At 39.7% G+C, this 144,179-nt stretch overlaps 1 protein-coding gene and 1 long non-coding RNA gene across 2 annotated transcripts; one reads left to right on the forward strand and one right to left on the reverse strand.

The window, feature by feature from the left end:
• Positions 1-4,405: 4,405 nt before the first annotated feature.
• Positions 4,406-33,831, reverse strand: LOC309629799. The gene is made up of 3 exons (XR_014245221.1): positions 33,789-33,831; positions 23,608-25,626; positions 4,406-23,556 (listed from the first exon to the last, which is right to left on the reverse strand). It is a non-coding gene; the product is annotated as an uncharacterized lncRNA (long non-coding RNA).
• A 41-nt stretch (positions 33,832-33,872) lies between these two features.
• Positions 33,873-99,539, forward strand: NCEH1 (neutral cholesterol ester hydrolase 1). Its single transcript, XM_082394156.1, has 5 exons — positions 33,873-34,191; positions 78,179-78,407; positions 80,349-80,418; positions 93,635-93,806; positions 95,739-99,539. The coding sequence occupies exons 1-5, from the start codon at positions 34,042-34,044 to the stop codon at positions 96,354-96,356; spliced, it is 1,239 nt and encodes a 412-aa protein (XP_082250282.1). The 5' UTR covers positions 33,873-34,041; the 3' UTR covers positions 96,357-99,539.
• Positions 99,540-144,179: the final 44,640 nt, after the last annotated feature.

Below are 144,179 nucleotides of genomic sequence, written 5' to 3' on the forward strand. Positions count from 1 at the left end.
AGGGGACAAAACTGTTTACAGTACAGGATAAATAGATAGATAAATCAAAATGAGAAGTTCCTTGAAAGAATAAACCATTTAAAAAATTCTTACGTGTCGTTCACAACTCCTAAGATGCTGAATGAACAGTTTTCAACAAAAAATACTAAAGGAATTGAACTAAAGTACTTAGTATATTAAAGTGCGTGACATATTTTCATCAAACAATACGATAATTTCTGAGGTGGGGAAATGAAATGTGGAAGATAGAACTACTGAGATTCTTCCTTTGGAGGATCAACTTCTCCACCTCCATCTCTGAATTGAGTGACACGCTGGACCATCTTTCCTGACTCTCATCTTAACATTTGTTCCTCTTCCAATTTATTCCCTCCTCTTTATTTATAGTTCCTTTCTTTCCTTACGCCCTCCCCTTTCCATCTCCATCTTCGTTTTCCATATGTACTCCTTCAGGACAGCAGAGAATGGGGAGTTAGGAAAGTTAGTTTGGGGTTATGGAATATCTTTCTCCACCCTATACCCACCCGCATTCACAAGTATGCACACTGCCCATGCCATCACTCTTCAAATCAGAATGAAGAAGATTTCTCACACTTTTGTAGTTTGTTCTAATCTGCTAATAAGAATTAGTATATCTGAAAAGACTATTAAATTTTTGCAATAAATGGGCAATATTTGTTGTGGTGGATTTTGTTTTTATTACCTAAAGTTGTGATGAAATAGAATTTCTAGGTTTTACTTTTTATTTTTTAAAGGAACATTTCTTTCTCTTTTTTTAAATAAATTTATTTACTTATTTTTGTCTTCGTTGGGTCTTCATTGCTGCACACAGGTTTTCTCTGGTTGCGGCGAGTGAGGGCTACTTTTCTTTGCGGTGCATGGGCTTCTCATTGTGGTGGCTTCTCTTGTTGCAGAGCACAGGCTCTACGTGTGCGGGCTTCAGTAATTGTGGCACATGGGCTCAGTAGTTGTGGCTCGCGGGCTCTAGAGCAGAGGCTCAGTAGTTGTGGTGCACAGGCTTAGTTGCTTCGTGGCATGTGGGACCTTCCTGGACCAGGGCTTGAACCCATGTCCCCTGCATTGGCAGGTGGATTCTTAACCACTGCACCACCAGGGAGGGAAGCCCTAGGTTTTATTTTTAAGTATGAAATGTTATCGACCAATAATACCATCTACTTTATAGTAAATTTAACTATTTCATCATAGAATTAAATGTTTTACTGTAACTAAATATTAACATTGTAATGGCACATAGAACTCATGTAATTGTTTTTCTCCTCTGTCACCATCCTTACCACCTCAAAGCATTTGTGAAATACATAGCTATATATAAAGCCACACTAGGTTCAGTTACAAAGATTCAGTCCCTCTAAGAATTTATCACTTAAGATTTTTGTTTCAAAATCTTTAATGAGTAGCCATGGAATTCTGTACTTTCTTGGAATTATTAACATTTTCCAATTAAAATGTTGTATTTCCAAGTTGGTTATAATATAGCATCTTCCAACTTGTCATCTCTGCCTGTGAAACAAGCTTTAGAAATTATAATCACTGTGGGCCAGAAGAAGCTGTTTTACATACCTCAACAGTCAGTAATTAGCATATGAATCATTGCTTTATTTATATGAATCATTAGGCTGTAAATCACTTGACATAGATTTGCAATACTGTACAAATTTACCACTTAAAGTTTCACTTGGACAAATAGAATTACCATTCCTTGATGGAGCAAGAGGTTTCCAAATATGGTGAGGCCATTTTTCAAATTATGTAATTTGATTAGCAAAATTTTAGATGTGGAAAAAAAAATCTCAGTTCACTAGTCTCATTCTTTATTTTACAAATGAATTTTACTGAGGCCCGCAACATAGAGCTTATATTCCTTTACCAAGGTCAGGTAACTGGTTAATGGAAAAACCAAGATCAAAAATTTTATTTCTATTAATATATTTTGTCTTTATTAAATTAAAGATACTAATATTTATATTTTACATTAAACTTATAAAAGTACCAATATCTTCATTCATACTGCTTATATATTTTACTTTTGAGGACATTAAGATGCTTTCAGGGACTTCCCTGGCAGTCCAACGCAGGGGGCGTGGGTTCCATCCCTGGTTGGGGAACTAAGATCCCACATGCCACCCGGCATGGCCAAAACTAAAAAAAATTTTAAATTAAAAAAAAAAAGATGTGGGCTTCCCTGGTGGCGCAGTGGTTGAGAGTCTGCCTGCCAATGCAGGGGACACGGGTTCGAGCCCTGGTCTGGGAAGATCCCACATGCCGCGGAGTGACTAGGCCTGTGAGCCACAGTTACTGAGCCTGCGCGTCTGGAGCCTGTGCTCCGCAACAAGAGAGGCCGCGATAGTGAGAGGCCCGCGCACCGCGATGAAGAGTGGCCCCTGCCTGCCACAACTAGAGAAAGCCCTCGCACAGAAACAAAGACCCAACACAGCCATAAATAAATTAATTAATTAAAAAAAAAATCTAAAAAAAAAAAAGATGCTTTCAGTCCCATAAGAGCCTTGTTGGTCTTGTTCACCAATGTATCTATCTCCAGCACCTAACAACAGTTCCTGGCATATAAGATGTTCTCAAAAGTTGTTGCATGAATAACATTGTAATTGATCTTCAGAATCCATATTGCCTTCTTCTAATTAATTCTCAAGTTTGCATTTAGAGTGACATTATGCAAATCCAAACTCATCATATCACTACCTCCTTAAAACCCTTCAATCCTACTAGGCCTCCATGGCCTGACCTCTACTCATTTCCAGCTTCATCTTACACCATGTTCACTTTCTCTCTCTTGAGTTCTATACCTGGCCTTCCTTCTCAAGGATTTTTGCATCTGCTCTTCTCTCTACTAATTCCTTTGATCCCCATTCTTTTAACCTAAGAGACAACTTCTAATCCTTTTAGCATTTGCTCACTTACTACTCCTCAGAAGATCTTTGCTAACTACCCATAACATCAGAATCCCCATTATACAGCCCCCAGCACCATGAGTATCTCTTTTGTGGTACTTATCAAAGATGTGATTATTGGATTAATGTCTCTCTCCTCCACTATCTAAGCTACTTGAAAGGGAAAATGTCTTTTTGTTTACCATTTTGTCCACAGTGAAGGCACTCAATGAAATATTTGTTGAAATAACAAGTAAATGAATTAATGATTAAATGAACTTATTTTTATTATAATATCAGTGATGTCCTTTCTAAAGTTATTTTAAAAGTTTTCTTTTTTTTTTTTCTGATTTTTTTTTGGCTGTTCCGTGCAGCTTGTGGAATCTCAGCTCCCCAACCAGGGATTGAATCAGGGCCACAGCAGTGAAAGTCCAGAGTCCTAACCACTAGGCCACCAGGGAACTCCCCTAAAAAAGGTTTCTATTATTTTTACTTTTATCTAACCCGTTATTTATGACAATTTTTCAGGAAAAATTAAGTGGCATATTTCCAAAATTAATAAATTTACAAAAGGATAAAATAATTTACATCTTTTATTGACAATTGAGTAAATTACCCAAGAATTGAATGCTTCTTATACCATGCCTATTCCAGCTATGAGTGGAAGAGAGTTAATGCTAAACTGATTGGATAAAACTTGCCAGTGTTTATGAACATAGGCAATTATCCATATCAAAAATTCAGTTTTCCTACAACCTACACTTTCATACATTATACACTGATACTTATAAATTGCCTCTTCCACACTGTCAACTGACTTGTAAACATCAATGTTATCCCAAAGTGATTTTGTCTTCAGTTTAGTTTTGACAGTAACACCGTCTTTGTAGAGTAGTACTGATATTTACTATGACAACAATTTGAATACTTGGATTGTACTTAGCAATATTTTGTTGCTGCTATTCAAATGAATGGAAAAATGGAATTGCTAATGCAATTGAAATAAAAATGGAACCCAGGTCCTCAAAAAATGGTGGATATTTGACCTCAGTTGGCATGAGGATTTAGCATAAGCAGATTAACTGTGGGTTTAATAATGAAGGAAAAATTACATGTAAATAGAAATGCAGGGGCTTCCCTGGTGGCGCAGTGGTTGAGAATCTGCCTGCCAGTGCAGGGGACACGGGTTCGAGCCCTGGTCTGGGAGGATGCCACATGCCGCGGAGCAACTAGGCCCGTGAGCCACAATTACTGAGCCTGCGCGTCTGGAGTCTGTGCTCCGCAACAAGAGAGGCCGTGATAATGAGAGGTCTGTGCACCGCGATGAAGAGTGGCCCCCACTTGCCGCAACTAGAGAAAGCCCTCACACAGAAACGAAGATACAACACAGCCATAAATAAATAAATAAATAAACCCAAAAGTTAAAAAAAAAAAAAAATCAAACAAACAAACTTGGTTTAACATTTAAAAAAAAAGAAAAAAGAAAAAAAAAAAAAAAGAAATGCATTGGGGAAGGTATTTTAAAGGTGAGATATACTGTTTTAAGTGATATTCAAGTGTATAATGCAACTATATATAAATCCTATGCCTAGAAAAAAATTAACATTAATGAAATACACAAAATGTTCTTAGTGTCTCTATCTTGACCATTGCATTTGCATTATTTCCCCTTCTCCTTTCCTTTTTTTTTGGGTACTTTTCAAATTTTCTATCATGAGCATTTTAGTGGACAGTTGTTGCTTTCCTGGCTGTTGAACATTTAACCATTCCTTCCTAATAATAGTCTGATTTCCCTTTTGAGAAATCACTCATTGAATATGGTTTTAGTGCAAGGTAATGTTCATCTGTTACCATAGATCTGAGTGGAGCCACATCCTCTTCCCATGCTTAGAGCTCAGTCATCATCTGCTCTTTCAAAGGATTTTGAACTTTTAGCATGTGCTAAAGATATGGGAAGGGTTAAGGATCATATATTGATACATTCTAATAGCATCAACAGTGTGCAGACCAGCTTCTTTGAGTCCAGTAATCTTTGATGGTATTTCCACTGCCTACACCTCTGGAGCTCTCTAGCTCCTCCCAATTCCCAAGGCTGACCCTCATACTGATTCTGTGAATTTGCAGGATAAATTAAATCCTTTTTTCCTTCAAGATAGTTAGAACTGGTTTCTATTGCTTGTGACCAAGAATGTCCAGACGCGTTGCTTTTACAAATCCAAATCTTGTTGTTTCTACCTTCAAAATATGTCCATAATTAAACTAGTTCTTATCCCTCCATTACCCTTTTCTACACTACCATTATCTCTTACCTGAATTATTGCAATAGCCTCCTAACTCATGCCCCCAATTTTACCCATAAATCTTCACCATCTATCCTCAAAGAAGCAACTGGAATATTCCTGTTAAAATATAAGTCAGATCATGTCACTCTGCTCAAAACCTTTATTGGCTTCCAATTTCTTTCATACCAAAGCCAAAGTTCCCACAGTAGTCTTCATGGCCCTACATAATCCTCATTGACATCCTCACCCTCTCCCTTTCACACCTTTACTTACCTCTAGCCACACTGGCTTCTTTGCTGCTCCTCAAAGACATGAGGCACACTCCTAACTCAGGCTGATTTCTCTGCTTTTATGTTCTTCCTTCATATGTGCCTGACTTACCCCTCTTCTCCTTCAATTCTTGCTCACATTCACCTTATCAGCTAGGTGGCTACCCCTCCAAAAATTGCAGCTCCTCCTCAAGCTCTCCTGGTCCCCTTTGTCTTACCCTTTTAATTTCATAGCCATTATCAACTACAAGTATGTATTTATTTGTTATGTTATTATTTATTGTCTGTCTCTCCATACTAGAATGTGAGCTCCATGAAGGCGGCAGGGGGGTTTTATCTGTTTGTTCCCTAGTATATTTCCAGTGACTAAGTCAGTACCTGCCACATGATAGGTACTCAGAAATTTTTTGAAAAAAAGAATAAATGAAAGAAGAAAGGAAGGAATAAAAATAAGGAAGAAAGGAAATAAATATTTCTAAATATTACTTACATAATATAATGAAAATTTAGTTAATAGTTTAGCCACTGTTTTCAAGGTTTTTGAATATTTCTTCATGAAATGTCACAGTGAACTCCAATACATAAAACAGATAAATGCCAAGCTGAATTGACATAGAAGAAGAGAGGTCATGATTTATCTTCATAGAGACTGCAGGAATTTTAATTCTTCTACAACATAGAATTTGAAAACCACTGACTACTGACAGAATTTGGAAATGATTGACCATGGTATCTGAAGGGCCAAACCCTTTATTTACAAAACAAGAAGATGAGATTTACTCCTAATAGATATTCACACCCATCCATGAAGTTATCTAGCAAAAAAGAAAAAAAAAATTCTTTTTGAATCTGAATCTAGTTAATCTCTAGATCTGATTTTTAGGAAATACAGAGAACAGAGAAACGTGATAAATTATAGCACAGGGATACAATCAGTAAGATCTAGCCTTGTAGAAACTCTACAAGAAACCCTGATTTCTTCAACAAATAATTGAAAGGGGAAAATGAGTAGTAAAGGGATAATCAATAAATGAGACTTAAAAGACATAAAACCAAATACAACATGTAGATTTTATTTGGATCATGATTCGAACTTTTTTAAAAATTATGACAGCAGGATTTCTGCTTCTCCTATAGCTGAGTAAACTGCTGAACAACCAACTCTTTCACAAATAACTATAGATATAGGGGAAAAGTACAAAAAACAATTACCCAAAGGATTTGAACAGTGAACAAAAGCAGGTAGACTCTGCAGAGGAGTAAAAACTTGGACTGACATGGGGTGTTTAAAAATGTTATAACTTTTAGAATAAGAAAACTCTGCAGTTATTGTTATGCAGAGGCCAAAACTAAAAATCAGTCTTTCTGTCCTAAGGAGCAGAGGACAGAGTTTGGGGCAACCACAGCTGCTGGAAAGTAAGGGGGTACAGAGGGTCCTCTAGAGAGCCTAAGAGAAGCATGCTAAATTCTGCATATAAAATGAAACCATCTCTAGCTGAATCCTTAACCATGCAAATACAAGGAGGACTGCAAGTAATCCTGTCAAGGAAAAAAGAACAGAACTGAGATTTGAGCTGCTGCTCAAAAGACAGAGTTTTCAGTTTGAGTTCAAACAAGTAATTGCCTGACAATACAAAAATATCAGCATGTTTTTGAAGAATAAAACAGAATTCAGAATCTCCAAGATATAACCATCACAGCTATGTTCTGTGCCATATCAAAAAAAAAAAAGGCATGACACATTCTAAGAAAAATAAACCAATAGAGGCTAATTCTGAGGTAGCCCAGATTTGAAGATTAGGATACAAGGACTTTAAAGCAGTTATTATAACTATGCTGAATGAGATAAAGGAAAGTATTCTTGTAATTAGTGAAAACACAGAAAACTCTCAGCAGAGAAATAGTATTAAAAAGAATCAAATGGAGCACAAAAAGCAAGAATCATAATATAAATTAAGAAAAATTTTATAAATTATATTTCATAAAATTAAAAACTTCTACCCTCCAAAAGTCACTGTTAAGAAATGTCAACAGTTAAGAAAGTGAAAAGATAAGCCACAGACTGGAAAAAAATTACTTTCAAAATACCTATATGACTGAAGATTCATATTCAGAATATTTAAAGAACTCTCATGACTTAATAAAACAAGCAACCCACTTTTTTAAAATGGGCAAAGAAAGATTTAACAGATACCCCACCAAAGAAGAGACACTAATGGCAAATATGCACATTATAAGATGCTCAGCATCACTATTCATCAGGGAAATACAGGTTAAAACCACATTCAGGTACTACTACACATCTATTAGAGTGGTTAGAATTTAAAATAAAAATGGTCAGTACCAAGTTCTAGTGAGGATGTGGAGCAACATGACCTCTCATACATTGCTGGTTCTTACAAAGTTAAACATAATTGCCAAAAGACCCAATAATCCCATTCCTATGTATGAGAATCATGGAGGAAATTTTATTCATAATTGCTAAAAACTGGAAAGAACCCAACTGTATATCATTAGTGAATGCATAAACAAGTACATCCGAAACATGGGAAACTACTCAGCAGTTTACATGCAACAAAATGGATGACTCTCATAAGCATCATGTTAAGTGAAAGAAAACAGAAACAAAATACATGTTGTATGATTCCATTGATGTGGCATTCTGAAATAGACAATGGTAAAGGGACAAAAAACAGATCATGGTTGACGGAGGCTAAAGGGTAGGAGTGGAGGCTTACTGCAAAATGGCACAAGAGAACTTTGGGGGATGATGGAAGTATGCATGTCTTGATTGTGGTAGTGGTTACACAAATGTATATCTCTGCCAAAAGTCATGAATTTACTGTATTGAATAATGTCTTAATAAGCATAACTTTAAAAAAAAAGAACAAAATGGGAATTCTAGGATGGAAAATAAAATAGCTAAAACAAAAAATTAACTGGATGGGCTTAATAGTAGATTATGAGCCTGGCACACTGCCTACTGTGCTAAGGAGGCAGATGGATGGACCTAATAGAAGAATGAAGAGTCAGTCAGCTGGAACATAGACCAATAAAAATTACCCAATCATAAGGACAGAGAGAAAATTTTTGGATAAAAAATGAGAGCTTTAGGAACCTGTGGGAAAACATCACATATAATTGGAATCCCAGGAGGAGAGAGAGAAAGAGGAAAAAATCATTTTAAGAAATAATGGCCAAAATTTTCTCAAATATGGGAAAAGACATAGCATTTGCCAGAAGAAAAAGTTTCTATTTTCAGAAGCTCAGAAACCCAAATTAGGATAAATACAAAGAATGTCTCTCATATCATAGTCAAATTGCTGAAATCCAAAGATAAAGGCAAAATCTTAAAAGTGGCCATGGGGGAAAAAAAAAAGACACATTGCAAATAGGAGAACAACAATTTGCAAATATACTAACTTCTCATTAGAAACTACGGAGACCAGGAGACAGTGGTACAACATCAAACAAATACTGAAAGAAAAAACTATTAACCCCAAATTCTATATCTAGTGAAAATATCCTTCCAGAATGAAGGCAAAATAAAGACATTTTCAAATAAAAGAAAACTAAGAATTAACTGCTAGAACACTAGTATTACAAGAAATGCTAAAGAAAGTTTTTCAGGCTGATGTGAGATGATTCCAGCTAGAAACTTTAATACTCATGAAGAAATGAAGAACTTTAAGAAATGGTAAACAACTGAGTAAATGTGAAAGATTATTTTTCTATTGATTTCTTTAAAACACATGTAACTGCTTAAAACAAAAATTATAGGCTTTTTTATGGGGTTTATAATGTAAGTAGATGTAATACATATGACAACTACTGCATAAAGAAAGGCAGGAGCTCTAAACGAACCTACATGGTTGCAGAGTTTGCACATGTTGTCTTAATCTGTTTAGGCTGCTTTAACAAAAACAACATAGACTGGTTGGTTTATAAACAGCAGTAATTTATTTATTTTTCTTTTTCTTTTCTTTTTATTTATTTATTTATTTATTTATTTATTTATTTATTTATTTATTTATTTTTTGACTGTGTTGGGTCTTCATTGCTGCATGCGGGCTTTCTCTAGTTGTGGCGAGAGGGGGCTACTCTTCATTGCAGTGCGCGGGCTTCTCATTGCGTTGGCTTCTCTTGTTGCGGAGCATGGACTCTAGGTGTGCGGGCTTCAGTAGTTGCAGCACGTGGGCTCAGTAGTTGTGGCTTGCAGGCTCTAGAGCACAGGCTAGAGCTAGCGCAGGCTAGCTAGCGCAGGTGCAGTAGTTGTGCCGCACAGGCTTAGTTGCTCCGTGGCATGTGGGATCTTCCTGGACCAGGGCTCGAACCTGTGTCCCCTGCATTGGCAGGTGGATTCTTAATCACTGCACCACCAGGGAGGCCCCAAAAGCAGTAATTTCTTGCTCACAGTTCTATAGGCTGAAAGTCCAAAATCAGGGTAACAGGTGGTAAGGTTCTGGTGAAGACCCTCTTCCAGGTTGCAGACTTCTGACTTCTCACTGTGTCCTCACATGGTGGAAGGGGTGAGGGATCTCTGTGCAGTCTCTTTTAAAACAACAGTAATCCCATTCATGAGGGCTTCAGCCTCATGACATAAGCATCTCCTAGAGGCCCCACATCCTAATATTATCACATTGGGCATTGAGATTTCACCATATGAATTTTGGGGGAATGCAAATATTGAGACCACAGCACATGTTATATGAGGTAGAATATGAAAAGTTGACTGTATACTGTAATCCCTAGAGAAAACACTAAATTAATAATTCAAAGAGGCATAAATAAAAATGCAAAGAGGCAGAGAAAAAAATTAAGTAAAATTCTAAAAACATTTAAATAAACCAGAAGAAGGCAGAAAAAGGGAAAGGAGAGAATAAAAAACTGAGAATCCAAAAAACAAATAATAAATGATAGATCTAAATCCAGAAGGTTTAAACAGACACTTCACAAAAGAATACAAACTAATGGTAATGACCAAGAAGCACATAAAAAGGTGCTCAATGTCATTAGTCATCAGAGATAAGCAAATTAACAGCAAAATGAGATAACACTATACACTCATTAGAATATAAAAAGACTGATAATACCAAATGTTGGTGAGGATGTGAGAAAATCAGAACCTTCATTGTTGGTCGATGTAAAAAGCTACAACCTCTTTGAAAAAATATCTGAACCATTTCCTGTAAAATAAGTATGCACCTACCCTGTGACATTAATGCTTACTCAAGAAAAATCAGTACATCTGACCACAAAAAGACTTGTATAAGAACTTTCATAGCAGCTTTATTCATAATACCCCAAAACTGGAAACAGCTCAGATATCTATCAGAGACTTTATAAACAAACTGTGGTATATTCACACAAGGGAATATTATTCAGCTGGAAAAAAAGGAATGAATCACTGATTTCCACAACAATGTGGATGACTGACTCTCAAAAACATTATGCTGAGTGGAAAAAAAGCCTCACACAAAAGAGTAAGGCTATTTATATAAGGTTCAAGAACAGTAAAATCTAATCTATTATGGAAAATAATCAGAACAGTGGTTGTCTCTTAGGTAATGGAGATAGGGAGTAAATGGGGAGGGGCATGATGGCAATGGCAATATTCTGTATCTTGACAGCAGTTTGAGTTACAGATATATGCATTTGTCAAAACTCAGTATATACTTAAGATTTGTGCATTTTATTGTTTGGAAATTTTATGACAAAAGAAAAAGTAAACAAATATTTTACTCTAGTTAATGACATGCGTATTGAAGTAAATATTTAAGGGAAATTGTACTGATATCTGTAATTTACTTTGAAATGTGTAAAAAAAAATAGATGAACTAATGGATACACAGAGGGATAGATATATGATAAAACCAGAAATAGAAAAACATTAATGGTATCATCTAGGTGGTCTGAAAATAGGTGCTCACTGTAAAATTATTTCAACTTTGCTGTATGAAAATTTCACAATAAAATGTTGGGGGAAAGATTCAGTAAAAATTTATTTAAAATAAGAGGATATCAAAGAAATGTGAATGCAGACTGGATATTTGATGATATTAAGGAATTATGTATTTTGTGTGTGTGTGATAATGGTATTGTGGTTATAGTCTTTAAAGATATCTTATCTTTTAGAGATGCATTACAAAAAAAAAAAAATCACATTTTTGAGACCCTTGCAAGTTTTTCTTTGTTTGTTCCCCAAATTTATACTTTTTTATTCATGTAAATTGACCTTATGGGCTTCCCAGTTCTCTGTTTTCCTATGATTGTGATATATTGACCCTGAATATGATACCTTTACTAAATTCTGGAGCAGAAATAGAACAAAAGAGTGACTGTTAGCAGGATTCACAACTTATGGGATATGAGTTCAAAGGCACTGGGACTCGAGAAGTTTTAAACCCACGATGACTGAGCTACTAAAATTCTAGCAAGCGTTAGGGATCAAGTAGTATGTAAGATGCTATAGACCAGAGCCACACACAGGAAAAGAAATCCCATACTTTGGACAACAAAGGTGAATCAGAGGAAACCTAAAATTCAGGCAATTGTGTGATTCCAGAAGTTCTTAACCTTTGCCCTATAGCAAATAAGCTAATGGGTACCCCATGAAGTGGTCTATGAGTTTTTGTGCGAATTGTATAAAATGATGTTAGTGCTTAGAATAATGATACATAGAGAACACTCAATCAGTGCTAGATATTATTATTATTATGTATTTGACAAATATTTTTTAGGTACTTATTGTACATCAGGCACTGTGCTAGGCACTGGGGATAAAATTATGAAACAAATTGGTGCAGCCTTTGCCACCATAGAACTCAGAGTTTAGTGAGCTCTATCTAGACAATCCCCACTCCATCATAGTGCTTTCCTTTTTTTACAACTGGAGTTCACAAGGCCATATAGCATGCTAACCATTCATAACAGGTAATTTTACGTTAATATGTATAAAATAGAATAATGTTTCCCTAATGCCTACTAACATGAAAGTTGTGATGCTTGATAGAGTCGCAGATGTGAAAAAAAAAAACAAACTAATGCTTTATGTCTCATTATTTTTACCTTCTCTTTCACACACAGTTGAACTTATAGAGGCTATTAAAATATTAGGCTATTTTCTCCTTCATTAAGCATAATTTCCTTTAATTTTTTATTAACATTTTGCATGCTTCTCTTTTTGAAGATTAAATGGAGCTATTATGTATAGTATCATAGAGTTGTTTATCAATATTTTCAAATTATGTTTCATATTCCTAATTAAAATCCTTTCTTTGTTTTCTTTTTTGCATGAATATGACTGACCAAGGAATTGGTATATATTAAATCACTGCTCTTGAGAACACCAATGTGAAATTAAAAGCCAATATCTTATCAGATAGTAGATACCTTTAGACAGCACTTCTATGTTGATTTTTTTTTAATTGTAAACATGGATTACTTATATAATTTAAAACTTGGGAAAACAAAGCAGTCCTATTTATGCCATTTTCCTTATCAAACCTTTGACTTCCTGTTACCAGTAGCATATGTCCAAGCACTTTCCCATGAACATCCAAGGCCTTTTACCAACTCTCCCCCAAGCAGAAAGTACAAATATGTTTCCATGCTTTGAAAATAAGGAACATAAGTTAAAAGACCCATTTCCTAGAAACTCTTGGAATACTTTAAGGTAGAAACCACAATTCATATATTTATCTGAAGTTTTAATAATATCTAATTAGGTATTAAATCATCTACCCATAAACTTTACAAGTATAGTGTAAATCTCAAAACAAAACAAAGCTTGAGTTTCTAGTCTATTCATCTATTGCATTATCTTGTTAAAATTGTAATGAATATATTTAGTATCTTACTATCTTAGGTTCCTAAAGAAAAACCAAGTATGTGTTTGATTATCACAAGATTATCATAGGGAAAAGAATTTTTAGTAAAACAGACTTTGTACTGTCTTAAGCAAGGTCTGGCTTGATTTCTTGAGCGTACTTTAGAATTCCTCAAGACAGAAAAAAGTTTTATTATTGTGGCACAATTACTTTTCTTGAACCAGGAGAAGGGGGTTTAAGCGTAGGCTTTGTTTCCTAGGCCATAGAAATGAAGGACTGTGTTCTAGTTCACCATCTTTGGCTTATACCACATTACTGGGCTTTACCTCCACCTGCTTCACTTGGTGGTCCTTTTTTATATCTCCTCTCAAATGTGGACACATTCTGCCAGGAACCAGGGATCCCACAGTGGTCTCCCTTTTCTATGGGTCCTAAATAGCTCAGGCTGAGTCAGAGTACACTGGGCTGCACTATATTTGTAAAGGATATGAATCTGCTCCACAATCCTGGATCCAAAAAAACATCATTTTCTTTATTGTTCTAAATTCGATATGCATGCCTAAGCTTTCTACTCAACAGGATTGGTGGGATATTTAATCCATCTTGTTTAGCTGATTGTACAGGAGAATGCATATAAGGCAGATGGGCTGCACCCCTCTCTAGTATCATAAACAATCTGGGTCATCGTATACAATCCAGAAAATTTGGGGGAAAGGATTCTGGTCTTCAGTCCATTTTGATCACCGCTGAGATGTTAATTATTGAATCCTGCATAAATTATTTACAGGCAGCCACCTCTACTCTTGTCATACCATGCTTGAAGAAGAGTACCATCTGTTCCCCAAATGATGACACTTCGCTTCAGTCCCCAGGCATCCCCAAGCTGCCCCTACTCAGCAGCTGCCCCGTTTCTTACTTTTCCTGGGGAGCCGCGTGGGAGTGGGTCTGAGATCTTTATCACTCTCAGGACTGCCTCCACCATGTTTCAGGAAAAATGCCCCAAAAGTCAGACCAGAATCCATCTTCACCTCAGGGAACTGGTCTCTATCTTCTCCCTCTCCTCTTTCCAATCTTCTGAAACCCAAAATGGCCTTCTTCCTTGAGGGCAATGGTGGGAGTGCAGATGGGATCTTCAATGTTATGGAGCTTTTCATGGAAAGGAACGCTCACTTCTATATGTACTTTGTTTAATGCTAACTTACTGCACTAACTAAACATGAGTTATTATGAGATACTAAATCAAAACAAATTTAAACATTGATTATTTAATGTAACAGTGTATAATAGAATTTCATATTTATTAATTAAAAATCATATCTGATATATCAGGTCTTCTTAAATAATATATACACATTTATCAAACTAAAAAACACAGATTATATTGATTAAAAAACTTATTACTACTTTTATACTTCAAGCAATTAAAAAGTATTAATACTATGGATTTAAATTTGTTTTTCATTATTTCTATACTATTCTCATTATTATTTCTCATTACCCTTAGTGGTTGCCTTCCTAGGGTTACAGAAATATTAATTACCTGGAGGGGTATAGTGCCAAATTAAAAAGGAGAAAACATCAATGCAGGGTAGCCAAGGTTGCAGTTTCTGGATTGTCAGTATGCTGGGTCTGGCTGTATCTTTCAAATCTCAGCTGCTGATCTCCAGGCTGTACTTACTTTTCATAATTATTTTTGTAGCAAAGACTCTAATGTGAAATTTATGATAAGGTATTTTGGGCAAAGCAGAGCCAGATTCAATAAGAACAGCAGGGGATAAACCATGGAATATTAAAGCTAGAGAACACCTTAAAGTCAGTCTCTGCTCATTTCATTTTTCAAATGAGGAAAAAGAAAAAGAAAAGATGCTGGTGGTAAGGAGACAATTAAGATGGCCTTTTTTTTTCCTCCCAGAAAATTGTTTATGTGATACTCTTCTTTTTTTTTAAATACATTTATTTATTTATTTATTTGTTTATTTTTGGCTGCATTGGGTCTTCGTTGCTGCGCGTTGGGTCTTCATTGCTGCACGCAGGCTTTCTCTAGCTGCGGTGAGCAGGGGCTACTCTTCGTTGCAGTGTAGGGCTTTCTCATCGCAGTGGCTTCTCTTGTCGCGGAGCATGGGCTCTAGGGTGCGGGCTTCAGTAGTTGTGGCATGCGAGCTCAGTAGTTGTGGCACACGGGCTCAGTTGCTCCACGGCATGTGGGATCTTCCCAGACCATGGCGCAAACCCGTGTCCCCTGCATTGGCAGGAGGATTCCTAAGCACTGCGCCATCAGGGAAGTCCAAGATGACCTTTTTAATAGCCCAGGAATTGTGATTCTATGGTCTTGAACAAGGGTGGCAGCAGTAAAAAAGAAGGCAGATGTCAGAGGCAGGGTAAACAAAACTGAAGACTTGCTGCTAAGTTGAAATGCAAGTTTCTGTAATTGGTAACATGCTATGGGGAGTTGGTTTTATAACAAAAGTGTAGTTTATTTACAGCAGAGCTTGCCTTGTTTCTCAAAGCAGTAAAATTAGTAGAGCCAGCCAGTGAATGGAGTGATTGCCATTGAACAGTGTTATATCCCCAAAAGGATTGATTATCAAATTGGTTTTTCTTCATACTATGCAGTAATTTTAGGTGTTCTAAAACAATGTTACCTAAAGTATGATCTGTAGATCAGAACCAGTCTATAAACATTTATCAATTCACAGTGAGATAAATACAGAAATTGTGAGTAAGCATTTAGAAACTTTAATACCAATTTAACATTGCTGTGACATTCAACTGCATGATCAGAGTAACTTAACAAAATATTGGTCTGAAAGGATTGGAAAAATCCCTGGTCCTTCACAGACAGTTTGAGAAACTCTGTTTTCAAAGACAAGGGAAGACTGGTGGCGCAGTGGTTAAGAATCCGCCTGCCAATGCAGGGGACACGGGTTCGATCCCTGGTCCGGGAAGATTCCACATGCCACAGAGCAACTAAGCCCGTGCACCACAACTACTGAGCCTGAACTCTGGAGCCCGTGAGCCACAACTACTGAGCCTGCGTGCCACAACTACTGAAGCCTGCATGCCTAGAGCCCATGCTCCGCGACAAGAGAAGCCACCGCAATGAGAAGCCCACGCACCTGAACAATGAGTAGCCCCTGCTCGCTGCAACTAGAGAAAGCCCACACGCAGCAACGAAGACCCAGTGCAGCCAAAAATAAATAAATAAATAATAATAATTTTTTTAAAAGACAAGGGAAGATATTCACAATATATGAAATTATAAAAGCAGTTGATAAAAACTTAATATTGTATGAAACTATTTTTATAAATATATACATTTATCTATAGTAAAAAGATAAAAGTAGAAATATATTAGCCAAAAAAGAGATTAAATAAAATAATATATATAAAATACTTAGAACACTGCCTGGTACAGAGAAAGAAATACTCCATAGGTGTTCCTGATGATGATGATGACGATGCTGGGACCGCTCTGCAGTTGCCAGTCCTATTCTGGCTGTTCTATAACCATCAAGGATTTTAATTCTATTCCATAGCTGCTGCTACTGCCACCACTGTGCTTGCTGGTCCCTCACTGTTGGTACAGACCCCACCCCAGGGTCTCTGCCTTATCACTGTGCCATTCCAAACACACATTCATCATTAATCATGGATTGTTCCCTCGGCAGCCAAGTCTCATGGCTCTTTCTCTTTCTGAGTCAGTTTCAACAGGAGTTAACAGGATGTTAAGCCTACCAAGAAACGTAACAATACCTTAGGCTGCTTAAAAATCAAAATGCATAGAGTAGCTTGTGAAAGTCAGCTTACATCTTCCTTGCTGTTCTTATCTAGATTTACAAAAGAATACATTTATTTAGAGGGGTATAGCTGAAAGAAACACAAGAGATCACCTAATGAAGGTTAAAGAGTAAAGCTTTGGTAACAATGTGTCAAAGTCCATAGTCCAGCTCTGCCGTTGCCTAACTGTGTGACTTTGGGCAAGTTACTTAACCTCGAATAGCTCCTCTCTTAGCCTGAGATAGTAATATTACTTATCACTCCTTCAGCAGTGACTAGCAAAGTATGTGCTCAATAAATAATAGCTGTTGTTATTAACACAACCCTACCATTTACAGAGGAGGAAACTAGGTCAAAGAGGCCCAAGATCACATGATTGGTGCATTATTGAACTAGGACTAGATGCCAATGCTCTTTCTCATACCCCTCGCTGCCTTTCACAACTCTGTTCTGAAATTCTATAAATCCTCAGAGATGCCTCAGCATTGTGTTTATTTGTGTCTTGGAAAACATGGGCAAAAATATAGATATCAGGTTCAGCATATGTTTTTATTTTGTGCACTCATTAATTCTGGAGATGCAGTGGTATAGACCTATAGATGGATGTATACGGAGGAGGAGAGGAGGAGAAGGAACAAATGCAACTAAGTTGTAATTTCTCTGTATCCTACGGATGTGCCACCACTGGCTAGCCTCTACCTTCAGGAATTCTCATATATTAATGAGCTGGGTTTATAAAATATTAAAAATCATCATAATTGTGAATTTATTCTGTAAACGATTGTATCTGGGCTTTCTGTTATAAACAACAGAACCGACTCAGTCTAGCTAGTTTTAACAGAAAAGGACCAATCATTCTCAGAGGCTAAAGCTTCTTGGAGCAGTACCCAAAGCCATGAGACTGTCCACTGTGCCTTTGGGAACAATGAGGACAGACAGTACCACCCACCTTCACCTCTGACACCGCTGAGAGCTCTGTGCCTCTCGGCCAGACTCTTCATGATGCTCTTTTGAGTCAAAGGCATTCCATGAGTGCTGCTAATGGCAGAACCTAGGGCACATACTGGGTGTCTGAGATGTGAAAGAGACTGGAGAGGTGACATTTACAGCTTCTAGCTTGCAGACCTGGGATTTACAATGTGGGAAATTACCAACATTTAGAGTGTTCAAAAGATTCTGAGAGGCCACAGATTTACAAAATGCCCACTATGATCCTCATGCAAGTTTTCTCTGGAATAATGTCCCATTCACATGCCCCCAAATATATTTACTATAAGATGTATGAAGTCAGATGATTCACCTTTTAACATGGAATAAAATGAATATTTCTGAGGAGTTAAATAGTTAAAATTTTTTCTTTTTGTTCTTTCCCTCCAACACTCCCTCTTTATCCCCTACTTTCCTTCCTATTCTCCCTCCTTTTTCTCTTGTCTTTTTTCTGTATCTGTGATTTCTCTAAATAATTATCAATAACCTGTATAAGTGACAATTGTCATTAAATTTTAAGAAAATATTGAGTGAATTTACCAAGTTTTTTCATACTGTTAATGTTTTAAGTATTCAGATCTACATTTCACTAAGATCTCTCTCCTGAGATCCACACCTATACATTGAACTGCCTCCCAGAATCTCCCTTTGGAAGTCTCACAATTACTCAATCTTCAGTAAGCCCCAAACTAAACTCAATATTATCTTACACAGATCTTCTTCTGCTGTATTTTCTAAGTGAATGGTGCCACCTACCCAATTGTCCATGACTTTAGAAACTTTGGAATCATCTTCCACTCCTCCCTTTTTCCAAGCTGTAATAGCCCAGCAATCCTGTGTACTATGCCCCTCTAAAATCCATCCAGTTATTTCCACCCCTTCTGCTGCTATCTTATTCAGGGTCTCAGCTCTTTTCACACAGACCTTGGAAGTGATGCTTCCAGGCTAACATCCTGACTTTCATCTTGCCCTACCCACTACAGCAAGCATATGTTATCAGAATTATCTTTTTAAAAATGTTGATCTGATTATGTTATTTACCTTCCATTAGACTATCTCAAACAACTTCCTTAGCCTTCAGGTCAGTATAAAGCTTAAGCTACACCTTGACAATCAAAGTCCTTCATGATGTATTTACTGTCCCCTTCTCTTGCCAAGGGGTAGGGCTTGCCCTGAGTTGTATATTGGAGTCCAAGGGTCCAACTGGGGCAGGGCACTCTACCTATCTAAGGATGGCATATATGCACACTTTGGGTCAAGGATAGTTTTGCAGCATTCCAGGGTACCTTCCTCAAGTTTTTGAAGGGTTGCATTTAGCAAGTGAGCGATATGTATTTGTTTAGTATCTGAGACCATACAAGATTGAACATTTGTACTTATGAGATTAAGCTTAATCAGCAGGGATTTTGGTTAGTCTTAAGAGAGATAAGTGTTTTCCTGTTAGTTTGATTAATCCTGAAAGCAAGTTGTCAAATCTCTAGAAGTGTTCAAAAACATAATCTTATTTTGAGTAACTACACATTAATCTAATACCAGGAGACATGCAGTTGTAGGAAAGAATTTTTTTTAAAACAAAACATTGTATTAACAAAGATTTAGTATACACAAAAATATTATATCTTATCACAAGAAACCATGGTCCACTCAACATACTAAGGGGATAAGACACAAGCTTAAAGTTTTATGGGGAACCTCATCCCCCCTGTCCTGCTGGAGTAGCTCTGTATTCATCCACTTGACCTCATTTGGAAATAATTCAAGGTTCATCTTTTAGGTTGTTTGTTGGTGTGAGTTCAGGGCCAAATGGCCCTCTGCAACAACCCCTCCCTCCAGTTTCTGGTTATGACTTTTATTTTAAAAGAATACTCTTTGTTCAAATAATCAGTACAAATTAACAATGCTAAAATAAATAGCTACACAGTTTCAGGCAATGCTTTCCAGAAGAGTCTCTAAATGTTCACTGATTCATCAAGGGTAGGTTCCCACATCCTCTTTTGAGGGGCTTTAACTTGCTGCAGAAGACCTTGGCAAAGTGATATGTGATGGTTCCCTGCTCTGCCCCTGAGTGTTGGGCTGCGAAAAAGGGCCAGGATCAGGCAAGAGAAACACGGATTTTAGAGCTGAGCCCCAGCAGAAACTTATTTAGAGTTTGTGTCAGTACTCAATATGGGTGTCTACAGGGCATTCACTGTTCCCTAGGGAAGGGTTATATCACCTCAGCACTGAGACATGAATGGGGTTTCAGTCAGGCCAGTGGTCACTGTCACAAAACAGCTTTGCCCACTGTGCCAATCATACTGTCATTCTTGTTGACCTAAAACAAATAGACTGCCAGTTATTTCTCCAGCAGAAAAGAAGTGAGTTTATTCAGGATCAGCAGAGAATTGCAGTTTGGGTTCTACAACCATGATGAGCCATGGGCAAGTCCTTGCATGGCAAGGGAAGGAGAACTCTTTTACAAAGGGGTAAAGAAAGTTGGGAGGGCTATAGTAAACAAAGAGTCCATGGCTTTTCATTGGTTGAGTCCTTGCCCGGAAACCAGTCTTTCTTCTTCCTCTTGGGCTCTGCTATCATTCAGGGTGTGAGAGCTCCCCCTTCTGGGTTCCCAACTCAATTTTTTTGAGGTTTCTGTTCATTAATTTTTTAGTTGTAATAATTGTTATCATTGGATCAATACCTTCTAATGTATATCACTCTTTACAATTTACAGCATACTTTCACTTGCATACTCTCAGATTGTTCTCCCAACCATCCTATGATGTGGGCATTATTATACTCCATGTGTCAAATGAGGGGACTGAGGTTTAGAGAGATTATCTCACAGCTAAGTCATTGGCATAGCTGGGATTTGAATTGAGAGTCCACGTTCTTCTTTTTTTTTTTTTTTTGGCTGTGTCACGCAGCTTGTGGGATCTTAGTCCCCTGACCAGGGATTGAACCCACGCCTTCGGCAGTGAAAGCGGGGAGTCCTAACCACGTGCGAGAGTCCATGTTCTTAACTGCTCCACTGCAACCATCTCAGCCAGAGCCTCTCCATCCCCAAAGCTGGTGCCAACCAGACTCTATTTGTTGAAATAGTCTGCTTTAGTGACTCAGCAGTCAGTGCAGTGGAGTGAAACAAGCATGGCTGTGCAGTCAGACCCAGGTTCAAATCCCAGCCATCTATCTGAGTAGCCTTGGGCAAATGACCATGTCATTCTCAGCCCCAGCTTCCCATTGCAAAATGAGGCTATTGAAAGTATGCCTCAGGGAATTGTCATGGGTGATGGATGAGGGTGGGCAGGGCAGGAAGGGCAGAATTTGCTATTTCTTTTACCTTTATTGTACCTGTGGCTATGTTGTATGTTGAATGTCACAGATATGATCTGGTCCCTAACTTCAAAGAGGGGAGGGCCATATGTAAAGTGGGAAATGATTCAGAGAATTCAGAATAGGAATTAATTCTGCCAAGGGAGGCTTCGGCCAGAAGAGAGTATGCAAATAAGGCTTTGAGAGAGATGAGGCCATGGGCTGGGTACACTCACATCTGCACAGGATATGTGGTTGACAAGGAATCTCATACCTGTTATCCAGTTGATCTCCACAGTAATGCTGGGCTGAGAAGGGTCTTTAGCAGATTACACCTTTGCAACTGGGGAAACTGAAGCAGACTATATTCAGTCAAGGTCACAAGTCAGCAGGGAGCTTCCTGCCTGTCTTCTGACTCTAGACCAGTGCCCAATGCCTCTGTTCCTCTCATAATAAAGTGACCCCAGGGTACCCGACTATCCCTGAACAGCTTGACATAGCTTGTGTGCCTTTCTCTGGTCTCTGGCTGAAGAGACCTGGGTCATTCACATCTCCCTGGATTCCCACAGGGGACAGGCCCCACTTACTTCGGAAGGGGAAGGTGCCCAATTTGTGCAGATTCTCCTTCAGTTTCCCGTAGTCCGCCTCTGCAGTGTCAGTGGAAGGGGTGGTCATGGAAGTAGATGCTTGTGATGCCCACCTTCCTCCCCTCCCTGAGGCCCAGCCGCCCAGGTTCCTAGACAAGTTCAGGGGCCCAGCATCTCTGCAGGAAGGAGAGGCCCATTTGGTCTCTGCCCCAAGGGAGGCTGAGTTTGGGTTCCTTCCTACCCCTATTAATGATAAATGTGTCTAATTAAAAATTTGCTACCCCCTGACTTGTCAGCCCTGGGGCAGGCCTAGGCTGGGTGGACTTAGAACGTCCACATGGACTTAGAAAGAGTGGAAAGGATAACGTTTTAAAACAACAAAAGTAAAAGAGTTAGCATAAAAGATAATTTTTAAAAACTAGGGAGATGCAGTTATTAAGTAGATGATCAAAGAATTTATAAAATTAATGAGACCTTCATTTAATAGAAATAGACCATTATATACAATAAAAAACTCATTATATATATGTTTTTCAGACTAGCCTGAGAAGTAAGTTTCTTCTTACTTCCTTACTAGGACTAGAAAGAACACAATTTCCTTTGTTGGATGCTGAGATCTCTACCACTGATTATAGAATTGATCTTGTAATTCAATTCGTTAAAGCTCTATTTATAAAGTAATTAGTAATGAGTTAGTTAGTCATAAGTATTGCAAAAGCTGAATGATTCATTTTACCTAAGGAAAGGAAAAATAACTTTAGGCCAGTGAGTCTAGAAGAGCTTACTTATGCTCCATGTTTTTTCCCAATGATAAGAGTTTCTTGCCAAATATACATTTCTGTGGATTATGATCACCTATTGAACTAATACTGTATTTTAATGATTCCTTATTTTTTCCCACATAAGTTACTTTTTTGTGTGATAGTTTTTGTATTTTTCTTATAAAAGTACATTTTTAGAGCCTTAAAGTGCCTTTTGGAATATGATTAGCCTGTATTTGCATTCTCATATGACTGGTAGCTCTTGGAGCTAGAAGAAATCTTCAAGATACTAGGTCCAAATTATTATTTTACAGATGAAGAAACTAAGAGTCAAGAATGATGAGTAATTTTCCCTAGGTCATATAGATAGCCCGTGATAGAACCAAGTCAATAACTCCCAGCCAGCTTTCTTTCTATTAGGATAGGCTGTTTGAGGTAAATAAATTATAAAGGATTGTTTTATAAATAGAATTTTAAAATTGGATAAACAGATGTAAATAATGTAACTTTCAATGAAAGTCCAGGTTTATCTGGTATAAGATGGTTCCAGTACCAATTTTCTTTGGCATCTTTGTGACTTTTTGTTTCTAAGTTATTTTAAAAACATTATAATGAATGAAGAAAATTGAAAATTTCAAAGTAATAAAAAGAAAATAAAATTATTCAAAGTTCTATTATACAAACACAAATGCATTTGAGGTTTGGGTGTATTTCCCTCCATTTATTGTATTTGTATTGTTTTAAACATAATTGTTACCATAATATATATTCATTCACTTATAACTAAGCAGTTGTTTGTGGTGGTGGTATCCTGTTTTTTAAATTATTTTAAGGAGAAGGTGTTCTATTTACATTTAGATATTTATTTTACTGTGTAGAAGAAACTTATATGTATTTACTTTAAAATAAATATTTTTCTACAAGAAACCATTTACATAGTTTCCAAGGTGTTTTCAAAAAAAATGTAGATAACTAATCTTTACTAAAGAATGTTTTCTAAAGATTCATAGCATCATTTATAAAAGGAAACAGGATACTGTCTATTTACCTACGTTTCCCAACATCTGTATGATGTATTCTAACTTTATAATTTTTTGGAGGAAAAGCAGGACCCTGGAAATTATTTTACATTCCTTGACTCTTGGAAGGTTAAACATTTTCCTATGTGTCTCTTTACTACCTGTGTTTTCTGCTACATGAATATAAACATTGTTAAAATGTACTTATTTTTATCAATGGAGTTTTATATTGATAAAAATTTTAAAATAACAGAAATTTTAAATGTTTAAACAAATGTATCAAAAGTCTACCATATTTTTTACTATGTGTAGCAAATTATCATACCTGAGTTACAAACTCGAGGGAAAAAAAATCCTAAAACAGAGTTGACATGATACAATGCTGCAATAGTTGAATCACTTTTCAGGAGTCTTGAAATTACAACTTGCTGAATTAATTGTAAAACTCCCCCTTTAATGACACACATGCACAAGCAAAAAATAAAATCCTGCACATTTTAACAATTTTTTCCCTTACCTTTTAATTATTGGTTTCAAGAGTTTGTTTATTTGTTTGTTTGTTTGTTTGTAAGGGTGGGGGCACTGATATTAGTATGATGGTGGCATAGATATCCCTCATTTCTGTCTTCCCTCCCACCCCAGCAACAAAAAAGTCAGCATCCATCCACGGACAGAAGTGCCTTTGAGGGGGCTGTGGGTCCCCGCATCATATGTCAAGGGACCCAGGAGGAGTCTTGCCAACCTCTGTGTCAGGTAATAGGCAGACAAACCTTGACTCCAACTGTGGACCTTGCAGTGACCCATAAACCATTTCCAGCTTTTCTCAGTCAAGATCTGGGAGTCCCTAGAGAACACTGACTTGGACAATCACTCACAAACCAAAGAGCCTTTGTGGAAGTCCATGTTTGCAGAGAAGTTCCCACACTCCATTGGAGAAAAAAAAAATTTGAGACACATTGAACTGAGCATTTAGTAAAGACTAGAGGAAATGAGAAGACAGCAACACAAAAATTCCAAGGAACATGAAAAATCAAGGACACATGATACCACCAAAAAAATCACAATAATCTTCTGGTAACTGAACAGAAAGACATGGAGATCTCTGACTTACTGGACAAAGAATGCAAAATAACTATTTTAAGGAAACTCAGTGAGCTACAAGAAAACACAGAAAGACAATTCAGCAAAATCAGGAAAACAATACATGAACAAAATGAATTTAACAAAAAGATAGAAATCATCAGAAAGAACCAAACAAATTCTGGAGCTGAAGAATACAATGAATGAAATTAAACATGCAATAGAGAACATAAGATCAGACTTGATCAAACAGAAGAAAGAATCAGTGACATTGAAGACAGGAACTTTGAAATTTTCCAGTCAGAAAAGAACAGAGAAAAAAGAATGGAAAAGAGGAAAGAAAGCCTATGTGAGTTATGAGATACCATCAAAAGGATCAGTTTGTGATCATTGCTGTTACAGAAGGAGAAGAGAGGGAGAAGGGGGTAGAAAACTTAATTAGAGAAATAATGCTGAGAAGTTCTCAAATTTGGGGAGAGATTTGGATATCCAAGTTCATGAAGCTCATAGGTGACTAAACAAAATCAAAGAAACTCTTCCAAGACACATTAGAATAAAAGTGTCAAAAATCAAAGACAAAGAAAATCTTAAAAGCAGAGAGGAAAAAGGGAAACCCTCAAAAAGCTATTAGTAGACTTTTCAGCAGGAATCTTACCAGCCAGAAGAGAGTAAAATGATATATTAAAAGTGCAGAAAGAAAACTGCCAACCAAGAGTACTTTACCTGGCAAAGCTGTCCTTCAGAAATGGAGAGATGAATATTTTCCTAGACAAACAAAAGCTGAGGGAATTCATCACTACTAGACCTTCCTTACAAGAAATGCTGAAAGGAGGTCTTCATGCTGAAATGAAAGGATGATAATTAGTAACATGAAAACATATAAAGATATACAACATACTGCTAAAGGTAAGTATGTAGTCAAATTCAGAAAACTCTAATACTGTAATATGGTGGAGTGTTAAACACTTAACTCTAGTATAGAGGTTAAAAGAGAAGAGTATTAAAAATAACTATAGCTACAATAATTTGTTAATAAGTACACAATATTAAAAAAAGGTAAATTGTAACAGCAAAAACATAAAAGGGGAGGAGTAAAGGGTAGAGTTTTTGTATGCAATCAAAGTTAAGTTGTTACCTGCATAAAATAGACTGTTATGTTTATATTTTATGTAAGCCTCATGGTAACCATGCAGCAAAAACCTAAAGTGGATTCACAAAAGATAAGGAGAAGAGAATAAAAGCATACCAATACAGAAAATCATTAATTCACAAAGGAAGGCAGCAAGAGCGGAAGAAAGGAACAAGGCAATTGCAAAACATCCAGGAAACAATTGATAAGATGGCATATGTAAGTTCTTACCTATTAATGATCTCTTTTTCACAGTCAGCCTGTCAGATCTAAATATTAGACTTTACCAGCTATAACATTTATTGAACTTCAACTATGTGCCTAGAACTGAGAAGAGACCTGGATATAGGGCTTAGAGCAGGCACCGGAGTAGGTAATAACTTTAATTTTGCATTCAAATTTTTAAAAAGAATAACTTTCTGGGAATATGCTACAGAACTAACAAAAGTAAATGCCCAATAGATCTAACCAATCGTTTATTTTTCCAAGATGAGTATTTAAAAACCATGAGGCAGTAGAGAAACCTAACTGTGTACATAGCTCACTCGATTTACTTTTAACATATCTAGTTGCTAAAATTAAAATGTCATCTTGACTACTTTGCCAGTAGACATTTTTAATAGCTAATTATTACAAAGCATATTTTTATCAATATAAATCATTTATTCCTGAGAAGTATACACTGATTATGCTATCATTGATTTACATAAATGCAATTAAATCACTGAAATGAATTATGATTGTAAATCACTAACTTAGGTCCCACCAGTAGTTCAGTTAAAAACAGACTTGTTTATATGATTCATAAAATCAACAGAAGTTGCTCCTTGAAAGTGTCATGCTCTTGCACCCAAACCTTTGATTACACGATATGCTTGCATATGCCTTTCTGCCCTTGTCTGTGTACTTCTACTCAGATATTCTTTCTACACCTCTCCTATAGCACTTAGCAAGTTTTCTTCTGTTTATTTTCCTGTTTATTTATTTTCTTTCCTACTAGACTGAGAATTCCTTCCCTGCAGGGATATTGTCCCATTCCCAAGAATGAAACAGTGTTCAATACTTAGTAGGTCATCGGTAAATGTCTACAGATTTTGTAAATAAATGACATCTATGTCCAAAGATAATAAGGGAATTGTAACATATTGTGATATTATATACGTTTAAATATTATCAATTCCTTTCTACATAGTTTCATGCATAGACCATGAAAAGATATCTGGTTCTTGAATGCACACATAAAATGGAAGGAGCTACTTTATATCAAGAACTATGAAATCATGAGAAGGGTTTAAAGGAATATAAGCCTTAAATGTGTTACCCACAGTTGTTTGCATCAATCTGAAAATCTGAAAAAAAAATGGAAAATGGAGAAAAGATACTTAACCAGAACCCTACTAAAAGGCTAGCTTTTAAGCAGGCAAATATTCAATAATCTTTCCGAAACAAGATTCTGAAATAAGAAAATCATGTTAGTATTTCAGAAATATTGAAAATTACTTTAAAACAGGTTTCTTCAGGATACAAATATCCAATAACATAACTTTCTGTCTAACTCATCCCCTTTACCCAGAGGTAGGTCATTTAAGTTGGCTTTGTGAGAAAGGTAAGAGTCTTAACTGCTAACTGATCAGGTAGCAGTTACAGAAGGTGCTTCTACGACAAGCTTCAAGGTCCAAATGTATTACATGCTTAACATTGTAAGATATTGTCACTCCGAGGAAGTGACATTTAAACAGATACCTAAATAATAAGAATGGGCCAACTAGGATGAAAAGTAGAGGGCAGAGAGTGCCAGGTAGAGGAAATGGCACAGAATGACACAAATAAAGACCCAGAGGCAGAAGAGCCTTCGTAGAACTGACTTACTGAAAAGAAGCCAGTGTGGCTGCAGCATAGAGGACAGGTGAGGAGGGTACTAGGTGAGCTACAGAGTAGGCAGAAGCGGACCAGCCAAGGTTGGTAGGCTTGGGAAGAACTTTGGAATTTATTTGAAGATTATATTCAAATTCACAGGTGATTGACTGGAGCCCTGATTTCCAACTCACCACTTTCCATCAGACACACCCCAGGACCAACAACCATGCCCAGTCATCTACCTGGGTCACACCTTTTCCGGTGGATAGATCCACCAAGGACACCTTAATAACAATCAGTTCCTTGGAGAGCACAGAAGTTTTTAGAAAATGGAATGTGCCTGACTTTAAACGAGAAATACCTTTGGTCAAAGATCCCAACTTGTATCTTATTGCTGAGTACCTTTCTCCTTTGGCAGTACCTGAGCTAATGCTGACCAGATGCTGGTTTTAAAAAATGGTCTCACATGTTTTCTACTGACCTTATTTACCTTCTGATTTGTAAATTTCGATCTTATTTTAGAAGATGTGTGTGTGTGTGTGTGTATGTGCATGTGAACGCGCATGCACGGTGTAGATTCTTTGAGCAGTGCCACGGCCATGTTTCTGCAAACAGCCATCACCACTGGCCATGATCCTCCCCACATATACTCTTCTTCTATCAGCCTGAAATCTGAACAAGACAGTTTTGAGTTAGAAAGCAAAGGAAGTATTACTTCCAAGAGGCCGTCAGTCAATCATAAGGGAAGTTCCTATACATCCCCTACCCTCACCCCACCCCTATTCCCATCAGTCTGAATTAGTTATTAGATTAGGTGTCAGTCCAAAGACAAAAGACTGAGCTTCAGAAGATGAGCAAGGGGAACATCACCTGTATAGGAACTGCCCAAACTGTCTCAGGAGGCCTGGGAACCACGCGCACAGCCACTGTAGGGGAAGGGGCAGGATGCCCAGCTAATGTGCTTCCATTACTCATGTGACTCGGGTACTGTACTGGATTGAATAGTGCCACACACCCTTCCCGAATTCTCTTCCTTCCCAGTACCTCAGCATATGACCTCATTTAGAAATAAGGTTGTTGCAGATGTAATTAGTTAAGATGAGGTCACACTGAGATAGAAAGGACCCTTAATCCAATATGACCGATGTCCTTATAAGAAGATGAGACACAAAGACCTGTACACAGGGGGACAGTCATGTGAAGACAAGAGGCAGAGATTGGATGCATCTACAATCCAAGGAACGCTGAGGATTGCCAGCAACCACAGAAGGTAGCATGAGCGAGGCAAGGAAGTATTGTCTCCTAGAGCCTTCAGAGAGAGCATGGATGGCAGACACCTTGATTTTAGACTTCTAGACTCCATAACTGTGTGACTATAACTTTCTGTTGTTTTAAGCCACTCAGTTTGTGCTACTTTATTACAACAGCAATAGGAAGCTAACACATTACTGAGGGCAAGATCCAGGAAACTGGGAGATTGGACGTCGCTGTGGTCGCTGAGTTGTGTGTTTATGATGGGAAGAGGAGGCAATATGATGCTCCTGATCAAGGAGCGTCATGGCTGTTTTTGTGAAGTTGCCATAGGCTGGTCCATGCTGGATTCTTGTGTGTGTGTGAAGTCATAGATCTTTGGATGATACCGTAATAGGATGGTTGCAAGAAAAAAGAAAAACTTCCTTTTGTTCTTTGAACACAAGCCGAGGTTTTCTGTCTTAAGTGAGTATAATGTCACAATTGGCAAGATCAAGGATGAGCTTCAAACCATAATCAGTAGAGGGATTATGAAAATTAGGCACATACATTATAAATACAGTAATTCACAAACTAATTTTCTTCAACATACCATGTAGTAGCTTTGACCTTAATCAAAGGTCACAGCACTGAACTCATCATCTTACCCTCAAACCTGCTTTGCATTCAGTATTTCTTATGTCAGTTGATGACATTACTGAAACCAGAAACTTTGAAGTCATTATTGACTCCATCCTCTCTCTCCCCTTTCAAGAATCCAGTTAGGAAACTCCATAAATTTAACTTCTGAATGATTTTCTCTCACTTTCACTATCCATCGTTACTCAGTTGTCTAGATCAGACAGTCCCCTTTCTGACCACTTCTTCTTGGCCTCTGTTGTCAACTTGTCCTCTTCCTTCTCCTAATCAGTAAATGCCAAGGCCCTCAGGCCTGGCTTTCTTCCTCGCACTTCCCAAGCTCTTAGCTTCTCTCTCTTCCACTGTCAGGGCTTCAGTTATAGGATGAAGACTCCCACACTTACATCTCTAGCTTGGACCTCTCCCATGAGCTCCTGACTTGTATGTCTAGGAGTCTACTCAATATCTCTTCTTGGATGTTCCATAGAAACCTTAAACCCAAATACTCCCCAGTGAATTTGTCATTTTCCCTCAAATCTTTTACTCTTCCACCATTCTTTATCCAGTTGCTTCAACAAGAAATCTGGGAAATCACCTTTTCCCTCCCTCTCCAAGTCCTTTTGATTCTACCTCTTAGATCTCTTCGGACTCTTCAACCCCATTACCAACACTTCATACAAGTCTGAACTACAATAGCATCCTCTTTCTCGGACACCTTGGAAGTGACACACTGCCAGCAGCTTCCCCTGCTCTCCTCCAGGCCGCATACCCTCTCCATTGTCACTAGATCTAACGTAAATCATCCAGTGCCTCCCCACTGCCTAGGGGATAATGTTCAGACTCCTTGGCACAACCCACCAGGCCCTGCATCGCATGACCTCTGCCTAACTCTTCAGGTTAATCTCTCCACCTTCCTGCATTTGATGCCCGAGAAGTACCTGAACTGCTTGCAGCTCATACCACATTTCAGGACTTTTGTGTGTGCTCTCCTCTCTGCTTGGGATGATCTTACCTAATATCCACCTGCACACTCCTGTCCAACCTGCCCAATCTGCTCCGTCATCACCTTTCTTGTAGGTCTTCTTACTCCTCACTCTTCTAGAACAGATCTACTCATGATTTCCTCCTCTCTATAGCTCTGGAATTTGTATATTTCAAATAATAAAAAGTTTATCTGACTTTCTCTCTGACTAGAGTGGACATTGTTTTGTGGGAAAGGGACCATTTTTATCATGACAGCACCTACCACAGTGCTTTGTAGACAGCAGGACTCAGTAAGTGTTTGCTGAACTAAAGTTCTGCTTGTCCTTAGATGAAGAAGCCCACTTCACATGGCGTAGTATATGGCATTTTGGGTAAATTATTTCAAGTAATAAAAGTAAAAATTCTGTTAAGCAATGATATTACTATGTCATATAATTAGGAGATCTTAATAAAAACTAATTTAAGATATTCTATATAAATAGAAACGTCAATTGCCTAAACATCAAATCACACATTATTTCCTTAGAAGCAGAGCATTTTATTGACTCTTCTCCTTTTATCACCCTTCACAATCTGTGAGTATGTCCTGTCTCCCCTTTCTCTAAAATGTATTCTAAATCTGCCCCTTCTCTCTGTCCCACCGTTAACACTGCCCCTCCAGGCCACCATCATCTCTGATCTGGATGACTGAAAAAGCCTCCTGTTCTCTACACTGCAGCTGGAGTGCTTCTTTTCAAATACAGATCAAATTCTCTTGCTCCTCTGCTGCAAAGTCTTCAATGGCTTCCCATGCCACCTCCTTATCATGACCCACACAGTCCTAGACGATCCACCCTTTTGCATCCGTGCTACCTCTCTGACTGTGCCTGCTCTACCGCCCCTTGCACATGACCCCTACCTCTCCAGCACTCTCTCTGTTCCCTGACCTGGTAACACCTCAGGGCCTCTACACTTGTTCCCCACCCTCTAGATTCCTGCATGGCTGTCTCCTTAGTCATTCATCTGTCAGCTCAAATGGCATCTCCTTAAAGAAGTCCCCTTCATCACCCAGTTTAAAGCAGCAACCAGCCACAAGGTATCACACTACCCTGTTCTATTTTCTTCCCAGTCCTAACCACTTGGCAGCAGGGTTGAGCAGTAAAGCACATGAGCACAAGGGCCAGACTCCATGGGCTCAAATCCCAGCTATACTTCCCACTACCTAGGTGACTTGGGGCAAGCACTTCATCTTTCAGTGCCTCTGTTTTCAGAATAAGAAGAGCACATACTTCATAGGAATTGTTGTGAAGACTAAATGAGTTAATACATTCAAAGTGTTAACCACAGAACCTGGCTTGTGGTTAGCGTTCCATGCCTGTTAATTGTTATCATTTATCTATTGTTTGGCTCTCCTTTCTCTACTTTCCTTACTCTCACCCCACAACTATCATCACTACCAAGCACGCAAAATCAAAAAGAGCAGAGACCTTACTGCCTTGCCCCCACTCCTTTATTTCCTAGTGTGGACCAGGTATATTTGTGGAATGAATGAAGTATTAGAAACAAGTGATGAAGGTGTTTAAATTTATCTCAGATTGGTTTCATTTTATAAAGACTCTCAGATCTACAGAAGAAGCACTGAGAATCATAGTGGTTTCTTTGTTTTTTCTTGGTTTCTATTTCTTAGTGCACTGCTGAAGGGAAGCCTCACAGCATTGAGAGGCAGGAGAAATGAATATTGGTTCTATCACTTACAAACTAGAAGACTATGAACAAGCTGCTCTGGGCCTCAAATGACTCATCTATAAACCAAGCTTGTAACTACTGGCTGAAGATGGAAGGATGGGTCAGGTGTGGGGTTGTTGTTGTTTGTTTGTTTTGTCATCAGCTCTAAGATCTATGATTTTATGAATATAATCAAAATCCAGGAAGAAAATATTAAAGTCTACAAGGTAAAACTTTGAATTATTTTACAGATTACCTGAAAGAAAATTATGTGAATCAATCCAGTTGTCAATTTGGTTGGTAGCTCTGGGATTGTTTGTAATCACCCGTAGAGATTAGCTTTTAACTTTATGCACATACATTCACTCACAAACTTATATATCTCTTTCTGTTTAGACTTATATGCTTAACTAGTAACTACAAAGAAAGATAAAATGATGATCTCAAACTTGAATGCTTGAAACATCATTGAAGTTTACCCTTCATATAAATGTCTTATTCCAAACTTTGAATAGGAAGACAACTTTTCCCAAGAATATCATTTTCAGTCCCAAATTTATGATTATTTCATTACTTTGGATTAGGTTAAATTTAAATTACTATACTAAGTTGCAAAAGTATATGTACCAGGTGTTTTAAGGCCTCGATCAATAAGTTTGGAGTTATTCTCTAACCACCTCCTTAAAACAGTTCTTCCAGTTTTTTCCTTCTGGATCTCTGGTTGTAATTCTGCTGGTGAAGTCCCCCCCCCCCCTTTATCTCTCTCATTCTATATCCCCTCCCCTCCCCTCATCTTTAATAGGAAATATGGATTCAAATGCTTTTTCTGTTACCACTGACCCACTTGAAAGAATTTTTTTCACGTGGTGTTTCCCTATTTATTTATATTAGTATAGACTCCTAGATATTTATTTTATTCAATGGTTTGTAATCCATTATTATTTATTTTGATGCTAAAATTATCCCAGCTTTAGCCATGAGGAGACCCTTCAAGCTGCCACCTGTGTCCTTTTGACCAGTTCCCATCATTTTTTAGCACTTCTATCTTACAGAACAACAGGTTCATCCTGTACTTTACCTGTCCCAGCCCTATAATCAGGCTTTTCTCCACGGTGCCATGGCAAAGAGTCATGGTTCCTTTTATTGGAGAATGAGATCTGGAAACCAAGATTTGGGTGCTAGATGTACTACTGGCTTAGCATTGCTTGAGCTATAAGAATTTGTTACCTTCTCTCACCACATAACAGCTAGAATTTACATTCCATTGCAAATCTGGCTGAAGACAGTGGATTTTTATCATTATCATTTTATTATCTTTCTCACATAGGACTCCATTTTGAGTCAGACTGGCCCACGTGCTTTGGACAGACAGAAACTCATCACACCGAAACTATTCCGGGCATGTTTCCGTTTGGGAACCTTCAGGAGGGAGCCCTTGGTCACAAGGGTGCAATACACACCTGTGTCCTCCGGAGTCCGCTGTTCTGCGCCCAGCACAGCCCCAGAGCTTTCTCAAACCTGGAGTGTCTGCAACACTTTGCAAGGACACAGTGGAGGGGGCACGTCAGCGCTCCGACTTCCTCCCGACGCCGCCTCTGATTGGCTCCTGGACATGTAAGAAACCGGTGAATGAGCGGCTGGCCCTTGCAGAAACTTGCCTGAGGTCTTTGGTGGCATTGCCCTTTCCTCCTCGTCAACCCGGCAGGCCAGCCGATGCGGGGGAGGATGAGGTCGTCGTGTGTCCTGCTTACCGCCCTGGTGGCGCTGGCCGCCTATTACATCTACATCCCCCTGCCAAGCTCCGTGTCCGACCCCTGGAAGCTGATGCTGCTGGACGCCACTTTCCGGAGCGCACAGCAAGTGGTGAGACGTAGCCCAGCGCTGATTCTCTCTCCCTTCTCTTAAGCAATGTTTAAAGGGGGAAACAGAATTTCCGGACCTTGTCCCACGAGAATACAAATTCTTCTAACGCAGTGAGGCGATCGCTTTTTAAGGTGGTTCAGGCTGACATTTTCAGGGTGTCGCATTCGCCTCCTTGCTAGCAGCGGGTTAGGTCTATGTGCGTCTCGTAGTCTGTGTTGGTAATGGAGAAGGTGAAGTTCTTGAATAGAATTTGACGATTGTTTAATCCTTCTTCTTTCCTAAATGCCCCCCTCTTTCTTGGTTTGCAGCGCCAGAAACGGATCTTCCAGCCTTTTATAAACCACCCCTCCTCCATTTTTGTTCTCCTATAGAGGGCGGCAGAGAGTGAGTTAAATGTTTTAGGAAGGCTCTGGGGAAAACGGGTTCTGGTTCCTGGGAGTGCAGCCACCTTAAAAGCAGACTCGGGCGCGGGTGACCTCCCAATGTCCCCGACAGTGGAGCCCCCCATTCCCGGGGGCAGCAGGCTGGGCTCCTCCAAGTACTTGGGGAACAGCACAGATCTCGCATTTCATGCGTGGCACTCATCACCTCAGCCTAAGAAAAGCGGCCAGGAGACCTGGCTGGCTGGAGAGGCAGTGGCAGCCGGTGTTTGCATGATGCATTTCTTTCCTGCCTGCCCTGCAGAATTTAGTTTGTCTTTAACTGTCGAGGAGATAACCTTTGCCTGAGCCAGGATACCCTGGCTTACCCGGGCAGGGTGACGGTTCTCTCTACTGTGTCATGGGTGTGTATTTCTTTAACCCCGTAGACAGGAAAATGTAACTTTCTGGTTTATTCTATGTAAGAGGCATTATTTTTAGTGCCAGACAATCTAAAATCTAAACTACAATCTGTAGTCAAGGCTGAGCCCTATGACTGAACATTATTTCTAAGCATCCTGCTCTATCTAAACTCCTAACCCTCCTCCAAAACCGAGTCTCCTCCCTTCCCCCAACCTTGGGCTTTAATCTCGGGTTATTTTGGTAAACTCCTTTCAAGAATGACAACTAGAGAGAAAAAAAAAAAAAAACACGTGATTTTCCTAGAGGGTCGATGTTCCTTTTCCCTGTCCGTACTAATTGTGTGTAGGATTACATAGTCTCTGAAGCTTTGTCCTATCAAAAAGTCCCTTAACTAGGGTATTGTAGCACATTCCTAGGACTTTGCTTTTCTCGAATCCAGCATCGTTCTCCACCCCTAAGTCCCCTATTGTCTCTTAGGTAGGGCCCATTGAGGCTATAGAGCCTCTTCCTGACCTCTTGCTTACTACAGTGTTGACGTGGTGAAAGAATTACCATCTCCTTCTCTAGCATTGGCTCCAAGAAAGGCAATTTTCGTACAGGAAGCCCTACAATCACTCTCTTCCTCCAGAAATTATGTAGCTGGGGAGTAAAACCCTTTAAAGATTCTAGGGTACAATGGTATTTACCTGGGTGGCTTAAATGGCCCTCTACAATAAAAAGAATAATGACTAATAATAATAAGAAGAAAAACAGAAAAAAAAAAAAAAGAGTCAAACTACTATGTTGGCCACAGAAATTATTCTTCCTTTTCTGGTCACCAAGGAAATCTTCCCTATCATAAGTGATTTGGGAAAAGCCAGGTTTGGAAAAAAGCTTTTCTTCCCCATCGAAGCAGCCAACCCATTAAGGCCTTTGGATCTTACAGTCCTCTGCAGGGTATGCTCTCAGCTGGTGTTTGGGAATGATAATGTTTGTAATGCCGGGTCACAGAGATAGATAAGGTAACAGAGTGTCCTTACTTGACACTGTGGCCGGAGGTGGGTTAGCACAGAAGTGGCTCTCATCACTTGTCTTCTGAATTGTAAAATATCAGAAAGATCATTCAGACCACAAGGAAGCATATTCTACCCAGGAAAGCAATTTACCATTGTCACTTCAAATTGTCCTGGGGAAAAGGAAAAACATGGTTTGACACTTGGTAGTAAATAGAATATGACTGTTAAAGTTAAGAGTCATGCTTCCCTGAATCCCACCTCAGCCAGGCCACTTGCTGGCTCTGAGGCCAGCCCATTTACTAACCTTCTCTGATCCTCAGCTTTCCTTGTAAAATAGGGCTAATAGCTACTTTGTAAGAGTGCTATAATGTATTTAAGCGGCTAGAACTGGTTGTAGTTATTCTTCTAACAGTTGTCCCAAAGGGCCACTATGGCTTGTGGGGAAAATCTGTGGTACTGCCCAACTTTGTTGAAACAATAAAGCAAATGCAAACTGGAAGTAGTTTACCTCCTGGAATGAAACCTGGAATGCTGTCACTAAATTGCATGGCATAACATTTGTTACCCAAATCATTTTCGTTTGAGTTGATTAGCTTAACTACAAAGGCTATCAATACTTCAAAGATAAGGCTTGGCCTACTTCCTAACACAGCAGGCACCTGCCTAGCATCAAGAAATGTGACTGCTCAGGACTTCCCTGGTGGTCCAGTGGTTAAGACTCTGCCCTTCCACTGCAGGGGGTGCGGGTTCGGTCCCTGGTCTGGGAACTAAGATGCCGCAGGGCCAAGAAAGTGAATGCTACTCTTATCCTGTTGTCATTGGCAAATGATTCACCCCTAGCTGCCCCTTCTAATCTCCTTTATCTTCTGCAGATGAGTCAGATTATTGAGATTATGTTCCTTGTATTTTCTTCCTTGGCATCCTCCAGTATTACGTAAGAAGAAACTACTTAGGATCTTTCTTAAGTCATCTCAAACACAGATGCTACATTAGAGTCACCTAGGGAGGCTTCAGAAATCCTAAAGCCCAAGTCACACAATAAACCAAATTTATTCAGAATCTTTGGGAGATGAGTCCCAGGCAGCAGTATTTTTAACAGTTCCCAAGGTGATTTCAATGTGCAGCAAAATTGAGAACCACTGCCCTGTAAGTTAAATAAAATGCACTGCTGATGTAGATAATATATTTTTGTTAAACTGCTCGAGTTATATTTCACACATGTGGCTGGAAATGAGCCCCTTAACATTAGCATGGATTCGTTTATCAGATTTGTTGGTTGATACTTTGGCTCTAAGAGTCTAAGGGGATAAAATACTAGCTAGGCAACTTTCAGTGTTATAGCAAAGCCATTGTAAGACTTGAGCAGTGGAAAACACAAAAATAGATCTGGGAAGGACAGTGGAGAGAGGTTTAGATGAAGATTGGGCAGCAGGAGACTAGAAGAACAAAAGGAGGGAGTTTGGGGGAGGTTCTGAAGACATTTCAAAATGCTGTGCAAGCAAAGATTTTTTAAAAATGGTAATCCCAGTACAGGTAGAGATATTGAGAAGTATACACTGCTGGAGAAAATGTAAATTTTAACAACTTTTTTGACGGCAGTTTGGCAATATCCATCAGAAGCTGTAGAAGCATTTATTCTTTGACCCAGAAATCCCTCTGGATGCATATATTTTAAGTAATTATACATATAGTCAAAGCTGTAGCTATAAAGATAGAAATATTTCACAGGTACAGAAATCTTTTTAAACTAGTCCAAAAGCACTGCCATTTATGAGAAATATGAGGGAACATTCAGCAACCTTTCTCTTCTTTTTTTTGCAGTTATTTAAAAGAATTTAAGAACAATAAGAGATTAAGTAAATATGGTAAACCCATATTTTGGAAACTATGCAGTAAAAAAATTTAAGTTGTAAAAATAAAGTTTAATGGTCTACAAATGATTTGTACTGTGTGTTAAGTGGGAAAATGCTACAAAACAACATATATGCTGTTATCCCATTTAAAATATCTATTTATCAAAACATAGTTTTATATATCTATATATAGATGTATAGAAAGAGCTAAAGGATATAATTTAAAATATAGTGGTTTTTTTCTGGGCCATAAGATTATATCTTCAGTTTTCCTATCTGTATAGTCTAGTTTTTCTACAATGAACATGGAATAAGAAATTAAAAACTTTTTTGTAGTAGGTTTTCTACTTCTAAAGCAGAATTGATGTGCAATGCATATCAATGTGATTAATATTTTAGTAATTGTTCTATGAAGAAAATAGATTTCTTTCTTTCTTTTTTTTTTTTTTGGCTGTGCTGAATGGCTTGTGGGATCTTAGTTCCCTGACCAGGAACTGAACTCCGGCCAAGGCAGTGAAAGTGCCGAGTCCTAACCACTGGACTGCCAGGGAATTCCCAAAAATATTGGGGAAAAGTTCCTTCAGTTTTTAAGTAAAAATAAAAGACACGTTTTTCATTTTCACCAAAAACTTTATTGAACAATGTATTCACTGTTTTGTTCCACTACCTTCTGTCATTTTTCAGGCAACTTCATAATTCCATCTTCCCAAAACTTTTAATCTTTTTTGAGCAAAGAACTGTTCTAGGTGCCTTTTACAGTCTTCCAGGGAATTTTCCATTAAGAGAATTTTGGGGCTTCCCTGGTGGGGCAGTGGTTAAGAATCCGCCTGCCAATGCAGGGGACACGGGTTCGAGCCCTGGTCCGGGAAGATCCCACATGCTGCAGAGCAACTTAGCCCGTGAGCCACAGCTACTGAGCCTGCGTGCCACGACTACTGAAGCCCGAGCACCTAGAGCCCGTGCTCCGCAACAAGAGAAGCCACCGCAATGAGAAGCCCACACACCACAACGAAGAATAGCCCCTGCTCGCTGCAACTAGAGAAAGCCTGCACGCAGCAACGAAGACCCAATGCAGCCAAAAATAAATAAATAAAAAATAAATTTATAAAAAAAAAGAATTTTGTAAAGACCAAAATAAACGGAAATCTGAAGGTACAATGTCTGGTGAATATGGGGGATGAATCCGAACTTCCCAGCCAAGCTGTAACAGTTTTTGCCTGGTCATCAAAGAAACATACAGTCTTGCTTTATCCTGATGGAAGATTATGTGTTTTCTGTTGACTAATTCTGGACGCTTTTCGTCCAGTGCTGCTTTCAGTTGGTCTAATTGGGAGCAGTACTTGTTGGAATTAATTGTTTGGTTTTCTGGAAGGAGCTCATAATAGAGGACTCCCTTCCAATCCCACCATATACACAACAACACCTTCTTTGGATGAAGACCAGCCTTTGGTGTGGTTGGTGGTGGTTCATTTCGCTTGTCCCACGATCTCTTCCATCCCACATTATTGTACAGTATTCACTTTTCATCTCCCGTCACAATTTGTTTTAAAAATGGAACGTTTTCGTTAGGTTTAAGTAGATAATTGCATGCGGAAATATGGTCAAGAAGGTTCTTTTTCACTTAACTTATGTGGAACCCAAACATCAAAGCAATTAACAAAACCAAGCTGGTGCAAATGATTTTCAGTGCTTGATTTGGATATTTTGAGTATGTCGGCTGTCTCCCATGTGGTATAACATTGATTGTTTTCAATTAATGTCTTGACTTGATTGTTATCAACTTCAACTGGTCTACCTGACCGTGGAGCATCATCCAGTGAGAAATCTCCACCATGAAACTTTGAAAACCACTTTTGACGTGTTTGATCAGTCACAGCACTTTCTCCATACGCTGCACAAATCTTTTTTTATGTTTCAGTTGCATATTTACCTTTCTTGAAATAATAAAGCATAATATGCTGAAAGTGTTCCTTTTCTTCTTCCATCTTCAATATTAAAATGAAAATTCACCAATTTTGATAAGTTTTTAAAAAATGCACGCTGATATGACAGCTGTCACAATACAATCTAACAAAATTGTTTCGAGTGAAGTTAAAGACAACTTAGCACTACTAGAGCCATCTTATGGAAAAACCGAACGAAAGAACCTTCTGGCCAACCCTATATATACATTTCTTTTAAAAACACATCCTGGATCCTTTGACAGCTATGACGATAGCAGGCTTCACGCTCAGTCACTTAGATGTAACACAGATTGAAAGCTTACTGTTTGAGTCTGACCTACAACAAATTGCAGCCTAGTATGATGAGAAGCCATGTTAATATACAGCTATTAAAAAGGCAAGGGACTTCCCTGGTAGTCCAGTGGTTAAGAGCCCACCTTCCAATGCAGGGGACTCGGGTTCGATCCCCGGTTGGGGATCTAAGACCCCACATGCTGCGGGGCAACTAAGCTCATGTGCTGCAACTACTGAGCCCACCCCTTAACTAGAGAGCCTGTGTGCCACAAACTACAGAGCCCATGCGCTCTGGAGCCCTTGCACCACAACTAGAGAGAAGTCCACGTGCTGCAACGAAAGATCCTGCATGTTGCAATGAAGATCCCATGTACCACAACTAAGACTGAACACAACCAAAAATAAATAAATAAATAAAATAAAATGTGAAAAAAAAAGGCAAGAGCTGACAAGTTTTTCAGAAGCTCATAGGAGGGAGTGGTTATGTACAGTTCAGAGGGGTGATAAAGATGGTGACTAAAGGTAATAATGGTATCTCAAAAGAATTCAGAGCCAGAGTGTGGCTTGTCTTACCTCGATTATTTCCTAGCTGTCTAGTTCTTACCCTACGTATCTTTTTGATGACATAATATAAAAGAGAAATTATTGAACCTGGTATTTCTGCTGACTTTATTTCTTATAAATGGCAGTGCTTTTGGACTAGTTGAGCAAGGTTTTTCATCCCGTAAAATATCTCCAAACTTGTTGAAATCTAATGTGACCTCACCTGAATTCTCTGTGCATGTGCCTTTGGACTGTGTGGGTATGGTTTAAATGACAGCTCAGCTGGATGCCATGCAGAATTCCAACTTGGTAACCTTTTTTATAACCATTCATGAGCTGGAATGTTTACTACTGCCTCGTAAATTTAACTTTAAAACATTAGTAAATAATAACTTTTGCCTACTGCCTTCTATATTTGCCTTGATACATATTTCTTCATGTAAATTAGAGATTTCACTAAGCACAATTTTTAGCTTATTTAATGGGATTTTCTTTAAACACCTGGCAGCAGAATGGCTTTAAGAATAGCTTAAGGGCACAGTATTTAATCAGCATTAGTTCTGACAAGTGCTCAATATGAGTTGGTCTCGGTAGACAGTACCTGCCGGTGAATCCAATCAAATATCAAGGTCAGATTGAATCAGCTACAAGTGTGTAAGACAATACCTAATTTATAATTTTCCTTTTTATTTTTCCCAGAACTCTACGAATATGGCCCTGAGCACAGAAATGCCATTATTATTACTTTATTTTAATGGGACATCCTATTTCTAACATGTGGCTTGAGCTTGATATGAAAACATTTCTGTGAGGTGTGAAAGTGTACTAATTGTTCTTAAACATTCTATTAATGCACAATTACTTCTTTTAAATTAGTGAGCATATTTTTACTTTTACTGCCAAGTGAAACTATATGGGAACTATCGCTTATTTTCTTCTTCATTTATATTTATAAAGAATTAAGACATATAATTAAATTTCCAAGTGGCAAACCTAGCTATATCCCCTACCTAATCTGTCTTATTATGAAATTTTAACTATCTTTCAGTGTTTCCAAAATGAAATTAAAATCCTACTTTAATATCCTATCCTTAACAAAATTAAAATTCAGAAGTCATCGTTAATTCAATGAATATTAACTGAACCCTAATGCTAGGAGTTGGTGAAACAGAATAAAACACACACCTAATCTGGAGAAGTTTACAGTCCAGTGAAGGGAGATAAACCTACTGACAGTTACAGATTGTGCACTTGACTGATAGAGGAAGAGTTATGATGGAGGCATTTGTGGGTTGCTATAGGAGCCTTAAAAAGGACATCTAATGTTGACCTGGGCATTAGGAACAGATGTCTCCCTTTCACATTGATATCTACTGTGAATTCTCAAGGTTGAGCATTTATGGTAAAAATAACATCTATTAAGGATATAACTCAGCATTTACTCTGTGCCAGATACTGTGCTATGTGCTTTACATGCAATTCATTTAATCCATGCTATAATTCTATGAGATGGACGTTCTTATTTTCCTTATCATACAAGGGAGGAAACTGAACTGTGAAGAAAAGTAACTTGCTCATGATAACAAAGCTTATAAGAGGTGGAGTCACAATACAACTCGAGCCTGCCTTACTGTGAGTTCAAGAGTTCAACCATTGTGCTAGGTTGACTTTCCGTAAGAGCTAGCTGAGTGGAAGAGGTGGGGAAGAGAAGAGGGAGAGAAAGGAGGGTGAAAAGGGCATTCCAGCCAAAGGGATTGTTCCAATGGGAGAGGATGGTACAAGCTAAGTCTCTAAAAGTGGTTCAGAGTGGCTGGAGCATAAAACTCAGAAGTCAGAGAGATGAGGTAGGACGGAAGCACAGGCCAGGTAATGAAGGGCTCTGTGGGCCAAGAAAGGAGCCACTGAAAAAGATTTTTAGTAGGGAAATCACATGCTCAGATCTGTGTTTGAGAACAGTCTTTCTCAGTGGCAGTATAGGGACTAGAGTTTAAGAAACCAAATGAGGGCAAAAGACCACTTGGAAGCAATTATCCAGGTAAGAGGGGAGGGCATGAACTAATAAAATGGGACTGGTTTGGAGTGAGGCTGACCAGAGTTGCTGATGGAGGGGGTGTGGGAGGTTAATATGGAGTGAAGGAGAGAAAGGAGTCAAAGATGACTCTTGGGACAGACTCTGGAGTAACTGGGTGAATGGTGATGATGACCCTGATTAGGAAAAGGAGCGTAGCTGAGGGTGAAGGTAATAGAGTTTGGCACCTTGCTTTGAAGTGTCCGTGGAACTGGTTTAAGGATTGGTGGTCATAAATAGTTTGCATATACAAGACCAGAGCTTGGGAGTGAGAGAGAGAGAGACAGCTGGGCTCGAGACATGGATTTGGCAGAGGTCAGTGAAGGGGTGGTGGTGGGAGTGGTGGGAATGAATGTGTGTGGGGGGAGAGGAGGATTGTTGATCCTACCAAGGAAACCCCAGAGGCTCACCAGTAAGAGGAGGAGGAAGCTAACCCTCGTAGAAATGAGACCCTAAAGAACATAATTTTTTGTTATACCGTATATGTATATAGCACTCCAGGTTTTACAAAGGGTTTCACTTACAGCATCTCATTTTATTTTTACAATAAATAACTGGCTGGCATTAGTTACTTCCATTTGTCAAGTGAGGAAACAGGTTCAGAAAGGGTCGATGATATCCCCAAGGTCACATGATTAGTTATAATGGCAAAACAGAACTAGAATAAAAATTCCTAGTCTCTTAACTTCATGTTCTCACTGCTGGGCCAGGGTGACCTGAAAACAAAGTCCTCCATGATGGATTTGCCCGTTTTTGTCCCTGGTGCTTGTTCTCTGACAGGCCCCTCATAGCTGTGGCCATGCACGTGGGAATGCTCATGATAACTTTATCACAACTACACTGTACCTTGACTTTTTTTTGAGCTCCTACCATTAAATTAATCTACACTGGTGTTTCCCAATCTTTTTTCATGTCAGAGACTTGATGACTTTTGTATGCCAGGAAAAAGTGGAGGAAATACCAGGGGAATCTGTAAGGGCTTGAATGACAGAATTCACAAGATTCAGAAAGAAAATTATACAAATGGTTCTCAAAGAGAATGCCAACTCTGATAAATTTTGAATAGTTATAAAAAATGGTTTTAAGTTTTTACCTCTGTAAAACACCTAACCATCAATATCTTATAGCCCATCTGTAACCCATTAGCAGCCTACCAGTTGGGAAGCTCTCTTCCTTACAGTTTGTAACTATTTAAATACACGTTTATTATTACTGCTATTAAACACAAAGATACGGTCCCCGAGTTACATATACCTAGGTAGCCACATAATTTATTGTCCAAACCATGACATTTTTGAGAGTGATAGGGGCTGCTGTTAGTAATCATGCCAGGACAACCGTTTTAAACCAGAACTATTCCCAGACAAATCTGTACATATGCTCAGCCTGCATTTTTGTGACTTGCATTGGTCAGCATAATCAACGCAAAGTTATGGAGTGATTCCTGTGCTCCCTGTTCTGCCCAGATTTGACTGTTAACCCTCCAGGGAACCAGCTTCCATCCATCACCTCCAGGCGGAATCCCTGTTCCCTAGGATAGTGGCCAAATAAAAGTACTAAGTTCCTTAGCTGGCACTTAGGGTCTGCTCCAACCTGGTACCACGCTGCTGAATCTAGCCTCACAGTGTTCCCATGATAATCCTGACAGTTGTCCTCCTGTTGTCACCTCTGCCTCACATGCCCTCCCACCTTCTTACTTTAGCCAACATCCCACATGTCTTTCAACACCTACTCAAAAATCATTTCTTTTGGAAACTTCCTCTTTTTCCCCAGTCAATCCTAATTTCTCTCTCCGTTACACTCTGCTAGCATTTTGTTTTTCTTTTATGGCCCTCGTATGTTTCTTTCCTAATGTTGATATTTCTTTACGTACAAGCTCCCCACCAAATCATAAGCTTTCTCACCTATCATAGACAATTTTTCTCTTACTATTTTAGGGCTTTTGTTTTTTGGGTTTTTGAGAGGGGAGGCTTGAAGATCATTCATGATAGAGGAAATAGGAATTCATAGTTCTGCTTTCTTTCAAGCCTCTGTGTTACTCCATTTGCCCCAAAGGGCAGACCTGGTGCTTTCTTGTGCTTCTGACTCTGAATTTATCCCCAAATGGCTTTTTGTTGTCCTTTGCAACTTTTTTTTTTTTTTTTGCAAGCCTTGCTGTTTTCTGGGTTTCTAACTTCCTCATAATATTTTTGTAGATTTGTGGTTGTTTTTGAATTTGTAATGAATCATGTGTTTCTAGCTAAACATTAGTTATAATTACAGGCCATCTCCTTAAAAGATCACTAGCAAATTCTCACATTCATTTGGTATCATTCTACTTTTCTCTTTTCCTCCACAATGGATAATTGATGAATGCCCCCTGAGAAATTAATTTGACCGACACTCTTCTGCGCTTCCTGTCCCATAATATTTACTCTGCCCTAGGACACAAATTACCTTTTCCTTGACCATTCTAAAGTCTACTTTTCTAAAATGCAAGATGTTTATTTCACTATTCCTACTTTATGCCATTTCATGGCATAGTTCTTCCCTGTTAGAAGCAAGTCCAGAGCAGCAGTAATCCCTGCTTCCTTGACTTTCTTAGCAAGACAAATCAATTTTGCTTTTAAAAGATGATCTGCTTTTAATAGAATAAGTTTACTGGCAGATATCTGCATAATAATGGATCCATTTATTGAATAATAAACACAGCCACCTTGTGAAATGGCAGTTAATGTCCTCACTTAACGAGAAGGGAAACAGAAGCTCAGCAAGGTTGGGTAACTTGTTCACAAACACATGACTGCCTGGGAGGCTGGCTGTGAACCAGGTCTGCTGGACTCCGCAGCCCTTTCAACTGTATTCCACAGCTTCCTGTTATGATTGTTCAGTCTGCCTTCCTCTCCTTGTCACTTGCCCACTCCATTCTAAAATCTTTTGTGTAATCCACATTGAACAAGCATCACGAAGGCAAGGAGTGTGTTATGTACTACTTACACATTTTAGTCCTGGAGGGTTTTAGTATATGTTACACATTGAAAAGTGTTCCATGATTAAATAAGACTAGGAAATGCTGAGTTAAAGAAATCAGGATTTCTTTTTTAACTGTGAAACATTTCAGAATTCCTACCATACTAACATGTATTTTGAATTTTAAAGAGAGAATATTTAGTGAGTCCCATATTTAATTGACTATAGATCCTTATTTGAACCTCATGATACTGATGGTGTATTTGCTAAATTTGGGGGTCCATTTTCATGGTGTTTAAGAGCATGGATTTTGGGGTTAAGAAGACCTGTGCTTAAATCCAGGCTTGAGCTATACTAGCTGTGTGACCTTGAAGAGTATATTTAACCTATGTGTTTCCTGATCTAGTAAGTGGTCATGATACTTAGCCCGTAAAGTTATGGTGAAGATTGCATGTGATAATGTGTACAGAGCTTTATCATTTGTCATCATCATCACACAGTAGTTAATACGTAAAACACTTGGAACGGTTCCTGTCACATGAGAAATATATTTGGTCCAAGTCTGATTTTTGGCAGTTGTCTACAGTATACTCCAATAGTAATATGCAGTTTTTTTATTTTTAATTTTCACCATTATTCTTGTCAATCTGCTACTGCTCTCAGGTTTGTGGATGTCTATACAGCTGTAGATCTTTTTCACCTGGACTGCTGTTGGCTACGGCTACTGGGCTTAAATCATGACTTTAGCACTTACTAGTCGTGAGACTAATTGGGCAAGTTACTTAAACTCTTTAAGCTTTAGTTTCCTTATCTATAAAAGTGGGATAATGACAGTGCCCCCTCAAGGCTTGTTATATGGATTAAATGTGATTGTGTATATAAAATTCTTAGCACAGTGACTGGTATACAGCAAGAACTAAAAACCTCTTCGTGCAGTTAAAATTTTGGAGTCCATGGGCTTAGTTTGCTGATGTTCTAACTGGATATACGAGTCATCGTCATCATAGCTAACTCATACAGTCTAACCATTTCACATATATATTAATTCAATCTTTATAACAGTCCTGTGAGGTAAGTACTATTATTCCTATATTAGAAATGAAGAAACTGAGGCAGAGAGGGGTTAAGTAGCTTGCCCGGATCATACTCCCGGAGCCAGAACGCTAATTCAAGCAGTCTGGCTTTGAAGTTAGTGCTCTAAAAGCTGAAGAAATTGAATGTCTTTTAGACTGTCATTGTCTTATGTCAAAGATCTTCATCAGACTCTGCCAAGGTATCAATTCATTTTAGAATAATATGTGTCACCTGAAAAGAGTTCTTTAGACTTTAGGTACCTAAGGTACAGTTGGTGACATGACATTTTGTTATATAAATTAAAGTGCTTTACTTGAATTCTGCCCTGATGGTGAGCCATATGCCACAATGTGAAGGTAGTAAAGAAGCACTTTACTTAAGGGTTGATACTTTCCTAAACAAAGGGCTCTGGATTTGCTCAAATGATTGCCATCTGTTGGGCCCAGAGATCTGGCCTATAACCTTGGAAAATATGACATTGACCTCTAAGGATACTAAAGGCAGGTGTCTTCAGCTGACCACCATAATAGAAGAAATTCACCATGGCCTCTATCACCTGTTTAATTGAGCAATCATTAAGTGCTGGGCCCTGCGGTTATAGCAATTCACAAAACAAATAGCACTTGGCCTTCCTGGAGCTACAACACTGAGCCAAAAATATGTGGCAAATAATTATAGAAAGGAAAATCCAGGAAATATGGAGAAATTTGTTGGCAGGTCACTGGTAACTGAAATCCCCTAAAGACATGAAAGTCCCCTAAGGAAACAGTGTTGAATAAGAGAATAGTTTTAGAGTTGAGGAGAAGAGGCGGAGCCAGCAGAGGAGATAGAGCAATCAGAGAACAAAGGAAAACTGGGGAAACAAGAGTGTCAAAGAAACCAAAAACCACCGAAGAGCTCCACTAGGAGTGGGTGGTCATCTGTGTCGAATTCTCCTGAGAAATGAGGAATCTGAGGATGGAATCAAGCCCATCAGCTCTGCATCCTGGTGGACCTCTCAGTGGATCAGCCACAAAATGTGCTTCCAGGCAACAGTGGCTTTTACATTTCGCTGTCTCAACCTGTATCCTCTTCATTGGAATGATTTCAAGGATTTCTGCCAAAACTAATGTTTGACTTTGGCAGTGTTGTTATTGAGCTATCACTTATGACAGGAGATAGCCAGAATATCCTTTATAACTTGCGATTAAAAAACCTGAGATGGAAGTTACTGATGGATATTACTGAGGTACTAAATAGGTTTATCTATAAATATATATGATAATTATAAATATATAACTACTTAGTACATTAAAGAAGTAAATATATATTTAAAAATAAAAATAAAAAACAAGGGGAAAGAAAAAGTCAAGAAACACCCCTTCCCCAAATAACTATGTCTAAATTTGTGTTGGTTGGTTCATCTATGTGGAAACATATTTTAAAATCTAGACTCTTACAGGTTAAGTAGCTTATCCTGTCTGCTTCCCAATGAGGTTCACATCAGATAAATATTAAACTTGCTCCCTTGCAGGTTGATGCCTATTAATCCTATAGTTAGCAGTGTACCATTTAAATGCATGTGCTATACTTTTGTCAAGGATAGTGGGCCAGTATTTTACGGGACACACAGTGTGCCAGATTCAGGGCTTACTGGCCCCCTACTGACCAAAACCAAAAACTTCTCAGTCTTATTCCCTCACATAGCTAATCCAAATGGCACCATCCTGCAACTTAAATGATGTATCTTGGATGAAAAGAAGAACATTGTTATTGGTTATGTCTACAGAAGGAACCTGTTTGGAAGTGATTTTCAGTTACTCTAAAAACAGTAACATGATTTCCTGACTCCATAAAAGCATATTTTGGGGCAAATCATAGAATTTAAACTGCTTAAAAAGTTGGACTTTCATTTAGGTGTTGTCAGTGGTTAAATGTCTTCTGCCATTATCTCCCCCACCCTCCTTTTTTGTTTTTGTTTTTGTTTTGTTTCATTTCCATTTTCAGATTTCAGAGAGTGGCAAGCAACCATGGGTAGCATTTTTTAAGTTCTATACACCTGTGATCCTTAAAGTTGCTGCACTACAGATTGGTTCCTGTGGTTTTTAGTGCATGTGGGAGAGCCAGGTTTCCTTAGGGTCTTTTTGTAACTATTGAAATTATGCTTAATGTATAGTGTTATGCTGTTTCACCTCTTTCTCTTTCTGTTCATGGAGGAAAATGGTGCATTGTTCATTCTCTAAAGTGCCGATATACTTCCAGCAATTTATTGAAAGGTGTCAGACACTGCAGAGACATTGAGGTGCTCACATTTTAGTTTGGAAAAGGCAAGGAGACACTTCCAACAAAACCTACTAAGTGCTGTGGTTCGTGGTACGTAGTGGGTGCTGTGGGAACCCAGCAGAAGAAGCTTCTGTGTGTCTGGGGAACTCAGGCAGAGGATCCCAGAGGAAGTACTGGCTCAGCTGAGTCTGGAAGGATGAGAAGAAACACATCACACAGGTGTAGAAGGAAGGGCATTGCAGGAAGAGAAGAACAGCAGGTGCATATCCCTGAGGTGGGACAGCATGACACATACAGGGAGTTATTTCTATTGCATTTCTGAAAGGTATAAAATGTTTGAAGGAGATCTTTGTATAACTGGGCCATGGGTGGAACTAGTCTCATCTTGTGTTGTTAAGATACATTTCACAGTTTTAATTATGGTAACTTTAAGTAAGCTAATATGATTATGAAAGCACACAACCAATATATGATTCTTCAAGAATAAGTACTACTTGGTGAAATAAGCTTTAATCTACTTATTAAAAATATTCTCTGTTATAAACCAGTAGAATAGCATTAAATTCTGGTGCCCAAATACATTAAAAAATTTATTTATTTATTTATTTATTTTTGGCTGTGTTGGGTTTTCGTTGCTGTGCACAAGCTTTCTTTAGTTGCAGCGAGCGGGGGCTACTCTTCGTTGTGGTGCGAGGGCTCCTCATTGTCGTGGCTTCTCTTATTGCAGAGCAAGGACTCTAGGCGCGCAGGCTTCAGTAGTTGTGGCACGTGGGCTCAGTAGTTGTGGCTTGCGGGCTCTAGAGCTCAGGCTCAGTAGTTGTGGCGCACGGGCTTAGTTGCTCTGTGGCATGTGGGATCTTCCCAGGCCAGGGCTCAAACCCGTGTCCCTTGCATTGGCAGGCAGATTCTTAACCACTGCGCCACCAGGGAAGCCTGCAAATACATAATTTGATTGAAAATAAATTATCTTTCTACTGTTGTTTGGTTTTAGTAACTTTTTGTCTTAGACTGACTTAATGAAATTGTTTTTCTTGTTGTGTTCCTACTGTGCTGCTTCAGAAAGTCTTTCTTTGTTTAAAGTTTGAAACAGACACTGCAGTTGTTGGCAGCTATGGTGCCTTAATTGAGACAAAAACTTCTTGCATGGTCATCAAAGGAGTTAGGTGTCTGGTTAGAGACCTCTTGTTTTAACCACCCAGTCTAGTTTCTTTCTCACCCCTATTTTCCTCTCTCACTCTACCCTGACTTTTCCCTCCATGGAACATACCGCTATTGGTGATTGTTTCTTTCATTCCTCCTAACTAATTTGTCTCTCTAAGTAATCCTGTCTCCCCTGCTAGGTTGGAAGCTCTGTGAGGGGAAGGAGCAGGTCTGTGGGCTTCCCTGCTGTGTACCCAGCTCCTAAAAGTACCTGGCAGAAAGTAAACGCTCCCATAATTGCTGAGTGACTCAATGATGAGTGATTCAAAAATCCCTGGACAGCTTCCACAATAAAGAGGGTTGGTGATAACAACCGGCCAGGAAGTTTTCCCTGTACATCCTACTTCTCAAATAAGGCATCATCATCAGTAGGACCAAAGAGCAAAATGTGTTTGCTTTTACCCTGGATTCCTGTTTCCTTTCCTTGAAGAGCCCAAGTAGGAAATGATAAGGGGTAAGCTGCCTGCTTTTTCAGAAAGCAGGAACTTGGAAGCAACAGTGAAAGAAAGCATAGTCAGCAATATAAGCCATTCATTCAGCAATTATACTGAGCACTAATTATGTACCAGGCAGTGTGATAGACCAAGGAGAACAAAGGTGAAGGAGATAGCTCTAGAAAATTCATAATGACAATACAGCAAGTATCAAAAATAGAAACTTGAACCAAGTCCTAGAGAGCACTGAGGCAGGAGCAACCGTCTGAGGAGTGAGTTGGATAGCGTGTCACAGAGGAGGGTGCATTTGAGATGGACACTGAAGGAGGAACTGGAATTTGGTCAAGCCGGAGAAATTCCATTAGCAAATGGAGCCCTGCAGTTCAGCCTTCTGTTATCTTTGAGGAAAGTAAATACTTCATGGGCAAGACAGACAAGGTTTATAGGCAAAGGTGTGTACAGGGAAGTAGTGTGTGGGAATATGAGTAGGTATAGGGTGTGTTTGAGCAGTAGGTGGATGTCAGAGAGTGGAGAGTGTTCTTTTATTTATTTATTTATTTATTTTTGGCTGTGTTGGGTCTTCGTTTCTGTGCGAGGGTTTTCTCTAGTTGTGGCAAGCGGGGGGCCACTCTTCATCGCGGTGCGCGGGCCTCTCACTATCGCGGCCTCTCTTGTTGCGGAGCACAGGCTCCAGACGCGCAGGCTCAGTAGTTGTGGCTCACGGGCCCAGTTGCTCCGCAGCATGTGGGATCCTCCCAGACCAGGGCTCAAACCCGCGTCCCCTGCATTGGCAGGCAGATTCTCAACCACTGCGCCACCAGGGAAGCCCAAGAGTGTTCTTTAAGTTCTATAATCTCTGGCTATCACAGCCACTTAAAAATTTTTTCCCGTAGAAGCATATTTCCTTTAGTAAATTAGAAGACTGGATTATTTTATATACTATAACAGGTACATAATTATGCTATAGAAAATTTAGAAAATAGAAAAATTCACCTACTCTAACTGTAACACAGCCACCATTTGCTTTTTGTTATATTTCCTTTCAGTCTCTCTTTTTGTGTATATGTTGTCTTTTGTTAGATGCTGTCATATTATACAACTTTATGCACAACTTAATTTACTTGTCATTATACCAGAAGGATATACCACGTTATTACTGCATAGCATTCCTTTCTCTTTGTAATGGACGTATCAAAGAGCAGGTGCCATTTTTAACATAACTATTTCCCTATGACCAGAAACTTAGACTGTTTAGTTTCTTGCTATTATAAGTAATGTTACAGTGAACATATTTGTGTCTATAATCTTTTTTGCTTTTAGGATTTTTCCTCAGGAGATTCCTCCAAATTAGAACTACTAGATCGAAGAGTATAAATATTTTTGCAGATCCTCCTTCTTATTTCCAAGTTATTTTCCTGTTTATATGATTAATAACAATGTGAGAAAATGCCAGTCGTGCTATATTCTTTCCAGCGTGAACTGTTGTAATTGATTTTTTAAAAAACTTGTTAATTTAATAGCTTGCATGGATACGTTGTTTAATTGTAATTTCTTTGAAAACAGTTGACATTAGAATTTTTGTTCATTCCTTCAGTGACTATTTATTGCATATGTATTTTGTATCAGCTCTACTCTGGGGAAAAAGTGGTAAACAAGTGTAATTCCTGCTGTCACACTATATATTCTCACATTTAAAGAAACTTTCATTTAAAAAAAAATACTTGAGAGGTAAAGTATTTTTTAAAAACTCATACAGCTGGTAAGCTACTAAGAAGGAATTTTAACCGAGTCTCTTATTTCAATCCCTTGGTCTTTCCAATCTGCTACGCTACCCTTCAAAGGGAAATACAGTGACTTGTTAGTAGAGTGCCTGTTCCTCCAGGTATCTTCCTCTAAACGTTAATCTAATGATGATGCCATCGCTAATACTCAGAACTTGTCTAAAATATATATTTTTTTAAATTTTATTTATTTATTTTTGGCTGCGTTGGGTCTTTGTTGCTGCGTGCGGGCTTTCTCTAGTTGCAGCGAGTGGGGGCTACTCTTCGTTGCAGTGCAGGGGCTTCTCATTGCGGTGGCTTCTCTTGTGGAGCACAGGCTCTAGGCGCGCGGGCTCTAGAGTGCAGGCTCAGTAGTTGTGGCACACGGGCTTAGTTGCTCTGCGACACGTGGGATCTTCCCGGACCAGGGCTCGAACCCGTGTCCCCTGCATTGGCAGGCGGATTCTCAACCACTGCGCCACCAGGGAAGCCCTAAAATATTTTTAAAGAAATTTCATTCCAAGCCAGTTCATGTGGTGCATGTCAACGTCATTCTCATTACTTTATAGTCTCATCTTGTTTATGAACGAAATGTGATCCTCAGCTTGATCACACATCTTGTTATCTAGAGGAACTTTGGCTTTTCCAGAAATCAAATCCAACTTCAGGGAAAGAGGATTTGTCCCCATTAAGGGTATACAGAGGAGTGAACCAAGGTCTCTGAAAGCAGTTCTAAAAAAATACTTTAGTCAGTATTCTTAGTCAGTTGGATCACACATGTGAACTCCCTACTTCTTTGCAAGGGTTAACATTTACATGCTATGGAAGCTGCTTTGGTTTTCGGTTTGTGTGAGGACTGTCAGCTTCCACTCCTGCTGGAGTTATAGGGCCCTGCATGTCCAGAGCACCTGTGGGTTATCACCAAGTGTTTAACACGTCTGTCAACTTCAAGGAAAAGGGCCAGTGACCCTTAGTACAGTACTGAACACCTATCATTGTAACACCCAGTTTTAAATAGCCCACTTCCTGGCATCCTTGGGGTGGAGGGGAGAAGAAGGAGGTAGCATTTAGGCAGCTTGGACCTCCTTTCATACTCATATCATATGTCATATCGTATTATAGTCTCTTTAACATATTTTCCTTTTATCTTCTTACTCTAACCCAGCTAATTGTCTCAGAAAAATTAGTCTTTACCCCCCCATTTCTTTTGTGATCTCTCAAGAATGACCATAATTACCTCTAACAAGACTATAGTCAAATCAAGGAAAAGGAAATCTGTGTGGTTTTAAGGGAAAATAATTTTTTTTTATTAAAGTATAGTTGATTTACAACACTGTATTAGTTTCAGGTATACAGCAAAGTGATTCAGTTATATATCTACTATATATATTTTTCAGATTATTTTCCATTATAAGTTATTATAAGAAATTGAATATAGTTCCTTGTGTTATATAGTAAATCCTTGTTGCTTATCTATTTTACATATAGTAGTTTGTATCTGTTAATCCCATATTCCTATTTTATCCTTCCCCCCCGCCCTTTCCCCTTTGGTAACCATAAGTTTGTTTGCTATGTCTGTGAGTCTGTTTCCGTTTTGTATATACCTTCATTTGTGTTATTTTTTAGATTCCATATATAAGTGATATCATATATTTATCTGACTTACTTCACTTAGTATGATAATCTCTGCATCCCTCCATGCTGCTGCAAATGGCAATATTTCATTCTTTTTTATGGCTGAGTAATATTCCATTGTACGTATGTATTACATCTCCTTAAACCAATCATCTGTTGATGGGCACTTGGGTTGTCTCCATGTCTTGGCTATTGTAAGCAGTGCTGCTGTGAACATTGGGGTGCATGTATCTTTTTTTTTTTTTTTTTTAAATAATTAATTAATTAATTTATGGCTGTGTTGGGTCTTCGCCTCCGCGCGCGGGCCCCCTCCAACTGCAGCAAGTGGGGGCCACTCTTCATCGCGGTGCGCGGGCCTCTCACTATCGCGGCCTCCCTTGTTGAGGAGCACAGGCTCCAGACGCGCAGGCTCAGCAATTGTGGCTCATGGGCCTAGTTGCTCCGTGGCATGTGGGATCCTCCCAGACCAGGGCTCGAACCCGTGTCCTCCGCATTAGCAGGCAGATTCCCAACCACTGCGCCACCAGGGAAGCCCAACATGTATCTTTTTGAATTAGAGTTTTTGTCTTTTCTGGATATATGCCCAGTAGTGGAATTAGTGGGATCTCAATTCCCTGGCCCAGGGATTGAACCTGGGCCACGGTAGTGAAAGCCCAGAATCCTAACTGCTAGGCCACTAGGGAACTCCCTATTTTTAGTTTTTTAAGGAACCTCCATACTGTTCTCCATAGTGGCTGCACCAATTTACATTCCCACCAACAGTGTAAGAGGATTCCCTTTTCTCCACACCCTCTCCAGCATTTATTATTTGTAGACATTTTGGTCATATCCATTCTGACTTGTGTGAGGTGATACCTCATTGTGGTTTTGATTTACATTTCTCGAATAATTAACGACGTTGAGCATCTTTTCACATGCCTGTTGGCAATCTGTATGTCTTCTCTGGAGAAATGTCTATTCAGGTCTTCTGCCCATTTTTTGATTGGGTTGTTTGTTTTTTTGATATTGAGTTGTATGAGTGCTTTGTATATTTTAGATATTAACCCCTTGTTGGTTGCATCATTTGCAAATAATTTCTCCCATTCTGTAGGTTGTCTTTTTGTTTTGTTGATGGTTTCCTCTGTTGTGCAAAAGCATGTAAGTTTGATTAGGTCCCATTTGTTTCTTGTTTGCTTTTATTTCTTTTTCCTTGGGAGACTCCTCTAAGAAAATATTGCTATGATTTATATCTGAGAATATTTTGTCTGTGTTCTCTTCTAGGAGTTTTATGGTGTCATGCCTTATATTCTTGCCTTCTTTGTCATAGATTAACTGACTGTAGGTGTGTGGGTTTATTTCTGGACTCTCTATTCTGTTCCATTGATCTATATGTCTGTTTTTGTGCCAATACCATGCTGTTTTGATTACTGTAGCTTTGTAATATTGTCTGAAGTCTGGGAGGGTTGTGCCTCGAGCTTCATTCTTTTTCCTCAGGATTGCTTTGGCAATTCTGGGTCTTTTGTGGCTCCATATAAATTTTAGGATTATTTGTTCTAGTTCTGTGAAAAATGTCATGGGTATTTTGATAAGGATCACATTTAATCTGTAGGTTGCTTTGGATAGTATGGACATTTTAACAACTTTAATTCTTCCAACATAAGAGCATGAAATACCTTTAAGGGAAAATAATTTTTAAAAAGAAACAAGTGCATCAACCTGTGCAGTCCTTGGGAGGACCCATAACTCCCATTCAGAGTCTCTGTAATCCCCATTGCCATCACCTTCTAATTAAACTGCTTCTATGCATCACTGTAATTTAAAATGTAAAATGAAAACAAGAAAAGCCAAATATTTCTAATTTTATGCCTTAGTTGTGTTATTATTGTCCAGGTTTGGGGATAGAACATTGTCAATTACACACATTGTCTGTCTAAAAAAGTGATCTGACTTTCTCAAACAGCAAGCGTGAGAGATACAGATTGACATGCAGATATTATTTTTGGTCCACACTGCTTATTAAACATTTAAAAATTCATTGCCAACATCTAAAATTCAAAATATCTCACACAGTAATCTGGACTTCCTATTTTTTGAAAAATCAGATCATCTGACAGCACTGGGCCAGACTTTCCACATCACACAATCACCTGGGGAGCCCCACAGCTTCTTCCTTACTCAGGGCATTGTTTTTCCAGTTTACCGCAAGCCTCCCCACTCCCTGATGTTTACACCTGTTTTACTCATTTGCATGAGCTGCCCTGGCCCCTGAAGACATGAGTTTATGACCTATGTTCTACAGTTAACACTCATTTAATGTTTCATGTAATTAACAAGTATGTTTCATTTTGCACAAGTGTTCCAAAAGGTTCCTATGCTTAAATGATTCAGAATCTATTTGGGGAAACAAGACATAATTGCATAGCCAATAAAGTCATAACAGGAGCATAAACCTAGAGATGTCAGGACTCAGTAAATACATGGGTAGTTTTCAAATGGGCAGTGGAGTTAACAAGGGCTGTAAGCTCCAAGATTGACTGGAATGACCTTGGGAGGGTTAAGATCAAAGCTGTTCCTTAAAGAGTGGGTCAGAATAGCATTGCAGGGAGGCTAGGGGAAGGCGGGGGGGGGGGGGGAAGAAAAGAATAAAATATGTACAAAAGCAAGTTGGTAAGAATGAGCATTTGGGGGAACTGTAAGTAGGCCTGTGAGTTTAGTTGGATAAAGGAGCTGTTTAGCAGAGTATGGGCTGCCCCTCATCAGTGAATACTATCTGACATCCATCCTTTAATTCTTCCCATCATTGTCTATTCACTTTACAGTTGTTCTGGAAATGCCCACACCAAAGGTAGCAAGCAATTTGTGCAAACACTTGGCCCACCACTCTTTATGCAAAGCATGTTATCCACTCTCTTAAAACTCCTTCTTTGTGTTATTGCTTCTTAGCTCTCCCTCCCTCAAGAAAATATGGAGAGGAGACCTTGATTCCTGGCCTAGTAAGGTCTCTAGAATCAACTAGGAAAACTTGGAGAAAATGAAAAGAAAGCACAGAGAGGAAGGAAGGGCAGTTTGACATGCACCAGCAAATTTTTGGAGAGGCCCACGTTCACCTAACTCTTTTACCTAGAGACTAAGGCCCCCATCTGGAGAGTCTTACCCTCAAATTGCCTCCATGACATTTTGCTCGGGACTTGTTCCTCTAATTCCCTAGAAACCCCTGAGAAAGATCCTTAGGATGGCTTTGCGTGCCTGTGTCCCAGTGTTTAGTGTTGCACAGAAGTTGTATAACTGAGGAAACCCAGCACAGTCCTATGTTGAATGGATGTAGGATCAAACTGAAATAATATGATCAAGCATCCACCCTTCTCATCTGCCCCCACAGGCATACACTACATGAACATTTGTAGTCCATCCCGGGACAAAGGGTTGGATCTTGAGTGTGCTGAAGACCAGAAAGAATTGGATCCAGCAGAGGGGAAATAATACTTAAAGAGTAGGCCCTGGCCTGAGACTCAGAGCTGGATTGGAGCCCTGGCTCTGGCCCCAAAATAGAGTAGGACCCTGGTCAGTCATTCAAATGCGGATTCAGTTTTGATTGTAAAACAAGGGGGGGTGGACTAGGCAAGGCCTTCCCCAATGAGTTTTTTGTTTTTTGTTTTTGTTTGTTTGTTTGTTTTTATTTTTGGCTGTGTTGGGTCTTCGTTTCTGTGCGAGGGCTTTCTCTAGTTGTGGCAAGCGGGGGCCACTCTTCGTTGCGGTGCGTGGGCCTCTCATTATCGCGGTCTCTCTTGTTGTGGAGCACAGGCTCCAGACGCGCAGGCTCAGTAGTTGTGGCTCACGGGCCCAGCTGCTCCGCGGCATGTGGGATCTTCCCAGACCAGGGCTCGAACCCGTGTCCCCTGCATTGGCAGGCAGATTCTCAACCAACTGCGCCACCAGGGAAGCCCCCACAATCAGTTTTAAGGGAATTTAATAGGTGGAAAAGATGAATGACTCAGCAGAGTTAAATAAATTTCTCGTTTTCTATTGGGACTTGTCAGTGTCTTTAAAAACTTGATGTGCGGGCTTCCCTCGTGGCGCAGTGGTTGAGAATCTGCCTGCTAATGCAGGGCACACAGGTTCGAGCTCTGGTCTGGGAAGATCCCACATGCCACGGAGCGGCTGGGCCCGTGAGCCACAATTGTTGAGCCTGCGCGTCTGGAGCCTGTGCTCCGCAACAAGAGAGGCCGCGATAGTGAGAGGCCCGCGCACCGCGATGAAGAGAGGCCCCCGCTTGCCGCAACTAGAGAAAGCCCTCGCACAGAAACGAAGACCCAACACAGCCATAAATAAATAAATAAAATTAAAAAAAAACAAACGAAAAAACCTGATGTGCACTGTGAATCTCTGAGAAAAGAATTGATATGCAGCATATCCTAAGCTTAGTTGATCACAGGATCACAGAACCCTTCACTCTTTGTCCTCTGTGTGAAATCATCACCTCAAAACTGCTGCTCCATAGAACTCAGTTTGGGAAAACGTGCTCTGTAGTTTTCCTTTCAGATCTCACATGCTAATATTCTAAGTATGTAAAGAGGCAACAAAAGCCTAGAAAGCCAGAGGTATCAAAGAGAGCTCAAGAATCATGTCTTTGGACAGTTCTGTAAAGATTGCAGATGGTGAGGATTTAGGAGGATGCTGTTGAAACAGGGATGCTCTAGCTGTAGTTCTGGGAGGTGGATGGAATGGTAAAGTGGGAGGGTGGAATTAAAACAACGAAAATAAGCGTAGAATTAAGCAATTTTGCTATGAAGGGGAAGCAAAAAAAAAAGGTTAGGGTCTCAGAAACTTTGAGGTAAATTGACACTTTTTTCCGTAGGGATGTAGTGAAAGAACCTGGGACTAGGGCTCTGTTGACCTGAGTTGTGGTCCAAACACGTCAGTAACTGGATGATTTGGAACTTGTCACCCCACCTCTCTGTGCATCAGTTTCCTCAGTTTTCAAAGAAGACAGTCTATATGCATAGGCCCTTAAGATTTTAAAATTATATGACTTTATTGGCATCTAGTTTAAGTTAGTAAGGATTGAGCCCTTCAGAAAGGGATTTGGCGAGAAAGATGTATGAGTAAATGAGAGCAGAGACCTAGATTAGAGAGAATTAGGTCAACAAAGGCCCTTTACAAGTTCCACAGGGATGGATCTTTAATGGGACTCTGTGAAACAGTGTGTTCCAAGTGCTGGCACTTCTCTGCAGCATTGCACATAGACTAGATGGTATCTGTTCAGCTGGCTTTTTAATGTTAATGTGGTTTAATTTCCCAGCTAAACCCACCAGACATTTGAACTAGATGAGTTGTCATTAACTCTGCTGAAGAATTGATTTACTTGATTAACTTTCACCCTGATTTATTGAGTTGGCCAGAAAGTTCGTTTGGGGTTTTCCGTAAGTTACAGAAAAACCCGAACGAAATTTTTGGCCAACCCAATATGTTTTTTCTGTTAGTAGAGTTTCCGGATAATGACAGTTTAGTGAGCCATTGCCAATTTTCATTGTTTGCAGTCTTGTGACATTTTCTACATTTGATTTTCTTGGGTATTTGCTAAGGTAAAATTAGTTTTAGTAATTTCATAATTATGAGCCATGATAATGCGTGTCTTGGTAAATAGTTTAGATATATGAGAAGTACCAGTGTATTTCTTTTTCAAGCATTAAACACATACTTCTAAGTGTGGTTATGGACACCCATTTGTTCCACAAGTGTTTGCTGTACATGTACTGAATGCCACGCGATGTACTAGAGATGAAGCAGTGCACAAATGCATTGTTATTATCCTTACAACCTGTGTTGATAGGTATCTAGCTTCAAAGAACTGTTGCCTATGCAAACATTCACTCCCTAATTCATTTTTATTTAATGATTCTTTTCATTTTGTGTTATAAAAGAATGATAAAGTGGCAACTTTCAGCGAAGCATTGACGGAAAGAAAATATGCTTAGTCACCTTATTTATCCAATATTCAGTAAGACAGGAAGAACATGTTTGACAATACTAGGTTTTATTAATACCACAGTGGTAAATAACCTTATGTTTATGTTTTTTTAAAATAAATTTCTGAGTCACTCACAATTCAAAACCCACAAAGAAGCTGAGTCTTTAAGTTAAATGCACTCTTCCTGAAAATTCTTAGCTGCTGTGTCTGTCCTTGAACAGTAACATTTTATTATCTACCATTCAGTATCTACACAGCAAAATAATGAAGGCACAGCTACTGCAAGCAAACTTAAATCTTTTCTGCTTCTGAGCTGGGGGCGTGGGCACACACTTGGATTGGTGGTTTTCCTGGACTCGTTAACAATAATGTCCTGATCTCCATCCAACACAACCTTCTTCGAATCCATCACTCTCTTCTGAAGTGTAAAGCTGATGATCTCTGGGTTACAAAAGACAACATTTTTCTTGGGTTCTGCTTTTTCCGCAGTAGGAAATTTCAGGGCTGAAGGCGTTGAAGAATTAAGCATCAAAAACATGTTCAGTTTTGTCTTGGTGTTCCATGTGTAGCATGCTGTTATGATGAATGGGTTTCAAAATGAAAATCTTTACCTTGTACCTACTTGACAACCTTTATAAGCCTCAATTTCCAATCCTCCCAGAAAAGCTCACGAAAAGGTCATCTCAAGGGTAAATCTTCTCCCACACCTTTGGATATATTTATTGTGTTCAAACGAAAGTCAAATTTAAAACTAAGGGGCTGGCCAGGATCTGACTGCTTCCATTTCATATATTTTAAGAATGTCAGACCGGGTTCACATTGTATTTTAATGATAAACCTGGGCGTTTCTTAAGTTCACCAATATTTTAAAATGCTTTAGTATTGTTTTTTTTTTTTCCTTAGTTTTCTTTCTCCTCTTCAAGCTCTGCCCTTTCTTATTTCTCTGGGTCATCAGACACTTCAGAGTGGGGATCCTGACCATTAAATACACCTTGTTATCATCTTCTTCCTCTTCCTCCTCCCACCTCTTCGTCCCTTAGCCCTCAGCCTCTAAGGGTTCATCCCTGTCCCTCCATTTCGCCTGTGGGCTCGTGGATCTTGGCAAACGAGACCTTAGAGATGTCATTGTACTTGTTTCCCAGGGACTGAAATTCCTTCAAATATGGCTTCTATCTGATCTTGTCGCTTCTGCAGCTTTTTGAGGGCAAGGACTGGGCTTTTCACAGAGCGCGTCAAGCTCTCACGGAAGCCATTTTTAGGCCTGGTACATTCTCCTCCGGGGCCTGGGGCTCCTCTTCCAGGTGACCAGTGCACCCTGAGTCCCCACTGTGCTCCGGCTGTTGTGCCACCGCCTCTTCCACCGTCTGGCTCGGCTCCGGGGGTCCCTTGTTCCCTGAATCTGGGGTGTTAGAGAAGTGGCAAAGGGGAGGGGTGGCATTTGTGAGGGCCCAGCTGCAGGGAGAGAAACTGGGCCGCACCTGGGAGGGGCTGGAGGAGGTGGGAGAGGGCAGGCCTGTGGCCGGAGCTCCTGCACAAAAGGAGGCTGGGGAGTAGAAGCCTCCCCTGTCCGGCAGCTTTGAGGCACATCTAACTCCCCCTCTGTATCCATTCATCTCTGCATACCAGCTGCTTGGATATGCAGATTTCTTCAAATGGGTTCCTACTCTGAAAGAGTGGATGGGAGAGCAGGACACAAACCAAACCTCACACTGAGAAAGGAGAGGTGCAGAAATGGAGATACGTTCAAGCCACATCTTGACACACAGAGTGTGACACACAGAACACAAAGAGATCAGTTCTGTGCCGAGGAGGGTACAGTCGGGGGGGCCTTTACAGAGGAGGTGTCTTGAAGGATAAGAAGGAGTTCAGAGAAGGGATCATTCAAGCCTGAGGGAAGCCAGTGTGGTCATTCAGACGTTCCACTGTGGCTTGTCATTGCAAGCCCCACCCTTAGCAGCATTGTCGCAGGACTTTGACCCATTGCTGTTGCAAAGAAAATCAGTCACAACAAAAACTGCCTAATGAGAGACTGTTTCACGCTTTGAAGAGAATAGGCCAGTGTTTCTCAACTCTAATGTGCAAAAGAACCACCTGGAGAGATTCCTGGGTCCCACTCCCAGAGATTCTAATTCAGTAGGCAGAGGCACAAGAATTTGTACTCAGATGCTGCCAGTCTGGGGAACACCCTTTGAATAATCTTGGACTGGACAACTTGCCTGATTGTGTAATGGTGATAATAGAAATAAGAGACAAAAGAACTAGTTCTCAATGACCTTCTCTTAAAAACAGGTGAATTTTTAAACCGAATAACTTGCTAACCTATTGTTTTGCCAAACTCCTTTAGTGTCTTCATTTGGGATTTATATCTTTTAGTGGAACCAGACTTTTGCTTCCCTAGGTTTTGTCCCTGGGATTGAAAGGGAGGGGGGCGTGGAGAGGAAGAATAGATGTTCTTAAAAAGTATCATGAAGAGAGATGATTCAAAGTCATATCATAGATATGGACCATTTTCCTTATGATGGGATGTCTAACCTATAAGTTCACCTTAGGACAGCAATACAGTCAGTCCTCGGTTTCCACCGTTCCTCACCTGGATGGATATTCTATGCTTCAAGCCCTGGATGTAGAGAGCCTACTGCATTACGCCACTTTATATAAGGGGCTTGAGCGTCCACGGATTTTTGTATATGCTGGGGGTGGTGGTGCTGTAATCAATCCCGCACTGGTACCAAGGGACCACTGTATAGTTATCTCATCTGTTATACAGATATTTTGACTTAGACTTAATATGTTGTACATTAAACATATTAGATTGTTGTGGATCATGATTAAACGTTTGTGAGGAGTAAATTGTTTCAATTTCCTGAATCTGTTAAATCGAGAAGGCTCTCCTGGGGTAAAAGTAAAACCTCCATCATTGGGGACTCCAGATTCTATCACAACAGCCCTGCCTTTTGCTTTCCTTCTTGAGCCTGGTGGTGCAGCCTGTTTCCTAATGCCTCAGGCCAAGGAGTGACTGAGCTGTATTAACTTGACACTGCTGGCTGTAGAAATTCTAATTGCTGTAAACACTGGCTTTTGCACTGATGCCAATTTTCTTAGGCACTGTTTACATAGGCAAACTGGTCCTGCTACCCAGCCCAGCAGATCTCCCGGCAAAGAGAGTATGTAGCCGGTAGGGTAGAGTTTGGGATACATTTCATGACCTTCTTCCCCTCTCTACCCTGATTTTACACTTTTTACTCCTAAGTGTTCAAAACCTGTGTGATGGGAGAAACTCAGCTTTAAACAGTGGTTTGGTTGTTGATTTTCTTCTGAGCTCTGAGTAATAACATTCAGAGTGATGGAGCAGTCAGTTGGGCTTTTGGGTACCCATACTCACTTTGTAACTTGGAGCTTTACGATCCTGGGCAAGGCATTTAACTTCTCTAAGCCTCAAATGAGCAAAAAATGAGTGTAATACCTGCTCTTCCTATTTCACAGGTCCTTGTGAAATTCAAACCAGTGAAAGCTCAAATGGTCATAAACTGTAAAGCACTGTACAAAAGAGTAATTATTATAAATATTGTAATTTATTATGTATTTTATATAGTATGTATTAATTTATTATAATCACATTCTGAATGTGCCAAAGGGGTCTTAATTTATTATAATTATCATCTGAATGTGTCTCTTCAGACATGAGTAGGTATCTATAAAAATCACTTGCCTTTTATCTTTTGGGTTTATATACCATTTAATAAACAATTTTTCAAAGAGACAGCTAATTTGCTGCTTTCTCCACTTTACATAGAGCAAGATTAACTCAACTCCTGGAGTATCCTGTGTAACACACTTGTGAAGTCAGGCAGAGGGCATGAGTGGGCAAGCTCTGAACTGCCATATAGCAGAAGGGAGTTTAGGAGGTTTTGTTTAGAAGTTTAATTCTTTTGTGCTGTGCTGATTCAGCTGCTGTTTGGAACACTCAGATGAAGACAAATGCTGCTTGTCCCGGCAGTGGAGGCTTTTTGCAGCTTGAGTAGCCTCATAAAGGACATTTGTTTATGACCGTGTACATGGGACACTGGAAAAAAATTTGATCTCCAAGCCTCAGACCTTGCCCCAAGGAGCTCACAATCTAGTTATTGCTGTTGTAGGTAACAGAGATGTGAGTACAAAAGAACTCTAATTTTTTAAATCAGCTCTCATGTGCGTGTGTATGGAAGGTAAAGGGGAGTAAGATAGGAACAGGACTGAGAAAGGTATTAGCAGAGAAGGCTTGGGAGAGAAATGTGCTGGTGAGGAAGAGCTGGAGGACAGGGGCAGAGGGGAGTGCCTTCTCATCCCAGAGCGGTCAAGGCTAACCTGCTGATCCTGGGAGAGTCATGTATCCATTCTGGGCCTCAGTTTCCCTTTGTGTAATATGGGAGACTAAAGGATCGTTCCAGATGTGAAAATCTTCCAGTTTTCTGAAGTAGGTTTGAGAATCAATTGACTAATGAATGGCTATAGAGGATGATGGCTGAAGGTTCTGGAGCCAGAGGGGGTTCAAATCCAGCCCACCACTTTATGCCTATGTGACGTTGGGTGATTCACTGGAATCAGAAACAGAAACTGTTGTCTGTGTGATAGTAAAAAAAATAAACAAAAAAGTTTAGGGACTGGAAAGAGACAAGCCTCTCCTTTTTGTGTTCCCCCAGGTCGAATTGCAGTGAGAGAAGAAACTGAAGGCTTTAGGGTGAAGGGGTTAGGGTGTCAGATCCCTTTGAGAGCTCTTGCCTTTCTCTCTTCTAGATTACCTTATTAGTGAGTGGTGGTGAGGTTCTCCTCAGGTTTGCTTTGTAACTTATAATAAAATCTTCCATAGAGGACTAAACAAGTATGCAATTGTAGTACAGCAATCTCATCAGAGAACCCTACTGTTACATAGTCATATTTGTGCTTCACAGGTTGGCTTCATAATTCCCTCCAGTGCTTTGCTCTATGGAGAGAGTGCCCTGCACAGAACTCTTTCGGTCCCTGACTGTTCTCAGAGTGCGGGCCAAAAGGTTTACTTTATCAAAATAATGCCGACTAAAGGAAATAAGGGAGAAAGGACAACTATAGGAAGGGTCCTTAACTGGATGGGGATCTACCAAAGGCCTGAGCAGGAATCCTGCCAATTCTGGGCCTCTGGAGAGAGGGGACAATGATTGATAACGTGGATTTACTCCTCACGTGCACTCTTTTTTACTCCTTTATCTGGGAAACTTGGGCCCAGACAACTGGGGAAGCTTGCCCAGGTCACGTAGCTAATAAATGATGGAGCCAGGACTTGGCCTTGGGTTCTGTCCAAATTCTGTGCTCTTGTCTCTCTATCTTATTTTGTTAAGCCTTTCTGCCCTTGCTCAAAGAATCTCAAGGCAGGATCATGAAAAGTGATTCTTCACAACCTTTTTCTTCTGAGGAAGCCTTGAAGATGGGGTTTACGTCACTTAAAAGGCTCTGTGGGGCTTCCCTGGTGGCGCAGTGGTTGGGAGTCTGCCTGCCGGTGCGGGGGACACGGGTTCGAGCCATGGTCTGGGAGGATCCCACACGCCGCGGAGCAACTAGGCCCGTGAGCCACAACTACTGAGCCTGCATGTCTGGAGCCTGTGCTCCACAAAAAGAGAGGCCGCGATAGTGAGAGGCCCGCGCACCGTGATGAGAAGTGGCCCCCACTTGCCGCAACTAGAGAAAGCCCTCGCACAGAAACAAAGACCCAACACAGCCAAAAATAAATAAATAAATAATTAATTAATTAAATTTATTAAAAAAAAAAAAAAAAAGGCTCTGCTACCCAGAAGTCCTTACATAGCTCTCAGTTTAGGAACATGGCAGCTGATGATTCAGCCTGGCTCCAAGCTACTGTGAGATTTACTTTGTGAGTTACCAGAGCTGAGCTAAGGTGGCGAGACTTCATTATAGGACAGACTGAAGTGCTATGAAGCCCTGACATAAGCAAATGAAAAGAGGTAACATTATGAGAACTTACGTACTAAGTTCTATGCCAGGTATCCTTTACAAATCACTATAAAATATAGGTATTATGATCACCCCAATTTTACAGGTGAAGAAACTGAGGCATAGAGAAGTTTGTGACTTGCCCAGAACTACCCAACTAGCAAGTATCAGAGCCAGGATTGAACCTTGGCTGACTGCCTTTATCATCCACACCCTAAAATGCTGTGCTCTGGATGAGTTGGGGATGGGGAAGGGTGAAGTAGAGGCAGTGGAGTGCTCTCTGGGGGTGCGGCGTGGGGAAACGCTGATTTGGAGCTATTGCTGATTTCCATGATATAAATACCCACCCCACCCCCATGGTCACTTTCAAGCTACTGACCTGATGTCAACTGACTTGTACATTTAACAAGTTGGTTTTCGTGACATGGCAAGAGCCGGCTTCAGCACAGAACTGAAGGGTATTGCCAAAGAGAATAGCAGGTACTGAAAAAAATTGAGTTATGCAAGTTATGCCTGGGTACGTTTGACTCTAGAGGACTAGAAAGTACAAGGGGTGGGGTAGTGAGAAATGGAGCTGGAATGTAGAGAGGGACCAGACTGGAATGTCAAGTTCAGATTTTGTTTTTTCTGTAGGAAACGGGAAGTCAGTGGAAGTTTTTAAGCAGCCAGGTATTGTGGTCAGTCTTTCAGGATAAGAACCCTGACAGCAGTGTGGAGCAGGTTATAGAGAAAGGAAGTGCTCTCTAGAATTCAAGTTAGTAGGCAAATGATGAGCATCTAATCAAGGCAGCTATGGGAGTCGGGCTAGAGTCTTGGGGTAGAGCTAGATTCAGAAAATGTTGGCAGGTAGAGTTGACATGAATTGATGACTGATTAGATATCCTGTGAGAAAAGGAAGGAGCTGAAGAAAATATTAAGATTTCTAGCTTGGAAGCTAGATTTATGGTCAGTTCATTCATTGAGAATTTAATGGAGTGAGTTGCTGAGTCAGGAGTGGAGAAGCAAGTGTAGCACATGTTCATTTTGAAGAGCATATAGGCTATAATCCTGGAGATGGTTGGAAAAGTGAACCCAAAGCTTAAGAAAGACAGATCATGGATGGGAGATGTGGAAGTCACCAGCATATGGATAGAGATTGTAGCCATTTAATTTATTAGGCTGCTAGTAAGCACTTCCTATTTGCCAGGCATTATGGCATGGTGGCACATTGGTCTGCTCAGGGAAAGCAGGAATTATGTAGCTGAATAAAATAAAAAATGGAACCTTGGGGAAAACCATCATTTACAGGGCGAAGGGACAGGAAAGGAAGAAACAATCAATTAAAAACCCAAAAGAAAAAAAGGAGGAATTAATTATTAGCATGCCAAGAGACTAGAGAAGTTCAGGAGGAAGAGAGCTTCAAGAAAGAGCAAGTTATTAAATGCTCACCGAATAGGTCATTGGTGATGGCAGTGGGGTCATGGTGTCATTGGTGAACCTAATAAGTCCAGTTTCATCAGAGATATGGGGCTGAAAGCCAGATTGTAATGGGTTGCCTTCAAAGAGGGTAGTCTTTGAAAAGTCACTGTCTTCTCTAGGGTACAGGTAGAACTGACCCAACAGAAATCAAGTTCTATTTAGAGGCAGATCTTCTCTGCTTTCCTCCCTGCTTCCTATATACTCCTCTCTTACAGCTTCCCCCAAGTCTAACCCTTCCTTATGTTTTCTATATCCTAGCTCCCCTTCATCCTCCAGGATCTTAATTCACACATCATTTCTTTTCTCCTCTGTAACCTTTGTTTCTCCTTGTTCACAGGCTCTTTCCCTAGAAGTGTGCTTAAGTGTCTCTCATCTTGGGAAAAAAAAAAAAAAGGTTTTTCTTTACTGTTTCCCTCAGGCTGTTGTCCTATTGCCTTCTTTATCTCTACAGTGAAAGTACTGTCTACAGTCACCGTATCTATTTCTTCACCCCTATGTACTTTGCAACCCATTCCAATCTGGCTTCCAGGCCCACATCTCTGACTAAACTGTACTTGCTGGGTTCACCAAGATCCCATGACCCCATTGCCAACACCATTGACCTACTTTTCCTCTCTGCTGGCATTTTTTTTTTTTAATAAATTTATTTATTTATTTATTTAGGCTGCATTGGGTCTTCGTTGCTGCGCACAGGGGCTACTCTTTGTTTTGGTGCATGGGCTTCTCATTGCGGTGGCTTCTGTTGTTACAGAGCACGGCCTCTAGGCGCACAGGCTTCAGTAGTTGCAGCACACAGACTCAGTAGTTGCGGCCAGCAGGCTCTAGAGCGCAGGCTCAGTAGTTGTGGCGCACGGGCTTAGTTGCTCCACGGCATGTGGGATCTTCCTGGACCAGGGCTCGAACCCGTGTCCCCTGCATTGGCAGGTGGATTCTTAACCACTGTGCCCCCAGGGAAGTCCCTCTGCTGACATTTAACAGCTTGCTCTTGAAACTCTCTGCCCTGCTGAACTTCTCCAATCTTTTATTTTTCTTGCCATGATAATAATTACTTCCTCTTCTTTTGGGGGTGGAGGAGGGATCTTTTAATGATCGATTCTTCTCTCCTGCCTGCTATCCCTCTAAAGGATGGTGTTCCCTAAGGTTTCATTTTTATTTTATTCAACTTTATGATTCCTCCTTTCCCTGAGCAAATTGACTTTCCCTCTTTGGTGCAATTTACCATGTAGCCTAAAGCCTGCCAGCAGAGCCCCATCCTTTCGTCAGAGTTGAGTTAGATTAGAGATCCAACCCCCAGCAAATAAAGGGATGTTTTTATCCTTGTAATCTGGGTGGGACTAGGAAAGAGGACTTCGATGCCTTCTTATCCTTACTGGAGGAGGGTGATGCTGAACACTTGCAAAGCAAAGTACGATTGACGGGCAGGAGACTGAAGTGTGGCCCACATGCCCCACAACCAGAGACATCTGTGTGCCTTTCCCCACCGTCCTCTCCTTCACCAGCCTACTGATCACTCATTAAAGTCATTTCAATCAGCTGCTACTATCTCCAGGCAACCAGACGAGGCCGACTCCGTCTCTTCTCTCCTAAGCTGGTTATACTGATACATACTTTTGTACTTTAAGGTACATATCTCTACTTTTTAAGTTTCTACATCATATCATAATCATCCATTATGTCTAGGATGTTCCCACGTTTATATGTTCCTCAAAAATAGGCCATTGTGCTTTGTTCATCCTTGTACCCCCAATGCGTAGAACAGTCAGGACCAAATAGGTACTTAAATGTTGGTCGAATGAATTTGTTGATTTACATAGTGATTCTCAACTTTGCTATGTATGCAAGGAATTCCTCTAGGAATTCACCTAGAGAGCTGAAAACAATACCTATGCCTTAGGTCACATTCCCAGAGATCATTGTTTAATAAGTGTGGAATGGGACTCAGGCATTGGTAATTTTTAAAAGTTTCCAGGTGATTCTAATATGCTTCCAGCTTTGAGAACCACTGGCTTAAAGGAATAAAATAAGATACACCAATGCCTGCTATGTGCTAGGTGTTTTAATTACATTCTCACAATAACCAAATGAAAGGGGATGAGATTTGATTTTGTTAACACACGGGAAAAACCTGAGGCTCAGAATGACATAATAACTTTGCATAACCCACAAAGTTGGTAAGAGGCAGGGCTAGGACCTGATTCTGTTACTTTGCATTACCTTTCCAGCTTCCTAGCAGCTTCCCTCCAGTGGTGAGGAATCCATTCAATCTCTTATCCATTCTCTCAGAGGTGGAGCGCTGGCCAGCTGGCTGAATTGTGTAACATTAGAAGAAATGTGTGATTAGCTCTATTCGACCTCCAAAAGTGAGGTTGGATTGGAATCAGCCCATGTAAGAACTTGTCTGTGTCACAACTTCATGTCTTTCACATTTGTAGGACAGTTATGCCTTTTTTTCTTTTTTCCCTGGGCTGGGCACTCAATCTTGCCTCTGGGTCTCTTTCTCTGAAGGATGGCCATTCCAGTAGCTTCTTAGTCAACCCTTTACACACCCCCTCTTACCCCTTCCATCTCTGAAATGAGCCTATAAATCTAATTTTTCTTTCCAGGTCACTTGCAATTTCTTTAAGGTTCTGATGCTACCAGTGTTTCTCCGTCTACAAGTTCTATATGATATATATTTATTACAAAGAGAACTAAAAAAATCACTTAGAGTTTTTGGGGAACTTTATGATATCTCAAATTCATTAGAAGATATGCTGGGATCTTACAAGTTAACCATAAATTACAAGTTAACATAAAAGTTACTGATGGCCAAAAGCAAGTCAAGTTGTTCTAAACATTTAATTTGTAAATTTTAATAAATTAGGCAAACATTCTCTAAATACTCTAGTTAGTCTTAATTAACAGTAAGTTAGACCTAAATATTGTCAAGTTTGTAATTAACAGTAAGTTAGACCTAAATATTGTCCAGTTTGTTCTGTGGGATAAAAACTAAGTAACACTTTCACAATATTAATTATGAGTTGGTAATCATCATAACAGTTACATAGTGTTTGCTATGTGGCAGGCACTGTTCTAAGTGCTTTCTACATGTTAACTCATTTAATCTTCAGAAAAACTCTGTGAGTTAGGTACTATTATTCCCATTTTATTTTTATTTTTTATTCCCATTTTATAGATGAGGAAATTAAGGCATAGGAACATTAACTAAGACAAACCACCAGTACGTAGTAGAAATAAGATTCAAACCTAGGCAGTCAAGCTTCCTAGTGTTTGCTCCTAACCAGTTTTCTAGATTTGCCTAACACAAAGCTTGGAAATTAGACCAGTTTTGCACATGAGTGAGGAAGACTGATATGGTGCTGTAATTCCTGAGTATCATTTAGCCTGGACTGACACTTTTACCACTTGGCTTGAGCAACCATGAACACGGGAATTCTCTGCAGGCTGGAATGGGAGGCATGAGAAGATCTTGACAAAGCCAAAAGGTTGGTACAGCCATTAAATCTTTAAGGGAGCAGTACTTGGAATGCAGAGCTAGCAATGACGAGGCTGTTGAAATAATTGGATTATGCCTCCACAGTGTGCCTAAAACTTCTCCTGGCTAGTAGTGATGACTTCCTAATTATGTTAATGGCCATTTTTTTAGTCCTTAGCTCCCTCAAATTGCCAAATTATCAGTCTTTTAAAAAAATTCTTCCAAATTTGACTTTTACTTTCTGATTCACTCTCAGTTTTCCTCTTGCCACTCTTTGGATTTCTCCCTCTAGATTCTTCTTTTCAACCTGTCAAAGAATGTTTTCCTCCCTGGTCTATTTCTTTGTCACTGTGTTCTGTCTCTTCACTAAATTTCCTGAGTCTTACTACTGTCTGAGTTGTTAACAGTTACCTCTGAGCTCTTCCTCCAGGCCTGACCTCCTTGAATCTCTGACCCTGCATTTGCTATCTGTCTTTTGGACCTATCTACCTAGATGTTCCATTGGCTTTAAATGGAATAATTTTAAAATGGAACTTTTCTTAACTTTCGCTGACTGTTCTGCCTGTGTTCTCTGTTTCTCATACTCCAAGTGAGGACCCTCCAGGATCTTTCAATCCTTTCTCTGTGTCCTACCAGTCTGCCTACCTGATCCCATATACTACTCTGTGAGCGGTTACCAAGGCCTATCAACTCTGTCTCAGTGAACTCTCTTGAATATATTCCCTCCTCTATATTCTCCTGGGGCAGACCTTCATTTCTCTCCTGTGGACAATTGCCAAACTATGATAGCTGTTGCCCTCTAGTCTCTTCTCCCACCAATCTACTGAGTACACCTCAGCTGCATAATTTTTCCCAAAGTATAGTCTCATTAAAGAGTGTCCACTCTATAGCACAGAGAATTCTGCTCAGTATTCTGTAACAACCTAATTGAGAAAAGAATTTGAAAAAGAATAAATACATTTATATGTATAACTGAATCACTTCATTGTACATCTGAAACTAACACAACATTGTTAATCAACTATACTCCAATATAAAATAAAAAGTTAAAAAGAATGTCCAAAATCTTTGTTGTTTAACCATTAACAACTAAGAGCATTTCATCTGCCACCACCTTTCCAGCTGCACCTGCAGTAAGACTGGATCGTCCTCTACATCAGAAGTTGCAGCTTGTGGCCCTTAGTCCAGATTTGGCCTGCAGGCAAGTTTTGTTTGGTCTGCAACTTAAAAAAAAATTAATCTGAATCAATGCTTTAAAACCAGAGGATTTCCCTTAAAAGTTAAAGTCTTAGAGAAAGTTCAGAGAACTGTGAAAACTTAAGGACAGATGGAAATTTGCAGGAGTCAGTCAAGATTTAAATTCTTAGCTACGTAAGTTCTCAGTCCATCTTTCACCCATCTTTGTATCCTTGTAACATGTAGCAGAATCTTTACATACAGTAGGTGCCTAATTAACACTTGTTGAATTATAGTTACTTGACTTTTGATAGTTTCTTGGCGCAAACATTGAGGTTGTTTGTAGAACAAAAGTGCTGCATTAGTGAATCACAGGTGATCTGTACCATGGTCTTAAGTGAAACTCATATCATTTGTGCACCAATAGAAAAAAAAATCTGCATTTTAAAGTATACTCAAACTTTACAATGTTTAAAAAAATGTGACCATAAATTTTCATACATGTAAGTGTTCTACGAAATTGTTTTCCTGTAATAGGCAGGAAGAGAGCAGAATCTGGAGGGGAGAATTTAAAAGCTGCTTGACAGAATGAAATGGCCATCACTAGAAAAGTTGGGGAACAACTGGCATGGAATGCAAAACTTTGAATGTGAGAAATGAAGCAGGTAGTGAGTTATAATAGATGCTCTAACTATTTAATGTGGTTGGTTCATGTTGAAATTTGACCACATGCTAAGTTATTGATGTGTGTAATATCAGTGTACTATGGCTTTCCCCCACCTCTCCCTCCCACGTTGACATGAACATACAGATGAACTTTTTAGAAATAACTATTTGACATCTTTTTCACCTGTAGTAATTTCAGAACTTGGTGATCATTGGGGTCCTAATAACAAATGTACACAATGGGAGAAAATGATAGTCTTAGCTTCCCTGGAAACATCGAGCTATCTGTCCCTGGGCTCACATTTCTTCATGCAGTGATCTTCCGGATCAGAGGCGTGACAGTAACGATAACCAACTCATAGAAGGCTTGGTATGTGCCAGGCACTGTTGTAGGGGTTTTTACTTTTTTAAGCTTCACAACAGTATTTTGAACCAGTTAGTATGTCATTTCTGTTTTATAGGTGAGAAATTGAGGCACAGAGAGGGTGAGGAACGTGCCCAAGACCCCATTGCTGGAAAGCGGGGGAGATGGGCTTTTAACCAGGTATTCAGTCTGCAGTCTGTGCTGCTGACTTTGGCTCCCTACCTGCCTCCTAGACTGAGCCTTTTATTGCCAGCTCCCCCTGCCTACACTTGCCTTACTTAGCTTTTCTTCCCATAGGCATTTGAATTATAACACTTGCCCGACACTTTGGCATCTTGGTTTCCTATCCTTTTCCTTGCTACTCGCACTTCGTCTTCTATTAAGGCACAATTCAGAATAGATGCCTTATCGGATTTCATCCCAGAACGAACAGACATAAGTAATTCCTTCCTTCTCTGGGCTTGTGCAACCCTTTATCTAGATTCCTCTTACTAAGCTTGTATTGCTTAACTAACATCAGCTATTCATTTACAAGTCTTGGCTCTCCTCTGTTTCCCTGAGCTCCAGAATATGGTCTTTTTCTCCCCCTTAAGTTTCCCTGCCCGTTGAATAGATTTTCTAATTTGTATGGTGAATGAATTAGCAGAGAACAACCCCATTCATAAACTAACAACAAACATATTTTAATAAGCAGGGTATAGATTCTGCTTGGCCACCTTTGATTTTTGCTTGTCCTCTGACCTTTGGTCATCAGACCTGGGTAGGGAGCCAGTGGCCATCTATTTTGCTGTATCTGGTTCTACTGAGGTGTAATAGAGTACCCTTCATCCCTTCCACCTCCTCAGGCAGAATTCCCTTCTAGAGCCTGAAATGGTTATGGGGCAAGTTTTAAGACCTCTAGTACTGCCCTGGAGTAATTCAACTAGCCAAGACTGGGTCAATTCACAACCTGTGAAATTCTTAACACTTGGCTTGCTTCTTTGTGCTACTGGAGTTTTCCAGCTACTTCTAAATAGGTTTCAGGAAACTTTGTTAACTAGAGAATGTTTCTTGGGTGGATCTGTATCTCATTTCACAAACTCAAGGATGCAAGAAATATAACTTGATCTATATTTTGAGCCTTCATTCTTTAGGTAGAACTTAATTCCAATGAATTTAGGTATTCCCCCATCACTATTTTCTTTTAGGTTTTGAAGTGTCTCATGCGATGTTGAGGCATAGTGCATGGGGGGAGCCATCTGGGTACTCTTCCTTAGCCCACATTCATGTTCCACCTGGTCCATGGTGTTTGGTTCCTACAGGTTGCCCTGGGATATCCTTTGTTCTTATTTATAAGAGCCCCTCAGGTCCATTAGTGCTCTCTTCTATTCCTGTTAGACTCTTGAGAACATGTAGTGGGCCACGGATAATGGAGAAGTTGTCTCAGACCCATCTGCAAGACACTTATGCAGCCTTCCTATTTTTATACCTTTTTGGACACATGGAGTCATTCTGCTGCTCCTGCACAAGCTGGAGCCTGAGGGGCTCTCTGAGGCCATTTGAGGCACCACCTTCCTAAACATACCTTGCGGTCACTCTTCCCTAGAGTCTTGCCTTTTTCCACGGTTCTGTCTGGGCATGGGGCACATGTCTGTTGCTCTCAGATTCCATAGACATATCTGAGGGTTGCTGTGTCCCAAGGTTCTTTTTTCATTGGATCTCAGATATCAATCTGTTCATTCCTCATTTCATCTCTAATAATTTCTCCTCCCCTCTTCCACCACCTAGCTCGGAGAATCACTTTCTATTCTAGGAGACTTCTTACTCATCATGTAATCTCCTATATCAATGTCTTTTTTAATTCTCCAAAGGATATAGGCTTTTGAAAATCAAAAGCAGGAAGACATTTCTGTTTCTTTGCTATTTGTTCTCATATCCCTTCCCTGAAGTAACAACTACATAAAGGCTTGGCTACTGATTTTACTTGCTGGACAGTAGGGATGGGAGGGGAGTAGTGAGAGGAGCTAAGGGAAACAGATATTAGGGAAAAAAGTTAGATACCATTCACAGTTTTATCATGCCACATGACAGCACATACACATATGAATTTCATCCTATCCTGGATAGGACTCAGAGCAGCTTCCTGGGCCCACACTGTTCTCAACCAGCATCTCTAGGGTAATTCTGTATGTCCTGCAGCCCTCTCATAGTTCCAGGAATCCAGCTTCTATACTGGTTACTTAGTCTCTAAACTTCTCTTCTCTCTTCTTCACAAGGAGGAAAATAACAGAATTGTAGCCAGAATTCAACAACCTCTCCTCATATTGTAGGCACTCAGGCAGTGATAACTATTGTTATTAATAATAGTAATGATAAATTGGTTAATGACAGATTACTGCTTGATTCTCTTCATTTTCAAATTTTGAAACAAAGTCAATATTGTCTGTAGGATAATGATTTTTCATTCTCTAATTTATCAATACAATTCCAAACATTAGCACAATTTTATTTTAACACCTTTCTGGATTCTTCTTTTCCCACCCATCCAGCCTTTCTTACACCCATCTGCTTATCTTCTCCTTCATAAACAAACTATCCCTTCTCCAATGAGCACTTCTGCTCCCACACCACCCTGTCAATGTAGTGAACAATGCAGATAGTTGTTCAGAAATTCTATTAATGCAAGTGCTCATAAGCTAATACAGCAGAGGTGCTTCTGGAAAGGTATGGGCAGATTGAGGCAAGTCTGCATGCACTCAGAGCATGCAGTACACATAAAGGAAACCAGGGGTGGATTCTATGAAAATGAATACTCTTCTCTAATCTGCCTTGTAAAGACGACTCACTTGTTTTACAGCTTTCCTTTAGTTGAAGAAACTCATGTGATTTGTCTTAAATATTCAATGAAGTCTTCATTTAACAAAAAATATAGTTCAGGGCTTCCCTGGTGGCGCAGTGGTTGAGAGTCTGCCTGCCGATGCAGGGGACACGGGTTCGAGCCCTGGTCTGGGAGGGTCCCACATGCCGCGGAGCAACTGGGCCCGTGAGCCACAACTGCTGAGCCTGTGCGTCTGGAGCCTGCGCGTCTGGAGCCTGTGCTCCGCAACAAGAGAGGCCGCGATAATGAGAGGCCCGCGCACCGCGATGAAGAGTGGCCCCCGCTTGCCGCAACTGGAGAAAACCCTCGCACAGAAACGAAGATCCAACACAGCCAAAAATAAATAAATAAATTAATTAATTTTTAAAAAATTAAATATATATATATATATATATATAGTTCAGAAAGTAACAGAGCCAAGCCTGCCATTTCTTTGTTCATAGTTTATTATTTGATGCCTATCAAGCTACTTGGCCTGTGAGAAATGGAATGGATCTTGCGTGTTCTCTGTTAATTGACAAGGGTTTATTGTGTGAACTCTAGAAATCTTAGTGAATACATTCTCAGCCATGCCCTGGCAGATCTCCATATTCCCCAAGTTAGACTGACGTGTTACCACGAAACTTAAGTGATGATTGCTTTTTCCCAATTTGCCAAAGACCTTAAACCCTTAAACTTGTGGTTAGATCCCTCTGTATGTGTGTGCACGCACACACTCACATTTGTTTGTTTCGTATCGAGAACGCTAACAGTTGTTTTAACTTTTTCAATAAATTGGTCAATTGTACGTATAGAAATCGAATTATTTTCTTAATATTCATTTGCTTTCCTGTTGCTTATATTTCCAGCAAATGAATATTAATAGAATTACTGGAAAAGCTGTTCATGGTCAGATAAATTGCCTCTTGTTCTTGTTTTTCATGAACACTCGCTAATGGTTTTATAATGCAGTCTTTCCAACTCTTTTCACAGCACGGCGTATGTATACAATTTTATATAGGACACCGGGGTAAACAGCTCAGGAACTTGGCTGCCCAGGGGCTGAGGGGATCAGTGTCACAGCACATCTGTATCCTCTTCAAGGCATACCAGTGTGCCCCATGTACATGCTGGGAAGCTGTATTATGGTGTATTGCAGACTACATACAGTTCTCATTTCTAGTAGTAACACTGTTTTCTTGATCTTATGAAGGCATTAAATATTTCACTAATCATCAGTGTTCTGTTTCATATTCTACAGAAGGGCACTGTTACTCTACAGCTGCTCCCCTTCAAGGTTTGAGATCCACTAGGCGATAACAGTATCTGAGTTCACGCACCTGTGCTGGGAAGGTTTCTAATCACTCTGTGACACTCCTGGGCCTCTCTACCTTAACTAGTCACTGGCTTCCAGATGGCTTCTAATTCTCTGACTTTGAAACATGGCCAGTAGGTCTCGCAGGGAGGTCAGTTTTATAAGTGTACTCAATAGGAAGAGCTTGTATAAGAAGTAGAAAGAGGGAATACACTCCACAGGGTCTTTGCTGGGTGGATGGCCTGGGTCTCCTCTCCAACCAGATAACTTCCTGTGAACACTTAATGCAGCGCTCAATGCCCTCAGGGCTCAAAAAGGAAGGGACAACAGGCTGCATGTTCTTTGTACATTTCTGCAAAGCTCCTGGTTGTGTCTGAGCTGGTCTGCTTCTAAATGCCAGGGCTGCAGTTGACTCTGCTCCTTCCCTCTCACACACTCATTCCTTTCTCTTACTCTCAAAACAACCAGACACACTTAAATATATAAGCTTAAAAACACTTTAAAAATACTTATAGTAAATGTAAAACTCTCCTCTCTTCTATTTGTATTCAAATAAAGTATTCTTCCTCCGTTCCTAGTATGTTATTGGAACTGTGATGTGCTGATTTAGGGTGGGCAGGGGTCGGGGGAAGGGACTGAATCCTGGAATTCACAGTTCCTAGGTTTGAGTCGCAGAACTGCCATTTATCCAGCGAAATGGGCAAGTTCAGCTAATTTCTAAACCTTCTTGATAAAATGAGACTGATGACACATTTCCCTCTCAGAGACTATCTGAAGATCAAAGGAGATTTACTCTGATATTTTCAGATGAAAATACTCTCGAAGCTCTGAAAACGAAAGGTAAATATGATTTGTTATTGTACTAAAAGTAGCCAGTGAGTCCTCAAGGGCAGCGACAATTGCTTGTAAGAATTCGAACACTGAAGGGTTGGTGAGTGTGGCTCAGGTGATAACTCAGCTGACACACACTCTCCCTCATTCCCCCCTCATCCTGCAGAGCAACCTGATACACTACTTGGGCCTCAGCCATCATCTGCTCGCGCTGAACTTCATCATCATTTCTTTTGGCAAGAAAAGCGCGTGGTCATCTGCTCAGGTGAAAGTAACTGACACTGACTTTGACGGTGTGGAAGTCAGAGTGTTTGAAGGCTCTGCAAAGCCAGAAGAACCGCTGAAACGCAGCGTTGTTTACATTCACGGAGGAGGCTGGGCCTTGGCAAGTGCAAGTATGTCCTGGTCATGTTCAGGTTGTTTGGGGTTGTAGCTGGCCCACAGAGATGTGTGATTGAATTGACTTTCTTACTGGGTAAGAAGGGGGCCACTGGACTTGGTTCCCCTGGCAGTCCCAGTTATCCCTATTGTCTCAGCAAAATTATTCATAGTACCCCCCCTTTCCATTCTTGAAAGGGTCCTGGTTTGGATGATTGATTATATAGCTACCCTACGTCAAGGGTTTTGCCTGTTTGTTTGTTAATTCAGGCAGACTGTTTTGAAAATATTTCCTGTAACCTAAATCCTAGACTAACTTATTGTGAAGTATTGAAGTTGCTTTCTGCACCAAAACAAGGTAAAGTTTCCCTGGGCCAGAATATGAGGCAATTATCTGTAGCTCTATGCCAGCTTGGGTTTTAAAGCTATCTTTCTATGAAACAGAACAAGTATTTCTGAATACACGTTAACTCATCAACATTTCATCTGCTTGTGAAAACAAAGATGAAAATATAAAACATATGCCAAAGTTAAAAGGAAATGACCTTGCAAAGTTCAAGAACATTCTCTTTAGTATTGGTTCATTTAGTATTTAGTTCATGAGCAGAGCACACATTAAAAATGTCAGGCAGCCAAGGGGAGCAGCCTAGTGAAAAGCATACTAAGGAGGAAATAAGGGCCTTATCTCTGCTTGTAATTATTATGGCGCTACTTTCTCATCTTCAGCCCAGAGCTTTTGGCATCCCCTAAGTTTAAAGGCGATGGCAATTTGTTTTAGTTTGTCTTTTTTTTTTTTTTAATGCAGCAAAGGCCAAAAAGTATAACTTTTCCTAGTAATCTCATTTCATTTAGCTCCATATTCATCATTTATTCTTTTATTCATTGATTTGTTCACATTTCCATAAGATGATTACTGAATATGTAGGTTTGCCCAGGACTGAGTAGTTTCCCAGGGTGCAGGACTTTCAGTACAAAAACTCAAAGAGCTGTATGCAAACCTGGACCTCTGGTCACCCTAATGTGTGCTTGGTGATGGGGATACAGAACTGAGTAAGACAGAGTCTCTGCCCTAGAAAAGATTGCATCTGTAGCACTGGACACTTGCCAGGTGAGATAGTATCAGTACATCAGAGGCCAGGAAGTATAAGTGCCAGGAATGGTATGGATTATGAGTCAGCCTGGCCTTTTCCACATAATTTTGACTGATCACTTCTGCCAGAGGAAGAGCTGGAGGTAGGTATGCAGGTGTTTATGTAGTTATTGAACTTCTGGTTCTTAGACTGCCTTGGAAAACCTATAAATAAGGTAGTATTTGGCTTTCTGTTGACACAATCCAGCTCTTAATATATTATAAAAACATTAATATATTAAAAGAACAGCCTAAGGGATTAAGTTTTTACATATTAAAATTGCTTTTGTCACTGCAAACCTTTGGATTCTCTTTCTAAGAAATGCTAAGACTTCCTAAAATTCTATTTGTTCTGTGTTGGTTTAAACGGAATACTGTATTCTTCAAATTGGTGACTTTTCTGAATCACAGCAAATGATGGTGTTAAAAGAGAAAAATTTTTTGGTTCTAAGGAGGAAACTGCTTATTTTCTATGATTTCTGGAAAGGCATACATTTGAAGAACTACAAAATCAGAATGAATCTGATGCACTTCATATAGTCCATTATGAAATAATTTTTTAGTTAGTTAAAAATACATTCAAAGGTAATCTAATATGGATTTCCTGTTATTTTATAGTAATTGCATTTTATGAGAAACCAGATTAATTTTTAACATTTGTACATGTAGCTCTGTTAATGAGGTATATGTTCATATTTACTTTTTATTGTTTTTGTTATTAGTAACTTAAGTCCAAGTCTAAAAACAATCCATAGTTAGCAGAATTTAAGAATGGACAGTATTAAATAAACTGCTTTATAGTGAGTGATTGCTCCTTTGTCTCTTTCAGAAATCAGGTATTATGATGAACTGTGTAAAGCAATGGCTGAGAAGTTGAATGCTGTCATTGTCTCCATTGAGTAAGTAATTAATAATAGTCATAGAAAAACATTTAAGAAGGAATCCTAGATAACCATCTAGTTATTTTATTTTACAAGTGCTAGAGTGTAAAATGAAAGTCCAGAGAGGTGAAGTGATTTTCCCAAAGTCACAGAAAATGATTTCTGATGTAACTTAGAATTTCTTGAACTAGCTTTATAATGCCTCAAACTATCTTTTTATTTTAGTTTTGGAAACTTCTGGAAATGAAATTAGCTGAAATTGAGAGAAATATATAATCAGTTATTTATAGTACATAGTTTGATTACTGCCTTTTTTTTTTTACTTTAGTATAGCTCTGTATTATTAGACTATTGAAGTGTAAGAAAGCCATGCAATGCCTTTCAAGAGGAATTAAAGTATAGCTAACTAACTTTAATAAGTTATAGTTGAATCATTAACCTTGTGAACTGCAAGGTCAGACAGTGCTCATGGAATTTCAGGAGAAAAACCCTAAAGGGAAAGATTATTTTGTTATGCTGTTATGTGGAAATAAACTATGATAAAAGCATAAGAGAGAAGGGATTTTTTCCATCAAGTTTTTTCTTAGACAACCAAGTAAGAGCATATTCTAAAAATTACCACTATAAATTTCAACTAATGTTGAAGTTAAAAAAATTCCTGTATAGTGTGACTGTTTTCTGTGTTAATGCTCTCACTTTACCTTCACAAGTGCTGAGAAAGCAAAGGAAGTTTGGACATACCAGATAATTCCTACTATTCCATCAGATCCACTCATTTGAAATTAAGTGGAAATACAGTTAAGTCCCCTACAGTAAGTCTCAGAACGAACAAGTTCTGTTCCGAGAGCGCATTCCTAAGTCCAATTTGTTCGTAAGTCCAACAGACACAATCGTTATCGCTTGGTGCTTCTTAGCAGTGTACCAGCTACTTCACCGCTGCTTTTAGACTTGCTTCCGGACACCGTGGGTTTGAAATAAAGATACTGTACTACTGTACTCCAGACAGTACTATACATGATTACTGCCTTTTTAAATCTGAAAACCAATCAGCATTTTAAGAGAATCTCTCCTACACCAAGAGTTGGAGAAGTTATTCTCCTGGAGTTAGGTTCTGTAATTCAGACCTTGTAAATAATAGTGTGTTCAACCAATCTTAGTTAATGTAGCTATTATTATCATTATTAGTATTAATATTAATATCAGTGTTTTGAGTTGTTTCTACCAGTTCTATATTAGCTATTTTTCTGGGACACTAAGAAGAAAGTGAATAATAATTATAATGATTGCAGTGATGGTAATAATGCAAAAATCATGGTACCTATTCCATGGCAGGCATTGTGCAGGTGCTATGTATATATTGTTTCTCCTCCTTCAGATCTTTGTTCAAATATCATCCTTTCAGCAAGGCCTTCCTTGACACCCCTAAAATTGCAGTCCACTTTTCTTCTGCTTTATTTTTCTCCAAAATTATCATCAACATCTGACAGACCATATATATAACTTATTATGTATTTATTGTATTGAATATAAATAGACAATGTAAGTTTTATGAAGGCAGAGATTTTAGGAATTTTTGTCTGTTTTGTTCATTGCTGATCATTAGTGTCTGGAAACATCCCTGGCAGATAGTGGAAATTTATGATATTGTGATTTGTAAGAAATATATATTTGGTCATTCAGATGACCAAAGTGTATTTTTCACATGTACTTGGTCTTTGTCCAAAGTTCCTGGCTCACAGCTCCCCAAATCCTTCAAATTTCCTAAGTGTTCAGAGAGTTAAAGGAGTCTTTTGTGGGACTTCCCTGGTAGTCCAGGGGTTAAGACTTCACCCTTCCACTGCAGCGGGCAAGGGTTCGATCCCTGGTCAGGGAACTATCCCGCCCCTGCCCCCCTTGCATGGCCAAAAAAAAAAAAGGTGTCTTTTGTTATGTGAATGAGGTGACTTTTGGAAGCACCTAAGGATGGGGGCTGGTTGCCAGGAGAACCAACCATGTGATTAGAGGGCTGGGACTTTCCCACCCCGCTGGCCTCTGGGGAGGGGAGATGGGCTAGAGGTTGAATCAATCACCAATGGCCAATGATTTAATCAATCATGACTAGGTAATGAAGCCTCCATAAAAACCCAAAGGACAGAGTTCAGAAAGCTTCCAGTTGGTGAACACATGTAGATTTGGGGAGAGTAGTGCACCTCCAGAAGGCATGGAAGCTCTGCACCCCTTCCCACCTACCCTGACTTTTGCATCTCTTCCATCTGGCTGTTCCTGAGTTGTATTCTTTTTTTATTTTTATTTTTTTTATTTTTATATTTATTTTTGGCTGTGTTGGGTCTTCGTTTCTGTGCGAGGGCTTTCTCTAGTTGTGGCGAGTGGGGGCCACTCTTCATCGCGGTGCGCGGGCCTCTCATTATCGCGGCCTCTCTTGTTGCGGAGCACAGGCTCCAGACGCACAGGCTCAGTAGTTGTGGCTCACGGGCCTAGCTGCTCTGCAGCATGTGGGATCTTCCCAGAGCAGGGCTCGAACCCGTGTCCCCTGCATTGGCAGGCAGATTCTCAACCACTGCGCCGCCAGGGAAGCCCAATATGTATTTATAGAATGAATGAATAAAGAGTCTTGCTTAACTTTCGTATAAGTCATCCAAAGTAAGTATTTTGATATTTTCCTCATAGATGAGGAAATTGAGGTCCAAAAATTAAGTAACCTGCAAGAGGTCACATAGCTACTTAGTCACATGTGTGGAGTGGGGAATTGAGGCAGGTGGAATCACTCCCCAGGCTCCTATGCTTCTTTGACCCAGTATCAAACTAATATTGAAGGAAGCTGATGATGCTGACTGACAGGGTTATGGCAACATCAGCCGCTTTCCATGCCCTACATCTATTCAATGTAGCATCCAGTTTTTCAGCAGATAAGCATCACAGCAGTGGGCAAGTACCATTACTCAAGGCTGTGTAATCTCAGCTGCCTCTCTCTGCCAGCTGCACTCCCATTCATAGCTCACCTCCTTCTTGCCCCTACTCCAGATCGCAGACCTAAGAGAATCCTTGCTTCTCCAGTTCCTTGGAAGCGTTGGTCTCCTAAGTCATTTAGGCAGCTCTGACCCTGTGAACAGGAGCCTTAGAATCAGAGTGACGCTGTGGCTTCCTCCTCTGCAAATGTGGCACTGGACAGCTCTGGACAGCTCCCAGGCCTCCCTGGATCCTCAGCTGGGCCTCCCAGATCACTCAGGGACCCTTGATGCAGTTTTATAATGCAGGAACCTTCAAGTAAATGATTGTATCATCTGGCCTGGGTAGCTGGCCAGAGGAAGGCAGGGCTGTTTAAGCAGCTGAACCCCATTATGGAGCAAGGTCCTGCAGCTTGGTGCTGGTGAGTTGGCCTTAGCTCAGTGCCTCTTCAGTGGTTTCCTGTGTAGCTCCAGCTCCTCAAAGGCCTGAGGAAAGGAGAGAAGGTGGACTTGTTTTACTTGGTACCATAAGGATTCTCCACACAAGCCTTATCCTCCAGGGCTAATGTAAGCAACTGGCAACATGCCTAAGCTCTTCCTACATGCCTTTCTCCACCTGTTAGCATCTGTCTCCAGTGACACAGGGGTTCTTTTAAGTCTATGCTTATCATAAAACAAAGAAGGATGGATAGGGTGTTTTTGGTTTTTTTTAAAAATAAATTTATTTATTTATTTATTTTTGGCTGTGTTGGGTCTTCGTTGTGGCATGCGGGCTTTTTGTTGTGGTGGCTTCTCTTGTTGCAGAGCACGGGCTCTAGGCACGCGGGCTTCAGTAGTTGTGGCTCGCGGGCTCTAGAGCGCAGGCTCAGTAGTTGTGGCGCACGGGCTTAGTTGCTCTGCGGCATGTGGGATCTTCCCGGACCGGGGCTCGAACCTGTGTCCCCTGCATTGGTAGGCGGATTCTTAACCACTGCTCCACTGGATAGGGTGTTTTTAAGAAGATTTTTTTTTTTAAAAAAGAACTAAAATATAGAAGGGCCCTGCTTTCATCTTCACTTGCCACTGCACCAAATCTATTCAATGTAGCATCCGGTGTATCAGCAGATAAGCATCACAGCAGTGGGCAAGTACCATTACTCAAGGCTGTGTAATCTCAGGCAAGTCACTTAACCTCACAAGCAAAATGGGGTTAAGAATCTTTCCTGTGTATGTAGAACGTGAGCTACTGGGAACAAGAATCATGTCCTCTTTCCTTTGGGCCCACCGCACCCAGTACGTGGCTTAAACGTGTGCTAATAAGTAGATACACTTTGAGTTGGGTTAATGATTTCAGAGAGTTGTTATGAGAATCAGTTTGGACATTTGAGATAAAAGGGTTTCTGATACTCTAAATCACTAGACAAGTCTGAAGGGTTAGTGCTCTAGCCCATAGGACAGAAAGGTCCAACTTAACTAATTTATTTACCAACATGTTTGGAACTCACAGCACTTTTCTTTGCAGAAATAATGAGCTAAGGTGATTAGGATCCATCCAGGCGAGCCAACCCACAAAGAGCCACATAATCTATGCTCTAGTTGAGGTATAGCCAACATCATATGATCGTGATGTTTCTCTTGGAAAGTATGTTCAGAGGTCTAACGTGGGACCATATTTCTTCTCACTGCTCACCTCTTTCTTTTATTCCATAAACACCTATTGAATTCCTGTTATGTGCCAGCTACTGTGTTAAATACTGGTGGCATAACAGTGTAAGACAGGCATAATTTCTGTCCGCATGGAGTTTACAATCTAGATGAGAAATCAAACCTTGAACAAGTAATATTAAATGTGATAAGTGATGTGAAGTAGTAATGGAGGCATCGAGTAGGTAAGATCTTACCTAGTTTGAAGGGTTTGAATCGAGCTCCTAGGGATGAGCAGAACCTAGTTAGACAGAATGAATTGGTCATGGAAGTCCAAAGTGGTGTAATGAGAGGGCTTGGGAGGACGGGAGGAGGCAGAGAGCATTAAGGGAATGAAATATGAGAGAAGACAGATGGGGGGACTTATGCTTCTGGCAATGACTAAGAAAAATAAGAAATAAGGGTGGATGATCCTGAGAGCCTTCAGAAGGATGGTGGACTCTTGGTTCTCTTGGAATTCCTTCTTCTATCAGGGAGGTTGTCTGGAGACAGCTGCTCCTTATCCTTGAGGCCAACAGGAGTGGGTAGTGGTGTCATGGCTTTACTTCATGTAGGGAGTGGCCTTGTGGAAGGTTAGATATAATCTGAGGAAGCTGGTAGGCAAGGGTTGGGGGCAGCCCTGGTGATGGAATCACTTCACATGAAGCAACACCAGGAGCTGGAACTTCTGAGTTTACATCACTGCTATTGGCTCAAGATTCCGGGAACAGATCCAACAACTGAGGTAGACAAAGATCTCAAGGTATAAAAACAGGCCATGACTTCTATTTAGTAGCTTCTACAACACTATGCTATTTTTACACATAATTGCACAGTAAGTATTTGTGAAATAAATGGAAGAGTTCATCTAATAATACCCAAGATACATGGATGTATCCTCATTTACATAATCTGGGAAGGAAGTTTATATTCATAAGCTTATTTTCATAAACTTCATTGCAGTTTAACTATAATATGGTACCTTTTTACCTGTAGTTTATATAATAAAACACAATACTAGAACCATAAGACATCAGGGAAAAGGAAGATTTAATTTCTTTCTTCTTTTTTTCTTAAATTAATTAATTTATTTTTATTTTTTTGGCTGTGTTGGATCTTAGTTGCAGCATGCCAGATCTTCTTTGAGGCATGCGGAATCTTTTGTTGCGGTGTGAGGGCTCTTCGTTGTGGCGCGCAGGTTTTCTCTTCTCTAGTTGTGGCATGCGGGCTCCAGAACGTGTGGGCTCTGTAGTTTGCCGCCCGTGGCCTCTCTAGTTGAGGTGTGTGGGCTCAGTAGTTGCGGCGTGCAGGCTTAGTTGCCCCGCAGCATGTGGGATCTTAGTTCCCCGACCAGGGATCGAACCAATGTCCCCTGCATTGGAAGGCTGATTCTTTACCACTGGACCACCAGGGAAGTCCCTAGTTTTTTTTTTGTTTTTTTGTTTTTTTTAATTTATTTTTGGCTGTGTTGGGTCTTCGTTGCTGCGCGCGGGCTTTCTCTAGTTGTGGTGAGCCGGGGCTACTCTTTGTTGCGGTGCGTGGGCTTCTCATTGCGGTGGCTTCTCTTGTTTTGGAGCATGGGCTCTAGGTGCATGGGCTTCAGTAGTTGTGTCACATGGGCTCAGTAGTTGTGGCTCGCGGGCTCTAGAGCGCAGGCTCAGTAGCTGTGGCTCAGGGGCTTAGTTGCTCCGCGGCATGTGGGATCTTCCCGAAGCAGGGCTTGAACCCATGTCCCCTGCATTGGCAGGCGGATTCTTAACCACTGCGCCATCAGGGAAGCCCCCTAATTTCTTTTTTTTAAAAGATAAAATGCTAATGTACAGCATGGGGAGTATAGTCAGTAATATTGTATTAACTATGTATGGTGACAAATGGTAACGACTTATTGTGGCGATCATGTCATAATGTATATAAATGTCGAATCACTATGTTGTGCCACTGAAACTAATATAATATTGTATGGCAATTATACTTCAATTACAAAAAGATAAGATGCGAGATAATAACAAAGTAGGCATGTCAGATATTACTAAATTCTACAAGGCATTTACATTGCTTTTTTTAGTTGTCAAAAACGGTTTCAAGTTGTGTTTTGCTTTTAACTAAGTTTTTACGACACTAAAACTCTCTGTTTTGTGTCAATGGAGACCTATTCCCATCCACCAAATATCAGGCGGCACTATGCACAGAGAACTTAAAACTTGACAGAGCTGTAAAGAAGAACGTTGCTCACGTAGACAGAATAGAAGCTGGACCGCGTATCTTAGTCTGCTGCTAACAGAGTTATAAGCAATGGGACTTTTATGACTCTGTCTTGCTCATCCATAAAATTAGATGAGTGCAAGCTGACAAAATCACAGAGCTTCTAGAGGCACAATACAACACACATCTCCATAAATATTTGTTCAAACAAGATACTCTGAAAGACACGAGCCACGGTGACCTAGCTGTGTGACTCTCCCTCTGCTCCTTTTCCTGCTCTTCTTCCCAGACCTGCACACAGAAATCCTCATGCCTCACCCCGACCTGGGCAGCCCTGGGAGACGGGCAGACTGAATTCCTCAGGGTTCCCCTCCAAGAAAGGGAAGATTTGTCCAAAACTTTCCTTTTACTCAGTCCAGCCTACCTTATTAGCAAACCCAAAGGCCAGTGTTACAAATAATTTATTAATGCTACAGAAAGATAATATTGAGGCTTCTTTTAAGAAGTAGGTTGTTTTAGTTCCTTCACTATCATTAACTAATGAATCTCCTTTTTAGACATATTAAGCTAATGTCTTCTTGGCTCTGTTTTCTACTAACATTAAAAAAAAAAAATCCACTGGTTTCTCTCTTGTGGTTTAGGTCTTTTAGAATTTGGGGGGAGGGGGGCTTGGAGCTATACAGAAAGCCTGTGCTGCACACTGCAGCGAGGTTGGGAAGCCTAGTTCCACCCACACCTGAGCCCAGAGATCTGTTTAGCTTCTGAAATCACACAGAGAAAGGAGGTCCGAGGGACTTGGCACCAAGCCTGCTTGGGCTTCTGTAGCCACCTGAGGGAATGTTTGGCTCTCTATTCCCCCTCGAGGTTAAAGGCGAGGTTTATATCTGAATTGGGGAGGGGAGGCCTGGGGAGCTCCCTGCCGTGTCCATAGAGACGTCTCAGGAAGTCTTAACTTGTAAACAGCGTCAGAGCATCACATCATTTAAACGGATCACAATTCTAGGTTCAATCACTCCTAGGATTTTGGTAACACATCCTGACATCTGTCAGTTCTTCTGAACGTACTTATTATCCAATCAGCCAAGCCTTTGTTAAGCTCCGCTCTGCCTTGCTGAATGACTAGTAGTCAAAGCTATCTCGAGAGCCAATTTTGAGAGTAGAAACAGAAAGGAAGATCCTTCCTCAATCTTTATTCACAAACCTCATTGCACAAATAGAAAGAGAAACAATTATCCATTCACAATCTTTCCACTTTTATGTAATTTTATTATATATTCTTTTTTTTTTTTTTAAATAAATTTATTTATTTATTTTTGGCTGTGTTGGATCTTCGTTTCTGTGCGAGGGCTTTCTCTAGTTGTGGCAAGCGGGGGCCACTCTTCATCGCGGTGCGCGGGCCTCTCACTATCGCGGCCTCTCTTGTTGCGGAGCACAGGCTCCAGACGCGCAGGCTCAGTAGTTGTGGCTCATGGGCCCAGTTGCTCCGCGGCATGTGGGATCTTCCCAGACCAGGGCTCGAACCCGTATCCCCTGCATTGGCAGGCAGATTCTCAACCACTGTGCCACCAGGAAAGCCCTTATTATATATTCTTTTAATGGAAAGGAAGCTTCTACCTATTAGAGGGATAAATAGATTCTTCCCCTGGAGTTGTCCCCCTCAAATAACACAATATGACTGTAATTGTTGATTTGTTTCAGATAACCCCTACTGATATGGGTTCTTTAAGACTGAGGAGAATGTTAGCCTTTTTATGTTCTCAAGATGATTCTACTGAGGTCTTCTTGGGAGACAGTGAAAAAGGAAAAGAAAAAAAAAAAAAAGGCCAAAATGGAATGTGATTTTATCTCACTCCTGAATCAAATAGGAGTATAATTTCATTCCGGAATATCACATGTACCTTTCACCTAACTGGCACTACGTGAAGAGAACTCAGTGTCCTTGCCCGCTGCCGAAGACTGTCTGTTTCCAGGCTAGGTTATTTTGAGGGAGAATGCACTTTACAGCACTCTTAGAGCACTAGTATTATTCAGGGCTTCCACATCCTTAGTCTTGGAAGCAACTCACGTTTCCCTTCAGCTCTGGGCTTGTGTATCTGCCTTTGACTTAAGGAAGAATTTGTCAGTCTTTCTGAGCATTGCTCCATCTCCCTGGTCACTAACAAAGTAGGTAATAAAGTAATAGATTGTAGAAATGGCGCTGCTTATTTCAGGTGGGTATACATTGAACTCTAGTACGTAGCTGTGACTCTCCATCTACTCCTAGAGGAAGTTGACATGTCTGTTATGACCTATTGTAAGAGAGATTTTGAGGGCTTCAAGAAAGGAGAGTTACTTTTGGCTGGGCTCTTAGAAGATTTCATGGAGGAAGTGGCATTTGAGATGAGACTTAAAGAATGGCAACATTTGATGAGGAATTGATGGGGGAAGGGCATAGGGGATGGAGAGAAGGACCAATGCATTGGGAACAGGAACAGGGAGTTGTGTTCGGAGGAGAGTGACAGTATGGTTGGATTCAGTAATATTTCTAAACCCCGGCTGCACATTAGAATTACGTGGGGGAATTTTTCTTCAAATATAGATGTGCTGGGCCCCACCTCAGATCAAATAAATTGGAATGTTTTGTAGAGGAGCTCAAACCTCAGTGTTTTTTTATAAAGTTCCCAAGATTATCCTAAGGTGCATATAGAGTTGAGAAACTCTGAGCTATGCAGAGCATACAGGCAGTCCTTGGAGATGTGCCCGAAGAGTAGGTGGGTTAGGAACAATTTCTTTTTTTTAATGTTTTTTAAAGGTATATAGCTTATTACTTTTCCCACCATAATAGTATGTAATAAAATGACATATTTTATATGTAAAAAGTATAAAAGAAATCTCTAAAATTTTGTTTGGGACAAATAAAAATATCTTATTAAAGATGTACCATGTGCCAGGTACTCTGCCAGGTGGTTTGTTTTGAGAATATTGCAAAAGCATTGAAATCATGAGAGAAGTTCTGGGATGTCAGAAATCTACAGTTTTGAGAACTTACTGCTTTGGTGAGGTAATGAGAACATACGCACATACATTTAAAGGCTGTGGGTTTGGAAGAATGAGAATATTTTAAAAGGGGGAGGCGTGTGGATTTTGAAGTCAGTTGTGAATTCAGATCACAGCTTTGCCACTTACTAGCTGTTGTAGACTAGTTATGCATCCCCCTTGAGCCTCATGTTCTCAACCTTAAACCCACAGGTTTGCTCTGATATTTGAGTGAAGCATCTGTAGAGTACCTGGTGAGGTACCTCACCTAGCAGGAAAAAGATAATTTTTATAGAGTGTACATATTTATTAAATTGAGTAAACCTCATTCCTGAATTTACACCAAATTTTGTTCTTCTAGTAGGAGGCACGTGCAGTAATAGGTAGGTAGAAGCTGACACTGCAGAGTCATGTATCCTGCCCTGAGTTGGGCAAATTGAGACTGTATGTGCCACAAATTCATCAGATGCTTTCACTCAAGATTAACAATCGAAAAAAAAAAAAAAAGGTGGAATCTTCCTTCAGTACTTTGCAGGGACACAGCCTTGAACAAAAGCAGCAGATAAATGTATTTATGCATGCTTTCTTTGACTATGTTACTCATAAATCTCCTCCTGACTCTCAGTTTTCTGTGTCTATAATGATATTACAGAACTTTCGTGATACTTCTCAGGTCAGTTTCAAGCTACTTTGAAGGCTCATCTTAAAAATATCTAGTTTCACTATATCCTTCAGTCCATGAAAATAGTATCCCTTCTTATTGTATAAAACTAGAGAATGTTTCCAGAATGAACAAAGATAAGGGGAGGAGGGCTTAGGAGATAGATCTCCAAGGGCACCAGAGGACTAGGATGTTTACTCTGTTATCTGAGCCAGTTATTAATCAACTCATAAGATTTGAGGCAGTAGCATAGTTTTTAGATTACCAGTTCCTCTTGATTCAAAGTCATTAAGACCTTTTGTGAAACAACATCTGAAAATTTGATTCACGTATCTGTTCTAGCAACATATGGTCTGACCTCTTGGGCCACTAGGAAGATAGTCTATCATGCTATCTGGAATCTTCCTGAGACAAAATAGCCTTTATTTTCACACCTTGAGTCATGAAGTGCATTGGTTCTTATTTCATTGAAAGAATTAAGAATTCAGCTTGGTAATATTGAAAGTAACAAATTGAGACCTCAACCCAGAACTGAGGGTAAATAGAATCATATGAGATGACGCCACCTATTGGACAAAATGGTGTACTCCTACTCCTTTTACCCATTATTAATGAATGAAATAAAGTAGCAGCAGCTTCACTAAGACATTGTGAAAGTCAGCTGGAGAAAAAATATTTCAAATGATTACTTGATCATCACAGATGGAAATAAAAAGAAATTAGAAAACTTATTTTATCTTTTATAGGGCAACCACTAAGGGAATTTCTTATTGCATTTTGTGTTTTAAAAAATGTAGTAATTCCTGAAAGAGCAGATCTACATTCACTACTTATCAAAGCATTTCACAAATATTTGTCAGCTTGATTGTGTCTGCACAGAATGTCAAGATTTTTTTTTTTTTGGCTGCGCTGTGCAACTTTTGGGATCTTAGTTCCCCAACCAGGGATCGAACCCGTGCCACCTGCAGTGGAAGCACGGCATCCTAACCACCGGACCACCAGGGAATTCCCAGAATGTGAAGATATTTAACTAACTATCTGGAATTTAGATGGGGGAAATGAATGACCTTATATAGAGTAGTATAGAAAAAACTAGTTTCTGAGAATAAATATGCTCATTACAAATTGGAAATCAAAAGACTTGAGTATTAGCTGACTATTATTAGGTTTTAATTAATTAGTTCCTATCCTACGTTGTTTTGATTTGTGTTTGGTTTATTTTACAAATCAAGTAGTTTTTCTATGCCTCAGTTTCTTCACTTGCAAAATGAAGGTATGTTAATACTCAGAAAAGTTTTACTAGATGCATGATTATGTGCTCAGCACATTAATAGATATACACTGGAAACACATAGTCCCTGATATCAGAGAACACACTCTTAAGAGGAAATACAGAAAGAAATCATGTTACTATAAGGCAATATGAGCAATATACCCCAGCACATAGAAGTATCAAGGAATGGTAGCCAGCTGAGCCCCAGAAGCAAGTGGAGTTGTAGTCAAGGAGAGCTTCCTGAAGAAGGCAAACCCTCAAGTAAAGCTTAAAGGATGGGTGAGAAATAAGGAGGGTGGAGGCTGAGAGGGCACCTCAAGCCGAGACTACCAATGGATTTGTAAGGTGATATTATATATAGGTGGGGCATTTGACAAAGCCAGGGCTCTTGGGGCTCTTAAGGGAATCTGAATCCTACTAAGTGTACAGAGCAGGATCCCAGAGGGACTCTAATCTTGCAAAGTGGGGCAGTAGGAGAAGCCCCAGAAGTGTCCCAGCAGACCTGCCATGGGCCATCTGGAAACTTGGTTTCCCTTTTTTTTTAAAATTTATTTATCTTATTTATTTATTTTTGGCTGCGTTGGGTTTTCGCTGTTGCGCGTGGGCTTTCTCTAGTTGCGGCGAGCGGGGGCTACTCTTCTTTGCGGTGCACAGGCTTCTCATTGCAGTGGCTTCTCTTGTTGTGGAACACAGGCTCTGGCGTGTGGGCTTCAGTAGTTGTGGCACACAGACTCAGTAGTTGTGGCTTGCGGACTCTAGAGCACAGGCTCAGTAGTTGTAGCGCACGGGCTTAGTTGCTCCGCAGCATGTGGGATCTTCCCGGACCAGGGCTCGAACCCGTGTCCCCTGCATTGGCAGGCGGATTCTTAACCACTGCACCACCAGGGAAGCCCTTGGTTTCCCTTTTGCTGGTTGACAGCTGACGTTTTAGTTCCAGCCTTCCAGGGAGCAAATACGTTGCTTGGGTTTAATGTCGGGCTGGCATGACCTCTTCAATGGAGTACAGTTTTACTATATTTATCAAGTAAATCATGAAGAATACCATATGGACTCATTAAACTTGAGACCAATGAAGTGGTTAGTGCTGCCGAGTCACCTTCTAACCCAGAGGTGCTGTGAACGGAACACTGACTTCCAGAAATAAAATTCCAGAATCTTTTGTGGTTCTATCTATATTTTAATAATCAACATCTGCCTTTTACTTCAAAGTTTTGTTTTTGCCTTGGTGGTGGTTGTAGGTTTTTGTTTTTGTTTGTTTTGTTTTGTTTGGTGGCCCACAGTAAAAATTACTATGACAAAATCATTACTTTTTAAAAGTAAGTATTTGAATTGCAAGAAAATGGTTTATTTTTATATTTATTATAATTCCTTACCTGTTTGTTTCTGGCTTCAAAAGAACCAGTTTTCCCTTAAACTTTAAATGGCCTATAAAGACTTGGTGAAGTCCTTAAATGAATACAATTTTTGTTTTCACAGATACAGGCTAGTTCCAAAGGTTTATTTTCCTGAGCAAATTCATGATGTTATACGTGCCACAAAGTACTTCCTGCAGCCAGAAGTCTTGCACAAGTATTCAGTTGACCCAGGCAGAATCGGCGTTTCTGGTGACAGTGCTGGTGGGAATTTGGCGGCTGCCCTGGGCCAACAGGTAACAGAGAGCCCTGAGGTGCTGGTGGAAGGAGAGCATGTGATAATGTTCAGCAGACCAACAGATCGTCCACTAGGCATGGCAAAGGCCTAGCTGGGTGGGCTGGTCACTTGGGGGCCAAGTAATTCAGATGACTGCACTTGGAAAGCTCTCAGAGATCTTTTGAAGTAGGAAGAGGGGTCATTGAAAGAATTGTAATCTCTGAGTCCTTGGAAGGGCCCCGATTACAATTAAGGTGAGTAATGTGAGAGGAGGGCTAACATTTTAGAGGGCTCCCTTACTCCTCAGGGATATGCATGGAAATTAAGTATCTTCTGCTCCTTTTCCATGTTGGACTTACAAAACAAGATAATTTTGCTTAAATTCCAATTGCTAAGATTGTTTCCTTAAACTTTGAGCCAAATTAAAAAATTTAAAAGTGTTTCCCAAAGGTTTTTTTTTTTTTTTAATATAAAAGAAAGAGTTAAATGTTTCATCCACTTTAAATGTTACAATACAAGTTAGTCTGAGCTCTAGCTGGTTAAATTCTTTGAAAACTGTCTAGCTGTAGTAGCATCCCCAATTTTGGGCAGCTGTGTAGACTCAAAGATAAGTACATTTTCTTCCTTTTCTGGGTTAAATAATTTAAGAATAGCATCTCTGTCTTCTTACCTCCAAATTTCTTTTGGCATTCTCAAATAGCATCTGCCTTTTCATTTGTGGCATGTCCTGATTTCTTCTCTCTTGCTATAAATAAAGAACTTTGTTCTCCGCTTGGCATTGGTGGGTTTGCTATCCACACGTCCAAAGCGGTAAGAAGAAAGTCCTGGTACAGTGGGGAGAGCATCATGGGCTTTAAAACCGGACACAACCAGGATGGAATCCAGGCCCCCCTGTGAGAGCTGTGGGGCTTTAGCAAGTCCTCTCACCTCTCTGAGCCTCAGGAAGATGAGGCTTATGCCATCTGATTGCAGGACTGTTGCCAGGATTTAGTGATATGAAGTATATACAGTTCTTGGCACACATTAATAATACTATTAACTGATCATTTCCTCCTGCTTTTACAGAGCAGTTACATCTTCCCTCGGGATGGGGTTCTAAAGTGCAGTGTGAAACAAAATTGTATGCCTAATGTTACCTTGAAGATTGTTTAGCTGCTTGTGAAACACAGTGACCTAGTTAGCTGCCTTTTAGATGTTATGTAAAAAATATATCATTTTAGTCACTAGAATTACACAGTGAGGCAATATATTTGCCTTTTGGGGAGGCCAGGGGGAATGGAGTTCTGCGGGGTGGGGGGATTCATTCACATTCCATCTCAACTGTACTCTAAGGCACATACTCATTAAGTAGAATGGAGGGTGCACTGCCAACACGATTTAAATTCTCACCCTCTCACCAGCCATGGGGACTAACGGCTCGAGAGGAGACACCCTGAGGTCCTATTAAAACACTGTGGAGTCCCATCACCTGTTCATTTAGCTTTTCCTACCCGTCTACTCTGGAAGAGTCAGACTAGTTTTTTCTCCCTAGTAAGCCATTGCCTTTTGGGGCCTTTCAGGGAATACAAAACTAAATAAGATCCACACATTATCCATCCATAATACCCAGCCGGGTGAGTATTATGCCAAAGGATAGATACAAGTAAAGTGTTGATGGGGGTTTAAGGACCTAAGAGATCATGTACCTTTGAAGTGTTCACTCAGAACTATGAGTTGCAAACATCACACCTTTCTCAGTAAATATCCAGCAGCTTGAAGGGTAGTGGTAGTGGTGGCGATGGGGAATTATTTATTTTTAAAACTACATTCCTTAATACCATGCCTGGTAGAAATGTAACACTTATACCCCTTTGATTGAGTCAAGGTAAAGCACTGGGCTACTTTAAAGGGTATGGTTTCTGTAAAAGAAGCCATTCAAAATGAAATAATGTGTTCGCTTTTTCTTCTCCAGTTTAATCAAGACGCCAACCTAAAAAACAAGCTCAAGGTGCAAGCTTTAATTTATCCAGTTCTTCAAGCTTTAGATTTTAACACGCCCTCTTATCAGCAAAATGTGAACACCCCCATCCTGCCCCGTTATGTCATGGTGAAGTACTGGGTGGATTACTTCAACGGCAACTATGACTTTGTCCAGGCAATGATAGTTAACAATCACACTTCACTCGATGTGGGAGAGGCTGCTGCCCTCAGGGCCCATCTAAACTGGACATCCCTCTTGCCCGCATCCATCACAAAGAACTACAAGCCTGTCATGCAGACCACCGGCAACACCAGGATCGTCCAGGAGATCCCTCAGCTGCTGGATGCCCGCTCAGCCCCACTCATCGCAGACCAGGAAGTCCTGCAGCACCTCCCAAAGACCTATATTCTAACCTGTGAGCACGATGTCCTAAGAGATGATGGAATCATGTATGCAAAGCGTTTGGAGAGTGCAGGTGTGGAGGTGACCCTTGATCACTTTGAGGATGGCTTCCACGGATGCATGATTTTCACCAGCTGGCCTACCAACTTCTCAGTGGGAATTCGGACTAGGAATAGTTACATCAAGTGGCTGGATCAAAACCTGTAAAGGAGTGAAATTTCTAAAAGGCTTGAGCCCCTCTTGATCTCCTGCACCTGCTTTGGAAAGACATTCACTCTTTAGTTGACTAATTTCCCCTCGTTACTTGAGTTATGGAATCTCTATTCCCTGCAGACTTTATGTTAATTTAATTTTAAAAAATGCTTTTCAGTAACATAAGTGCAAAAACATCTGAATCTGGTTCTCTAAGTGAGCCAGTCTCTCTGTTCTTGTTTTAACCAAATTACTGCTAACACCCACAGCTGCAGAAAGCAGGGCTAGGAGCTGGAAATAGCTTTGGGTCTTGCCTCCGTCAAGAAGTTCTTTTTAGAAGAAATTCTACCAGCTGTGGATGACCTTTAATGAGTAAAAAGAAAATGTGGGCTCTTCAACTTGCTAGAGTTTACTTTGAGTTAAGAGTAGTGTTACATGTGTTCACTTCAAGGTCAGTGCTGGCTACCAAGTGCCCTCTGTTCTCTGTGGATGGATGGCTTTGTTTCCTGTGGGAATTTTGGCAGAGCTGTTCTAGCAAGGACAAGTTTCTCAAATGACTTTCCTCCTTTAGAGTGTTAATTTTATGTGATAGCTATCTCTAAGTCCAGTTGGATTATGATAATACTTGAAAGTTACTTTCTACCACTATTATTAGAAACTATGAGGTTGCATGCACTGGATATCTGTACATCGTTAAGTTTTTTGGTTATGCCATCTCCCTGCGGGAGATCTTTTGGGAGCAAATTAATTTAGATTTAGAATAAATTTTCCTTTACAGAACAAGTAAAAACAGACAAATGAACCAACCTATTGTTTTCATAATGAATACTTCTCACATAAATTACCAAGAGTGGTGTGTATATATTTGGCATAGTCAGAAAAGAAGATACATTTAATATTAAGATTATGAAAAATAGCTTTAGAGGGTCTAGTTTATTCTTGAAAACTCAACTTTTTCACTTACATGGCTTTAAAATGGGGCTATTTTGGTATATATAATGTACTGTATTGTTTATTTTTTTAAGTTATTTAATGTTAATATATATAGCTAGACAAGATTTTTCAGAATAAAGTCAGTAATGAATATTAAAAATAATGATTTTTTTAAAAACTACCTTAGGGTTTAAAAAAAACAACTTTAGAATTATATCCACATGTAATTTTATGGAAAGAGGTAAAATAGCTATTAATATTACTATATATAAGGCCTAAATATTTTGATGTTTATATGCATATACAAATTACAATAATTAGAAACTGACTACACCTAGTAAAGTCATCTAAGTTTATAGTTCAATAGCTTAGACAAGACACACATTGGTCATTTCTGCTCTCTGTGGTCGGAGGAACTACTTCATACTCTTCTGGGTGACACCCTTCATTATCGCCTTCCAGGTAGGTCTAAAGTTACAATAGACCAGGCTTAATTTCATGTGAAGCCTTCACTGCCTGTGGGACATCTTTGGCATAGAAAGAAACTCCCAATTCTGACTTGACTTGTGTACCTTCGCCCTCCCTCCTGCCACTCTTCCTACTGCTGCAATCTGTGCTACTTTCAGAGACTGCAGAGAGCGGCCACACAGCCAAGTCATGATCCAATAAATTTATCAGTGGAAAGAAAGTAGAGCCTTTTCACTCATTTGAAAGATGGGTATTTCCTACTTAGGAGGATGAAATAACAAGTGAAAATCTGCATGTTTATTTTTCATTTATTATTTAAGTCAGGAGCATTTTATGTACAAGACAGAAGTAAATGCAACAGTGAGTATCTGTCTGTGTGCCTGTGTATGTATAAAAATTATCATACAAATTAACATGCTAATGGACTCAGGCACGTCACTTACTGTCTCCGGGCCTGTTTTCCCTCTCCTCTAAAGTCAGAGAATTGAATTACTTAATCTATGAGGTGTCTTCCAACTATAAATTCCAACCATTTTGTCAGACTGGAAAACTGTATTGGCCTCTTCTTCAACAGTGTTTTTTTGTGTGTGTGTGTTTGTTTTTGTAGGTCATTATTCCATATACACAGACAGGTACATGATCAATTTTTTCCCCTAAAAACATGGGATTTTAGTTCTTACTCTATGACAGCTACCCTCCTCATTTAATACTATTCTTTTTGATGCCATTTGAAGGAACCAATGTTTTGACCTTATTTTGAGGTTACCCACCTCTAGGAAAGCAAAGAAAATATAATACATGCACAGAATTCCTTAAAATGACATTCCCCGCCCCCCCCCAGAATTGTGAGCCAAATCTTGTACTAACTACAGACAATGAATGATTCTAGGTCTCCAAAGGGCTCTCTCAGGTGAAAAGAGGGAGTGAAAGAAAAAAGGGGTCAAGCACTGTTTCTGATGAAGCATCTAAGTTTCATTAAAGCTTTTATTGGGAATTCCCTGGTGGCCCAGTGTTTAGGACCCAGCGTTTTCACTGCCGTGGCCTGGGTTCTATCCCTGGTCGGGGAATTAAGATCCCACATGCTGCGCAGCATGGCCAAAAATAAATAAATAAATAAATAAATAAATAAAGCTTTTATATATGTGAAGGTGACTTGCACTATATCCCACCTCAGACCTTTCTTGAAGGTCTTCCTTGAAATTTTCCTTGGTATAATAATTGGGAATCATGATACACAAAAACCACTAGATACAAGAGAGGCTAAACCAACCAAAAATCTGAGTGCTAAGAATTCCTTTGGGAAGCATACAGAGTTTATATTGAAGATATTTTGGCTTGGAATCAGTTTATTTTGTTTTAATTTTTGTTCTTATAAAAAATGTTTATGCTCTGCAGATTGATTTATTTTAAGTGTTATGGCTTTGTTTTGTTTTCCGATTTTAAGAAAAAATGGATAGTCTTTTTATAATATCGTTGTTGTTTGTGAAATGTGACCATAAATATATGATGAAAAAATCTTGAAGTGCTACAAAATATAGTGAAGTATAAATTAGTTACTGTTTTATCATTGATTTGTGAAGAAGTTAAGACTGTTGTATATCTTGGTGGATATAATATTTTATGCATGACCTTTTCACCTTTGACTTTTTGCTTATTTCTCACTGCAAAGGGCAAGGCAGATTTTATGAAGGATTTTGGTAGCCAGTCTATTTTGTAAGATGAAAATCCACTGTGGAGGTAGGAAAGTATAAATCTGTTTTGATTCATGTTTGTAAATAAAATGTCTCCATCTGGAAATGTGCCTCTTTCACTTCCCCTCATCTCATTTTCTGGTTCCCACCTCTCTTTTTCTTGGTATCCTAGATCCCTAGCCACAATTCAGCCCAAATCTTCTGCCCCCTGGAGTCCTCCAGCTGCCTTTCAATTACTGAGAGGGACTCAGTGGCCTCTCTGATAACATCCATTTCATGTCTGGATACAGTATGTGCTGCTCTTACTTGAAACCCGCCTTGGACTGGCTAGAATATTCATAAAAGCTAGGCAGGCCATGAGACAATTTGGGGACTTTCCATACACATATTAAGAAAGGTTGATCACAGTGCAAATGAATTTGGATTTGACTAGTTCGGGCAAAGAAGTATTGATACCACTGAAGGCAAGTTTTCACATTGAATCTGTCATTACAAGCAAAGCTAATAATTTCACGCTTGAGTTCATTATACTTAGTTCACTTCAATATCATAGGAATTTGCAAAACTTTTTTTTTCAAAGTAAATTGTTTGTGTTGGTTCTAAATGGTCACATATGTGTGGGTAAATTAGATTTTCCTATTCAATTAGAGTTATTTTCATCTTCTCCAACAAAACCTCTGGTGCGTGGCTATATTTTGCTGAAGGGATCCACTAATGGTTGCAACAATTCTCCTTTAGGGCATTTAAAATGTACTCTATGTGTTTTAATATTGTTTTTTCTTGTGATTTTCATTCTTGTTTAATCCCCCATTTAAAAAAAAAAAATAACATCTCATATTTTCCAATGGATCCCCTATTTAAACATCTAGAAGATACTGATATCAGCACCACATTCCCCAAATTTCAGAGATTGAAAATGTAAATGTGATTTCCAGTAGGCATACATGTATTGTTCAGCCCTGTCACTCAGCATTTTGTGTCATTAGAGAGACTGGTGACATTTTGTGTCTTGTTAGAAATGTCCCTCCCGGATTTTCCCACCACTGGTATTTCAGATTGAGAGCTCCATCTTCTCACATAGGCTGCCTACCAGACTAGCTATTTGTTACTGTTTTTCTGTCATAAGTGTAGAGTGGAGTTTTCCAGCTGCTACTTGACATGTGGCGTTGTAGTAGGTGGGCTGTAGAGGCAGATATGAGAATCCAGATGGCTCCTGTTAAGCCATACATTAAAGAGTTTTGCAAACACGTAAAACAATGCCACACTTCTCACTCGTTTGTGTTTGGAAAATTTAGTGATTTTTTTTCCCCCATAGAATATAGCTTAAGGTAACATGTAATTAAGTATATGAATAACTATGTTTACAATTTCTCAGTTTTAATTCCTAATACAGTAAACATCAATAAAGTTCATATGAGCAGAAGCTATTTGGGGTCCTCAATAATTTTTAAGAATGTAAGGTCCTGAGACCAAAACAGTCAAGAAGTGCTGTTGTACAGCATCATCTATGGCAAGCCCTGTATTCTGTGCCAGGCTATATAGCCAGCCAACGCTGACCTTATCACCATGGAGAGACACATGCCATATTTCTCTTACCTAATACTCTTCCCTCCACCCAGAAGCCCTTTCTTTGCCTTTCCTTGTCTTCCTTTGCCAGCCTGCTCCAGGAAGCCGTTCCTAACTCCTCCCTCCTCAGGATATTTAGGTGTCCCTCCTCTGGTCCCACATTGCACTCAACACATGGCACGTAATTGGCTATTAGTGGGTCCGACTCCCTCACAAGACGGTGGGATCCTTGATGTGGGGTCATGTCAGCATCACCTTTGTGACCCCAGTGCCTGACACAGTGCCTCTCACAGAATAATCACTCAGTAAGTCTTTGCTGAACAAATGTTCTTATGTTGTTGCAATTAAAGCATAGTGTTCTTTCTTTTCAATGGCATGTAAAACTATGCCTGGTGCTATTATATATATTTGCTTATTTATATTCTTAAGACACAAATCTCTGTTTGTTTTGATTTTTTTCCCCCTGCAGATGTTTTCTTTCTACTCATGCATTAAAGACTTATTTGGTCAACAAATGAAATCCTGGAGCCCACAGAGTACTTTTAAAATTCAAGGCAACTGCCAGCAGAGGGCACTCTTGAAAGTAGATGGCATTAGCCATCCTCCACGCTGCTGCTTATGTTTCACCTGGAGTTTAAAAAGAAAAGATTTCCCAACAGCTTATAAAAGGTAAATAAAAAGATGCTATATTTAATCACAGAATAAATTAAACTGAGTATTTTTTTAAAATAGAGAGACTTTAAAATCCTCATAAGTACCTAGAGAAAAAGACTGCATTTTCAAAACAAAGAAAAACAAAACTAAAAAGCACTCACATTGATTCTTTGTTAAAGCATGACTCACCTCTCTGCCCACCAAAGTGTTTTGTCTTTTTTTTTTAACATGTTTTTATTCAAGGTAGGTATTTGCCATCCATTTGGAAAAAGGCTGACAGAAAAATGCTGTTCTACATTTTTGAAGGACCATTTAGTACAGCAGGAAATATAGGACCTTCATCTTTTGTTGTGCCCGCTGGCCAAACCTGGCACACAGCACCAGATGAATCCTTAGTTGGGAAGAAACTACCTTTGAAAACAATAAGTAAGGCAGAGCTAGATGGCCTTCAAAAGCTAAAGCACATTTTCAATTCAAACAGCATTCAGCAGTGACATTTTCAGTATTGCCATACTTTTTTTTTTTAATTTTTAAATTTTATTTATTTTTTTATACAGCAGGTTCTTATTAGTTATCCATTTTATACATATTAGTGTATATATGTCAATCCCGGTCTAGTATTGCCAAACGTTTAAAAACAGATGTAATATGTTCCATGGTTAAGGGAAAAAACCTCGCCATTCAGCTCACGTGGAACAGAGGAAATGGCATGAACTAGAATTTAGGAAACCACAATTCCAGTTCCAGCTCTGCCAGAAATTTCTCAGTGAATTTAGGTAAGTCTTTATTGGTACCTTGGTTTCCCCATTTTTAATTTATATTTATCCAGACTTATTTTTTTAACCTCTTTATTGGAGTATAATTGCTTTACAATGTTGTGTTAGTTTCTGCTGTATAACAAAGTGAATCAGCTATACATATACATATATCCCCATATCCCCTCCCTCTTGCATCTCCCTCCCTCCCACCCTCCCTATCCCACCCCTCTAGGTGGTCACAAAGCACCGAGCTGATCTCCCTGTGCTATGCGGTTGCTTCCCACTAGCTATCTATTTTACATTTGGTATCTAAACTTTCTTACTCCATGAAAATACTTGAAGCAGCTTATAATGTAAAAATACAATGAAATAGAGATATAGAAATGGGAGCTTATAGCCAAGGAAAAGAACAAAAATATGCCAAATAGAAAAATCAGTTGTGGTTAACTTCTGGTTTGGCTCTGAGTCCCCTGGCAGTTGAGGAAAAAAGTAAAAAACATGATTAGTGATTTGGCATTTCTGTCAGTGTTTCTGAGGCATTCTACTTTCTTAGGGTTGACGATCTTTCCCTAAGAATTCTGAATTCTAAAAGAAAATCCCTCCATGTGACTTAATGGAAAATCTCCTCAATTATTTTAAAGCAAATACAATAGGAACTCTTACATAGCTATTATTTATTTAGTCAATTTCAATGAAACCTGAGGACATGATTTTAAACCTCAGTGTATCCATGTGTTCACTCAATGAAAGTTAATAGTGCTTACCTTGCTGCCTGCCTCAAAGGACTACTTAAAAAATAAAGCTAAAGAAGGACATTTTTTTTTTAAGTTATGAGTTTGTTAACCTGAGACAAATAGGCTGCCAGATATTTCTCCAGCAATGATGGGTTTATTCGGGATCAGCAGAGAATTGCAATTCAGGGTCTGCGGCTATGGTGATCCACGTGCAAGTCCCAGTATGGCAGGGAAAGGAGAATACTTTTACAGAGAGGAAAAGGAAACTTGGGAGGACTATTTGGTAAACAAAGAGTCCAGTGGCTTTTCATTGGTTGAGTCCTTGTGGGGAAGAAAAGGAGGCTGTCTTCTTTTTGGGCTCTACTATCGCCACAGGGCACAAGAGCGCCCCCTTCTGGTCTCCCAACTCTATTTGATTGAGGTTTCTGTTCATTCATTTTTTACAAGTTAAATGTTAGATATTATTAAATGTATCCCTCTAGGTATAGTAATAATAAGATGATCAGCTTTCTATTCTTTTATTGATGCCAAGAGGGAAAAAATCAGGGAGCATTATAGGTAAGGTACGTAGGAAAATGATTAAAGGTTATACAAGACACTTAACTGGTTACCTCTGGGGAGTGAAGATAAGGGTCCTAGGGGAAGATCTTTTTCTCTACCTTGCTTCCCTCTGAAATTTTTGAATTTTTTATAATGACTATGCATTATTTAATATTTAAAAAGCATAAGAGAAAAGGCAATCTACTCATAAATAATACCTATACAATCTAGGGCATGCAAAATAATGCCAAATATCTATTTTTATTTCCTTTTGGTGGTGATTTAGTTCATCTCTTTGCAAGTCATCTCTTGCAAGAAACAGATACTCATTCAAGCTAGCTTAAGTAAAAAAGGGAGGTTTATTATAAGGATACAACCAGAAATCTTCTGTACATCCAAGATAAAAAATGAAAGAAAGCCTGCTCTCACGGAGCTTGGTACAGAAAATTCAAGGAGCCAGTCTTCTTCCTCTGTCTCTCAGTGTATCTAATTTCTGCTTCTTTCTTCCTATCTTTCTAAATAACTAACTTCTCTCAGCAGATAGGCTTTCTTGGCTTGCTTTATGAATCCATCATAACTCTGTATGATCAAAAGTGACCATCAATTCTGGATAGGGTTCAAGTACCCACTACTGACTTTCTAAAATATTTGTGCCTCTTAAGCCAGCACTTGTCAAATGTTAACCTGCATTGGAATCACCTGAGGATCTTGTTACAACACAGATCCTAATTCAGTAGGTCTGTGTGGGTCCTGAGAACTCTAGGTGATCCCCTGATGCTGCTGGTAGGCAGACCACACTTTGAGCAGCAAGGCCTACTAAAAATAGCAAGTGCACATTTCTGAGAGAAGGAATCTGATTGGTGGCTAGCCAGCCAATGCTTTGGGTTGGATGCAATCATCTGGCCTGGGGTAACTATATGACATGCCCATTTAGCATGAGCTATGGATGGAAGTAGAGTCTTAGAGAAAGTGGGGAGGCACCTCAAAACATAGACATTTTACTCTTGTCTGCATCTAAAGTTGCCACAAACATGACCCAGCTACATACAATAGAAAAACTCTCTCTCCCTGTTCCCAGTAAGTAATAATCTAAATAAAGTCAGGTCCAAAGTTAACTCTGGTTTCCTCAGAGCTCACAACTTCATGATGAACATTCTTCCTTCAGGTTTGTTGCTGTCAGTTCCAGCTGTGTTTTCTCACCGTTTTGAGCTGATGGCATGATCAGTGGTTCCCAAACTTGAGATTCTGATTCAGTGAATCCGGTGTGGGACCTTGGCATTGGGATTTTGAACAAGCTTCACGGGTCATTCTGATGCATCATGGCACTCCAGTCTGAGACCACTAAACTGAAAAAAAAAAAGTCCTTTCCAGTGGAGTGGAGGGTGGGGGAGTAGAGGATAGTGTCCCTAACATTAAAATGCATGGGTAACCATATGTTACATCAGTGGTTTTCAAACTTTAGCATGTATTAGAATCCTTTGGAAGGCTTGTTAAAACACAGACTGTTGCACAGATTGCTGGCTCCCAAATTTCTGATTCAGTAGGTTTGGGACTAAGCCCCATAATTTATATTTTTACCAGGTCCCAGGTGACACTGTTACTGCTGAGGCTGCACACATTGTGAGGGCCTCTGTGTTATATGATACCACTACTGATGATCACCTACCTCACAATCCTATGAGTATAGGATTGGTGGAAAGTGTGCATGTAAAAATTTACAGAATAGCTTAGAGCTATAAAAATGTCCCTTAGTTGTCAGTGAATAAGAGAGGAATGGATAGAAGATGGTTTCCATTCAGCTACTGGCTAATTTTTAAGGACCTAAGATAGAAAGGCCAAACTCACAGATGCATTATATTCTCTCTGCACACGAGGTGTATCAGTCAGAGTCCTGGCAGGTGAGAGATAGCACACTTAAATTGGTTCACTTGAGAAGCATTTAACAAAGTGACTCTATGCAAAGATGTGGGCAGGGTTTAAGGAAACCAACAAGAGACAAGGCAGTACTCTGGGGCTGGTAGCAACAGGGAGCTGTTATCTAGCCCTAGTAACACAAAGGAAGGAAGTAATCCCCCATTCTAAGAGAGGCTGTGTGAACAAAGCCTGGCATCCACTGTGTCTTTTGGTGGACCATCAGAGAAGGAACCAGGGGAATAAATTCCCAAAACGTCATTCTTCTTCTGCCCTCCGTTCTCCTGCCTGTGCCTTCCGTGTTCTAAACTGGAAGTGAGGGAGCCCATTCACGCAGCCCATATCAGTCAGACTCTGTGGGCCCCCAGCAGGATAGAGAAGAGTAGAGAATGGATCTGCAAATAGAAGACATCCAACACACAGGTTCTGTAGGCTGAACCCCACATCTAGTGCTTTTGTAGCCCAGGGTTTAGCAGCAGAGATAAAAAGGAGAGGTAGATGTTTTCCATGTCAATTTCACACAGGCAGATTTTAGCTCTTCATGCTCTCTGAAGTAATTATACTTAAAAAAAATAGTAGAAGTGATATTTAATTTAGGATGGCACTTAGCAGAAGTAATAGGTGTAGCTATATTATGACATCTAGCCCTAGTGGTTACCCTGGCTCAAAATTTGTAAGCACAGTAACTAACAAAAAATACACTACTAGCCTTTCCTTTTAAGTATGAGTTTTAGGATCAAATGATTTTTCCTGCCTACTTCAGAGAAATAGCTTTGGCTTATAGTAGGCAACAAAAGGACCTCATAAACTGTAATTCCAGCATTTATAGGGATGAAGACTTCACTTAAACTGTCAGTTTACTGGTCAGTCAAGAAAGAGAATTGTGCTTCTCTTCTATGGCCAATGAGGACCGTTCAGGCACGGAAGGGACACAAAGATGGTACATTCAGCAAAATATTGGGTCTCAAAATACCCTCTTCTCCCGTGGTCTTTCATTGATTCATTCATTCATTTAATAACTGCTGTTGCAGCCCTCCTAAATGCCTGGCCCAGTTCCAATCTCTAGGGATCACTGGTAAACAAAGCACTCTCCAGGCTCTCAAGGAACTTGCAATCCTGTGATGGAAATGCAAAAGTTAATGATATTCATCTAATTATGAAAATAACTAAACATGTTCGTAATAATCCATGGTTTACCAAAGCATTTTTTTTACAGATGTTATCTTACTTAATCCTCATTCAACTTGGGAAGTAATTTTAATTGTCCTGATTTTACAGGTAAATAACTGAGACTCTGAAAAGATGGGTACTGACCAGTGATTGGCGGAGATGGAACTGAATCCCAAGTCGTAGGACATACACCTCTGTGCTGGGCATTGCTCTGTAATTGCCATCTTTGTTTAAAAGCCAAATACACAGGAAGGGTGAAGTATCAAGACAATTCCAAAATATAAGTCAGCTTTAAGCGTGACAGGAATAGAACACCTTGAGAGAACACAGAAAAGAAAGTAAGTACGTAATGAAAGTTGGCCTGGAAAAGAGGAAAACAGCATAAAAATAAAAGATGAAGGTCACCAACAGGCAACAGTCTCTGCGTTATAACTTCACTCAGCTCTGGCCCTGTTACCTACACAGTCTCCATGACTGCTGCCCCCAAGATTCATTTCCAGGCTTGAGTCTATAACCAGGTCAATTATAATTAAGCTGAATTATTTGTCTAGCTATGCTGAGAGGGAGTGGGATACCAGGTTAATGTGATAAACAATGTTCTATCTGTCCTTGTGGTCAGCATTTGTTCTTTTCCTTGGGGCCATTATGAATTTGTGCCCCAAACTGCACATGAAGTTCTATGTAGCCAATTAAAATGCCCTGTAAGTAGTCCCAACAGCATGTTTTGTTTTGTTTTTTTTCCAGTTTCCAAATTGGCATGGCCTAAAAGGGAAAGAGTTTTGAAAACAAGTGGGAACACTTTGTTGTCCATCAATGGAGACGTGCCCTATTTCCTCCTTGGCTTACCTTGCCAAGTTTGGTACATCAGACACCCAGTGAAGATTCAGGTTGTATCAAAATCAAAGCACATGATAGAGGAACATGGAACATACTAAGTATTAACATCATGGTCTGGTTTGATTTTCAAGACTTTACTAAAAGTTGTGGATACACTTTGGTGATTTTAAAAGAACACTGAACATACCTTAAAAAATATTACGTTCAAGCTACTCTGATTCATCTTCCATCTACAAACTATTTTCTATTTTACCTAAAGTACCAAGTGCAGAATAATTATTTTTTGGAACAATGCTCTATAAATCCTGAGGGAAACACTGATAATAATACATACGATGTACTGAATGCTTACGTATGTGCTAAGCACATCACAATATTTTTCCCTAACAATCTGCAGTATCTTGTGCTTTGGGGAGGAGGAAATTGAGAGGTTAATTAGCTTATCCAAGATCACATAGCTACAAAGTGGCTGAGATCAGGGATTTGAATCCAGATCAATTTAACTCTAAATCTGTGCTCTTTCATCACATCACTCTACCCCAAGGAGGCGAGTTTTCTGATCCCGAGCTCCGACTTTAAAGTCTTAAGAGCTGCATTGATTGTTTTGGGCAGTGGGAGAGATTCTGTTAGAACAACTCATGATGGTTAATTTTATGTGTCAACTTGACTGGGCCATGAGGTGCCCAGATATTTGGTCCAACATTACTCTGAGTGTGTGCGGGTGTTCTTGGATGATATTAACATTTGAATTGGTAGACTGAGTAAAGCAGATTGCCCTCCCTAATGTGGGTGGGCCTCATCTAAACAATTGAAGGCCTGAATAGAACCAAAAGGCTGACTGTCTGTGAATAAAAAGGAACTTCCATCTGCCTGACTTTGAGCTGGGACATTGGTCTTCTCTGCTTTTGAACTTGGACTTGGACTGGAACTTACTCCATTGGCTTTCCTGGTTCTCAGGCCTTTGAAATTGAACTAGAACTATACCACCAGCTCTCCTGGGTCTCAGCTTACAGACTGCAGATCTTGGGAGGCCTCAGCATCCGTAATGACATGAGTCCATTCCTTATTATAAATATCTGAATGAATATATATATATATATATTCAGTGGACCCTTGAACAACACGAATTTGGACTGTGCAGGTCCACTTATAAGATACGTGGATTTTTTTCAATAAATATAGTGCCTGTATTTTCATTTTACAGATCTTTATGTTAACAAAGTGTGGAGGAAAATTTGTGTTCGATTAGAGAGCACAATATGTGGAATCAACAGAACTAAGGTTTGAGTCCTGATTTTATTCAAACTGTTTCAGCCTCCTGTCCTTGGGTGTCACTGATCAATTCCTTGTTTTTGAGGAAGAGATAGCAGTACACAGATTTTTGATTGGGGGGGGCGGGGGTTGGCACTCCTAACTGCCCCGCATTGTTCAAGGGTCAGCTGCGTATATATGTTTTTGTGTGTGTGTGTGTGTGTGTGTGTGTGCGTGCATATATGCATATATATCTCCTATCTCCTATTGGTTTTGTTTCTCTGGAGGACTCAAACTAATACACAACTCTTCTCATCATGTATTCTGAGGTCAGCCAGTTGGCCAACTGTTATTTAAGTTTCATTTGGTCCATCTCCAAGCCTCTGACGCATTCATCTCTGGTAATATTCTGGAAATTCCCACTACACTTCCCTGATGGCAAAATTCACACCCACTTACCCTTGATGTTACTGAGATTTTCAGGAGATAAAAGTGACTCACCGTCCAAAAAGAACTAAAACCTTCTATCTTTTAAATTAAATTTTTAAACATAAAATTTATTTTTTAAAAGGTCAAGTTCTTTGGTTCAAAGTAGAAATTTATTTTATATTGAAGTTTGCATATTTAGTTCAACATTCTTTTTTTTTTTTTTTGGCTGCGTTGGGTCTTTGTTGCTGTGTGCGGGCTTTCTCTAGTTGCGGCGAGCTGGGGCTACTCTTTGTTGCGGTGCGCGGGCTTCTCATTGCCGTGGCTTCTCTTGTTGCTGAGCTTGGGCTCTAGGCACACAGGCTTCAGTAGTTGTGGCACGCGGGCTCAGTAGTTGTGGCTTGCAGGCTCTAGAGCACAGGCTCATTAGTCTTGGTGCACAGGCTTAGTTGCTCCGCTGCGTGTGGGATCTTCCCGGACCAGGGCTCGAACCCGTGTCCCCTGCACTGGCAGGCGGATTCTCAACGACTGTGCCACCAGGGAAAGCCCCTGAACATTCTTAGTAGATAAAATATACTGCCTAAACTACTTCAAGTATATCTCAAGCCGTATGAAACTCATCTTTGGGTCAGAAAGGGGGACATTAAAAACTTGAAATGCATAAAAATCAAAATGGATAATTCACCCAATTTCTAAGACCACATTTTGAATTAGATAGTATAATCAACTGTGCCATATCTAAGAGGGTTTTCCAACCAGTCACCTAAATTGTATTGAGGAGTCTGTGAAACAAACCAGTTGAATAGGATGTTGCCCTGGGCAGGAGCATCCTGACCCACCTGGGAAAAATTTGGCTGCTTATCTGCCACCAACGGGCCCTGGCCTCGGCTCTCTGACCTATTTGACATTCAGGGGATTTTCTGTGACTGCCCTATCTCTGTGGCTGTAAGAGTAAATGTGCCCACAAAGGAGAGCAAATTCATTTCCAGGATATTAATGAGATCAGACCCAAGGACAAGTGAGCAAGAATCCTATTTTTAAAACCTCAAAAAATTGTTCATGAGTGAAATGCAAGCTGAATGTGCAAGTCACTGGCTACATTCAAATATCCCAACAAGGGGAGGTGTTTCTGTGCATTACGATGTATTCCCCCAAGCTCGTTTTGTAAATATACATTAGAAATGTGTACCTATTTGCCTGCTACATCGTTAACTCATTTATTTATTATTCATTTATTCAATACACATCCATTAGGTATCTTCCATTTTTGAGCCATTGTGCTGGGTACTATAAGAGGTTTTAAGATAAATAATAGAAATGTAGGGGGAAGACAATTACCCAAATAACTGAAATGCAAAACAGCTTTTTTTTTATTTATTTTTATTTTTAAATTTATTTATTTTTATTTTTTAATTTATTTATTTTTGACTGCGTTGGGTCTTCGTTGTTGCGCACAGGCTTTCTCTAGTTGCGGGCAAGCGGGGGCTACTCTTCGTTGCGGTGCGCTGGCTTCTCATTGCGGTGGCTTCTCTTGTGGAGCACGGGCTCCAGCAGTTGTGGCACGTGGGCTCAGTAGTTGTGGCTTGCAAGCTGTAGAGCGCGGGCTCAGTAGCTGTGGCACACGGGCTTAGTTGCTCCGCGGCATGTGGGATCTTCCCGGACCAGGGCTCGAACCCGTGTCCCCTGCATTGGCAGGCAGATTTTTAACCACTGTGCCACCAGGGAAGTCCGTGCAAAACAGCTTTATATGTATAGGCGTATGAGGAAAAACAAATGGTTATCAGGATTCAAAACAGGCTAAAATTTAGACAGCGTACTGCATGAAGTAAATTAAGATATACTATATGAAAGATGAAGAATGTGATTTTAGTGTTGAAGGTTGGCAGACACTTCAGCAAAGGGCCACTATGAGCACACATGTATAAGTGGGAAAGTTCACTGACCAGCACAGTTGGTTGATGGGAAAAGCATGGGCGATTGGAATGGGATGATGGACCCAGCCCTGATCAAAGGAGAAACCAGAGAAGCATACAGGAATTAAAGGTTAAACTCGACCAGAAAGAAATTGCCCTGTGCATACCATGGCCAGTATGACACGGTGGAGCAGGTGCTGCCAGGTCTATGAGTCAGAAAATCTCTACTCTACTCTGGGCTCTTCCTTGTCTTCTGGGGGCTCATTTCCCCTCTTTGGGTCTCAGTGTCAATATATGTGAAATGGGAGTACTACTCTGCCTACTTCACAGATTCCTTATGAGGATTAGACAATGCAGATGATTACTGATTTCCAGTGTAGAGTGGAAGATCAATTGGTTAGCACTATGCTATTCAATTTTTGAGAGCTCAGAACACTAATTCATTTTTAATGTAAAAACATCCCTCAAAATTCTGCTTAAACAATATAACTACTTGATGTAGAGCAAAAACAATCGAATCATATTATAGCAATGATGATAAAATTTACTTTGATTTTTAAAATAACCCTCTTGATATGGATACTATTATCACCCCTAATTCAGAGGAAACTGAAAATTAAAGAGAGTAAATCAGTTGCCTACAGTCAATGGACTAGAAAATGGCAGAGTTGAGTCTAAACTCAAGCAGTCAGTCATGAGCCCACACCAAGCTACACTACTTTCACATAAAGCAAGAAAGACACAACCTTGCACATGGTTTTAATAAAAGAAAAAGTATAGACCTTCAGTGTCTATTGTCCAAACGAGTATTAGCCCAAAGAGACCTAATATTCAATTCTCTCCTTTATTAAAAAAAGTACACAAAAGAACCTTATTTAATGTTAATACTATAACTCAATGAATTGAAATTAAATGAGATACTACTTTAGTTAACATTATAGCAGATCCTTTAAAAATCATTTGCATATATTTTTCTGATTTTAAGTTGACAGGCTCATCAGAGAAAATTGAAAAAATATTGAAAAGTATAAAGAAGACCATAAAAATAACACACAGTCCCATTATTAACATTTTCTTTTTTTGGCCGCGCCTCACGGCTTGTGGGATCTTAGTTCCCCGACCAGGGATCGAACCTGAACCCTAGGCAGCAAAAGCTCAGAGTCCTAACCACTGGACCGCCAGGGAATTCCCTAACATTTTGTTAAATGTTTTTTCAGCCTTTTTTAAATCCAAAGATAATATTTTTAGGCTTTTCTGTCCCTAGTGAAATATAGCTACTTTGTTAAAAATTAAAAATATTTGCATCTGAAGGTCTAGGTTCCTCAGCAACAGAATTTTCACTCACTGCTAGCTTTTTCCTTTATTATATATAGTTATATGTATATGTAAAATATAACATGTATAACATATAAATTACACCTATATGTTTAATTTACACACGAAGTGTACACATCTTAAGAGTCTAGATCAGTTAATTTTTACATACACCCATGTAACCACCACCCATGTCAAAATATAAAACATTTCCAACATTCCAGGAGGCTCACTTTTGTCACCTCCCTGTCAATACTGTCCCCCAACCTGGGATAACTATTGTTCTCATCTCTCAACCTTCCCAGCTTGGCTTGAATGACTATCCTTGATCAACCAATCAAAATTTTACAGTCTGTCTCTTACTTATTATATAACATCTTATAAACATCTGACAATGCAAAGCAACTAGGTGGCAAAATGAAATTGCAATTCTTGCAAAAGCAGAATTTCATGACATTGATAAAAGTGAAGTTGGAGAACTGTTCCAATCTCATATATATTCACATATCAAGAGACTAGGTAAAAACTGAAGAATAAAAGAAGAGAAAATGGGTAAGGATGATGACACAATAAATGATTCCAAAAGGTACTGGCTTAAATACCAAAGAATTTTTAAAAATCTCTTTGGAAGATTGACTAAAACGCTTGATTTTTTAAAATTCTTAATTTTAAATTATTTTGGAAAAATGATCCCCTTTGATGGTGTTGCACAGGGTAACATGAACTAAAGGATATTGCATTGTGCCATTGTACAATTTTGTCCAAGAAAATGTGTCTTCTCTCTCCATGCCAAATCAGCTCCCTAACATTCTTTGGACTAAGAATTTGTGCATTGTTGCAATTAATCATAAATTCTGTTAACTGTAAGATAATTATTTGTATTATATACTTTGAAATTTGCTCCTTATTATAAGAGGGTTAATTCACTTTGACTCTTTGCTGCTACCATTTATCCTTGGATGACAAGTGTTTCTTGTAACTCTGGTCTCTGTGATGAAGTTTAGAGATGTAATTTATTTATTGCATCCACACTGTCCTCACTTGGCCAACAGAATAGAAGCATAGAGCAGATAAGTGATCTGCAAGGGCCACAGTGATGGTGTTTGCATCCATGTCTGTCTGACTCCAGAGTCTATTCTCTTTAGGTCAGAATTCCTCCCAGGACCTCAAAAGTGGAGGCAGCCAGAAACCCAGGGTGATTCCTCTTACTTTCCAATCCTCAGTCCTTTGAATGAGAAAATGATGTCTGTATTCTTACTCTTATTACTAATACGAATGCTTCATGACTGCAAGGGCAAACCACCTCCACACACATCTCATTTGGTCCTTACTACCACCCAAGAGGTGGTGGAGAAACAGGCAAGCAGGAAGCTGAATGACTCGCCCCAGGACCCCCAGCTCACAAGCAGCAGTGCTGTTAACTGGAATTAACACCTTTAGACTTAGAGAAGAACAGTACTCTTTTCTCTTTACAACTGTCTCCTGGCATGAAAAGAGGTCTGGGGAAGTTAAAAAAGAAGTTCACTGACCAAGTTAACGTCTAAGTAACATCTCTACCTAATACATGGCCTTCTATTGTGATATTTTCCAGGTGAACAACCATACTGTCTCCCCCTAAGGGCGGTGCCTGCAACCCCAGCAAGAGGGAGGCTTTGAAGTCACAATTCTCACCTTGGAGGCTCAAGAAGTTTCTAGCATTTGAATTCTGTACCAGTAAGAAAACCGGCAAAAGGACCCCTCAGGGTCTCTGCCCCACCCAGCGCACTACCCAGGGGAGCCGACAGAGGGCAGTGACCCAACACAGATCCTGTGAAAATCAACCCCCTGAGTCGTTTTCTTTCAAACAGCTTTAACAGTTTTACTTTCTATTTCTTGAACTAACTTCTCAATTTCCATTCTTGTCAGGGGAAGGCTGAAGACCACAGCAGCAACACACCAGGATTTATAAATCCTGTTTAGCCCTTATTTCCCATAGAACTCTCGGGTCTTCAGACCTATAAGATTTATTCTAATAAGCCCTGACCAATGCACACTCCCGCCCCTCTGGATATGACTGGTAATAACATAAAAAGCAACAGGGTCAAATGTGGGGACCCAACATTGCAGGGCGGGGAAAAAGCACAAAACCAACCGTTTGGTACTGCACAGCCTATGAGAGGAAGCAGCAGCTTGAAATAGAAACAAACACATTTTGAAATAAAAACAAAAACATACACATTCTGAGCTCATCTACATCTACAGCTAGTTTGAAAAAGTTGTTATTCCTTTTTCCTTCTCTATCATGTTTATCAGGAGTTTCTCTCCATCTAGGGAAAGATTTTTTTTTTTCTTTTTTTAGGTTAGTAAAGCTTTTGCTCAGTTTTTCAGTCGAAAAAGAACATGAACTTTCATATCATCTTGGAGTTCTTATCTAAGAACTCCACCCAGTTCTTGGCAAATTCCAGATTAACTTCCCGCTAGCTCTAGTTAATCAGTTAAGCAGTGTGTTAGCTACTCAGGGGAGCAGTTTCTAGATGATTGAACCTGCTTAGCTGAATTCAAATGTCTTCATGTCCCCTGAACCGGCACACACATTCTCTACCTGAGGAATAAAGTGTAAGGGTCAAAGTGAAGTAACCCTCTCATAATAAGGAGCAAATTTCAAAGTATATAATAAAAATAATTATCTTAAAGTTAACAGAATTTATGATTAATTGCAACAATGCACAAATTCTTAGTCCAAAGAATGTTAGGGAGCTAGCTGATTTGGCATGGAGAGAGAAGACACATTTTCTTGGACAAAATTGTAGAATGACACAATGCAATATCCTTTAGTTCATGTTACCCTGTGCAACACTATCAAAGGGGATCATTTTTCCAAAATAATTTAAAATTAAGAATTTTTAAAAATAAAGGAATTTAGTCAATCTTCCAAAGAGATTTTTAAAAATTCTTTGGTGTTTAAGCCAGTACCTTTTGGAATCATTTATTGTGTCATTATCCTTACCACAAGATAGGCAAGACATTTCAACAGCTTTCAGGATATATATGTGCAAACTATATATATTCATTTGATATATATGAATATAGACAATATGCAACATCTGTCTGTTTATCTATCTATCTATCGTATATATTGGTAGCTAGTTGTTAAAGTAATAATAATTCTTTACCTCTGGAGAACTCAAAGTGTAATTACAGCTATTATTCTCCTGTCTGCATTGTCTTCGGGAGGGAGGGAGGGAAGGCAGGAAGGAGAGAGGGAAAGAGGGAGGGAGAAATCAAAACTGAGATTCCCTTCTCCAGAGCTGCTCAACTTCTAGACCCCCTATGGCTACTCCTGGGAGGGGCACCAATGCGTCCTGAGGACCAGCCAGCCGGCCACTGTGTACCCAGCCCGGGAAAGGACAGTTACGCCTGGAGCCGCCCTCTGACCGGCTCCCAAGACCAAGGCAGGAGCCTGAGGCCGAGGGCGGCTCCGGCTGTGGTCGGATGGCCAGGACTCAGGGCGGTTGCATCCCCTTAACCACATTTAAAACATCATACTACAAAAAAAAAAAAAAAGTTGAGCAGCTCTGGAGAAGAGACCCTGGGGAGGCGGTATATGGTTCCCTGGCTCCTTCCTCCAGGGCTTCTCTAGGCTTTGATGGCTGCCATGTCCCCATTCACATAATCGGGCTTCCCGCCGTCCTCGTCTGGGCTTCCTACGGGGGAGGAAGGTGCTTTCCTCGGGACTGGCTCCGCGACTCTCACTGTTGGATGTAAGCCGAGTTCTGATAATCCTCAGAGCCCTCCTTCCCTTGGGGAATTTGGCCGAGTTTGAACAAACAGGAACACCTGCCTGTTAGACTTTGACGCTTGTGGGAAAACTTCCAAAGCACATACACACTGGCCTTGATTGCCTTAAGTGGCTTAGAGTGGATTTGCCTGGGTTGAGTTCTGGAGTCTCCAGAATTTTAAGGAGAAACAATAAATTATTTCTTGGTCTTTGCTGTGTTTACAACAAAGTCAGCATGACAATCACATCCTCAGGGACATGTGGAGCAAGCTTTTTTAGGACTCTGAAGCTCTGCTTCTACCCCAGCACACATCACCATACACACATTATGGCTCAGAACTGTGTCTTCAAGGGGCCTAAAATTGCTGGGCCGGAAAGGGAACAAAACAGCCTATCTCTGGCCTCTGGACCTCTGCCCATCTTTCTACCTGCCACCCTAAACTAGGAGAGGCAAAAGCTTTAAGGAAAGTTCACCAGTGGAGATCCCAGTGTTAAAGAAAATCCACTGGGATATTTTGGACTGAACTGATGTTTCCTTTCCTTTCATACAATTGTATGGCTGGAAGTCCAAGAGTCTCAGAGAAGCCTTACCGAAGGTGAGTGAGAGAGAGGTAGCTGGACCCAGGAAAGGTATTGACTAACTCTTCCCTCATCCTATCCTAGCAAATGCAAAAAAAAACATATTAAATCTTCTTTTAACTGAATGCCTCACCTGTCAAGATTTAGCTTATCCTGCTTTTTGAAAGAAAAAAAAGTCACAATAATAAGGATCTGGCATCTGGCTCTGTGTAAAAGCTGATGTTCTTAAACCCCAAGGGTCTCTCCGAAGAATTATCATTATTTCAAAGAAAAAAAATGCATTGGGGAAAATAAACATACATACTTGTATATTTAATTTGTAAAGAAGAATACGTTTTCCTCCTCTTTTCTTTAGGAAATGACTCCACTGATTCTTTGTAATGTTTCTTCTTATAGTAAACACATTAAAGGATATTTTTCTTATGCTCAGACCTAAATCCTTTTCCTGTGTTTTCTTTTTTTCTCTCTTCTTCCTTTCTTTACTCTCCTTTTCTGATCTCTACTCTCTTTGATTCTCTTCTGTTTCTGAAGATAAAATCAGGAAAAGAGAAGAAAGAAAAAAGTTAGGTGTTTACTTACCACACTGGCAAGACTTCCATATGTATTTGTACTGGAGTAAACAAAGAGATAAGCCTGAGTATACCTAGATTAGCTGGCAAAATTTGCCTTAAATATTCTCAGTTTAGTCTGAGAAGGACCAGTGTACTACAGTTCCATATCCCAGAAGTAAATAAATGCCTGTAACACTATCTCATGAATCCACTCACGCTTTTTTTGAGTTTAAATAAAATAAGGTGCTTTCATGGGATGCTTTTTTCATAGCTTGTGTCTGGGTGTTTGTGTGGAAGAGTGACTGTAGGTATGTGTTTGAATGTGTAGGTGTTTATTCATGTCAAGTGTTCTTGCCAGATTTTGAGCTGATGCCTTATTTCCTAGAATTAGCCCATTTATAAATATGTTTCTCTTTGCTTAGCTTTCACTTTTGCTTACCCTTACCTCAGATGAACTGTACAGGTTTTTGGTTTCTTAGAAAATAAGCTTGGAGTTTCTCTTCTATTAGCCTCTGTTGATTTACATTTGTTCAATCCCACAGATCTTGATGAATTACGGTTCTGGAATCAAGAGCTAAATCTGAGGCATTCTGTCATACAGCAACAGTTTCTAGAGCTTCATCCATTCTGTAAGTTTTCAGCATTCAACTTGGCAGTGGAAAACTATAGCCCTGTAGCCTGGGTTGGAGAAGAACAGTTCACCTTCCCCTTACCCCATGTTCCACGTCATGGAATGGTTTTTACAGTGGGGGCAATTGTCATCTTTGTCAATAAAAAGAACCCAAAAAGATGTGTTAGGAGCTGAAGAATCAGACTCCTCCAGGTCTCAATCTTATGTCCAACCACATCCCCCTTTATTTGCTTTCCCTGACTTTAGTTTGGTGCAAAGAATCCAGCTTTTTAACTCTGCAAAGCTCAAGTCTATCCATCATTCAACCATATTGGATTTATGGTCATAGGCAAAATGAATCTTTCTTAGAAAAGCTGTATTTCCTTCTTCTCTGCCTTTCAGGGAGGCCACATTTGATAGAAGCTTCTCACTTGTATGATGTTACTGAAGTTTTCAGGACATAGTCAACACATCCTAACATCCTGATATTGTCCCATCAAGCCCCCCAAAATCAAGGCTTAGTACCAGGCTGTGCTATGATTTTATTTTTAAAAAACAGGTGGGGAGAAAATATTTGCAAAAGGCATATCTGATAAAAGATTGTTATCCAGATTTTATAAGGAACTCTTAAAACTCAACATAAGAAAACAAACAACCTGTTTGGAAAATGGGCAAAGGACCTGAACAGACACCTCACCAAAGAAGATATACGGATAGCTAATAAGCATATGAAAAGATGTTTAATGTCACATGTCATTAGGAAATTGAAAATTAAAATAACAATGAGATACCACTACACACTTATTAGAATGACCAAAATCCAAACTACTGAAAGCACCACATGTTGAGGAGGATGTGGAGCAACAGGAACTCTCATTCATTGCTGGCAGGAATGCAAAGTGGTGCAGACACTTTGGAAGTCAGCTTGGCAGTCCCTTACAATACTAAACATACTCTTACCATATGATCCAGCAATTCCATTACTTGTTATTTACCCAAGTGAATTGAAAATGTATGTCCACAAAAATCCTGCACACAGATGTTCATAGCAGCTTTGTTCATAATTGCCAAATGTTGAAAGCCACCAAGATGTCCTTCAGTAGGTGAACGAATAAACTGTGGTATATCCAGACAATGGAATATTTCAGCACTAAAAGGAATGAGATATCAAGCCATGAAAAAAACATAGAGGAAACTTAAATGCATATTACTAAGTGAAAGAAGTCAATCTGAAAAGGCTACATACTGTATGATTCCAAATATTATGACATTCTGGAAGAGGCAAAGCTACAGAGACAGTTCAGTGGTTGCCAAGGGTTAGAGAGGAGGGAGGGATGAATAGGCAGAGCACAGAGGATTTTTAGGGCAGTGAAAGTACTTTGTTTGATGCTATAATGGTGGGCACACATCATTATACATTTGTCAAAACCCACACAATGTCCAACACCAAGAGTTACATATACCCTAATGTAAACTATGGGCTTTGGGTGATAAGGATGCGTCAATGTAGGTTTGTCAATTGTAGCAAATGTACCACTATGGTGTGGGATATTGATAGTGGTGGAATTTGTGCATGTATGGGAGTAGGGGGTATATAGGAACTCTCTCCACTTTCTTTTTTTGGCCTTTGAGTCATACAGAAACCCAACTTAAACTGGCTTATTCAAAAATGAGAATGTATCAACTATATAACTGAAAAGTGCAGGGATGAGACTGGATTCAGGTTTAACTAAATCCAAGTGGTTAAAAGATACAGTCAGATTCCCCTCACCTCCCCCACCTGCCACCCAGTCCAATGAGGGCTGGCTCTCTCCATGTGGTGGCCATATGGATACCAGCACTTCTGGACTCATGTTACACTGGTTAATCCATAGTTAGAAGAAAGAATGCTCCTTTCTCAGTAAAATTTAAGCTGCTATCTCATTGGAAAGCTACTTGCTGAAACAACTTTAGTCCACTCTTTCCAAAAGTGTGTATGCATGTCACTAGGGTTCTATGAGATGATTCAGTGGTAAGCAATCATTTATCTTAACTTCAAGAATTACATTAATTTTCATATATATAAAAAATAACTAGTACAACGAAATTTCTTTTATGCTTTGGGTGAAGCTGAAATATTATAGAAAGGAAGGTAGTAAGCCACTTTTCGTGGCTAGGATGAGTGTCAAGTAAGAAGTTCAGGCATGTTCATGAACATTTCAAACCGTTGGTAATCTGAATCACTCACCAAGTTTTCATCTTTTCCATGAAGGCAAAGTGTTGCATAGGCAGAAAAATCTAAGCATGTTGTATATTGAGGGGAAAAGTTTAGGATAATTTAAGTCAAGGATTCTGGAAAGATCCTTGTGATCCATGCGATTATTCATCAGGCAACTTTTGAAATGAAGTCAATATGCCACAAATATTTAGTATTTGATGGTTTCACATTCCATATTACAGTTGATAAATGAAAGATTTACTTCTGTGGAATGTCATAATATCATGTATGACCCAGGGGAGTTTGAATTAATGAGGTATGTAGGCCCATAAGTGTACCTTTGAAAATTTTTTCCCCACTTGAGAATAGTGTCATTTTAGTGTAAAGCAAAATTAATTACGTGACTGACTCACCCACAGTTAAGTTCCTTATCAACCAACATTACATAACTGATTTTTGTTCCTTCTGATTTATTTTCATGCAGTTTGATTTCCGAGATAAAGCAAGCTTCCTTCTTAAGTTTAATTTGAATTCTATTCCAGGAACAAACACAAGCTGTTTCTTTTTACATTTTCTTTTAAGGTATCACTTTTGTTTCTCTGTTGTTTCACTATGAGGAGTAACCCAAGGAGGAAGAAGGCTGTTATAATATGTTCGTATTTCTATACATGAGTGAGTTCTTAAAAATTCCTTCAGGTAAGTAGAGTATGTAGTTAAAATGTAATTTTCATGAATTTACAATAATAAAAACTTATAAGGATTCATCCACCACAAAAATACAAAATAAGCTTTCATTGCTCTATATAAATGATTATTCTACATGATGACCAATATACCAAACCTAAATTGTCTATATCCTTCCTATGGTCATTCCAATTGTCTATATCCTTCCTATGGTCATTTCTTTTTATTCATTTTGTCACGAAAGAACTCATTGAACCCATACCCACAATCAGGGCAAAACAAAACTGAGGATACATCTAAACAATGGTCAAAACAGAAACAGGAAAGAAGTGAAAATTAAAAAGAAGCACTTGTAAACTAAGGAATGGAAGGAAATAGATATTTATTAAGCACTTTATTACACATGTTATTTATATAGAACTCACATGTGGAATATTATTTCTGTATATGTACATATTTTTTAGGAGGTTAAATAATTTTCTCCAGTTCACCTGGCTTGTAAGTGGTATTTTGTTTGACTCCAAAGACATTGCTTTACCATTCAGCCTCAGGAGGAAAATCTCACAGGCAAAATTAATGTAACTTATTTAAAACTCTTTGGAATTTCTTTTGTGCATTCTAATATTTCCTGCCACATTAGAAGGTGATTTCTCTAATAAAATAGATTGGAGGCCAGAAAAACCACTATTTGGCTAACCTGCTTCTTGAGCACAGCAAAGGTGAAAGGTCTTGCTCAATAGTAGGAGAGGCAGACACCTGAGAACCCATAAGGCTCACTCAAAGCATGGGGGAAGCAGCTCAGAAAACTGTAAAGGCCTTGCAAATACCATTATCCATGTACAATTTGCTCTTGCCCAAGTACCCTCTAAGCAACAAGTAGTGAAATCCCACGTTTCCAGTGTGGGGGAGGGGAGGGGACATTCTGAGGCCTTCTGTCTTAAGTGGAGAGTAAAAAGCAACTACCAGTTGAAATTATACAGTGAAGCCAGGCCCACACGGACAGGCCATAGTTACAAGGAGTAGCCAGTGAACCAGGAAACAAAGAAGGGCTGTTTAAAACCTAGGTGTGGCCTTATTGCCAGTCATAGGAGCCACACAGATCTACCACACTCTGCTATTGTGATAATAACAGTAACAGTAATATATATTTTTTAAATGTACTTATTTTATTTATTTTTATTTTTGGCTGCATTGGGTCTACGTTGCTGCGTGCAGGCTTTCTCTAGTTGCGGCGAGCGCGGGCTTCTCATCGCCGTGGCTTCCCTTGTTGCGGAGCACGGGCTCTAGGCGTGCGGGCTTCAGTAGTTGTGGTGCACGGGCTTAGTTGCTCCGCGGCATGTGGGATCTTCCCGGACCAGGGCTCGGACCCATGTCCTCTGCATTGGCAGGCGGATTCTTAACCACTGCACCACCAGGGAAGTCCCAACAGTAATAGTAATATTAATAATACTTTATCATAGGTGCCTTAGATATATTATTTCTTGTTCTGAAAACAACACTGCAAGGTTAGTATTAGCATTTTGCTGTGAGGTACAGTGAAGTTCAGAAATGCAAACCCACCCAGCAAGGGTGGAGCTGGAGCCCTCCCAGGTCCTGGGCTACTTGATTTCTCCAAGTCCCTGCTTGTTACACAGTCATACCAAGCAGAACACATGTGTTAAATGTGTAGCCTTTCACTTAGTACATGCTAAGGCACTCAATAAATTTTAGCTTTCTTCTTCTTGCCTGTGACTTGCCTGTTGGAAAGAAACTTCTGGTCTTGTTTCATCTTTGGGTCTGATTGTTGGCTGTCTTTATTAGCATCCTATTGCTGCTACAAATTTAATGTCTTTAAACAGCACAAATTTATTATCTTATATTTCTGGAGGTCAGAAGTTCAAAATCAATCTCACTGGCCTAAAATCAAGATGGTGGCAGGACTGGTTCTTTCTTGAGGCTACAGGAGGGAATATGTTGCCTTTTCCAGCAGCCAGAGGCTACCTGCATTCCTTGACTTGTGGCCTCTCATCCCATCTTCTTTTCCTCTCTGTGCCTGTCATCACATCTTCACAACTCTCACCCTTTTGCCTCTCTCTTGTTAAACCTGTGATTGCAGTGGACCCACCTGGATAATCCAGGAGCGTCTCCTTAACTCAAGATCCTTAATTTAATCCCACAGCAAAGTCCCTTTTACAGTGTAAAGTAACATAGTCACAGTTTCTGGGGATTAGGGCGTGAACATCTTTGAGGGGCCATTATTCAGGCTATCACACCATGTGGGTGACCACTGGGTGGTCAGGCTGTGCTGCAGGATAGAGTATAACATGAGTGGGGCCCAGGCTAAAGGGCAGGCATGTCACCCAGGGAAGAAACCAGTACATGATTTGAGGTCACTGCGAACAAACAACGCACACACCAAGCTCAAGTGGCACAGCATTTATTCATAGCAAGAGGAGAGAAAGCGTGCATAAGATCCAGCTCCTTGCAAAGCGTTGGGCCCCCAGGGCCAGCTGATCCACTTAACCACCAATTCAGGTAGCGTGGTTGCACGTACTCTATTTTGTGCTGCAGTAAAATGACCCAGACTCCAACCCCACACCTGTGGGCTCTGACTTACAGAAAGCTGGGAGTGTGCCTGAGGGCACTGACACATGCACACGGTCCGGTCATGTGCATGCAGACGGTTGTGCACAGTCCTAAGCAAAACAAAGGAGCACACGGTGAGTCTGAAACAGGGAAAGCTATTCCCACACAAGGCGATAAACCCAGCACAGGTGTGGGGGCTCCCTGTCTCTTGGGAAAGCCCATTCTTATGTGGCTGAAAGACTGCATGCTTGAGACTGCCTTTCCCAACACTTTTTTTACCCCCTTCACTGGGAGCTGGTTTGGGAGCTGCAACCGGGAAGTATAGGAAGAGGGGAGTGGCCAAGATGGTGGGGTAGGAAGACTCTGAGCTCACCTGCTCCCACGGGCACACTAAAATTACAACTATTTACAGAGCAACTATGGATGAGAACGACCTGAAGACTAGCAGAAAAGATCTACAACTAAAGATATAAAGAAGGAGCCACAATAAGATGGTAGGAGGAGCAAAGGCACAATGTAGTCAAGACTCACACCCCCAGGTAGGTGACCCACAAACAGGAGGATAATCACAATTGTAAATGTTCTCCCGAAGGGGCCAGGGGCCCGAGCCCCACATTGGGCTCCCCAGCCCGGGGGTCCTGCACTGGGAAGACGAGCCCGCAGAACACCTGGCTTTGAAGGCCAGGAGGGCGTACTTTCAAGAGGGCCAGAGGGCTGCAGGAAACAGAGACTTCACTCTGAAAAGGAGCTCACACGCTCTGAGACCCAGGGCAGAAGCAGTCATTTAAAAGGAGCCTGGTCAGACCCACCTGCTGATCTTGGGGAGTCTCCTGGAGAGGCAGGGGGCAATTAAAGCTCACCCTGGGGACACAGATGCTGGCAGCAGTCTTTTGCGGAGCTCGGAGCTCATGCTACCGTAAGGACACAGGTGCTGGCTGGCACCATTTTGGAGTCCTTCCTCCAGCTTTTCAGCAGCTGGGACCCAACCCCATCCACCAGCTGGTCTGCACCAGTTTTGGGAAGCCCCCAGGCCAAGCAGCCAGGAGGCTGTCAGCTGCCATAGGTCCCTGTGAGCCCACCTAGGGACCCCGCCTTGCCCACCACTGAGCCAACACTAGCCACAGACCAGCCTCACCCACCAGCAGGCGGGCAACAGCCCCAGGACCCACCTGGGGCCCTGCCTACCTGGGGGTGCCATTCACAGAGCACACATTGTAGATCTGTATATTTATTACATCAATTTTCCAGCAGATAGAAGTAAAGTGTCTTGAGAAAAGATTTCTTTTATTAATCTGCACAATGGTGTAGCGCTGGCAAGCACTGGTCCTGCTCTGCCCTAAGAAGAAGAAAAAGCAACTCTGGGGTTGTGGGGAAGGGGAAAGAAAGGCTTATCACAAAGAAGGCTGGTTCTCATCAAGAGTTCCTTAACTACCTGCTCAAGGAACTCAGCTTAAGGATGTTTAAAAGAACAGTTATCACTTGAAGATACCAAGTAGACTAGCAAGTTAAGTCACCCCCTTATCCTGAAATTTTGACTTGATGGTCTTAATTTTCACAACATTTTACAATTTGTTTTAGTCTTGGGAGATCTGGAGCAATTCCTATGAAAATCCAGCTGAAGTAATTGCCGGATGAGAAACATTGACAAGGTAAAGTCTCTTTTTTTAAAAAAAAATAAATTTATTTTATTTATTTATTTATTTATTTTATTTTTGGCTGCGTTGGGTCTTTGTTGCTGCATGCGGGCTTTCTCTAGTTGCGGAGAGCAGGGGCTACTCTTCGTTGCGGTGCGTGGGCTTCTCTCATTGCAGTGGTTTCTCTTGTTGCGGAGCACAGGCTCTAGGCATGTGGGCTTCAGTAGTTGCGGCACGCAGGCTCTAGAACGCAGGCTCAGTAGTTGTGGTGCACGGGCTTAGTTGCTCTGCGGCATGTGGGATCTTCCCGGACCAGGGCTCGAACCCGTGTCCCCTGCATTGGCAGGTGGGTTCTTAACCACTGCGCCACCAGGGAAGCCCCAAGGTAAAGTTTTGCTTGTGTTTTTTGCTTTCTTTCTACCCTCCAGGGCTGCCTTAGCTGGGCTCAAATCCTGAACCATATTCAGGAAAAAGTTCTGTCATCTACAGGAGGGAAAAAAATGGCTGCGCATCCATTTAACCTCTATATTACTCCGCCTCATGTGTGTTCTGTAAGATCTGTAAAAAGAATGGTGTCCAGCTTGCATCTCTGGAGTAAAACTACTTACTGTGGACATACCCAGTGCACAAATTACACAGGGAACTATACTCAATATCTTGAAATAACGTATAATGGAAAAGAAGCTGAAAAAGAATACATATGTTCACTTTGTTGTACATTTGAAACTAACACAATATTGTAAGTTAACTACACTTCAATAAAAAACATTTAAAAAGGGAGCCCTACCTATGCTCCTCTATGCTGGATGATGATGGTCACCAATATGTGAAATATTTTAAAATTTGGTATAGATAAACAGAAATAATCTCAAACTGTAGTTTTCCTTCAATAATTCTTGAAACATCTAAGGAAAATCATGGAATGGAATCATGCCTTTTTTGCCTATATGGATTGACGGTGTGTGTGTGTGTGTGTGTGTGTGTGTGTGTGGTTGGGGGAGATGAAACTTACTACCAAATACCCAAGATCTCATTGAGGACCTCAAGGAAAAAATCTCAGAGGACACCTCCTCAAGTAATTGTAAAATCCTTCTGGAAAATGGCCCCCAAGACTGTCCTCTGGTCTCCACCCCACCCTACACTTGACAGGAGCATAAGTCTGCACAGTTAGGCTTCTCTCTTCCTCTGCTCCCAAAGTCCCCTAGACCCTCTTTGTTCTGAATCCTCAGGCGCCTCCCAGTAAACCATCCCCTGAGACTCTGTGATCCCATACATCAGGTTGCGTCAGAATAAGGTTAAGCCTTCAAGGCATTATCTCTAAAATCTTGAAACAGTAGGAAGATCCACTCTGGAAATAATGGACCCAATATCTGGGACATTTGATCTTCATAGCTGGAAACTAGAAAGAGTCAACGTGAAGTAGCTGTATCCTCAGAGTAAGCCTAGATTGCAAAAGGCAGAGGATAGAGCAGTGGCTTGTATCAAAGAATCTGAATCTAGCAAGCAGCATTGATCCTGAGATTTGAATAAGTATAACTGGAAGCAACTTGGCCTTTACATGTGAAGTAATTTTCGTTTTACAGATTTAAAAAATATTTCCACAGGAGCTCAGATATAATATTAACATACCTTATAATTATAGGATATTAAAGGTAGAACTGGTTTGCAGGGACTCATGCATTTGAATCTTACACATACCATTCATTTAGTTACTGATGACGAACCAAATGGTGGCTTAAATGAAATTTATACACAGAACTTTGGCGATTCAGTGGCTGACTTTTTCCCTCCTATCTGTTATGGAACTTTTGTTTTCCTCTGAAGTAAAACTTAAAATCTTCTAAAACCTGAGAATGGTCACCATAAGAATATGAACAACCTCAAATTGAAAAAGAGCAAACAATCGCACATTAGGTAAATGTTTCTATAACATGTAGAAATGAAGGATTGTGAATGACTGTAGACCAAAATAAGTTGATAATACATCTGTAATGAGATGTATTCTAAGGACAAAAACAAGTAAAAGAAAATCTCGAACTTCATCCTATCTTCTTATAGTTTGTATTAATGGTGTTATTGTTTTGGAGTTATTTTCTTTTTATTGTTAGGTAAAAACTAATCAGCAATAATATTTATTTTGTTAAAAATCAAGTTTTTTTCCAGCATAAAAGAAGTGGAGGTACAATTATAGAAAATAATTTAAGTAATAGCACAATAGTGTTAGAATTGAATGAGAAAAATCAATATAAACTCATGCGTTAAGAGGAAAAATATGTGTCTTTACTAGAACTATCCACGAAAATTGTTTTCTAACAATGGCATCCCAGGTGTAATACAATGACTATGTATGTTTAGTATACATATTATGGTTTATAATACCATATTTCCACAAAAACAAACCAGGACTCCTTGGAAAAATAGCCAATTCCATGTCTGTGTCTAGAAAGGTGTAAGGCAGAAGACAGGAAAACCTTCCAAGAACAATCTGCATAGGTGCTTTAAAAAAAAAATTTTTCTTTCATTTTGATAGAATTTCTGTCTTACAGAGAAGTTGCAATGTTATTACAAAGAATTCCTGAATGTTCTTCGTTCAAATTTCCCAAATGTTAACATTTTAGTGCATTTGCTTCATTTTTTTCTCCCTCAATATATATTCTGAAATATTTGAAAATAAATTGCAGGCATGCTAGCCATTACCACTAAATACCTTAGTACATTCTTTTATATAATCACACAACAATAATCAAAATCAGGAAATTAACACTGATATAATTCTTATCTAATATCAGATCTTATTCCAATACAGCAAATTATTCCAATAATGTCTTTTATAACAAGTGAAAATCTTGGATCATGCATTGCATTCAATTATCATGTCTTTTAAGTCTCCATTAATCTGAAATAGTTCCTCAGATCTCCTGTGTTTTATGACACTAACATTTTTGAAGCACACAGGCAAGCTATTTTGTAGAATGTCTTTCAGTTTGGATTTGTCTGACATTGTCTAACCATTAGATTAGGATTATTTGTCTTTGTCAGGAATATCACTCAAGTGTTGCTGTGTTCTCACTGCCTCACACCAGGAGATACATGATGTTGATTTGTCCCTTTACTAATGATGTTGACTTTGGCCAGTTGCTTAAAGTGGTGTGATAAAGGTTCTTTTCTGTATATTTCTTCTATATGTTTCAGTTTGCTTTGTTGGGGGTTATAAAGGAGACAACTAAGTCATATTTGTTAGCAACTAAAAGTAAAAAAAATCAAAGTATTTCAGCAGAGATTATATTTGAGAAACTATTATATCAATATACACTGGGAAAGCATTTAAATGAATATAAAGGATTGTTATTATTTTTAATAATTATTCTACTTTTAACATTTCCCAAGAAAAAAGTTATTTAGTACGTGAAAGGGTAAGCCACTCAGCTTTTTTATCTGGATTTTGTCAAGTAAAACAATGACATGAAAGTAGGATCAATCCAAAGTCAAATGCCCTAGAACTCTGGATGAAGGATGACTTCTATGTTTCTCAAAGTCTTATGATCTCAGCTCATTCACCTACACCTTGGATAAATTACCTAGAGTCTCCGAGTTTTAATTTCTTCTTCTATAAAAGAGAAGGGGGGGGGAGAGAGAGAGAGAAACCCTTAGTTTCCAGAATAGTTGGGAGGAACATATATAAAGTACAAGGCACTTAGAGTAATGCATAATGCTTGGCAAGTCACTGTGAAAAAGAAGACATATATATTATTGTGGAAGTTGTCCCTATCCTTATGCCCTGTGGGTCCCCATAAGATAGGTAGGATAAGCATTTGTTATTATCTCCATTTTAGATGTGGTAACTGTCTCCAAGATGACCTAAATCAAACTAGATGTGGGGCTGGTGCCTGCTTTTGGGTTACTATTTTATTGTTGTTTCTTCTACATTATGGCCATGACCTTGTGTTTGTGCTTAAAGAATTAGTTTCACGTTTAATGCATATACAGTTTTGCTTCCACTTTTCATAGATTTCATGCAGATCAAAAAGTGATCATGCAGGGAATTCCCTGGCTGTCCAGTGGTTAGGACTTGGTGCTTTCACTGCTGTGGCCCAGGTTCAATCCCTGGTCGGGGAACTAAGATCCCACAAGCTACGCAGTGCGGCCAAAAAAAAAAAAAAAGATCATGCAAAAGATAATAATAGCCTCTATTTAATATCAATTAAATCATTTTGTTCACTTATCTCTTGTGTTGAAAAGAAAGTTCTCAACAGAATGAAAGGTGACCTGAGTATGACTGCAAAACCAAGTCATATATCAGTGTTGGAGGCAACAGCTGTAAACATTTCTCTAATCTGAATTCAGGGGCATTCTCACCAATCATGCTGGCAGAAAGCAAAGCAACATTGCTTTTACCCAGAGCAACCTTCCATCTGACTAGTAACCATAAAACCATGTGATACATTCTGCTGAAAATATATTACCTTGAAACCTCACCTGGGAAAGACCAATAAGTCTGTTTCTGTGGCATTCAGTTTTCTAATTGCAACTTTGCTTTTATCAAACTGTTTCTCAGATCTAGATCTTTAGCTTATAAATACAGTTGCCAAAATGTGAAGAAAAAATTATTAGTTTTCTTTGGTTGGCCATATTCTTTGGTTTGGTGTTATATAATCCAGAAATGAAAGAGAGTCAGAACACTGCTAAATAGTTGAACAACTTCAATTGCTTAATAATTTGAAAAAGGTCCAATTAGTAGGAAAAATTCCTAATAGGAGGCTCCCAAGACAGTGTCTATTCCTGGAACTTTCCCCACCTCAGGGAACCCAGGAGCAGGGTAGCAAATCCACCCAAGCATAACCACCTCATTCCTATCCCCCAGATCATATTCTCCCCCTTACCCACCCGCCACGTCTCTCTCTCTCTCTCTCTCTTTCTCTCTCTCCTTTCTGTTTCCTGACTCATACCTTTTTTGTGAAAACAATCTAACATTAATTTAAAAAGTAAAGGCTGGATGCTGACAATCTTAAAACAACTTTTGAGAGAAAACCTCTTTGGTCTTCTTCTTATATGTAAATGCAGATAATATTGTGATGGTTTTTTTCTTCTTTACCAAATTGTAAAATGGGTAAAGTTTTGTTTCATTTCCCCCCTCTCAAAAATATGTTTTCCATTTGACCTTGATGATTATGGGTATTCAGGTTGTGTAGATGTTTTTAGTCAATTGTGAAAGCACTCAGACAAACCCATTCCAGATCCAGGAAGCCTAGAGAGTTCCAAATAAGATGACTAAGATGAATCCAAAGAAATCTACACTGAGACACATTAAATTGTCAAAAGTTAAAGACAAGGAGAGAATCTTAAAAGCAGCAAGAGAAAGACAGCTCATATGTACAAGGGAATCAAGTTTTTTAGCAGAAACTTTGCAGGCTAGAAGAGAGTGGCACACTATATTCAGAGTGTTGAAAAAAAGAAACTGCCAACCAAGAATACTATAATCAGCAAAATGTTTTTCATGCTTTTTTCAAAAATGCAGAAGAGATAGAGTTTCCCAGATAAACAAAAGCTGAGGAAGTTCATCACCATTAGACCCACCTTACAAGAAATACTAAAGGGAGTTCTTCAACTTGAAATAACAAGATTTTAAACAGCAACATGATAGCATAAGAAAGTATAAAATTTTTGATAAAGATAAATATATGGATAAATACAGAATATTGTAATGATGGTGGGTAAGTCACTTCTAATTCAGCATAAAAGTTAAAAGACAAAAGCATTAAAAATAATTATAACTTTAAAGATGTTAATGGGTACCCAGTACAAATAGATATAAATTGTGACATCAATAACAAAGTGCATGTGGTAGAGGGAGAAGTAAAAGTGTAGAGTTTTTATATGTGATTGAAAATAAGTTCTCATCAGCTTAAAATAGACTTACAACTATAGGAAAATTTATGTAAGCCCTATGGTAACTACAAAGAAAATACCTATAGAAGTTACACAAGAGAAAAAGAGAAAGAAATCAAAGCATATTAATATAAAAAATAAATGAAACATGAAGATAGCAAGAGAAAAAGAGAGATGAATGAAGTACAATACAAACAGAAAACAGCAAAATGGCAATATTAAATCCTTCCCTAGCAATAATTACATTAAATGTAAGTGAATTAAACTCCCTAATCAAAAGACACAGAGTGGCTGAATGGATTTAAAAAACTAGGTCCAACTATGTATATCAACAAGGAACTCACTTTGGATTGAAAGACACACATAGACTGAAAGTGAAGAGTTGCGAAAAGATAGTCCATGAAAATTGTAACCAGAAAACAGCATGAGTGGCTATACTTTTATCAGACAAAATAGACACTAAGTCAAAAACTGTCACAAGAGACAAAGAAGGATGTTATATAATGATAAAAGATCAATTCAACAGGAAGACACAACAATGATAGATATATATCCATTCAACATCAGAGCACCTATATTTATGAAGCAAACATTGACAGAACTAGAGAAGAAATAGACAGCAATACAGTAATATTAGGAGATTCAATACCTCACTTTTAATAATGGCTAGAACAGCTAGACAGAAAATCAACAAAGAAACAGTGGACTTGAAGAACACTACAGAGCAAATAGACTTAACAGATGGATATAGAACATCCCACCCAACAGCAGCAGCATATGAATTCTTCTCAAGTGTTCACAAAACATTCTCAAGAATAAATCCCATATTAGTCACAAAACAAGCAGACAACTTATCTGATTCCACAGGTTCACAGCTAGAGAGGAATTTTGCTTCAGGATGAATCGTACCTGTCTCACCCATACTTGATTTAGATATTTAGATGAGATTTGGGACTTAGAGTTGATGCTTAGAGTCAAGACTTCAGGGCTATTGGGACTGGGTGGGGGGTGAATGTATTTTGCCTGTAAAAGAACATGAATGAAGGAGACAGGATATTATGAGCTGGATTGTGTGCCCCCCAAATTCATATGTTGAAGTCCTAACACCTAGTGCCTCAGAATGTAACTGTATATGGAGATAGGGCTTTTAAAGATTAAGTTAAAATGAGGCCATCAGACTGTGCCCTAATTCAATCTGACTGGTGTCCCTATGAGAAGAGAAAATTTAGATGCACAGAGACACCAGAGATGTGTATGCACCGAGGAAAGACCATGTGAGGACACAGCAAAAAGGCGGCCATCTGCAAACCCAGGAGAGAAGCCTCAGAAAAAAATCAAACCTGCCAACATCTTGATCTTTGAGTTCTAGCCTCCAGAACTGTGAGAAAATAAATTTCTATTGTTTAAGTCACCCAGTCCATGGTGCTTTGTTAAGGTAGCCCTGGTGGACTAATACAGGAGTCCACTGTTGACCGCTGTCTCACCAGTTGACCTTAGCAGGACCCTCCTGCTCTCCAGGCTCTGGGTTCCACATCTGAAAATGACAGTTCAGAGTAGATGGTATATGATGGTCCCATATGTTTTTATGGTCAACCATTCCAGAATTATCATTGATTTTGATCTGACAGATTTGACTGTGAGAGGATAATCACAGTTTTTTAACTTCCCATTGTTCCTCATCTCTAAAAGCCGGGAGGGTATAATTAGGCACTCAGCATCTGTACTAGTTTGCCAGGGCCGCTACAACAGAGTATCACAAAGTAGGTAGCAAAAACACCAGAAATTTTTTGTCTCACAGTGCTGGAGGCTGGATGTCTGAGGTGTCAGCAGGGTTGGCTCCTTCTGAGAGCTGTGAGAAAGAATCTGCGTCTGCCTCTCCCCTAGCTTCTGGTGTTTTGCTGGCCATCTTTGGCATTCCTGGGTGTACAGAAGCATCATCCCGATCTCTGGTCTCTGCCTTCTTGTCTTCATATGGCACTCTTCCGTGTGCATGTCTGTGACCAAATGCCCTGAGCACTAGTCATATTGGATTAGGGCCCACTCTAGTGACCTTATATTAACTTAATTACCTCTGTAGAGACCCTATCTCCAAATAAGGTCACATTCTGAGGTGCTGGGTATTAGGATTCCCCCATAGGAATTTGCGGGGGACACAATTCAACCCATAAATAACAGCATCCCTAACGGCTCACCTCCCACCTTCCAAAGAAACGATCACAGAAATCTTCCAGGGCAGCCTCCTGTCATAGTTCGTGTCACACCCACATGCTCATCCTGGGTTCTCTTGCCTGCTGCTTTGTGTCTATTACCTGGTTCTCTGTCTCTGGAAGCTCCAGAGCTGACAACAACTTAGAGAATCTGTTTGGTAATCACCTTCACCTTCCATTGGAGGTTACAACAGTGTAGGTGCATATTTTCCCAGCCTCCCTTAGATCCATATCCTCAAGCCCATGGACACGCCCATTTTCAAAAACCCATGCGGGCCAAAAATCCCCACCCGAGTCAAAACCCTAGATCCCACCCTCCAACCCTACAATCGTCTGAGAGGGGAGTGTGAACAAGAAAACTCACAGATCCTGAGATGGTAGATTAAAAACGATCTCTAAAACAATAAGCAGAAGTAGAAAAAAGGCAATAGGGCAAGGAGTACCACCCCAATTTGTAAAAACATTCATTTTGCCACACCCCATCTCCTTCCTAGCAGACTGCTTTCATGTTCTCAGAACTTGGATGTGGAGAGTTCTGCAGGTCAACAGCAACCTCCCTGCTTTCGTAAACAGTAAGAAGTGTCACCCAGGACCAGGCAAGAAGACCAATTCACATGCTCTCAACCTTTTGGAAGCCCTGGTTTAAGAATTAATTCACTCCACTGGGAAAGCACAATTATCATTTGTCACTTAAGGATGTTGGTACGCTGAAGGAGAGTAATTAAATAACATATGTTAAAAAGATGATTCCTTAAAAAAAATTGATCCCTACAGAAATGTTCCTTGAGCCTCGGCATACGAAACACAATAAGAAATGGCGTTTTCCACAGCCAGCACTGAGGTTGCCATGGTAAGAACAATTTTTTAGAGCTACCTAGGAAAAAAAAAAAATCAGAAACATGTACAGTTTGTTATGTTCTAAACACTAGCATAGAGATGTTTTTCTAAAAAGGCGAATTTAATGGAAGATAAAATTTTCTATTCTAGAAACTTTCTATTCTATTCTAGACCATGATTCCCCACAAAGCTTCCTATTTCAAGGAGCACTGTAAACATATTTGAATGCTGCATTGTATGAAATGTCAGTAAGGGAGCAGCTAAGTTCCTTGAGTATGTCCTGAGGTGCTGGAGAAAACACCTCCCTGTCAGGGTTGTTCCAGACACATGCAGTCATCGGCCATCTCGTTTTCCCCTGGCTCTTGCGTCTGTTACGAGTTATCTCTATTTCATGCTGGGCTGAGCTGATCTCACAGTTTAATGCCTCTCAACCCTTTGAAATTGCTAAAGAGAATTCACTTACACAAAAGTATGTAGACTTTCTGAAAATGTCAAAGGGTAAATGAAGAAGACAGTTTCGCATTGCACAACTCCCTCTCTCCTTATCTCAATTTTTTAAAAAAAATCTCTATTTGGTATTTTTTTCTCTAATGTTTCTTCTTTGGCTGTTTTAGCCACTAAAAACGGGCTACCTACACACACTGCTCACTGGCCCAGGCTTACCATCCACACTTTCTGTTTCTCCCGAATCCCTCCTCACCATTGTCCCTCCTCCCTTCTCTTTTACTGAAGAATTCAGTCTGTCTTTACTCCTAAATCCAAAGTTGCACAATCCAAACCATTACGAAATTCAGGAAAAGTCCTCTGTTACGTAAGGATAGAAACACCCCGTGTTAGGGACTATGCCCACTCCCCAGCCCATGGTAGGCCCTCAAAAGCCTAGGGTTAGTATAACTCTCCTCCTGTCCTTGAAATTCAGCCTCTTCTCACTTCTTCAGCTGTTTTCCTCCCCTACAATGTTCCCTGCAGCTCCTGGAATGAAAGACTCCTAAAAGCTTAAAGCTGAAAAAGACTTCAGAAGCAAATTTCACACTCTCACTTGACAGAGAAGATCAGTAAAACCCAGAGAAGGAAGGAGACTTACTTGTCCAGGTCACAGGGGAATGATAGTGACAGAACTGTGATTATAGCCCAGATCTCCAGGTTCCTCGCATCTCCCAACACTCTTTCCACAGCATCAGTGACATTCAAAATATTTTTGACCACAACCTGCAGTCACAAATACATTTTACATTAGGTCCCTGAATATCCATATGTGTGTAAATATATGATGTAAGATGCTTAGCCTTACTACATGTGATGCATGTCGATATTTTCTATTTTGTTCTATTGAATCTCACTTTTTACTTTTTTGTATTTTCTTTTCTTTTTCTTTTCTTTTTTAACTTAGAGTATAATTGCTTTACAATGGTGTGTTAGTTTCTGCTGTATCACAAAGTGAATCAGCTATACATATACATATATCCCCATATCCCCTCCCTCTTGCATCTCCCTCCCACCCTCCCTATCCCGCCCCTCTAGGTGGTCGCAAAGCACCGAGCTGATCTCCCTGTGCTATGTGGCTGCTTCCCACTAGCTATCTATTTTACATTTGGTAGTATATATATGTCCATGCCACTCTCTCACTTCGTCCCAGCTTACCCTTCCCCCTCCCCATGTCCTCAAATCCATTCTCTATGTCTGCGTCTTTATTCCTGTCCTCCCCCTACGTTCTTCAGAACCTTTTTTTTTTTTTTTAGATTCCATATACATGTGTTAGCATACAGTATTTGTTTTTCTCTTTCTGACTTATTTCACTCTGTATGACAGACTCTAGGTCCATCCACCTCACTAAAAATAACTCGATTTCATTTCTTTTTATGGCTGAGTAATATTCCATTGTATATATGTGCCACATCTTCTTTATCCATTCATCTGTCAGTGGACACTGAGATTGCTTCCATGTCCCAGCTATTGTAAATAGAGGTGCAATGAACATTGTGGTACATGACCCTTTTGAATTATGCTTTTCTCCAGGTATATGCCCAATAGTGGGATTGCTGGGTAATATGGTAGTTCTATTTTTAGTTTTTTAAGGAACCTCCATACAGTTCTCCATAGTGGCTGTATCAATTTACATTCCCACCAATAGTGCAAGAGGGTTCCCTTTTCTCCATACCCTCTCCAGCATTTACTGTTTGTAGACTTCTTGATGATGGCCATTCTGACTGGTGTGAGGTGATACCTCATTGCATTTGCATTTGATTTGCATTTCTGTAATGATTAGTGATGTTGAGCATCCTTTCATGTGTTTGTTGGCAATCTGTATATATTCTTTGGAGAAATGTCTATTTAGGTCTTCTGCGCATTTTGGGGTTGGGTTGTTTGTTTTTTTGATACTGAGCTGCATGAGCTGCTTGTATATTTTGAAGATTAATCCTTTGTCAGTTGCTTCGTTTGCAAGTATTTTCTCCCATTCTGAGGGTTGTCTTTTCGTCTTGTTTATGGTTTCCTTTGCTGTGCAAAAGCTTTCAAGTTTCATTATGTCCCATTTGTTTATTTTTGTTTTTATTTCCCTTTCTCTAGGAGGTGGGTCAAAAAGGATCTTGCTGTGATTTATGTCATAGAGTATTCTGCCTATGTTTTCCTCTAAGAGTTTTGTAGTGTTTGGCCTTACATTTAGGTCTTTAATCCATTTGGAGTTTATTTTTGTATATGGTGTTAAGGAGTGTTCTAATTTCATTCTTTTACATGTAGCTGTCCAGTTTTCCCAGCACCACTTATTGAAGAGGCTGTCTTTTCTCTATTGTATATTCTTGCCTCCTTTATCAAAAATAAGTGGACCATATGTGCGTGGGTTTATCTCTGGGCTTTCTATCCTGTTCCATTGATCTATATTTATGTTTTTGTGCCAGTACCATAATGTCTTGATTACTATAGCTTTGTAGTATAGTCTGAAGTCAGGGAGCCTGATTCCTCCAGCTTCGTTTTTCTTTCTCAAGATTACTTCGGCTATTCGGGGTCTTTTGTGTTTCCATACAAATTGTGAAATTTTTTGTTCTAGTTCTGTGAAAAATGTCATTGGTAGTTTGAAAGGGATTGCATTGAATCTGTAGATTGCTTTGGGTAGTAGAGTCATTTTCACAATGTTGATTCTTCCAATCCAAGAGCATGGTATTTCTCTCCATCTGTTGGTATTATCTTTAATTTCTTTCATCAGTGTCTTATAGTTTCCTGCATACATGTCTTTTGTCTCCTTAGGTAGGTTTATTCCTAGGTATTTTATTCTTTTTGTTGCAATGGTAAATGGGAGTGTTTCCTTGATTTCACTTTCAGATTTTTCATCATGATGAGTGTATAGGAATGCAAGAGATTACTGTGCATTAATTTTGTATCCTACTACTTTACCAAATTCATTGATTAGCTCTAGTAGTTTTCTGGTAGCATCTTTAGGGTTCTCTATGTATAGTGACATGTCATCTGCAAACAGTGACAGCTTTACTTCATCTTTTCTGATTTGGATTCCTTTTATTTCTTTTTCTTCTCTGATTGCTGTGGCTAAAAATTCCGAAACTATGTTGAATAATAGCAGTGAGAGTCGGCAACCTTGTCTTGTTCCTGATCTTAGTGGAAATGGTTTCAGTTTTTCACCATTGAGAACAATGTTGGCTGTGGGTTTGTCATATATGGCCTTTATTATGTTGAGATAAGTTCCCTCTATGCCTACTTTCAGGAGGGTTTTTATCATAAATGGGTGTTGAATTTTGTCGAAAGCTTTTTCTGCCTCTATTGAGATGATCATATGGTTTTTCTCCTTCAGTTTGTTAATATGGTGTATCATATTGAACGATTTGTGCATATTGAAGAATCCTTGCATTCCTGGGATAAACCCCACTTCATCGTGGTGTATGATCCTTTTAATGTGCTGTTGGATTCTGTTTGCTAGTATTTTGTTGAGGATTTTTGCATCTATGTTCATCAGTGATATTGGCCTGTAGTTTTCTTTTTTTGTGACATCTTTTTCTGGTTTTAGTATCAGGGTGATGGTAGCCTTGTAGAATGAGTTTGGGAGTGTTCCTCCCTCTGCTACATTTTGGAAGAGTTTGAGAAGGATAGGTGTTAGCTCTTCTCTAAATGTTTGATAGAATTTGCCTGTGAAGCCATCTGGTCCTGGGCTTTTGTTTGTTGGAAGATATTTAATCACAGTCTCAATTTCAGTGCTTGTGATTGGTCTGTTTATATTTTCTATTTCTTCCTGGTTCAGTCTCAGAAGGTTGTGCTTTTCTAAGAATTTGTCCATTTCTTCCAAGTTGTCCATTTTATTGGCATATAGTTGCTTGTAGTAATCTCTCATGATCCTTTGTATTTCTGCAGTGTCAGTTGTTACTTCTCCTTTTTCATTTCTAATTCTGTTGATTTGAGTCTTTTCCCTTTTTTTTCTTGATGAGTCTGGCTAATGGTTTATCAATTTTGTTTATCTTCTCAAAGAACCAACTTTTAGTTTTATTGATCTTTGCTGTCATTACCTTCATTTCTTTTTCATTTATTTCTGATCTGATCTTTATGATTTCTTTCCTCCTGCTAGCTTTGGGGTTTTTTTGTTTTTGTTTCTCTAATTGCTTTAAGTGTAAGGTTAGGTTCTTTATTTGAGATTTTTCTTGTTTCTTGAGGTAGGATTGTATTGCTATAAACTTCCCTCTTAGCACTGCTTTTGCTGCATCCCATAGGTTTTGGGTCATCGTGTTTTCATTGTCATTTGTTTCTAGGTATTTTTTGATTTCCTCCTTGATTTCTTCAGTGATTTCTTGGTTATTTAGAAGCGTATTTTTTAGCCTCCATGTGTTTGTATTTTTTACAGATTTTTTCCTGTAATTGATATCTAGTCTCATAGCGTTGTGGTTGGAAAAGATACTTGATACAATTTTAATTTTCTTAAATTTACCAAGGCTTGATTTGTGACCCAAGATATGATCTATCCTGGAGAATGTTCCATGAGCACTTGAGAAGAAAGTGTATTGTGTTGTTTTTGGATGGAATGTCCTATAAATATCAATTAAGTCCATCTTGTGTAATGTATCATTTAAAGCTGTATTTCCTTATTTATTTTCATTTTGGATGATCTGTCCACTGGTGAAAGTGGGGTGTTAAATCCCTTACTATGATTGTGTTACTGTTGATTTCCCCTTTTATGGCTGTTAGCATTTGCCTTATGTATTGAGGTGCTCCTATGTCGGGTGCATAAATATTTACAATTGTTTTATCTTTTTCTTGGATTGATTCCTTGATCATTATGTAGTGTCCTTCTTTGTCTCTTGTAATAGTCTTTATTTTAAAGTCTATTTTGTCTGATATGAGAATTGCTACTCCAGCTTTCTTTTGATTTCCATTTGCATGGAATATCTTTTTCCATCCCCTCACTTTCAGTCTGTATGCATCCCTAGGTCTGAAGTGGGTCTCTTGTAGACAGCATATGTACGGGTCTTGTTTTTGTATCCATTCAGCCAGTCTATGTCTTTTGGATGGAGCATTTAATCCTTTTACATTTAAGGTAATTACAGATATGTATGTTCCTATTACCATTTTCTTAATTGTTTTGGTTTGTTATTGTAGGTCTTTTCCTTCTCTTGTGTTTCCTGCCTAGAGTAGTTCCTTTAGCATTTGTTGTAAAGCTGGTTTGGTGGTGCTGAATTCTCTTAGCTTTTGCTTGTCTGTAAATGTTTTAATTTCTCCACTGAATGTGAATGAGATCCTTGCTGGATAGAGTAATCTTTGTTGTAGGTTTTTCCCTTTCATCACTTTAAATATGTCCTGCCACTCCCTTCTGGCTTGCAGAGTTTCTGCTGAGAGATCAGCTATTAACCTTATGGGGATTCCCTTGTATGTTATTTGTTGCTTTTCCCTTCCTGCTTTTAATATTTGTTCTTTGTTTTCAATTTTTGATAGTTTGATTAATATGCATTCTTGGATTTATCCTATATGGGACTCTCTGCACTTCCTGGAGTTGATTGACTGTTTCCTTTCCTATGTTAGGGAAGTTTTCAACTATAATCTCTTCAAATATTTTCTCAGTCCCTTTCTTTTTCTCTTCTTCTTCTGGGACCCCTATAATTCGAATGTTGGTGTGTTTAATGTTGTCCCAGAGGTCTCTGAGACTGTCCTCAATTCTTTTCATTCTTTTTTCTTTATTCTGCTCTGTGGTAGTTATTTCCACTATTTTATCTTCCATGTCATTTATCCATTCTTCTGCCTCAGTTATTCTGCTATTGATTCCTTTCATTTTTAATTTCATTTATTGTGTTGTTCATCCTCGTTTGTTTACTCTTTAATTCTTCTAGGTCTTTGTTAAACGTTTCTTGTATTTTCTCCATTCTATTTCCAAGATTTTGGATCATCTTTACTATCATTACTCTGAATTCGTTTTCAGTAGACTGCCTACTTCCTCTTCATTTGTTTGGTCTGGTGGGTTTTTACCTTGCTCCTTCATCTGCTGTGTATTTCTCTTTCTTCTCATTTTGCTTAAGTTACTGTGTTTAGGGTCTCCTTTTCACAGGCTGCAGGTACGTAGTTTCCATTGTTTTTGGTGTCTTCCCCCAGTGGGTAAAGTTGGTTCAGTGGGTTGTGTAAGCTTCCTGGTGGAGGAGACTGGTGCCTGTGTTCTGATGGATGAGGCTGGATATTGTCTTTCTGGGGCAGATCCGCATCCAGTGGTGTGTTTTGGGGTGTCTGTGACCTTATTATGATTTTAGGCAGCCTCTCTGCTAATGGGTGGGGTTGTGTTCCTGTCTTGCTAGTTGTTTGGCATGGGGTATCCAGCACTGTAGCTTGCTTGTCATTGAGTGGAGCTGGGTCTTAGCGTTGAGACAGAGATCTCCAGGAGAGCTCTCGCTGATTGATATTACAAGGTGCCAGGAGGTCTCTGTTGGACCAATGTCCTGAACTCAGCTCTCCCACCTCAGAGGCTCAGGCCTGACATCCGGCCAGAGCACCAAGACCCTGTCAGCCACACTGCAGATGCGTGGTTTATTACCGAGGATATTAAAGCACAGGAACCAACAGCCAGATGACGAGATTCATAGCGTGAGGTTGAGAAACTTCAGTCCTTTTGCACTTTGGAGCCCAGCATGGTGGCATGTGGAGGCATTCTGCTTCACCAACCTGGAAGCTCTCTGAAATCCCTCCTTTTGGATTTTAATGGTCGAATCTCACTTTTTAAAATGTTGATCCTAACTCTCCAACTTGATTTCAGACTCCAGTAGCGGTTGTAACAAAGAGATTGAAAAGTGCTGTACTAAACCCACGACCAATGTCATCTGAAGTGAAGGAAGTTTCCATAGAAAAGTTAAGGCTTGTGTTGGAACTCAATATATGGACTGAATAAGTAGAGATGAGCAGATGAGATAGAACAAGGATGAGGAAATGTGGTGGCTAAATAGTACGTATGTAAATATCTCCTTAGATAAAACAATTTGAAGAAATGAAGAGAATAACTTAGGAAGCAGCATGTAGTAAATTCTAGTAACAAGTCTATCAATGACAATTAATAAAAGATGGACGGAATAGTTAGTTCAAAAATAAAACAATTTTATACTATAGAGAAAATCTTAGTTGTAAAAACTATGTACAACTGTATACAAATGAGATGAGTTACAACCACAGGTTTTCATGTAATTCACAAACTTGTCATAGATTTAAAGCATGGAGCACTGCTTTACTGTCTTCACTGACCTTGCCTGCAAAAGGAGCCTCCATCTTCCTCTTTTCCTCCTTATTCTAGACGAAGCCAAGTTTTCTCTCAGCTGCCTATATCTCTTCGGATTAGGGTTCTTTAATGACAAGGTCTCAGGAGGATCTTTCTTGGTTCAGAACTCTCTCTCTAGACATGTTTATCCCAGCACATGGCCGCTGGACACTTCCCACAGAAATGCCCAGCCAAGCCTTACGCTTAGCTCTGCACCCTCAGCCTCCAACTCCTCCTCCTGTATGGAGCCTCCAATCTGCAGCTTCTTTCCTTCCCCAATCTCTAAATATGCTCCTCTGTTGTTCTTGATGGTTCCCAATGGGCTGCGTACACACCCTACTCCTCTTTTAATCCACTCATTTAACCTTGACTTTTGAGCTTGACTTTTGAGCTCCCAGAATTCATTAAAGGACTATGTTCCTTCACAGCTCACTACCCCATTCTAGATCCCTTGCATCGACTGCTTAGTTCAGACTCCATTTTGGCCCATCTTCCTACCCCAACCCTCATTAGGAGGCCCCTGGAAGACACAAAGCTCACATCTGCAAGCTCAGATTTAAAACTCATTTGACTGCCTCAACCTGTCTTTGGATATTCCAGCATTAATCCTGCCCTTAAAATGGTAGTAGACACTCTACAACTTAACTCTGCCCAAGACCTTTCTCCATCCTGATTAGAATTTAAGCCCCTTATAGAAGCAAGACAGAAGTCCTAAACTAAGGGCTGGGATATGAGGAAGCTCTGGTTTTGATAGCTTTTCTCTTTATTGACAGACAAAGTCAATTCTGGTCTGACTGTTTAGCCAGAGTTTCCTTCCTCCCTTCTTCTCACTATGCTCCAGGTGCATCCTTCCCAGAGCTTTGAGCTCCATGGAGGAAAACCTTCTGACATAGATGAAGGGGAAGTTGCTGCTGGTGGGGGGGTGGGGGGCATGGAGTGGGAACAAGTCAGAGACTTACTGGTGTCCAGGGGGCCCATAGAAGGACCTTTTCATGTCTTTCTGGGGACAGTGACATAGAGATCCCTGCAGAAGCAAACCTAGGAGTTCTCAGAATGGAAGAATCCTAGAACCAGAATCAGGAGTAGAGAAAGAGCAGAGGGGACCACAGAGCAAAAGCCCTAAGACTCTATAGCAGCCAGGTGGGAAAAATTCTGAACACATCTGTCTTTCCTTCATATGCCTTCCTTCTAATCTCACCCCATCATTACAGCTGAAATTAATTGTTGCATTTCTGCAACATTGCCTCTGTACTAAACCACTTCTTTCACTTAAATTTTAATTAGAGATATTTAGGTTTATATCTCAATGCCTATATATGTCCCTATGGCCATCAGGGCCTGGCCCCATGCTATATACATAGCAGGGATATAATCAATGAGTGTCGAATTGCAGCTATGACCCCATACGCATCCTGAGTTGGTGCTACACTCTACTCAGTGTCTCTGACATAGCCTAACCCACATTTCCCTAGATAATGCTCTTTCCAAGATGAAAGGAACCAAATTTCCCAAATAAGATTGATCAGTGGTCTCTTTCTGGACATTTTCCATGATACATAACTCAAGGAATATCCTACCAAACCCAGAAATGTGATCACTCTGCCTTTTAGGAAACTTTACAACATCATAAGTTTGTTAGGTAATGAGGTGAAAAGAGAATGTTGGATAACTATGATATTAAATGGAATTTATACAGTTACCTAGACTATGCAAATGTTATTTCTAAGTGTACTTGCTTTACATTCTTCAATAGATAATGCCAATGCATTTGGTATACTATTTAGTGCTTACTATTTTTCTTATGAGTTTTTAATTCTCAAACATATTTATAATAACTATTTGAAAGTCCTTATATATTAATTTAATTTCACTATTATTATTTTTAATTTTAGATTTTTCTCCTCCTCATAGCTTATATTTTCCATCTTTGCATGTCTAGTAAATCTTTTATTGTATGTTAGATATTGTCAGTAATATTGTTGAGGGGGTCAACTTTGTTTTTCCCTTTAAAGAGTTATTTTGTTCTTGTGAGCACTTAGTATTCCTGCAGATCAGCCTGAATTATTTGAGATTGTTTTTAAGCTTTGTTATGGAGGATCCTGAGTTGCATTTACTCTAGAGCTCTATTAGCCCTATTCCTAGGGCATCACATTTCTAGAGTCTCCACTGAATGCCCAGAGGGTACAGATGTCCCTTCATTCAGGGTAGTTGGAACAGAGACATTTTCCAGCCCTCTGGAAACTCTAGTAGCTGTTTAGCTCACAGTTCCCTGGTAGTTTTTCTTTCCTCAGTAGTTCTTCTTTGTCTAGCCTCATGAAGTTGCATCCAGGGAATGAGCTGATTAGTAGTAGGCAGAGACCAAGGGACCACTGTGTAGGTTTTTCCATGCAGTTCCCTTGTCCCTGGTACTCAGCTCAGGAAGATGGCCATGCTGTGCTTGGGTTCTCC

The sequence above is a fragment of the Balaenoptera borealis genome (assembly GCF_965194805.1).
Source record: "Balaenoptera borealis genome assembly, chromosome: 5".
In the NCBI taxonomy this organism is placed as follows: Eukaryota; Metazoa; Chordata; class Mammalia; order Artiodactyla; family Balaenopteridae; genus Balaenoptera; species Balaenoptera borealis.

What these genes read in the sequence shown, in the direction of transcription:
- NCEH1 (XM_082394156.1), top strand. Translation starts at nt 34,042, where the DNA reads ATGCGGGGGAGGATGAGGTCGTCGTGTGTCCTGCTTACCGCCCTGGTG. An exon ending in TCCGGAGCGCACAGCAAGTG is followed by an intron (nt 34,192 to 78,178) that starts GTGAGACGTAGC and finishes CTCATCCTGCAG; the next exon opens with AGCAACCTGATACACTACTT. An exon ending in CGGCTGCCCTGGGCCAACAG is followed by an intron (nt 93,807 to 95,738) that starts GTAACAGAGAGC and finishes TTTCTTCTCCAG; the next exon opens with TTTAATCAAGACGCCAACCT.